The sequence below is a fragment of the Stegodyphus dumicola genome, chromosome 9 (genome assembly GCF_044657685.1).
Source record: "Stegodyphus dumicola isolate Sdum_Otavi_A_Nest chromosome 9, ASM4465768v1".
Lineage (NCBI taxonomy): Eukaryota > Metazoa > Arthropoda > Arachnida > Araneae > Eresidae > Stegodyphus > Stegodyphus dumicola.
Genome location: NC_140776.1, coordinates 156,547,268 through 156,691,446, shown reverse-complemented (window position 1 = coordinate 156,691,446; position 144,179 = coordinate 156,547,268). Strand labels below are relative to the sequence as shown.

The window sequence follows — 144,179 nt, the reverse complement described above, 5'->3', positions numbered from 1 at the left end:
ACCTAATTTGCTTGCTGCACAGTTAGTAGGTTTTCGTGGTTCTCCCCGTATCAATTTTCTTCAGAAACTCCTCCACGAAAGTATACTTGATCTTAAGAGGATAGCCCTAGTGGTTTTTTCATAATCAAAAACCTAGCCTTACATTATCGGAGCAGGAAACACGAAAAGCCTTTTTCCGGAACTCAAACCTCGAGTCTTCCGATCTCTAACTGGACGTGCTACAAGAGCACGCACAGAAAAATATACAGGGTGTACCGTAAATGTTGCGACAAACTTCTAGGGAAGGTAGAGTACATCATACGGATTAAGAATTGCATAAAAACCCATGCCCGAAAATGTCAGGGATAAGTGGTAACAGAGGTAGAGGATGGAAAAAGAAACAAGAGGGATTAATTTGAAACATTTATTGGACATCAATACAAATCGTGTACGATAGCTTGAATGTTACAACAGATGCTCGAAGCTTGCGCCATCAGACACCAAACATGCCTGACACCGACGGACCATTTCTTGCCGGACATGTTCAAGCACACTGGGAGTTTCTTTGATTGTAGAAGCTGCACAATCGAATCTTGCCGCGGGATCCATTTCAGATACAACAGGATCGTGATACACGACACTTTTGATGGCTTCTCACAAAACGAAATCAAGGCTCGATAAATCCGGTGAGCGTGTAGGCCAGGGAACTGTTTCACCACGCCCGATCCATCGATGCGGGAATGATCTGTTCAAATGGCTACGAACATCCAGTCCAAAATGAGTCCACTTCTTAATGACCCGTAGTCGCATGAATTTTGATGCAGACATGCAAATAAACTGTGGTATGGTTGATGTCTGTCTTAGAAGCGTTTTCGATAAATGCGTGCAGCAGTTCGTCCATCACCCTCAGCTATTCCATAAACTAAGTGCATGTCTGCAAGCTCCCGATTCGTATAGCGTTCCATGTTCTTCGTATGGTGCCTATCCCTCGAGTGAGGCAATCCTCACTTTCCACTAGCACTCTCCTGTAGAGCATCCCCTAGCGGCGTACAGTGACGTTTCTGGGCATGGATTCATTGCAAGTCTTAGTCCTTATGATGTGCTCTACCTCCCCTAGAAGTTTGTCCCAACATTTGAGGTAAACCCCGTATATAAAAATTGCTTATATTATATCCCATTTAAAGATCGACTGGGCAAACCAGCAAATCTGGTAAATCTAATCCAGGCAATAACGACTTACCATCTCCTACGTTTTAAATTCAAGCGCCCCTGAAGGTACTGTTAAATTCTTTTATGCTAATTAACATGAAAAGTCAACTGTGTATTTCCTGGGTTTCTAACCACGGTGCTCCCAACTGCAATAGTATCCATTACTTTCAAATAGGAACTTGAAGGTTATCTTTTGCCTCCCGATTTGACTCATAACTATAAAAACAATGAGCTGCGGAAAAAAGGTCCAAGTACTTAATTTTTTCCTCGCTTCATTTCAGTTTCGCTTCATAAGTTTCACTTCATGAGAAACAGGCGCAAATGACTGCTGTCTTGAACTATAGTCTCAAACGACGTGGAGAAAAAAGTGCTGTGTGGTGATGACGACATGAGTTACAACCGTAAAAGGGAGGATTTCAGTGGTTTGGTAGCGCCTATTTTGAAGTAACAAATTACAACTAAACCTGCTACCGCTCACATCACGAAAACACGCATGGTGTAACACAATAATTCCTTAAAATATGAATAGAAAAATAGTGTAATAACTTTTCTTCATTTATTCTGAGTCATTTTTCCGTCAGCAAATTTATTATCTTATAATTTTGTTAATAATAATAACGCATTAGCTTAATTCTAGTCAAATAGAAGGAGTTTATGAGTTTTGTTTTAAGCGAATAAAAAAAATCCTTTGTTTATTTTACTACAGTAAAAATAAAATTAGTGTTTTAAGGTTTAAGTAAATAAACATATTTTTTCTTTTATTTGTTTAAAACAGAAAATTTTTCTCTGCTTATGCAAATACTAAATGATTGTCAGTGCTTGGTTTTATCGGAAAAGACGTGTTTTGTATTTTGCTTTCCAGAGTGGCGGGGCGAGAAATATATTTTATTTTTAACTATATAATTTCTGTTTAACTAAAATGTGATAACTGCAAAAGGGTCCCTCTCCCGCATTTTTATATACACGTAATTTGGCTGATAAAAAAAAGCAACATAATTATTCTCTGAATATTCTAATCAATTGTAGTTAAAATTAACTCCAGTATTTGGAGCTCCTCTCTAATTACATTTATTAAATATCTGATGCGGACAACACATGTCTTCCTTATACCGCCTTTTAAATCATACACATTTATTTGCTACAAATCATGTAAACTTATTTATTCGAATTTCATTAGAGATACATTTCTCATTTAATTAATTCAGTTCTCACTTCGCGTCCAAGTAAAAATACATAAAAGCTCAGACTACAAAACCTAGAACACCCAAAAAATTTTAAAAAACAGTTTTAAAAAAATTGCAGTTAAAATTAGAGTTTTCTACGCAAAAACAAACCATTTGGCTAGCGGGCAAGAAGACAAAATTGTCGGTGCACAAAATTGAAAGTTAACCTTTTGTCTCACTAGCCAAAAAGACACTATACACGAACTGACTTAATTCACTACTCTACTACGAGTTTCAATTGCAAACAAATGGCAGAATTCGATACTTTTCCATTTCGCCGGCCCAAATCTCGCCAAGCAGACTTTATTGGCGACCACATACAGTAAACACATAAAAAATTTTAACAAATGCTAGTTCTAGGAATTTTTTATTTTGAACGCATAAACATTTTAATATCATTTAAAATTTTGTAAGAAGCTAATAAATAAAGACTATAAATTTATAAAAGGATATTAATTTAAGAACTTACTACGCTTTCATGGTTCAACATCTTGATTCGCCGGTTCATATCACACGACCCCAAGTGATCTCATCTCACGTCAACTGCGTTACAAAAATATAATTCTCTCAGTAATTATCTACATTAATTTCAAGTTAAATCTTAATTTGGAATACAAGTTTAAGTGCAAGAATTATTTCAATTCGTACGAATAGTTTACTCGGAAATTATGTAAAACCGCAGTGCTTTACTTCGCTAGTGCATTCTCATTAGAATGGATGAATTTAATCCTTAACTTCGCCTTTTCTATATTTTCGCCTTCGGGTGAGCAGTGTGATTGCATCATAATTGACTTAATTACCGCGAATGGCCTTAGGGCATAAAATTGAACTATCTGTTAAAACTTCTATGTAATTGTATGCCAGTATTGAAAGAAACAATCAATCTGATAAGAAATGGCTGCTACTTGTTTTGAAAATGAGGCGTAAAAGGTTACCAGCGACGATATTCCGTTTGGCCCCAGTTGTACCATTACTGGCGACTTTATCGCCTGCGCCGGCAAAACGGAAAAGTACCCAGAATCCTTAAGATTAACACTACTTAAACAACTTTTAAATTGGTGGTAATTCTACAACTATTCTATGCAGATTAATAAAGGCATAAAAACCTTAATCAGAACATAAGAACAACGAACATAATTCAATTACTTTTAAAGGGAAAAAATGCGCAATTCACCAATATGTAAGAATAAAAAAAAACTAACCTCAGCGAGCAAGCTAAGAGAGTGAGAATGTATATATATTTCCACTCTCCAAATATGCTATATATATAACGGGTGGCCATAATTAAACTGACAGTGCTCACAGTGTTCTGTAGCGAGATCTATTTGCAAGAATGACGCTACATTTTGTAGGAAGATTAAACAAGACGGGGACGAAGGATTACGCGAAAAAAAAATTACTTCCAAAAGTGACCGCTAGGGGAATATTTGGCGCTGTGTAATAGAAAAAACAGAATGTTAACAAATGCAAATCAATACGGAAATTACCTTTTACTTTGCATTTAAATGAGGTTCAATGTGGCTGCCGTTGTTGTGGACCACATATTGCATTCTGTGCACAGTATGCACAACAGCAGAAAGTAACATGTCTGCAGGAATCTCCCGTACAGTCCGTGATATGTTATACTTCAACGTAGCCAGGTCCTGGACCACTCCCTGATATACCTTGGATTTAAGGTAACCCCATAGCCAGAAGTCGCATGGGTAAGATCAGGCGACCGAGGTGGCCATGCAGTTGGAAAGTAGCAGCTAATGACTCTTTCTGTTGTGAATTTCTGTCGTAGCATCTGTTGCACCCGTACAGCAACCTGTGGAGGGGCTCCATCTTGCATGAAAATGATTTTCCCCAGGCATTGTCTTTGCTGAAGTGCCGGAAGGACAAAGCTGTTCAAAATGTGGCGATATTTCTCTCCTGTAACAGAACAGGTTTCCGGTCCTATCAAGGTAATGTTCTTATAGAAGAATGGACCTACGATAAATTTTATTCCGTATTAATTTACATTTGTTAACACTCTATTTTCTATTACACAGAGCCAAATATTCCCCTAGCGGTAACTTTTGGAACTAATTTTTTTCGCGGAATCCTTCGTCCCCCGTCTTGTTTAATCTTCCTACAAAATGCGGCGTCATTCTCGCAAATAGATTGCGCTACAGAACACTGTGAGCACTGTCAGTTTAATTATGGCCACCCGGTATGTTATATATTTCCACTCTCACTCTCCAAATATACGATATATATATATATATATATATATGTCTGATGCGGCCGATTGCAGCGAAAAAGGGAGTTGCACAACTAGATGCTATAGCAATCCCGTATGTTACAAAATTTCAACGCTCTACGACTACTCCTTTTTGAATTATGGGAGATACATACATACTTACACATGTACAGACGTCACGAAAAAAGTGTCTTCTGAATCCATCTTAAAGTAATTTTGCAATCCGTTTTCAAAAGGTGTTCGTACGAATAGATGTCATGCAAAACCGTCGTTCAGATGATTTCGAGAGAGGCCAAAATGGATATTTTCGTTGAAATATGATACTCGGAATTTTTCGCGAATACAAGTCTACGGACAAGGGAGTAAAAAATGAATGCTATTCAAAATATTTAGTAACAACAGTAAGTGAATATTATCGGTTTAAAATACCGTATGTACCCGCGTATAAGTCGATACCGCGTATAAGTCGACCCCCCCCCCCACTTCGACATAAAAAATTCGTAGAAAATAAGAAACCCGCGTATAAGTCGAATCCCCCCCCTTCCGAAATCGATCGAGAAACTTCGAACAAATTTTTTTAAGTACTACATTTATTCAAAATCATCTGAGAAAAAATGTAAATATACGATAAAAAATACATTGGTAAATAAAGAAAATCAAAATCCTTCAACGTCCGATTCATGGTCAGATTCGCCAAACATTTCATAGAACTGTTCTGTTGTCATTGGCTCGTCATCATACATATTTTCAGTCTCGAACTCTGTATTGTTACAATCACTACTAGAGCCTTCGTCGTCATTTTCACTTTCAAAAACGGCATCATCTTCCGTGCCGTCTAGTTCGTTGCTAATACAACATTTTTTCAATGATTTTATAATCATTTCTGCCCCGAACAACTAATCAGCATCCAGCAGGAAAAAATGTCGCCAACATATCCAAAACGCAGGATAATTGGGGAAAAATAATCGTATATAGTAATCTTCTAGAATTTGTTCCGGAAAAGATTTGCGTACGTAAAATCTATCTGCATTTTCCCTTTTTAAAAGTTAAAAGAAATATTCAAAACTGTTCAGTTATTGCGTGGGCTATTTTTTTTAAATTTTGACGTGTACGCCTGTTAACAAAAGTATTTCATGACTGAACAATAACTATTATAAAGACTTATACGTACGTAAAAACTATCTGCATTTCTTTTTTCTTGGCGTGTCGGCGAAACTTTTTTATTGCTCGATATTGATCGGTTGTTCGGGGGCCGAAAATTCTTTGGTTTAATCGAAACTTACTCTAGTTAAAGTATGAAACTCTGTGATTAGTTCGTCACATAATTTAAGTCATGAAATTACTTCAAGTAAGTGACTTATTTGATAAGTCGTCCAATTTGAGTGCGGGAAGAAAACAACTGCATTATATAAAGAAATTTTTGAACTTCCGATTCTTTTAATTTTTTATGGCCCCGCGTATAAGTCGACCCCCCCCACACACACACACACACTTTGAAGTCATTTTTTGTCCAAAGTATCTCGACTTATACGCGGGTATATAAGGTAAGCTAAATGGGAAATAAATAAGAAATGAAAAGACAAGTTTCAAAACAATAAATGTTTTTACCTAAATGGTAGGCCATATAGTGGCTTGCATTGTCGATTTAACTTCTGACTCATGAAGGGTTTCCATCATTTTTTTTCCGCATTTAAATGCAAGCGTTTCTAAATGTGTACGCAACATTAACAGAGAAGTTCGATTTACTTATGAAACGAAGAGCTTCATTCTTACTATATAAAGGAAGTAGGAAAATGAACTTAAATTCGCTCCATGATGCCCAAAATATCATCATTATGAGATAAAATATTTCTCAAATGTTTTGGCTTTGTCAAGAATTCAGATGACATCCATTTTAACGTCACTTGAGTGTTCTCACAGGAAGGCACAGAGAAAACGGAAAGAACTTTTATGCAATAAAACCCATTTAAAATCAAACTCTCGCTTAACTTAAAGATATAAAACTAGCAATAAATCGGTTCTGAGGTTAAGCGTAATTGCCACTTAACTTACTATTCGTTTAACCTTATTACGCTACAAATGATTTATCTTATTCGCGTTTTAAACTTAAGTTTAGAACTGTGCATTAGAATTCAGACCAGAGTTAGAAACTAAACTAAAAAGTTCATTCAAGTACAGCTTTCAGGTACAATTACAAATGGATCAAACTTTTACAGCGAGATCTTGGAATAAAATAAAATAAAAACTTTAATATGTAAATAGTAAATTATATGTAAAAAAATTAATTATATTGCATAAATATGTAAAAAGTAGATTTAACTGCTATCAGTCCAGTTTCTATTTACGAAAACCTCATATACAAAAGTGAAATGCCATAAAACACTCTCCAAACCAGCTCGGATTATAAGTGGCAAATCACAGAGGTAAAAGACAAAGGCAGCAACGAAACTCTATTACTAAATTTAACTGATGGAAGAAATAGAAGTAGTAGTAAAGGAAAATTATAGTAAATGTGGTAAGTCCTTTCTTATCATTTAAATAAGTTCATTTTAAATCATTTCATAACCCTAATGTATGACTAAATATAGGAGCAAACGCACAATAGATGACGTCGATACATAAGCGAATAGTCTGCCATATTTAACTGTTTCCTTTGTCTTAAACAGACGTTGCAATCAAAAGTTTGTAATATATTTAGATGCATTCTTCTGTAAATGCCTTAACAGATTCCATGCATATGTTTATTCATTCTATATTATTAGAACTTTCATTTGTCGATCACAGATAACTGTATAACATCACTAAGTAAATCATTGCTATTTGGAAAATGGCTGCGACTTCTGTTTCCAAGTTAGTACCATTTCTCATCGTAAACATTCTATAATATTGCTTACATTTTCTTATATTGCCATTTTTTATTCATAATTAGTAATTTTAGACATTTTATTTTAAATGTCAGTTTGAGAAAATCGTGGAGTGGGTAGATAAAGATCTACCGAAAAGAGTGAATTGAAACCCAAATATACTGCTTATCAAGCCAAAACACCACTGGAAAGGTTTATGTTTGGCAAGGAATTTCTAGAACATTTCACATTTGAATCCAATAGGTACAGGATACAAAATCGTAACAAAATGAATTCAATCACAATCGACGAAATGAAGGTATTTTGGAGGATCTGTATGTACATGTCAGTTGTAGATTTACCATTTAGAAGATGGTAATGATCACTGCAAACAAGGCAGGAAATGATTTCAAATGCAATGACCGTAAATCGTTGGGAAGAGATTTGTATGCATGTACGTATATGCATGCTGTCCACTGTAGTGAACAAACTGTAGCAATTATTTAAAACGAACTTTGAATAAAATTTCTTTTATTATTATTACTAAGGTTATTTTAAGTAGAAAAAATACAAATATTTTCGTTTTAACTTCTCTAGATTATTTATATGCGACAAAGGGTTAAATTTCACAGTTTTTTCATTTCGATTTCACACATTTAGATTACATTTATCTTGTACTTTAGTATCTCAAAAATAATTTAGTAGCTCAGAAGCATTGAGTATATTAACATACCTCTATTGTTTGGTTTCTTTTATTTGATTATGACAAAGCGTTTAAGGGAAGGGATAGGCTTCATTGTTTAGTTGAGTTTGGTTTATTTGATTATGGCAAAGTAGTCGAGGGCTATCTGCCTAAGAGGAGGAAGGCTTTCGTGGAGGACTGTCTAATGGAAACTGGCTCGTATGCGTGTTACAAATGAGGAAAACCGCGAAAAAGGCCACGGCAGCCAGTTCTTTGGCGTGATTCGAATCTCAGACCGAGCTACCAAGTGCGACTTTACGTCTCTGTCACTAATGGGCGGATATGATTCATGGACAACCTTCTAAGAGAAACTGCTTGACACCCGTACTACCTTGGCCAAAACCCAAAAACGCTCGTGCATCACGCTGTCATTGGGATTCAAACCCGAGTCGAACTACCGGTGTTCAGCGGTCGTATCCACTGAGCCCTGCGAAGATATATATAGGAAATCATAATGCTTTTCCAGTTGGAATAAGTTAAATACCGAATGGATTTTTCTTTCGAACAACTGCAGGGTGTTGCTGACGGGCAGCTTCGCTTTAAATTAAGGTGTTTTAACATTTTACTGATATAATTTATGAAGAATCTATTGTTTTGTGACTATTTTATATATATATATATATATACAGTAAGACCCCGCTTAACGCTGTTTCGGTTTAGCGCTCTTTTATCTCAACTCGGGGATTCCACGAAATCGCTCGCAGCATACGGGAATTCCCCGAAATATTATGCAGCGATAGGTTTCAAATACATATCCGAAAGAGTGTACTTGTATTTCTTGTTTGGTGCGGTATTGTACAGACATATTTTGAAGGGGTAAATGTGGAAGATGTCGAAGAAATAATTCAAGAACCAGCGGCTAGTCTTTCTAATGATGAGCTCAAGGAATTAACTGAACAAGAAGAAAACAAAAATGTTGACAGCAGTGATTCAGAAGAAGAGCAAAAAGAACTTTCGATGCCGTTTGTAAAAAGGAGTTTGTCTACCATAACTGAAATAATGGATCAATTCATTGAAAATGATCCGAATTTTGACAGGAGCTCAAAAGTAAGGCGTGGTGTTAGAGATGCTCTACCCGTTTATGAAGAACTTTTAAGAGAACAACGCAAAAGAAAAAGGCAAACAACATTAGATGCTTTTGTCACAAAAAGGCAGAACACTGAAAACGCGGAAGGCTAACTAAATATGACTGAGAATTTTATTTTATTTTTTTTTTTCTAAGAATATTCGTTTTGTTATTTATATTTTGTTTTTATTTTTGCAAGAAATAATAATGTGGTATTAATTTGGGCTTTAAGAAATAAATGTTTGGTTTTATTTTTATTAAAAAAACATACATTTTAAATTTAATACCTAACCAATTTCCTAGCCATCTTCCCCTAACCCCAATATTTACATGTAAAGATAGCCTCATTTAGCGCTGTTTCGCATTACGCTCTACTTTGATGGAACGTATCCCCCGCGTTAAGCGGGGTCTTAGTGTATATATATATATATATATGCTAATTTAAAGTCCTTACTGTTATATTTGATGGTCTAATTCCCTGCGAAACTGTGCGACGAAAAGGAAATTATGTCTCTGTCTTTGCCAACAGTTCCTTTGTGGGGAGTTTATTGTCGTCCACTTATCCACGCATTCAACTCGTGCCTGACAGTTCCCACCGAGACCATAAAGGGGAGGAGAAAATGCCGTTATTACAACAAAAGCACTTGATCGGTATCTGGACATCTCGCGAAATAGCTAATTACACGTTAGCGTGGTAGAAAAGCGTATTCCAATACGGCAAGGCAATCAACTCGATCCCAAGTCGCCGTCTGGCCCAGTGCGCCTTTCAATACGCCGTGAGAAGGTTGTTATGGAGACTCAGCTGTTGCCAACGCAGTCCTTAAATAATGAATGATTGCCACACGAAAAGTACTTATTGATTGAGTATAGATTCAGAAGTAGATATGGAAATCATCATGCGAGCGATTGAATATCCCAGAGTGGGCAACTGCAAACAAAAGCCTCTCGATCGTGTTTTCTTTCCATTGTGAATTGGAAAAATATGAAGATGGTGGTTAGTTGTAGCAGTTATATTCATCATTCATGTTAATTCCTTTCGCAGAAATAAACGAAGGAAAGTAAATTTTCAATGCATTTTCTGTATAGCAGGTTGGACAGAACAGGAGAAATAATGATGGATTTCATTTCGTTCCGAGAGTGTTTATAACACTGAATTAAGTAGAAGAAAGCCGTTTGTACTAGTCGCCTATTTTCTTATTTTATTTTTAACAACATTCTTGGAGATTTTATTCTTTTTTCCAAAACAATATATTATGAACTCAGCTTGTTTCTCATCGCGTGAACAGTACGCATGACTTAAAATATCGTGACAAACAGATCTTGCTAAAATAGAACAGTGATCAATATACGAAATTCAACAGTTTTGGTACGGCGTCAGGCTTCAGCTATATCATGATTACTGAAGCAATTTGCAATCTTATTTTACGATGATGCTACAATATTCCCATTTGTATTACATTACGTAAATTAACAACTCGCAGAGGGCATAATTATGAAATTTTCCAATAAAATATCCTTCCTTGTACGAAGCAAAGGACACATTGTAATCGCGAAAATTTTTGAGTATCCCATTTCAAGGAAAAGATCCATTTTGACCTTTAATGAATCAATTTAGACAATTTTTTTGCTTGACCTATGTACGTAGACACAGAATAATGGACTCTTTTCTTCAAAACGGGATTGTAAAACGGATTTAAAATAGATTCGGAAGAGACTTATTTGTGGTATATGTAAGTACGTATGTATCTCTCATAACTCAAAAACCATTATCAGTATAACGTTGAAATTTTGTATTCGGGACTGCTAAAACATCTAGTTGTGCACCTCCCTTTTTTACTGTTATTGGCAGTACTAAAAGTATATATATATATAGTATCACTGATTTTTTTTTTTTTTATTTAAAAACATAATTATTCCAAGTATTTCCGAGCAATATGCTGCTGAAAATTGATGAGTACAGACAAAAAAGTAAAAAATTTAGAACCAATTTTACACAAAGGCCCAAAAGAAGAAAAATTTAATACAATTAAATTTCAAAACACCCTATAAATATGCAAAATAAGAATTAAAGAAATGTGAAATTAAAAACCTAAAAATTATAATAACCAGGGGAAAAAATACCCAAACAAGAAAAAATACAAAAGAAGATGAATTCAATCAAATTTAATATACGTTATCGAGAGGAGAGTACATTAAACTCTCAACATTTTCTGATGAAATGTTATAATTAAATATTTTAGAATAGTTTATCAGCTAATTTTGGATACAGTAACGCAGTAGTTTTCAAATGGGATTGTAACTGAGCCTGATACTTCCTTCACATTTCTTTAATTCTTATTTTGCATATTTATAGGGTATTGTGAAATTTATTGGTCATCCTTGCTCAGGGGCCATACTAATCTTCTCTGTATCGTTCCAATTTTAGCATATGTACTGACAAAGCAAGTACTAAATTTATTGGTATTGAATTTTAATTCTTTTGGGTCTTTGTGTAAAACTGCTTCTAAATTTCTTACCCACCCTCCTTACCCAGCTTAAAAGTCCAACTCGGCCTTTAATTTCGCAATCATTGCTTTTTACAATGTAAAATATGAAAAAAAAAAAAAAAAAAGATTTATTTTGGACCCCCCCCCCCAAAAAAAGAAAAAAAAAAAAAAAACGAAATCTAACTTTTGATGCGGTCACCCGGTTAATATACTCGTATGTAAAAACGTTTCCCACTCATTTTGAAAAAGAAATGAAAATAAAAGAAGTTTCACTGCTATTGAACAAAAATTGGCCTTGATATTTAATTTCAAAATTTGCAGTTTTTGCTGCCATTTTGAACTTGCCTTGAGAGATCGGTTAATTAAATTAGATTAATTAATTCGAGGAAATACGTTTAAATGAAGTGCATCGAAAACTGTTTACAATTTAACGGGTCGTACAAGGAAGTCATGGCCTCCACATCAGACTTTTTAAAAGGTGAATACATCAGTTTTTTATTGAAATTCAGAAAGACGACAAAGTAGCAAAAATTGGTAAAAGCTCATTAGCACTGCATCGCACTTTAATCTATAATTAATCTAGTCATAAACCATTCGTTTATTGCACTTCAGAAAGACGGCAAAGTAGCAAAAATTGGTAAAATCTCATTAGCACTGCATCGCACTTTGATCTAGGCATAAACTATTCGTTTATTGCACTTCAGAAAGACGGCAATGTAGCAAAAATTGGTAAAAGCTCATTAGCACTGCATCGCACTTTGATCTAGTCATAAACTATTAGTTTATTGCATTTCAGAAAGACGGAAAAGTAGCAAAAATTGGTAAAAGCTCATTAGCACTGCATCGCACTTTGATCTAAGCATAAACTATTCGTTTATGCCTAGAACACAGTGCGAGGCAGGTCCCTCGAAGCCCTAATATACGCAAACTTCTTCTGTGGAATGAAGAAGCGCTTGCTATTATGCGACAAATATTTGAATTTCCAAAAAATTCTACGTTATACTTGCAAGACTATTAGAGTGTTTAAAGTTAGGAAACATGAAAAGTCGACTAGCGAATCATGTATTTTCCAGATGTCGGCTAGATGTGCTAGTTCTTACACCACGTACGCCTGTGTCGAAAGGGTTTACTATTTTTGATATAATCTTGGAAATTTGCTATAGCATTCAGTTATTAATTTTAAATGATATGCCATTTCTAAATGTTTTCATAATCAATCATTAAATTAATTTTTACATAAATTATGTCAGTAGCCCCTCAAACAGTACTATGACCAAAGTGAGGAATTTTTAGTTCCCTTTACGAAGTAAATGAAGTATTGTAGTCGCCAAAAATTTCGGGCATCATATTTCAACCAAAATATCCATTTCAATCCATCTCGAAACAATTTGAATATTTTTTTTTTTTTTTTTTTTTTTTTTTTTTTTTTGTGAGACATCTGTGCGTACGGACAGAATATAGGACTATTTTCGTCAAAAAAGCTTTGTAAAATGAATTTAAAATGGATTCGGAAGAGATTTTTCCCTTGACGTCTGTACGTACGTGCGTATGTGTGTATCTCGCACAACTCAAGCATAAGTAGCTGTAGAACGTTGAAATTTTGTGTATGGGATTGCTATAACATATAGTGTGCATCTCCCTTTTTCGTTGCAATCCGCTGCACCAATCGTGTATAAATTCGTGTAAAGGTAAAGGTAAAGGTAAAAGTATGGGGGACACCAGCGATGTACCATAGGTCAACTGGTAATGCCTTCCCATACTAACTCTTTGAGAGGAAAAAAAAAGGGGGAGGGGTAATTGCAAGTTTTATAAGAATTTGCATAGACTGAAGCTTTTCAAAAGGTCTAAGGTTTGCCTATTATGGTACATCGTGCAATTCCACAGTACTCCCCGCATCCAGTATTTATTAAAAGTAATGGTGTAGGGCATAAGTAGATTACAAAATACGAGTAGTAAGAACACAATTTGAGATTCACAAGATAAATTGAACATCTGATTTGGTGCAACAAAAATAGGAGATAAACATAATTAATAAACAAATAAACATAATGAGATCATTATAATTAGTACTGGCAACACAATGTTAAATGAATTGTTATAATAATGCTAAAGAGGTAGGTGTCCATGGGTTATTTCAGATATATTGTTTTATTGCAGTTTATAAAGTTCACGAGCGGATCCATTTTGTCCATAATCACAGCATGTAAAAGTTCACTAAGTTTAAACTGTATGTGGACTTACACTTGACAGAGATCTAGGCCGTAAGAAGAGAGTCGTTGCATAATTTTCTGAAACTTTGGATATTGATGTTTATCTTTAATTAAAAATCTTTGGAATGCCAGGAGGTCAGTTCTTGGAGATTTTATGTGAATAACCTCAGTTAAGGGGCATGAGAAAACGTAGTGATCAGGAGTTCCCTGTTCCCCATATAAATATAAATTCGTGTATAAATATATGTATATCAAGGACTGAAGTAGACTACTTATCAAAGACTACTTTATTTTTAAGCAAGTCAAAGGTATCCCAATGGACGCACACTCAAGTACTTCCGTCTGTAATATCTTTTCATTCATCAAAGAATTTACCTTCCAAAAAATTTACAATAACAAGATTTAATTTACTACACCCATACTTAAAGATATATAGATGATCTTATTACATTTATTAATCTTAACAAGATTGAAAATTCAGAGATTTATCCAGTTTGCCTTACTCTTAATAAAACAAATAATTCGCAAACTATAATCGACTATCTAGATCTTCAAATAATTAACCTCAAAAAGATTCTACTGTTTGACAAAACACGCGACTTCAAATTCAATACTAACAAATTAAAAATTAATAAATTGGATTTCCAATATTTCTAAGAAAGTTATTAGTGATAGTGTATTAAATGAAATACAAAGCCTTAAAAGTATTTGTACAGATATAATGAATCTACAACTCGAAATTCTACTACTTATTAAAATTCTCAAAAAAAATCAAGTACCTAATAACTTTACTAATCATTTTCTTAAAAGAGTAGGCGTTAAGTACTCTATCTAAATCATTTGGCTGATAGGTACAAGAAAATTTATTCCTAAACCTGAAAAGGCAGTATATGTTGGATGACTATCAGTTGAGGGATTTGTAAATAGAGTAATTGCTGAAGTTATTGTATATAATGTAAAAAATCATTGTTTCTAGAGTTTTTTATTGCTGTTACTAAAAAAAGGGGGCCTATTTCCAAATTTTATAAGTCTGCTTAGTAGCTCGTGAGCAGTGAAGATTACTAGGACTTTTTACTTTCTTATACGATCTAAAAAGGAAGTATTGTAATCGCGAAAAATTTCAGGTAGCATATTTCAAAGAAAATATCCCATTTTGACCTCTTTCAAATGCAATTTAACGATGTATTTCCGTGATATCTGTATGTAAGGACAGAATAAAACACTCTTTTCCTCCAAAAAAATTATAAAACTGTTTTAAAATGAATTCTGAAAAGAATTTTTCCTGGCGTCTGTACGAACGTACGTACATATCTCGCATAACTCAAAAACGAGTAGCCTCAGAACGTTGAAATTTTGTATATAGGACTGCTATAACGTGTAGATGTGCACCTCGTATTTTGGTTGCAATCGGCAGCACCAAACGTATCTAAATATATTTATATATATATCCACTTTGTTACCCGGCTCGGCGCACCAGCGGCAGAGCGGTAAAGTCGCTGAACACTGGTAGTTCGGTCCGAGGTTCGAATCCCGCGAACGGGCTGGCTGCATGGGCGTTTTCGTGGTTTTCCCGATGTGTAACGTGTATACGAGCCAGTTTCCCTTAGAAAGTCCTCCACGAAGGCATCCCTCCCCTTAGTCAGATAGCCCTCGAGGCTTTGCCATAATCACACACACACACTGTTACCCGGCTCAGTGATCTCAGTTTCTTTACTCTTATATGTTTGTAAATTGTACATTTTTTTGCTTTAAAAATGATTGAATTATGTTGTTCTTATCTTCCGGTCAAGGTTTTTATGCCTTTAGTAAATCTGTATTCAATATTTTTAGAATTATCAACAATTTTAAAATTGTTTAAGTGCCGCTAAGCCTAATAATGTTTTTGATGGCGGCCATTGCTCTTGTTTACATATGAAACAGCAGGATAGCGGATTTGTTGCCAATCTAGAGAAACTTAGCTTCGCAACAACAAAAATAACGCCTTCATTTATTATTTAAATCATGTTTAATCCTTTCTGGAATTTTTTCGAGGAAATAAGCGTTTAAGATTTTCGTAATTTTTAATACAGATATTTTGAGTTTTTATGTATTTTTGCCTTGTCGCGAAGTGAAAACTGAATTAATGAGAAATACTCAATCGTCTGTGAAAAACTGTTTCTTTTTTGTTTTGTTTGCTTAATTTCTTTTATACATCGTTCTAGATCTATTACAGTATTTGAATAGAACATGTGGCAACGATTAGATAATTTTTCAAATAATATAAATTTTGTGCATTTTGAGTTCTATAATATGAATGAAATATAGTACTGTTAAGTAAACCTAGCGCCAGAGTGTCGCTATGGTAAAGAAAGTGAATTTTAAAGAATGCATTTATTCTGTTGTGGTTTATGCGCTGTCGGCGAAGTAGGTTTAATTCAATCTAATAAGTTTAAATGAAATGCAAGAAAAAATGCGTATAATTTAATATTCCGTACAAGGAAGTTATGTGGTGTACACATCAGATTTTTTCTCTTTCGGCTATGACAATTAGCCAGAAATTAATTAATTTCCTTTGTCTGGTCAGTTTAAAGATAAAATTTCAGCAGATGCCTTACTCGAAAGACAGTTCCACAACCACTTCCTTCCCGCATTCTAAAAATAGATTTTCAAAGTCCCCGACTGTAACTCATTTTCGTTCTGCCTCTGTCCATCCTGGTTCGAATTCCAAATTCCATTCTGGGTACGAAGACAGTAACGAACATGTCTCAATTTTAACACTCACAAGAACCTAAGTTAATTAATTCATCTTCTGGCCATTTATGTATATTATGTACCTTTCCTTTTATATATTTTTGTATCTTCTTATCTTCTGTAAATATTTTTTTAACTTTTATATTTAATAATTTGTTGCAAAGATTGTATTCTGTTTATTATGTTTATAAAGATTACTTTGAATTAACATGATTAAAAGCGACAGTGTCGGGGACACTGTACTCAAGTAGGAAAATATCACTCTACTAAGGCGAAAAGAGTAGTTGTTTAACGACGTTGTTTAGTACACTCAAAACAGCAAAATACACGATGCCATTAAATGACTTCAAATTTTTCCTTAGGAGTAACTCAAAAAAGAATTTTCTTTCATAAAGTGATTTCATTAGTATCTGGAAAAAATTCATATCAGAAATCATTCAAATCCTTTTGCTTGCTACTTGATGATAACTAGTAATAATGGCATGATTTGTTATTCTGGATGCTAATAGAATTACTCTAACTGATATCTTTGACTACTTAAAACCACTAAAATCCACTTTATGTGATATTTTGCTTTTGTTTACAATCAAGTACATCTCCTTCCATTGCGCAAGTGCTCTTCTTTCAAATATTGCGCAGTCTTACCAATTGAAGTTTTACGGAAATCGAGCCAACCAATCGTTGCCATTTTTTTTTTTTTTTTTTTTTTTTTTTTTTTCAAATTGTGGCATTTGCTTCGTGACTTGATGCCAAATTGAAGCAATTCTCCCAATACTGATCATACCTTCACTGTTATTTTATAAAAAATTGGCCAAATAAAAATCATAGGATGCCATATGGTAATACTGTAGTTATTACAATCCATAAAAACTTTTCTTTATCTTAATCTCTTATTAAAATTACCTACCTCGTAAACTCTTCTTTTTTCCGGACTATTGGATACATGTTATGACACACCAGCGGCCTGTGATAAAAATCGCTGAACACTAGTAGTTCTGACCTGGGTTCGTGATTTTCTCCATGAGTAACGTAAAATATTGTAGTGGCCGAAACCGCTACGCAAACCCTGGGTTGTGACACGGGGTTGAAACGAACTTCTAACTCACGTTTTAACGATAACATGAATTTTAATAAGATGAAAACCTTAACAGTTGCATATCTTAACAGTATGGGACTTGGATATATTTAGTCCCGTAATTTCAGAATTTGTTTACAGGAAAAATGCTCTAATGCATTTATACACGAGGAATGATCCTTCTTAGAAGGCCAACATGCCCATAGCTCTAAACAGGAAAGTTGCCCTCTCTTCTCAGGAAACCACCCTACTTTGAATTATTATATATGATAGGAATAAAAAAAGGGCACCATGTAAATGCAAAAGAATTGTTGACTTGAGAAGTCATAGCACTCGAATTGAAATGATAAGCTACAAGAGATTTTTATTTCTGACAAGTTGTCTTCGATTTGATGATAAATCAACAAGACAGGAGAGATGAATATTAAAACTAGCTTGAATTTTAAAATATAGTTATTAAATAATAATTTTTTAATTTTCTATAATGAAATCCCTGATTGCTTTCCACCTGACAAATATGAGCGTTTAAAAATAACTTAGTATCATTTGAATGTGACATCATTTGTATTTTGCAATAATAAGGTTAATATTTTATGTTTTAACAAATGTATTATCAATATTCACTCATTTGTGTCTTTTTCCGTGCCAAAAACGGTAAAATAACAGATTTCGTAAAAAATACGACGCGCGCGGGCTCATGTAAAATTTCCAAGCGCGCGTGCTGGAAGGTTATTGCGGTGAGTTGAACCAAACTCGCAAAATCTCTTCGCAGATTATTTCTAAAATTTATTAAAATTTCTTAAATGTCAAAAGAGGCCAAATTTATTCGACAATTATTTTTTATTTTGCTTGGGTAATCTTATTTACTACCGTCATTCTCGGCGAAACTCATTTATCATATCCTATTTCTATTGAAGCACGTTGATGGAAAGAACGAATGTTAAAAAGCTTGTTCTCCAGAAAGTTTCAAGAGACTATAAATCTCAGCACGATTCAATCTCGAAATTTTTAAAGCCGGGGAAAAAAAGAAAAAAACGTGGTTGCTTTTTTCGCTACCATGTTAGGAGATGCTGGAAACTGTCCACATCGGCAAGAATTTGTGACTCCCAACGGCCAGTTACAGCCACTTCCTCCAACAGATAGCGGAGTTCAAACCAAGCTTCTAGAAGCGAAACGCTTATTCAATGCATGGGGGCGATCAATAGAAAAACCTTCACCCTTATCTAACTTTTCCAAATACACCTCGAGACAATCAATACGAATCTCCTGTGGTTTGGAAACGCGTATGTTGTAGTATTTGTTTATTTTTATTTTTTTGTTTTTAGGTGAGCCCTTCCTCTTTCTTACGACGTTGTTTAGTAACATCATAGAATGAAGTTCCAGAAAAGAGAAAAAAGTCTGCAGTTTTGGTCACTAGGATGTAATAAATCCTTACTTTACGGGTATACTTCGCTGGGAACTTTAAGAGCCATTTTCAGTTTGTTTTTTCCTCCATAAAAATGAGCAGAATGTATTAAAAGTATATTTTTAGAGCAAACAGTACCTGCCTAATTGACGAAGTTTCTCCGAAACACTAAATTGATAATACTACATAAGAGATGATTATTCAGATGAACTACACATGAGGTCTTCCCTCTTCGAGATGCATAAAATGAATTGTCTCGAAATAAAGCCAAGACAGCGTTTTAAAATTACACTGCATTATTATTATATAACATGCACCCGTTTTAAGCCATGTTAAGCTGACAAAAATGCAGATTTTTCCCTTTTAAATACATATTATAAGCATTTAATCAAAAAGTCAGTGTTAAAAAATAACTCGATTTTTCAGAAGATTTTAGCAATTTACATTTAATTAAAACAATACTTAACGGGTAAAATCTGCTTTTCTAAGACTACTATAAGAAAAATAGTATATTTCGTTATCATGATTTAGATGTGCCTTTACGAAAGAAAAAACTCCAAATCATTTGCATCTTAAGAAGCATTTTTTCTTTTTTCTGAAAATTATTTGTTTCATACATAGCTTGGTTTAGGAAAATATGTCTCATGTCCACAGCTTGTAATTTAATAAAGGACGTAAACTGAAGCCTAATTTTTGTTACATAGTTCCCAGTTAATTACATCTTAACAATACTTAAGCAGTTTTTGAAAGTTTAGTTTTTTGAAAGCATATTGAAAGAATATGATTGAGCTATTCATTATTTAATTCAGAAAAACGGGTTAAATGTTTATAGTTTAATAAATTGGCGTATTTACGCGAGTATTTTTCTCCTTCTTTTTACTAATTTTGTTGTACGAAAATTGGGAGGAGAAATTCATGCGAATAATTTAATTTCCCAAGGACACGGGTACAGAATTCGACTCGTAATAAACCGACCCAGATTCGGGTCCCGCTCATGCAATGCTGCACTTCTCACTGGTGTTAATAGATGGCGACACGAACTACCAACGGATAGCGATTTGTCTTTTGCTATCGTTGGCAACTACCGAAGCTCTATCGAACATGTGATCGCTACAAGTTGTCCGCTATCGAACATGTGATCGCTACAAGTTGCCGTTCAAAGAAACGAGTACCATTTTTTTTTTTTTTTGGCAGCAATAATCGAACTTTTGTTCGTGATAATCGTTTTCGCTGCAATAACCGAACCTCGTGTTCATCACTTTTAGACTGCATAGAAAACCACGACATCGCCCATATTAACAAAAACACTGGATTTTGCTTGATCTCCATATGCTTTACACAACACATCAAATGTCTCCGTTGCTGTTTTTTCCCTTTTACAGCAAAACTTTATTGTTGTTCTTTGTTTCGAATTTTGAAAGGCGACTGCAATACTTGATTATTTGAATACGACAAGCGACTTGACACCGGTGGTTTATTGATAAATCTTTTTTTGGTGCGAATAAATTTTACCGACTGCATTGCCGTTTTACATTTTATGCAAAACATCAAGAAGTTATGTCACATTAATACACCAACAACACAACTGTTGCGTAATGTAAACACATAGAATATTCTCTTTAGCCGCAACAGCCTCCTCTTACGATGAAAATTTGCAACATTCTTTACCTTGTTTTCGAATCCATGTTCGCTGGACGAAAGTAAACTATTAACTGCATAAATTTTTCTCTCCGTAAGCAGATGATTTTTGACAAAAGCAAGCTGAGATGCCATCGAAATAAATGTCGTCTATTATTCTTTAATAAATTTGCCAGAATTAGTTTTAAAAAGATGTTCTAAAACTTTGTAGATGAGCTGTGCAAAAAGAGAACATTTTATTATACACTTTTCAATGAGATTTTCGTTCTTTCTCTTGGTAAATAGTGCCTGCACATATTAGAATTACAAATATACATTCTAATTATAAAGGTGTTTACTTCTCTAGAAAAGTTCAAGTGGAAATTTTTTCTTTCGTGGAGGATTTTATACGGAAAATTGACTCGTATCCACGTTACATGTGAGAAAACTACAAAAACGCCCATGCAACCCAACCCTGTTAGTCTGGAATAGAGCATGATTATATATGTGAGACAGCCCTGAAAAGTAATTTGTATTCTCATGGATATCTGAATCATTTGGCGACTTTTATAAATAACGGCAGTCTTGGGAATATTTTAAAATGAGCTTGGAAAAAAAGTGCAATTTTTTTTTTAATGCAATCTCAGAGCTTAAATTGCGCCGAAGCCCCCCGGCTTCGGTAATTCTTAGTTTTTGGGATAAATCATAATTCTAGGCGGAGCCCTAAATAAGATAGCTCAGACACTTCTTTTATGCAACTGAACAATAATTTCAATAGAAATTTGATCTTGAAAAATGTTATTTTTTTCAATAAAATTATATTAAAAAACTCATTAAATTTTAGTTTATCCCTTTACATTTTATTATCTTAACCTTTAATTATTAAAATAAATACCAATAAATTATTTTTTATTGAATTAAACAATTATTAGTAATTAAATAATAATTGATAAATATTAATTATATAATAATTAATTTTATTATTTAATTTTTAAATTATTAATGATTTTAACAGTCATTTTATTTATTTATGTACTATTGTTCCTCTTTGCTGACGGTCTTCCATAGGGCTCCCGCACTTCTAATTTTAGAAATTAAGCCCTGTGCAATCAGTAATTTTATTTACAGCAAAGCGAAACTCTCTGTGTGAGTTGTTTAACATTTTATTTTTTTATAACATGTTTTTAAACATTCAATAAATTTTATGCAGATTATATGTATATATATATATTGATTTTATCAACATGTTTTACTTTATAATGCTTTCGAGTAGTTTTCCTCTTCTTTAAGAAATATTACTATATTATCATTTTCAAATGAGTTCATGTAGCCCAGTCAGAATTATAAAAATGTCTGCTACGTAATTTTTTTCCACTGCTTCTTCACAGAGAAATTATAAAATTACAAGGTTAAAAAACTGAACTCCTATATATTTTTAGCTTTTTTAAATTCACTCTCACCGGATTGCTTTAAGACTTGTGGCGCCATCTACCAACAACTTCAGAAAATATAAGATATTTCAGGTTATTTACACGCTGAGGTTCTTCTTTTGTGAAATTTTTTCGTCTAGTATTTACGCCAATAATCATGTTGTTTATTCCATCGATACATGATCATGTTGTTTATTCCATCATTTTTTTAAAGAGTCATGGCATAGAATTTATACCGACGTTTCCAAAAAAAAAAAAAAAAATAGTTATCTCATATGTCGTACATTAAACGCAGTTAAGGCGTTGAGTATATCCTCTATTTCTCACAGTTTCATTAAAGAATATATTAGAATAACTATGGAATCTTTATTTAACAAGTTAGAGAGTTTCTTTAACTCAAATAGAATACAAATAAAAGTTAACAGTCTTTACAAACATTTAAATCGAAGTGTTGAAATAAAGAACTTACAAGAAATTCATTTATACGTTTTAAATAGCTTCAGGCTTACGCATTAGGCAATATTATCAGGGGTATATTCCATAAAAGAATTCTCATGTGTTTCATGCAGAATGAAGCACATGTACAATGGTTAGCACAAAAGTTTTTAAGCATCTGAACTGCATCTGAACAACATGAGCAGAATCCATTCTCGCCAATATATATCGTTTGGCGCTCGTTTGTTTTTTGATGTTGCCGAGTTATGCAAAAGTGATATTAATTTATTCTAACATTATGAGATGTTTAGTAATGATATAAATGGTAACTAATGCGCAAGTAGATTATGCATTATATATTTAAGATGGTATATAATTAATCATCTACGAACTAGTCAAATTCTAGTCATAGTATCAATATCTGTTCAGGAACGTGCACGGACTCAGTTAATAAACAATAATTAATTATGTTCATTATAATGTAGATTTTTTGTGGCAACAGTGATGTTGTTTACATATTACTTTGAGCGTGGTAACGCATGGGATGTTATTCTTTTTGATATGTTTAGAATGCTAAATAAAATAGTTCGTTGTTAATTAAAAAGGTTTTCTCTGCTGAATATATTACCATTCGTCCGAAGTTATTAAATAAGTAAAGAAATTGATCTAATTTCAAACAATATCATTAACTGAGATTATCATGCCTTCCATTCAAAATGAACCGTAATACCTTTTAATTTCTAAACTTAGAATTGCCGGAGCTGTATGGAAAAACGATGGACGGTTTGGGATCAAAATTATTTTGTAGCAAGTTTTGTATGTTAACTCTAATGATTCAATTATTTAAATATGGAAAATAGTTTTAAAATTACAATCAAAAGGTTAAGATAATAGAAAAATAACTTAAATTAGTGAATTTAAAAATTGAAAGCTTAGCTAAACGTTTTGATATTCACAAAGTTTTAAAACATTTCCCCAAATCTGAGAGCACAATTGCGAAAATTCTCGCCATCATTAAATTAATGATCAAACAGTATAAACGAGATTAATTGATTTTCTATATTTTCGAAATGCCCTATATTCGAAAATTTAAGGAACTAGTAATTTTCACACTTCAGTCTCAGATATACTTGCAAAATTCAGCGCAGATATACTGCTACAATTTATTATACATTGCAGTACCCGTACAATCTCTACATATAATAAAAGATATTATACATTATATATACATATATTATACATTGCAGTCTGTCTGTGTGGTGTGTGTGAACCTTTCGTTCGTGCTGCGCGTGAGCTAATAGACCTAGAGCTACGAAACTTTGGTACATAGGTAGACAGCAAAAGCCAGTGCACATCGATGGGATTTTTTCAAAATTCGAATGAGATTTCTTTTATTTATTTTTTTTTATTATTATTATTTTTTATGATTTTTAATGAAATCGCATCAAATTGATAATTTTCTCTCATTAATCAGCACTGTTGCCACTCGGGGAAATGAAGGCGATAATTCAGCGTAGTTTGTAAATTTAATGGAAACTGGACGTTTGTCGAGAGAAGGCAACGGGAAGTTGGTTAATTTATTTGTTAGGCTAATTAATATTTGTATTAAGGGATGCTGCTTACATCATTGTAACTTTTTTCATATGTGATAAATTTTCATTGATTTGTTTTCGTTTTGCCATTTTACGTCGATTCACTACAAACGGCGATCCACTTCTCAAACTGTTGCCACAAAGTATTATCGTCCTGTGTTATATTTAAAGAAATTAAAAATTGAAAAATCTCCATAAATGTATGTACATTTCTCGCATTGTGATAAAAGAATGGTACATAGAGCCATCGAATTTTGAATGACGTAATCCTCCTACGAATATAGGCATGTGGAAGAGCAAATTTGAAATTTGGAATTGGTTTTATTATCGATTTCATATTTTGTAAAACTTTAACGAATTTTTGATTAACAAACTCAAGGATTTCAAAGATAGCAATGGCAATACTCTACGGGGAAGGGGGTGAACTCTGCAGGGAGCGGAACTGTGTTTCGGAAATTCTAAAGATAGGCTCATTTTAAAATTATTTTGCTACATTGCTATTGAACTGAATTTTGTGCTTTAAGTGCAAAGAACATGATATTTAATAAATAAAGATAAGACACAAACCCAGAGCACACATGTGAAACTTGTCTGAAATGGTCCAAAATAGTCAGCTGTGTACAATAGTGCGAGTCACGAGAGAAAAATGGCATTTTCGGGCTTATTGATGCATTCAAAATGTCAGTAAATACACAAAATATGATCTTACAAATAAAAAGATCGTGAGGTAATCCTGATAGTTGATAGATATTGTTTCTTTGCCGAAATATTTTCAGTGCAACCAGTTTTTGATGTTTAGTGTCTTACTGCTCGCGCTAGCGATACCCAGAACAATGTCTGTTGAACTGCATGTCGCTGAAAATATGTTCTTTTTACTTCCTTGTACGAAGTAAAAAGGAAGTATTTTATAAATGAGAAAAGGTTTTCAGACTGATACTATTACGTAAGGCGTTACGTTCGAACAATGGCTAGCTCAGAAGGGATTCGTAAGTCATCTACCCGATGAATTAACAGCTATCTTGTCATAAATGGAGTACTTCATTTAAACTTAAGCAAAAAGCTTTATTTACACATAAAGACAAGTTAAAAGAATATAAAATATTTATCTAGCTGCAATATCTATCTAGCCACATCATGCAAACATCGTTCTTAGCTAACTAAACCGGAACTGTTCGTTTTCCTCTGGCGTCCCATGACGTCAGTCTCTATCTGGCTTTTGATTCGTTGGCTTAGTGATGCCATTCCCAACATCCTCCCCCCTTTGAGTTGCTGGATAGCTACTCAAAACATTCAAGTCTATCAAGTTCAGTCTTAGTGGCATCTTGACAGTTCTACCCGCTCGGGTCTTTATAGTCTTAGAACTGTCACATACATCGGAAACATCAGTGGGGTCCGGAGATCGGGGTGACCCAGAAATTTTTGAATGATGAGATTTAGTTCTGTATCGTCGACATTTAATACAGTCTTTCAGAACACTACGTATCGCTCTTCTTCCTCTTGTAATAAAGTACTTTTCACGCAATATACTTAGCAATATCTGGGTTCCAGCATGACAGTTTTCTCGGTGAAAATATTCAATCAGTCTTTGAGTAAAGATACATTTATCAGGAAGAAGAATAGGTGAAATGAAGAAAGGCTTATCTATGCGTTCAGTAATTCGAGTTTTAACTCTGATAATTCCGTTCGCATCTTTGAAAACACACAAGTTTCGAAAAGAGGTTTCACTTGGAAAAAATTGAGCTTGCACATTACGAATAAGCAGAATTTCAGCATTTTCAATCTCCTGCGTTAGAAGTTCTCCCCCCCCCCCGTCTAGTATCATGATGCGATCTTACATTACTGATAAATCTCAATATCCATGCAACCATTCTAACTATTGAATGGAAATTTGAGAATTTAATGGCATACCACGGGACTCTCTCTTCCAACAAATTAATATTACATAACCTAACCTTTCTCCTTTCAAGTGTTATTTCGGGTGTTTCCGTTATCAATATTTCGGTGTCAGGCCAGTTGTCTCTTGCTTGCAACAACCATGCCGGGCCTTTCCACCAGCAGGATTCTAACAATTTCTTGGGGGAACACCCTCGCGAAATCAGATCAGCGGGATTCATTTTCCCTGGCACATGTCGCCATTCATTATTAGGAAACAGATTATTTATTTCTTTTACTCTGTTCGAGACAAAAACTGTCCAATCACCACGTTCTTTTAACCAGTATAAAGCTACCCTAGAGTCGCTCCAAAATATTGTTTTAATCTCATGGGTATTTAAAGCCTGCTTCACTGAATATGCCAACCTGGCACCAATGCAGCAAGCCATTAACTCTAACCTAGGGATCGTTACTTTCTTCAAAGGTGCAACTCTGGTTTTTGCTCTAACAAAGTAAATTTTTACCCCTTGAGAGGTTCTCGTTCTAAAAAAATACAGGTGGCATATGCCTCTTTGCACGCATCTACGAAAACATGCATCTCAGTGGAATCATTTATTTCAACATAACGTGAGATTTCGATATCTTTTAATGCATCTATTTCTCTAAACCATCTTTTAAAAGACATTTGAATACTATCTGGTAAAGGAGTATCCCATTTTAGATTTAAATTCCACGTTTCCTGCAGTAAAAGCTTAGGTGGTAAGATTGCAGGACTCAACAGACCTATTGGATCAAATATTTTGTGAACTGTAGCTAAAATGCTTCTCTTAGTAAAATTCTGATCTTCACTTACAAGATTAAAGTTTAAATTACACTTAAGAGTGTCCTTATCAAGATCCCACAAAATTCCCAATACTTTCGTGACACCAGTACTATTAAAAACATACTTACATTTTACATTACTCTCCCAGTTTCTTAAATTAAAGCAACCCCGTGACAAAATATCTTTTGCATTTACAATAAAATCTTCCTGCTCCTCAATATTTGCAACACCAGAAACACAATTATCTACGTAAAAAGAATGTTTCAGTTTTTGTGCTATAGCATCAAATTCAGATGGTACATTATCTAATAAATGTGTAATTGAGGCTGCCAATAAAAATGGACTCGACTTTAACCCAAATACTACTCTGCGATGTCGGTAAACAATCTGTTCACTCTCGGACGGATAAAAAAACCGCAAGAAATCTCTATGTTGAGGGGCTATACTTAGCATCAGAAATGCTTTCTCAATATCTGAAGATAATCCTATTGGATGAATTCGAAACCTATCAAGTATCTCTGGAATTATTTCTAGTAAGTTCGGACCCTTATACAAAAGCTCATTCAAAGAGCATTTACCACTTTCTCGGGCTGACGCGTCAAAGACAGGTCTGATTTTTGTAGTGGTACTGTCCTTAATTAATGGCCGATGAGGTAAAAAATGTCCCGTCTCAGCATTATCAGTTACCTTTTCAATTATATTCAATTTCTCCCATTCCCGGAAAATCGTAGTATATTCTTCTAAAAATGTTTTATCTTGTGCTCGCTGGCACATCCTTTTATGCCGCTTCCAAGTTAAATCTTTATTTGTCGGCAAATCGGCCACATCAGATTCAAAAGGTAAACAAAGTTCATATCTACCGTCTGAAAGAATTTTCACATTATTTTTAAACTCTTCCAAAACTCTAGAATGTTCTAAATTCTTTCTATTATTTTCAATGGGATCTGAAATACCTATGGATTCTAAAGACCATAAATCTTTTATCGAATAATTACTAACATACAACGAAATTGCATTCAAAACAGTATCATCATTGCTATCTCCAAATGACTCATGCTTCCCAGTTAACACATGTCCCAAACAAGTGTCAATCAAAAATAACCCTGACTCCAACCGAACAGATTTATTAGTAAATAAACCGCCCACAATATCTGCTCCCAAAAGCAGACCGATCTCACGATCAGAAGAACCCAAATCAGACAAACTGACGCCTCTATCTTTCAGTTCATTAAGAATTTTACTATCGTTCACTTTTGGCACTGTGCCACAAATTTTGCTCTCGGAAAGTGCTTCGATTTGAAAGGAGAAAGTTTCATCTAATGCCGAAATCAACAAATTATGAACATCGTGAATCTGCGTTCGCGTTTCTCTTCCACCGAATAACGAATGCTTCAATTTAATTTGCCTTAATGGTTTTAAATTTAAATTCTCTACTAATTTTTTACTGACATACGAATGCTGAGAACCTGTATCCAGTAATGTGCGTACTTTAAGCTCAACATTCTTAAATTTAATTTTAACTATTAGAGTCATTAAATAAACATTTTCTATTTTACAGTTATTAGTTAATGTACTGGTTTCAGTTACGTCCCTTTTAGACTTTTCATTCGCGCTTTTTTCTTGGCGATCGGGACACATTAAAGAATGGTGATGTTTATTACAGTACATGCAAGAATTTTTTACTCGACATGTTTTAAAAGTGTGTCCAAATCTGAAACATCCAAAACAGGCCCCTCTTTTAATTAATATATTTTTCTTAGCTTCTAATGTCATATTTCTAGCAGAAAAACATTCTTTAGTTGGGTGCCGTTTTTCACAAAAGAGACAGTTAAAATTGCGCTTACCTGGGCTCTCAGAATTTGATGTACTTACTAACGCAGCTGCGGTGGCAGAATCTGAATTTTTATTTAGTGTATCCTTTTTCTTAGAAATATGATTAGAACCAAACCCAGTGCGGGCTAACACGACCATCTCTTCTCCTTTCACTTCTCGTTTCAGAAAATTCATCAAATTTTCAAGGCATCGGTCATCAGGCTGAAGTGCTTCTTTTAAATTTCTGTTTCTCTCCCAAGCAATTAATATTTCTTCGGGCAGGCAGGATTCAACTAAAGGCGTTAAGAAATCACCATACTTCTCTTTCGTTCTTCCAAGACTTTCTAAAGCTCTAATCTTGGTTTCTAAATCATCGTAGAGAGTGGGAAGATCCGTCTTCACACGTCCACTGCTTGCATTACGCATAACCATGCTTAGAAGATCTCTGACGTATATCTGTACAAGTAAGTCTTCTCTTCCAAACCTCTCTCGAAGCTGGGCGATTGCTTTCGGGTAATTCGACGCCGTTGCCGGAAAGCTCTCCACTACCCGTGCGGCTTTGGACTGTGGAACAACTGCTTGCAGGAGGTACTGGAATTTATCTTCATCTGGAATCGTCGGATCTTCATGGATCTTCGAAAACTGGCTCCAAAACGTCAAAAATTCTTTTGCTTCGCCGTTGAATTTCCTTAGTTCGATCTTCGGCAGTTTAAATTTGCGCTTCTCTGGTAATTCAGTAGGTAAAGGATTCTTCGACAGCTTTTCGATTTGAGAACACAGTTCAAAATATTTATCTCTATAAGTCTCAGACGAAATAAAATTTTCTTCATATAGCTTTTCAGCTTCTTTAGATTGTAGAATTAGTGACGTTACTTCCTTTTGGCAAATTTCAAGTCGATTAAACTTGTCTCTAAGCTGTTGTTCCAGAATCGAAAGTAGCTTCAAATCAGGAATATCTGATTTCAGTTCTGCATCAATTTTGTTTGCACATGTGGTAAAGGAAGTTCTTAGACATTTTCTTTCGGTTTTCAGCTGTGTAAGCTCCATTTTCAATTTATTTTAGCTGTTATCGCGCCCCACGTCTTGGCGCCACAATGTTATGTTACGTAAGGCGTTACGTTCGAACAATGGCTAGCTCAGAAGGGATTCGTAAGTCATCTACCCGATGAATTAACAGCTATCTTGTCATAAATGGAGTACTTCATTTAAACTTAAGCAAAAAGCTTTATTTACACATAAAGACAAGTTAAAAGAATATAAAATATTTATCTAGCTGCAATATCTATCTAGCCACATCATGCAAACATCGTTCTTAGCTAACTAAACCGGAACTGTTCGTTTTCCTCTGGCGTCCCATGACGTCAGTCTCTATCTGGCTTTTGATTCGTTGGCTTAGTGATGCCATTCCCAACAGATACGTAAAACTGAGCATGGAAATGGCACGCGATGTAAATTTGAGAATTTCAAGGAACCGTGCAGACAAGTATTTGTAAAAGTCGGAAGAACCTACTTCACTGAATTTTGGTTTTTTTAATCTTACTGAATTTCTGTTAATTACATCTGTAAATAACCTGGTTCTTTCTCCTCATTGGTTGAAAAAATAATCATCAGGAGCAGAAACTTATTAAATAAAACTGTACATGAAGATACTTAAATTCTTGTTTAGATATTCCGGATTATAACTAATGAATATTTTTTTGGCTACCCAAAATAATCATAATAATGGCCTAATTTTTCGCTTTGCTTGAAATTTCAGCTGCAGCACTGAGTTTTTTTAAGTAAGTAAAAGGGTATAATGGTGACAATACATTGCTTTGACTCGCAACTCTTACTAACTTGGAGCCTTGAATGATTAAGCCTAGAACAAACCGGAGTCCTAGATAACTGACTCTTAACACTTCTTAAATATTTTTTCCTGAAATTTCAGAGAGGAAATTGGGACTTCGAAGCAAAGTTAGGAGTATGAGGAGCCAGTGGAATAGCGTTTGGATGGCTTATCGGGAGAGGAGCAAAAGCTTCGGTCAAATTTTACTGGCAATTGAAATTCAGTTGACAAAAATTAAATCCATATGAAAAGTTTAGTTGCATAAACTGTTCATTTCATTCGTCGGCTTACGTAATTCCCAACCTGACAGAGAAAATGAAACAGAATAAATATATGGTTTGATAATTTATGCAAACTGCAAGGAATGCGCAGTGCAGCTGAGTGACTTATGTAAAATGAGATATAAATGTGTCACATGATAATTTAGAAAGTTAAAAGGCAAGGAATCATCAGATGTTTCAACAAATGATACTTTCGATGTGTGAAACCATTTTTCGAGATTTTTTTTGTCTTAAAAGACAGGTATAATTGAAGTTATGCTTGGCACGTGACACCAAAGACGGTTTCGGTAATCATAAGTTCTCGAAAGATTTCATGTTTGATCCAAGAATGGTTAGTAATGCGGCATCATGGTTTCGGCCGTCATTACTATAGATAGTTGGTAACGTCTGGTTCGTATAACAACTTAAAGAATATATGCTTCGAATGTAAAAAAAAATGAGAGTGCAAAATATTTAAATTGTCACTCTCATTATTTACAATATATTAAAAATATACGTCTGCGTTTAAAGGAAGACAATATTCACGGTAAAGTCTTGCTGATAACAACTCAACTCTTTTGTTGTTTGATTAATATTGTTTAATAAACTACATGTCGCGGCGTTCCGCAATTTCTAGTTTTTGATTAATATTGAGATGTCACAGATTCAGACAATGAAGAAAACTGTTCTTCAACTTCGCCAAGAAGCAAATATTCAGCGAATTCCAGTATCTCAAGCATGCGATGAGTAAGTAAATATTTTCCTGAATAAAACTTTAATATCGATTCTTTTTTCGTATAAACTAAATAATGCTTTTTTTTTTTCTGAATAGAAGTATGAGGTTTGAATGCCGCAGGCTTCTTATATGTCATTCATTTTTCTCTTGTGATTTTTTTAAGCTGGTGGTACCGGAGTCTGCAATAAAATTAAAAATTAGAGAATGTTGGATATAACTAAAAAGAGGCTAAAATAGAAAAGAATATTAAAGAAATCGCTTAACGTTGCTACGTGAAACTTCGCCAAAACTAATGAAAAACTTAAAAAATCTATTTTTGAATTGTTTAATTAAAGCAAAATGCACGACTGCTGTATCCGCCCTTTCACTTTTGACCGAAAAAAATTCTCAGAAATTCGTTTAGTAACTTAAAAAACTGCTATATGACCACAGATGTTAGATTGAAAGTAATGTTTTTAGAATAAAGCATAGTTATGCAGCTCAGGATAAAGGGTAGTATGCTGCATCTTGTAGGTTTTTTTTTTTTTTTTTTTTTAAACTTACACATATGATGAAATTTATTAAAAAAATATATATATGAGTAGGTTTAATAACTTAAATAACTATATTATATCTGTTTTACATGAATTAAATAACAAATAGCATTAAGAAATGTTCTTTTCTTTAAACAGCACTTTTTTCAAATTTGTATGCTTTAATGAGCAGGTACCTATAAATTATTCTCCTTCTTTATTTTTGCATGCTGGCAAATGTAGCAGAAGGGAAGGGACTTTAAACAGATTGCAGCTTTATTAAGGGGGAAGTCAAACTGTAAATCAGCCTTATATTATTTTTAAAAGTCTTAAATGTAAGTTCAGTGATTACTATGTAATTAGGATAATTATTAAGTATTATTTTGCTCTCAGTGTTTTGTTGAATATAATGTGAATTCATATGGTGTTTATTCCTGTGGTGCTGAAAATTTTAATGCATGTTTAAGATTATTAGTAAGAATTTTACTGTTTAAAAATTAAAATAATAAGTGTTATTTTGGTTGATCTTTACATTACGGTAACTTGGCGATTTTTTGGCAAAAATTTGGCGACCAACTCCCCTACAGCAACCCTCCATTTTTTTTCCCCCGCCGCCATTTTGTCTTCACGAAGTAAAGACATGTTTCTTTTCTTCTTATCTACTGAACACTTCTTCCAACAATCTACTAGCCGAATTACACTTATGCTAGAAATTTTATCAAACAAAACTGCTTAATCATGACAAATATTCACTGCAAAATTCGGAAAAAGTGCACAATACCATACACCTTACGCGTTTTTCAAAATAACACATACACATAAACCATGTACACGCCGACTTATTTTTACTTAAAAAAAACATCCCAGAATTGCACAAAAATGGCATTGCGCACACTCTTCACTATATCCATGTACACTGCTTTTTTCTCATAAATTCGAAAAATTTCACGAAAATACATGACAGTTTTCTCAATCTTTAAACCCGGTAAAAAGAACATATATGAAATTACCTGATCGCGAAAAAGTATTTACCCTTTACAAATATGAACATTTCCACATATAAAATAAATAAAATATCCAAAAACTTTTACCTCTAAATCATCTATTACATTATACACGTCACCAACGAATTCATACATGAAGCATTACAAATATTTAGTATCAAATATTTAAATTATTTCCATGCACGTTTATTTCAACTTAAACGTAAACCAAATTCCTACAAGCATAAAATTCACAAAATAACTATCATTTCATTAAAATATCACTGAACCATGTACACGTCGACTTATTTTTACTTAAAAAAACATCCCAGAATTGCACAAAAATGGCATTGCGCACACTCTTCACTATATCCATGTACACTGCTTTTATCTCATAAATTAAAAAAATTTCACGAAAATACATGACAGTTTTCTGAATCTTTAAACCCGGTAAAAAGAACATATATGAAATTACATGATCGCGAAAAAGTATTTACCCTTTACAAATATGAACATTTCCACATATAAAATAAATAAAATATCCAAAAACTTTTACCTCTAAATCATCTATTACATTATACACGTCACCAACGAAATTCATACATGAAGCATTACAAATATTTATTATCAAATATTTAAATTATTTCAATGCACATTTATTTCAACTTAAACATACACCAAATTCCTACAAGTATAAAATTCACAAAATAACTATCATTTCATTAAAATATAATTAAATTCAAAAACACCACTTAAAATATACATGAGCACATACATTCAATTAATAAAAATTACCTTACAATCCTAATTACTTTAAACTAAATCATTGCTAATAACAATTTTCCCAATAATACCAAATTCCTTTCCACCTTACATTTCCAACAATGCATAAAAATAATTAAAAATACTAACTTACCTAATCTCCTTCAGAATCTTCATTACGTGGCGGATACACTTTTCTTCATTCTCTTTCAGAATCTTTAAAATCATACTTATCTTTCAAAGCAAGATACCACGTAAAATAAATAACATAATAAAACATGTTTATTTCTTTCTCACACAACCTTAAAAAACATTTCTTACTATCCTTTTCAATACCACTAAATACCCATTTCGAATTCACTTTACTGAATTTTTATTTAGTGTATCCTTTTTCTTAGAAATATGATTAGAACCAAACCCAGTGCGGGCTAACACGACCATCTCTTCTCCTTTCACTTCTCGTTTCAGAAAATTCATCAAATTTTCAAGGCATCGGTCATCAGGCTGAAGTGCTTCTTTTAAATTTCTGTTTCTCTCCCAAGCAATTAATATTTCTTCGGGCAGGCAGGATTCAACTAAAGGCGTTAAGAAATCACCATACTTCTCTTTCGTTCTTCCAAGACTTTCTAAAGCTCTAATCTTGGTTTCTAAATCATCGTAGAGAGTGGGAAGATCCGTCTTCACACGTCCACTGCTTGCATTACGCATAACCATGCTTAGAAGATCTCTGACGTATATCTGTACAAGTAAGTCTTCTCTTCCAAACCTCTCTCGAAGCTGGGCGATTGCTTTCGGGTAATTCGACGCCGTTGCCGGAAAGCTCTCCACTACCCGTGCGGCTTTGGACTGTGGAACAACTGCTTGCAGGAGGTACTGGAATTTATCTTCATCTGGAATCGTCGGATCTTCATGGATCTTCGAAAACTGGCTCCAAAACGTCAAAAATTCTTTTGCTTCGCCGTTGAATTTCCTTAGTTCGATCTTCGGCAGTTTAAATTTGCGCTTCTCTGGTAATTCAGTAGGTAAAGGATTCTTCGACAGCTTTTCGATTTGAGAACACAGTTCAAAATATTTATCTCTATAAGTCTCAGACGAAATAAAATTTTCTTCATATAGCTTTTCAGCTTCTTTAGATTGTAGAATTAGTGACGTTACTTCCTTTTGGCAAATTTCAAGTCGATTAAACTTGTCTCTAAGCTGTTGTTCCAGAATCGAAAGTAGCTTCAAATCAGGAATATCTGATTTCAGTTCTGCATCAATTTTGTTTGCACATGTGGTAAAGGAAGTTCTTAGACATTTTCTTTCGGTTTTCAGCTGTGTAAGCTCCATTTTCAATTTATTTTAGCTGTTATCGCGCCCCACGTCTTGGCGCCACAATGTTATGTTACGTAAGGCGTTACGTTCGAACAATGGCTAGCTCAGAAGGGATTCGTAAGTCATCTACCCGATGAATTAACAGCTATCTTGTCATAAATGGAGTACTTCATTTAAACTTAAGCAAAAAGCTTTATTTACACATAAAGACAAGTTAAAAGAATATAAAATATTTATCTAGCTGCAATATCTATCTAGCCACATCATGCAAACATCGTTCTTAGCTAACTAAACCGGAACTGTTCGTTTTCCTCTGGCGTCCCATGACGTCAGTCTCTATCTGGCTTTTGATTCGTTGGCTTAGTGATGCCATTCCCAACAGATACGTAAAACTGAGCATGGAAATGGCACGCGATGTAAATTTGAGAATTTCAAGGAACCGTGCAGACAAGTATTTGTAAAAGTCGGAAGAACCTACTTCACTGAATTTTGGTTTTTTTAATCTTACTGAATTTCTGTTAATTACATCTGTAAATAACCTGGTTCTTTCTCCTCATTGGTTGAAAAAATAATCATCAGGAGCAGAAACTTATTAAATAAAACTGTACATGAAGATACTTAAATTCTTGTTTAGATATTCCGGATTATAACTAATGAATATTTTTTTGGCTACCCAAAATAATCATAATAATGGCCTAATTTTTCGCTTTGCTTGAAATTTCAGCTGCAGCACTGAGTTTTTTTAAGTAAGTAAAAGGGTATAATGGTGACAATACATTGCTTTGACTCGCAACTCTTACTAACTTGGAGCCTTGAATGATTAAGCCTAGAACAAACCGGAGTCCTAGATAACTGACTCTTAACACTTCTTAAATATTTTTTCCTGAAATTTCAGAGAGGAAATTGGGACTTCGAAGCAAAGTTAGGAGTATGAGGAGCCAGTGGAATAGCGTTTGGATGGCTTATCGGGAGAGGAGCAAAAGCTTCGGTCAAATTTTACTGGCAATTGAAATTCAGTTGACAAAAATTAAATCCATATGAAAAGTTTAGTTGCATAAACTGTTCATTTCATTCGTCGGCTTACGTAATTCCCAACCTGACAGAGAAAATGAAACAGAATAAATATATGGTTTGATAATTTATGCAAACTGCAAGGAATGCGCAGTGCAGCTGAGTGACTTATGTAAAATGAGATATAAATGTGTCACATGATAATTTAGAAAGTTAAAAGGCAAGGAATCATCAGATGTTTCAACAAATGATACTTTCGATGTGTGAAACCATTTTTCGAGATTTTTTTTGTCTTAAAAGACAGGTATAATTGAAGTTATGCTTGGCACGTGACACCAAAGACGGTTTCGGTAATCATAAGTTCTCGAAAGATTTCATGTTTGATCCAAGAATGGTTAGTAATGCGGCATCATGGTTTCGGCCGTCATTACTATAGATAGTTGGTAACGTCTGGTTCGTATAACAACTTAAAGAATATATGCTTCGAATGTAAAAAAAAATGAGAGTGCAAAATATTTAAATTGTCACTCTCATTATTTACAATATATTAAAAATATACGTCTGCGTTTAAAGGAAGACAATATTCACGGTAAAGTCTTGCTGATAACAACTCAACTCTTTTGTTGTTTGATTAATATTGTTTAATAAACTACATGTCGCGGCGTTCCGCAATTTCTAGTTTTTGATTAATATTGAGATGTCACAGATTCAGACAATGAAGAAAACTGTTCTTCAACTTCGCCAAGAAGCAAATATTCAGCGAATTCCAGTATCTCAAGCATGCGATGAGTAAGTAAATATTTTCCTGAATAAAACTTTAATATCGATTCTTTTTTCGTATAAACTAAATAATGCTTTTTTTTTTTCTGAATAGAAGTATGAGGTTTGAATGCCGCAGGCTTCTTATATGTCATTCATTTTTCTCTTGTGATTTTTTTAAGCTGGTGGTACCGGAGTCTGCAATAAAATTAAAAATTAGAGAATGTTGGATATAACTAAAAAGAGGCTAAAATAGAAAAGAATATTAAAGAAATCGCTTAACGTTGCTACGTGAAACTTCGCCAAAACTAATGAAAAACTTAAAAAATCTATTTTTGAATTGTTTAATTAAAGCAAAATGCACGACTGCTGTATCCGCCCTTTCACTTTTGACCGAAAAAAATTCTCAGAAATTCGTTTAGTAACTTAAAAAACTGCTATATGACCACAGATGTTAGATTGAAAGTAATGTTTTTAGAATAAAGCATAGTTATGCAGCTCAGGATAAAGGGTAGTATGCTGCATCTTGTAGGTTTTTTTTTTTTTTTTTTTTTAAACTTACACATATGATGAAATTTATTAAAAAAATATATATATGAGTAGGTTTAATAACTTAAATAACTATATTATATCTGTTTTACATGAATTAAATAACAAATAGCATTAAGAAATGTTCTTTTCTTTAAACAGCACTTTTTTCAAATTTGTATGCTTTAATGAGCAGGTACCTATAAATTATTCTCCTTCTTTATTTTTGCATGCTGGCAAATGTAGCAGAAGGGAAGGGACTTTAAACAGATTGCAGCTTTATTAAGGGGGAAGTCAAACTGTAAATCAGCCTTATATTATTTTTAAAAGTCTTAAATGTAAGTTCAGTGATTACTATGTAATTAGGATAATTATTAAGTATTATTTTGCTCTCAGTGTTTTGTTGAATATAATGTGAATTCATATGGTGTTTATTCCTGTGGTGCTGAAAATTTTAATGCATGTTTAAGATTATTAGTAAGAATTTTACTGTTTAAAAATTAAAATAATAAGTGTTATTTTGGTTGATCTTTACATTACGGTAACTTGGCGATTTTTTGGCAAAAATTTGGCGACCAACTCCCCTACAGCAACCCTCCATTTTTTTTCCCCCGCCGCCATTTTGTCTTCACGAAGTAAAGACATGTTTCTTTTCTTCTTATCTACTGAACACTTCTTCCAACAATCTACTAGCCGAATTACACTTATGCTAGAAATTTTATCAAACAAAACTGCTTAATCATGACAAATATTCACTGCAAAATTCGGAAAAAGTGCACAATACCATACACCTTACGCGTTTTTCAAAATAACACATACACATAAACCATGTACACGCCGACTTATTTTTACTTAAAAAAAACATCCCAGAATTGCACAAAAATGGCATTGCGCACACTCTTCACTATATCCATGTACACTGCTTTTTTCTCATAAATTCGAAAAATTTCACGAAAATACATGACAGTTTTCTCAATCTTTAAACCCGGTAAAAAGAACATATATGAAATTACCTGATCGCGAAAAAGTATTTACCCTTTACAAATATGAACATTTCCACATATAAAATAAATAAAATATCCAAAAACTTTTACCTCTAAATCATCTATTACATTATACACGTCACCAACGAATTCATACATGAAGCATTACAAATATTTAGTATCAAATATTTAAATTATTTCCATGCACGTTTATTTCAACTTAAACGTAAACCAAATTCCTACAAGCATAAAATTCACAAAATAACTATCATTTCATTAAAATATCACTGAACCATGTACACGTCGACTTATTTTTACTTAAAAAAACATCCCAGAATTGCACAAAAATGGCATTGCGCACACTCTTCACTATATCCATGTACACTGCTTTTATCTCATAAATTAAAAAAATTTCACGAAAATACATGACAGTTTTCTGAATCTTTAAACCCGGTAAAAAGAACATATATGAAATTACATGATCGCGAAAAAGTATTTACCCTTTACAAATATGAACATTTCCACATATAAAATAAATAAAATATCCAAAAACTTTTACCTCTAAATCATCTATTACATTATACACGTCACCAACGAAATTCATACATGAAGCATTACAAATATTTATTATCAAATATTTAAATTATTTCAATGCACATTTATTTCAACTTAAACATACACCAAATTCCTACAAGTATAAAATTCACAAAATAACTATCATTTCATTAAAATATAATTAAATTCAAAAACACCACTTAAAATATACATGAGCACATACATTCAATTAATAAAAATTACCTTACAATCCTAATTACTTTAAACTAAATCATTGCTAATAACAATTTTCCCAATAATACCAAATTCCTTTCCACCTTACATTTCCAACAATGCATAAAAATAATTAAAAATACTAACTTACCTAATCTCCTTCAGAATCTTCATTACGTGGCGGATACACTTTTCTTCATTCTCTTTCAGAATCTTTAAAATCATACTTATCTTTCAAAGCAAGATACCACGTAAAATAAATAACATAATAAAACATGTTTATTTCTTTCTCACACAACCTTAAAAAACATTTCTTACTATCCTTTTCAATACCACTAAATACCCATTTCGAATTCACTTTACTGAATTTTTATTTAGTGTATCCTTTTTCTTAGAAATATGATTAGAACCAAACCCAGTGCGGGCTAACACGACCATCTCTTCTCCTTTCACTTCTCGTTTCAGAAAATTCATCAAATTTTCAAGGCATCGGTCATCAGGCTGAAGTGCTTCTTTTAAATTTCTGTTTCTCTCCCAAGCAATTAATATTTCTTCGGGCAGGCAGGATTCAACTAAAGGCGTTAAGAAATCACCATACTTCTCTTTCGTTCTTCCAAGACTTTCTAAAGCTCTAATCTTGGTTTCTAAATCATCGTAGAGAGTGGGAAGATCCGTCTTCACACGTCCACTGCTTGCATTACGCATAACCATGCTTAGAAGATCTCTGACGTATATCTGTACAAGTAAGTCTTCTCTTCCAAACCTCTCTCGAAGCTGGGCGATTGCTTTCGGGTAATTCGACGCCGTTGCCGGAAAGCTCTCCACTACCCGTGCGGCTTTGGACTGTGGAACAACTGCTTGCAGGAGGTACTGGAATTTATCTTCATCTGGAATCGTCGGATCTTCATGGATCTTCGAAAACTGGCTCCAAAACGTCAAAAATTCTTTTGCTTCGCCGTTGAATTTCCTTAGTTCGATCTTCGGCAGTTTAAATTTGCGCTTCTCTGGTAATTCAGTAGGTAAAGGATTCTTCGACAGCTTTTCGATTTGAGAACACAGTTCAAAATATTTATCTCTATAAGTCTCAGACGAAATAAAATTTTCTTCATATAGCTTTTCAGCTTCTTTAGATTGTAGAATTAGTGACGTTACTTCCTTTTGGCAAATTTCAAGTCGATTAAACTTGTCTCTAAGCTGTTGTTCCAGAATCGAAAGTAGCTTCAAATCAGGAATATCTGATTTCAGTTCTGCATCAATTTTGTTTGCACATGTGGTAAAGGAAGTTCTTAGACATTTTCTTTCGGTTTTCAGCTGTGTAAGCTCCATTTTCAATTTATTTTAGCTGTTATCGCGCCCCACGTCTTGGCGCCACAATGTTATGTTACGTAAGGCGTTACGTTCGAACAATGGCTAGCTCAGAAGGGATTCGTAAGTCATCTACCCGATGAATTAACAGCTATCTTGTCATAAATGGAGTACTTCATTTAAACTTAAGCAAAAAGCTTTATTTACACATAAAGACAAGTTAAAAGAATATAAAATATTTATCTAGCTGCAATATCTATCTAGCCACATCATGCAAACATCGTTCTTAGCTAACTAAACCGGAACTGTTCGTTTTCCTCTGGCGTCCCATGACGTCAGTCTCTATCTGGCTTTTGATTCGTTGGCTTAGTGATGCCATTCCCAACAGATACGTAAAACTGAGCATGGAAATGGCACGCGATGTAAATTTGAGAATTTCAAGGAACCGTGCAGACAAGTATTTGTAAAAGTCGGAAGAACCTACTTCACTGAATTTTGGTTTTTTTAATCTTACTGAATTTCTGTTAATTACATCTGTAAATAACCTGGTTCTTTCTCCTCATTGGTTGAAAAAATAATCATCAGGAGCAGAAACTTATTAAATAAAACTGTACATGAAGATACTTAAATTCTTGTTTAGATATTCCGGATTATAACTAATGAATATTTTTTTGGCTACCCAAAATAATCATAATAATGGCCTAATTTTTCGCTTTGCTTGAAATTTCAGCTGCAGCACTGAGTTTTTTTAAGTAAGTAAAAGGGTATAATGGTGACAATACATTGCTTTGACTCGCAACTCTTACTAACTTGGAGCCTTGAATGATTAAGCCTAGAACAAACCGGAGTCCTAGATAACTGACTCTTAACACTTCTTAAATATTTTTTCCTGAAATTTCAGAGAGGAAATTGGGACTTCGAAGCAAAGTTAGGAGTATGAGGAGCCAGTGGAATAGCGTTTGGATGGCTTATCGGGAGAGGAGCAAAAGCTTCGGTCAAATTTTACTGGCAATTGAAATTCAGTTGACAAAAATTAAATCCATATGAAAAGTTTAGTTGCATAAACTGTTCATTTCATTCGTCGGCTTACGTAATTCCCAACCTGACAGAGAAAATGAAACAGAATAAATATATGGTTTGATAATTTATGCAAACTGCAAGGAATGCGCAGTGCAGCTGAGTGACTTATGTAAAATGAGATATAAATGTGTCACATGATAATTTAGAAAGTTAAAAGGCAAGGAATCATCAGATGTTTCAACAAATGATACTTTCGATGTGTGAAACCATTTTTCGAGATTTTTTTTGTCTTAAAAGACAGGTATAATTGAAGTTATGCTTGGCACGTGACACCAAAGACGGTTTCGGTAATCATAAGTTCTCGAAAGATTTCATGTTTGATCCAAGAATGGTTAGTAATGCGGCATCATGGTTTCGGCCGTCATTACTATAGATAGTTGGTAACGTCTGGTTCGTATAACAACTTAAAGAATATATGCTTCGAATGTAAAAAAAAATGAGAGTGCAAAATATTTAAATTGTCACTCTCATTATTTACAATATATTAAAAATATACGTCTGCGTTTAAAGGAAGACAATATTCACGGTAAAGTCTTGCTGATAACAACTCAACTCTTTTGTTGTTTGATTAATATTGTTTAATAAACTACATGTCGCGGCGTTCCGCAATTTCTAGTTTTTGATTAATATTGAGATGTCACAGATTCAGACAATGAAGAAAACTGTTCTTCAACTTCGCCAAGAAGCAAATATTCAGCGAATTCCAGTATCTCAAGCATGCGATGAGTAAGTAAATATTTTCCTGAATAAAACTTTAATATCGATTCTTTTTTCGTATAAACTAAATAATGCTTTTTTTTTTTCTGAATAGAAGTATGAGGTTTGAATGCCGCAGGCTTCTTATATGTCATTCATTTTTCTCTTGTGATTTTTTTAAGCTGGTGGTACCGGAGTCTGCAATAAAATTAAAAATTAGAGAATGTTGGATATAACTAAAAAGAGGCTAAAATAGAAAAGAATATTAAAGAAATCGCTTAACGTTGCTACGTGAAACTTCGCCAAAACTAATGAAAAACTTAAAAAATCTATTTTTGAATTGTTTAATTAAAGCAAAATGCACGACTGCTGTATCCGCCCTTTCACTTTTGACCGAAAAAAATTCTCAGAAATTCGTTTAGTAACTTAAAAAACTGCTATATGACCACAGATGTTAGATTGAAAGTAATGTTTTTAGAATAAAGCATAGTTATGCAGCTCAGGATAAAGGGTAGTATGCTGCATCTTGTAGGTTTTTTTTTTTTTTTTTTTTTAAACTTACACATATGATGAAATTTATTAAAAAAATATATATATGAGTAGGTTTAATAACTTAAATAACTATATTATATCTGTTTTACATGAATTAAATAACAAATAGCATTAAGAAATGTTCTTTTCTTTAAACAGCACTTTTTTCAAATTTGTATGCTTTAATGAGCAGGTACCTATAAATTATTCTCCTTCTTTATTTTTGCATGCTGGCAAATGTAGCAGAAGGGAAGGGACTTTAAACAGATTGCAGCTTTATTAAGGGGGAAGTCAAACTGTAAATCAGCCTTATATTATTTTTAAAAGTCTTAAATGTAAGTTCAGTGATTACTATGTAATTAGGATAATTATTAAGTATTATTTTGCTCTCAGTGTTTTGTTGAATATAATGTGAATTCATATGGTGTTTATTCCTGTGGTGCTGAAAATTTTAATGCATGTTTAAGATTATTAGTAAGAATTTTACTGTTTAAAAATTAAAATAATAAGTGTTATTTTGGTTGATCTTTACATTACGGTAACTTGGCGATTTTTTGGCAAAAATTTGGCGACCAACTCCCCTACAGCAACCCTCCATTTTTTTTCCCCCGCCGCCATTTTGTCTTCACGAAGTAAAGACATGTTTCTTTTCTTCTTATCTACTGAACACTTCTTCCAACAATCTACTAGCCGAATTACACTTATGCTAGAAATTTTATCAAACAAAACTGCTTAATCATGACAAATATTCACTGCAAAATTCGGAAAAAGTGCACAATACCATACACCTTACGCGTTTTTCAAAATAACACATACACATAAACCATGTACACGCCGACTTATTTTTACTTAAAAAAAACATCCCAGAATTGCACAAAAATGGCATTGCGCACACTCTTCACTATATCCATGTACACTGCTTTTTTCTCATAAATTCGAAAAATTTCACGAAAATACATGACAGTTTTCTCAATCTTTAAACCCGGTAAAAAGAACATATATGAAATTACCTGATCGCGAAAAAGTATTTACCCTTTACAAATATGAACATTTCCACATATAAAATAAATAAAATATCCAAAAACTTTTACCTCTAAATCATCTATTACATTATACACGTCACCAACGAATTCATACATGAAGCATTACAAATATTTAGTATCAAATATTTAAATTATTTCCATGCACGTTTATTTCAACTTAAACGTAAACCAAATTCCTACAAGCATAAAATTCACAAAATAACTATCATTTCATTAAAATATCACTGAACCATGTACACGTCGACTTATTTTTACTTAAAAAAACATCCCAGAATTGCACAAAAATGGCATTGCGCACACTCTTCACTATATCCATGTACACTGCTTTTATCTCATAAATTAAAAAAATTTCACGAAAATACATGACAGTTTTCTGAATCTTTAAACCCGGTAAAAAGAACATATATGAAATTACATGATCGCGAAAAAGTATTTACCCTTTACAAATATGAACATTTCCACATATAAAATAAATAAAATATCCAAAAACTTTTACCTCTAAATCATCTATTACATTATACACGTCACCAACGAAATTCATACATGAAGCATTACAAATATTTATTATCAAATATTTAAATTATTTCAATGCACATTTATTTCAACTTAAACATACACCAAATTCCTACAAGTATAAAATTCACAAAATAACTATCATTTCATTAAAATATAATTAAATTCAAAAACACCACTTAAAATATACATGAGCACATACATTCAATTAATAAAAATTACCTTACAATCCTAATTACTTTAAACTAAATCATTGCTAATAACAATTTTCCCAATAATACCAAATTCCTTTCCACCTTACATTTCCAACAATGCATAAAAATAATTAAAAATACTAACTTACCTAATCTCCTTCAGAATCTTCATTACGTGGCGGATACACTTTTCTTCATTCTCTTTCAGAATCTTTAAAATCATACTTATCTTTCAAAGCAAGATACCACGTAAAATAAATAACATAATAAAACATGTTTATTTCTTTCTCACACAACCTTAAAAAACATTTCTTACTATCCTTTTCAATACCACTAAATACCCATTTCGAATTCACTTTACTTACGGCCATGGGATCCAAAAATTCACAAACACTACTTCACACAACACAGAATAAAGCCAAATACAAAATTCCCAGATTTTTACGCATTAAAGAACAGTAATTCGTCCATTAAAATCACATGACATATCCCATGATCTCTTCCGATTAAAGAACCGTAATTCGTCCATTAATATCACATGACATATCCCATGATCTCTCATTTCCCCCACACAAAATAATGCGTAATCGGAACTCAGTACTGCTCACATTATTACCAAAGTCCCAGGTCTTTGGTAACCTTTATCGCCTCCAAAATGTCGCCAAACTACCAGTTACCGTAATGTAAAGATCAACCGTTATTTTTTGTAATATTAATTATAAAATACTAAACTGATTCATTTATATGAAATTTATTATTATATATTACTTTCATGGAATAAATATGGAACTAGCCCATCATTGTTTTGCTGTAAAATATAAATTAACTAACCTATATCAAATAAGGGTACTTTTTGAATATTTGCTGTATTGTCTGTTATAGTCAGATATTCATGGTTGTCTCGCACGAAACACCCCGTCAGTAGAGTTGGTGAATTCAGCGATCCTTTAAACTGCTCAAGGTTTCCAGTGGGCGCTTGGAGCCTCAAAACTGCATATTCATATCCTTCCATGGTTTCTGCTTGGAGGCACCTAAAACCAACATCTGTATACCATGGCATAGCAGGCTGGATTGGTGGCCCGATCTGTCTGACAGTGTTCAAGTGACTTCTCTCTCTGCTGTCCGACGTTGGGGTCCCTGTTGATGGCAAATGTTTTTACCATCCCTACAGAACGGAGACGTCTAATGTGACTTGCTGAGTATTCCTGCCGACTCAGCTTAGTCTTAGCTTGTCGGCTCAACCGATAGGTTAGAGGCCGCAATCCCTAGAGGCGATCTGGAAGGGGGATGGGGCATTTAACTGTGTTAAGACACCTTCGAGCTTGTCAGGTCTGAGTACCCCTTCCTCCTAGCACATTGTCTTATTTGACCGAAAGTTATAACCAGGGCAGGAGTTCGTCTCTGGTGTTCTCTTCTGTCTTATTTGAACGTGAAAATACATGATGCTAATGAGTATGTAATATGCATTCGACAAATTGATTAATCCTTATTTTGTGTCTACTGTTGCAATAGTAGTAATTTGTGCAACATTTATCTTTTTTTGTGATTGCTTATTGCTATTGTTTTTCTACATAAAAAAGGTAAGTGCAGTTATATATTATATTAAACTTAGGTTAATTTTTTTAATTCGGAAAAGCAACAATTTGGGCATAATTACTCGTAAACAGTTTACCTCTCATGTCTGAACCATTGTGGTATTCTTGGCTGCGTAAATTACTAATATCTAAACAATTTTCCTCTAAAGTCTTTAATAAGAATATTGTTCATTATTCACGGGTTGTATCTGTTGAAAACCTTTCTGCAGTACTCATATCTGTACTTTCTAATTTAAGATACCTCATACAAGTTGATAACTGTTCTTGATGGCTGGCATCATGGGGTACAGTCAAGTAAAATAGAAAAATACATTGCCCATTTGACCTTACTTAAAATAATTTGCTTTATATTATTCCCTAATAATCTAATTGTTTTATATTGAATTTTATCTTCGAGGTAATGAAGCATATTTTTTTTTAATTTGAAATATATACAGACATGATAGGGTCAAATTTTGTGATCATTTCTATACACTTTAAAAAATTATTATTTCTTTCCAATAACTTGTTACTGTAACCATGGAAAGGAGCAGAAGATACGCTTGTCATTGGCAACAGCCTTTAGCACCTTGCAGGTGACAGTGCGTTTTAGCTCTGTTTCGCCCCCAATTGTGATGAAGAGCATCCTCGAGGGACAGGTCCGAGCGTCTCCCTTCCCTCTTCCCTACCACCAACCTTTCGAGAGGACTTTCGCTTCGCATATTTAGAGTGCACCCATGTCGCATGGACATTATACATTCACAAACATACATACTGAAATTTCAAGTTCTCTGACATTTGAATCTGGGCTCTTCGCCACCTCAGTCAGCAACGCTAACCACTATACAGGTTGGGTGGCTTTTTATAACATAAATGTATGTATAATTCTTCAATAAATATGTTAGAGTGTGGGTTTTAACAAAGCACAAAATGTATGCATATTTAGACAAATTAAAAGATAATTTTTTTTATATATATTATTATGTTCATACTGTTTCATTTTAAATGTTAACCATAAGCAAGTCACTGTATAAAGGCACTCGCTAGACATTTGTGTGATGGCGACGATTAGGCTTGATGCGGGCCTGTCTGCAGCCAGTATTAACCGTCCCTGTAGTGACTGACTAAGTGTGACAGACATGGAACTAAATCCCACCAACTGACATCTGGCATCTGTATGACACAATGCATACATGTTTGCATGCTTGCATTCAAAATGCTGGCAAGTTACATCGGTTATTAATGTACTAGCATTTCACATTTGAAATGGTTCTTCTCTTGCTTACATTAACCTGTGATCTTGAAAATTTATTGAGTTAAATATTTTACCAAGACAAATGCATTGCCAAAATTTCATTGCTTTACAATATTTTTTTTCATGGTGTGGGTTTCTCCCTCCCTACCATCAGTGTATAAACTATTCTTATAACTAAAAATTATAGTGCGTTTAAAAACCTGCAAAAATGTTTAGCAATACGTACTAACATTCACATGCAAAATGGATAGCAGGTGTATAACGAAAAAGTATAAAAAATATCCTAATTTAATATATTTTGGATATTACCAGTTGAAATTATTCCAAAAGTAACCGAAGATAATTGATGTAATGTGCTATATTTTGTCCAAGTCATTTTGTTCATACCTTCCATAATACATGAAGAATTTTCTTATAAAGTTGTCATATGGCATTAGTCTAAAGTGAAATTTGCCATGAATTTTTAAATCTCAGGTTTATCTACTCCTTTTCCACAATAAATCATACAGTTAACCATCTAAAAGTGTAACTGTTACTTTGCTTTGTAACTATTTATTTGTCATTGATCAAATTTGCTTTTGTATAATGATTCTAAAGTTATGTTATTTATTATAATGTGATGATTTATAGATCATTTTAACGTTCTGTTTATTTTTATAGCCTTATGAAATATTGTAATGAACATCAAAAAACAGATGTCCTGGTCACTGGGATGAGCCCATCTGACAACCCTTATAGAGATATCAAAGGATGTGTTATTATATGGTATGTTAATATGCTTGGTTTATTTATTAAACAAAAAAATTTAAAAAAAAAATATAATTATTACTCTGTTTTTCATCTCAACTTTTAGATAGTATTTAATTCTAGAACTACTGATGATTAATGGACTCCATTTCTACTGAGGGTGAAAATCCATCATTTTGATGGCTTGGTAGTTCTAATATTAAAAATCCTGCTTTTATCTTGCTGATGTAGGAATGGATAAAACCAATTAATAATTACAGCAATGAATAATATCAGCAAAATATTTGATAATACCAAATACTATACATATATATTATTAGAAAAGGTTTTTCATATATCATCTCAAAGGAACAGAAATTTAATTATATATATATATATATATATATAATTAAATTTCTGTTATATAATTAATTCTGCATATATATATATATATATATATGCATACATACATTGTGTACATAAAAGTCTTACCCTGTCTTTATTTTCATGACTGGTGATCATAGCTATATACTTTCATTTACAAAAGTGTTTTAAATAACACAAGATTCAAGTTTTCATATGTTCAGATTAAAAAAGCATTTTGAATAAAATACGAAATCTAGCTTTTCATATGTTCATCCAGTATTTGCAGTTATATTCAGGAAAATTTTATACTTTTTATTTTAAAAAAAAGTTCGAATCCTGAATGACAAAAATTAACCAAATTATTTCATATTAAAGTCAGGTATCACATGTAGGGGGCCATATGTAAATTGAAGAGTGACACATTTGCATGTCTAAATAACAATAAATAAAATGTCAGTTTAGAAAAAGGTGTTTAATGGTAAGAAAAAGTGTTGAGCATTTCTAAGCACATTATTGTGAAAAATATTGATCATTATATTTTGTTAATGGAGATCTTATTAACCGAATCTTATAATAATTGTATTGTGAAAAACTATGGCAGGCTTCATTATTGACATGTAACCAACTCATAATAGTATTTGTATTAATAGAAAATTTCAAATATTTGTAGCTTGATGCATTTTTTTACAACTACCAGATTATAATTCTAAAGTTATAAAATTTCATGAGAATATTAATAGCATATAGACTTTAAAACTTACAAATTATTTGTGTGAAAATTCTTTTGACATACCAAATGCAATGAAATTATGAATTAAAGACACCAGTAAATCACAAAACAGTATCATTGAATGACATTTAATAGGAAAAAATGAAACTGGAATTAATATAATTTATTTATTAAGTGACTCATCGAGGCAAATTGAATATAGTGTCAAAAATCGCAAATTTTAAAATTAAATATCTCGACCGATTTTTTGTTTGTTTTGTTTTGTTCAGGAGTTAAACATTTTGTGTTTTATTTTTTATAATGAATACGAAACTTTCTTAAATATAAGTATAGGGACTGGAGGTTTAGTCAAAAAGTTACTTTTAATGATTTTTACAAAATTGATTTCTTTAAATTTAAAAATGCCCAAACATGAATATTTGCCTCATTTAAAACATTTTTATTACTAGAAGTATATGTCTACAACCAATGACCATAAAATTAAAGCCTGGGTAAGAACTTTTGTGAATGCTGTATATATATTTATATAACATACATAATAATTTATTTACTAAAGAATATTGATTATATTATCTCCCAAGATTAATTTTAGTAGAATTATTTTAAATATAGTAAATAATAAATAATAGATTAATTACTAACAAAGTATAGAAATAAAAGATTCAGACATTTTAGCTTAATTCTCAAGGCACATTAAACAATGACAATACTATAAATCTACTGCAAAGTATCATATACAGACGAATAGAGGTCGGATTATCTATCAAAGCATTGTATGAGCATTGAAGTCTTAGTCCTGATCTTGCATGCTTAATTGAGTTTGTAAGCATACTGGACACTTTTCAGATTCTGTATTTCCATCATGCTGCAATTTGTCTCTATTTAGCATACTACATGTAACTTCTAAAATGTCTATTTCCCTGATTTTACAAAACTTATCTAAATTCGCAGATCCAAATGTGACTGTAAGAGGTGCTCAAATAAGTTAAATTAAATCAACTTAGAAAATTTATTAATTTTAATTAGAATACATTTATAGAAATGGGACCTATAATATAAAGCAGCAGTACTGAAGTGTTATTTTTAATAATAGGTGTATACATGTATACTAAATGGATTTTTAAGAACATAGCAATATATTACTTTTTGAATTTCAGTTTAGTATGACATTTTTTATTGTGATATTCGTCATAACATTCACTTTATTTGGTTATTAGTCAAATAAAATGCAATATATATTTAAGAGTTAATAAACTAACATATATTTAACAGTTAAGTGTTTGTCATTATTTCAATGTAGCATCCTTATCTTGAAAATGCTGTTACTTATTTGACTTCTTAGTATTTGAAATATACGCAGCATAATACTTAATGCATTACTTTTTTTTTTAACAGAAGAATTTGGATCACAAACCTCAAACTTAAATTATGAGACACCACTAAAGTATTCCAAGATGTGTTGATGGATGTTCTAAATGCAGCTATTTTAGGATTTTTTTCCTTGCTTATCTTTTCTTTTACATGCCTTGGTAATAGGGTAGATTTCTTGTGCAAGATGTCGATTTGAATACCCAATCTCGCTTTCAAACCAAGCAAGAATATCTGTCCCAGTTGTGCTTGCATTAATATGTTTTCTTTTATCATAATCAGAAAAGAAAGCATTATTTTAAAATGCAGTTATGTCTTTTTTCATTGTTTTCAAAAGATTCAATGTATAATTTTAATTAATATTTATACTTGATCTGAATTTATTATTTTTATATATTGTGAGGAAATTTTTATCAGTTTGTGTAAAATGTAAAGGGAATCTTGTAAAATGATATTTCTCACTTTATATTAGGTTTAATTTATTAAACATAAGACTATCATTTTTTATCAAAGGTTTAATATATAAAGCTCATCATGTCATGCTGTAATATCAATGTATTATAATAGCATTTTATTAAATTTGAATTAGTCCACATTTATTTATTAATTTTTATGCATGGAAATACATTTTGTAATTCTAATTGAAATTAATGTCTTGAAGAGCAGAACTTTTTCTCATGTCTTATTGAATTTTGCAATCACTCACTTTCAATGATGTCTCTCACATATTCTTGCAAAAGGTCTGTTTGTAGTACATTCCATTTTCAGTGTATTTTAAGCACTTGCTTATGTAAGTAACGTTTATGTGTTTAAAGTTTTAAGAACTTTTATTTAAAGCTGAAATGCAGGATATACTACTTAGTTGTCATTTTCATTATGTATAACATCAAATGTTGAAAAATAAATGTTTAACATAATTTGTGTGTTCCTGCTTTAGTATAATATTTAACACTCACCATCTCCTTAATATATATATGTATATATATATATTGTTTCAAAAGAATAAATAGTAAAGTTAAATTAAAATAATTCTCTTGCGCCATTGCTGCAAGAAATGAAATTTGAATTTAACAAACATTCTCCATTCGTAATTTAATTGGAAACAAATAAACGATTTATTATTGCTGCGAACTAATCTACAATATCATTTAAATTCTGAGAGCATATGTAAATCAAGTGGAAGTATTAAAATCCATGAATAAATATCCCCAAATCCATGAATCCATGAATAAAATTCCCCAAAATTTTTTAATTCTAAAAAATTATAAAAATGCATAAGTGAATAATTGTTGAACAGGCTGGAGACAGACTTATCAAGGGAAAGTTGCCTCCAAACCTATCTCTTCAATCATTCAATTTGTGTTTCGTCATCCATTTAGGCAACAGTAAAAGTAAAATTCAAAACCAAAAGTAAAACCAAATGCCGTGAAATACTAAAAAGAAATTTAAACAAATGGAATTTTGAGAAATTAGGAAGTAAATGATTAGAATTAAAATAAAAAAAGGTCAGTTTAGAGTAGAAAACCAAAGTAATTTAGAAACTCTTGCCTATAGAAAACTTCCTTGGCACAAATTAGGCATATAAATCAAAAAGAAACTAGATACTATAAAAATACATAAATAATACTAAAACAATAAAACTAAAAACTAAGTTGTAATTTAACTTACCAACTAAATTTGTATTTGGAGAGTGGAGCAGCATTTGCTAAACTAAGTGATGTTAAGTAGTATGTTTCTGCTAAGTTATAGAGGGCACTAATATAAGGTTGAGTGTTAAGCTGCTATGTGTTAGATCTATTTTATAAACCTATTCTGTAAACTTTTAAGTAATGTAAAATGTGTGTACTGTTGCAAAAATGTTGCTAACTGTTAAGTATTGTAAAAAATTATAATATATGTACAGGATAGAACTAAAATTCCCTATGAATTTGGATATCTGTATGAACAAAATATTTTAAATCAAAATTTTACTGATTGACAGTGATGTACTGTCAGCTTACCATTTAAATGCATATACCCCCCCCAAAATGCATTCAATGCTATACAGTTATTTCACACATATTCAGTGTGTTTATCTTTATAGAAACTCACACTCTGCAAATATGTGATGCATTGAGCATATCTAGGTGTATAGAATTATCTTCATGACAGACAGAGGCTAGGGATGATGGGTCACTGGTGTATATCCAAACATCATTTAAAATCTGGCAATGAACAGAGTCAGGTAGTAGAGCATGAGTAACTAACTAATCAGCTTTTGAAGACCAAGTAGCTCTGCAAGGCTGCTATACAAAAGGCAACAGCATTTGAAAAAATGGAACAGTCTGTGTAAGATATCATTCTCTAAAACATGACATTTCATTATCATATGGAGCATATTTTCCAGCTCTTATTGCACATGCTTGTAAGAAAGGGGAAAGCATATATGATGACAGTTGTTGTAAAGGCACCTTCAATAGTTACACTCTTTTGCAAAAAAAATCGAAGCACCATGAAGGAAGTGGTTGTTTTTGATGAAATTGAATATGTGTATAACTCATACACAGATAATAAAATGATTAAAAAATCAAGGTCATAGTACCTGTTCACAGCTCACAATCACCCATTGAGTGTTGAAATTAGTAGTTGGTTGAACCGCCCCTGTCGGCAATGCATGCTTGAATTTGTCAAGGCAAGAAGTAGTAGAGGTTCCTAACGTCATCCTGTGACGCAATCTGACAGGCATTCATCAGTTGTCGCTCCAGACCTGCGATATTTTGTTGTGCTCGAATCTGCCGGCTTACGATGTCCCAGACATGTTCGATTGTAGAAAGGTCCGGTCAGCTTGCTGACCAAGGAAGAGTATCAACTGCACGGAGACAGTCCAGAGATATGCAAGCGGTATGTGGCCAGGCATTATCTTGTTAGAAAATGGCCCCAGGGTGAAGGGTAATGCAACCGGCTGCAACCCTATGAAGGGTAATGCAACCGGCTGCAGGATGGTATTAAAATATCATTGAGTGGTTAAAGATGTACGAAGGATGACTAAAGATGACCTGCTGTCATAAGAAATAGAGCCCCACAGCAGGGGTTATGGCTGTATGCCTTTGTAAAACAAAGGCTGATTGAGACCACTGGCCCCGTTCTTTGCAGACACGAACATGGTGGTCATCTGCTTCAATAGTGAGCAGGATTCATCGCTGAACACTATACGATGCCAATCTGATGGCAGCCGTGATGATCAGCTCCAGACGACTCCGCCAATGTTGTGGGGTCAAAAGCAAATGTTTTAAAGGCCTCTGTGAGCATAACCCCGCCTCAGAACTAGTGCCATGAGATGGTGAACGGTACCGTGGGAGCTATAGACGTGGCTGTAGTGCGTTGAATAGTCGACAGTGATACCTTTGGGGCAGTTTGGGCCTGGCGAACAGTCATCCTATTTTGCTTCGAATTTATGCTAGTGCTCATTTTATTTTGTTTCCAGTATACTTTTTTACGTAAATATGTAAATAAAGACTCAAAATTCAACTTTACTGAGATACTTTATTATCACTGATACCAGAAATTTTTAGAAATACAAAAATTTATAGAGATATAAGATGAACTGGTAACTTTTGCTACTTTTAGAATTGCAGTTTAGAGGAATATAATTGGTATACACCATATAAGATCTATAATGCTGTTAACTTGATAAAGAGTTTTACTTGTTTGTGGTTCTTATAGTTTCCCAAACATTGTTTGCTAACTGTACTGTCTCATAGTTTGCAATGGATTGTGCCAATGATTGTCTGCTTCTGTGACCTTCATCAACAAAGATCATTAGGATTGAACATGTTTTCATCTATTTCTGCATACAAAACTGTCATAAAGCTGAAACATATGATTCCATGCTCAAGTATGACAATTTTATTAATATTGCAAATCAACTAAAGCCAAAGTAACTTCTGTTAAAGACTCTGAATGCAAACCAGAACAAACAAAACAAAAAATACCTGGATAGTTTCTTTTAAAGATAATCTCTTTTGCAGCATGCCTATGCTTTCTTTTTTGCACTGTTCTCTATTGAAGAAATTTAATTTTTTGTCGTTATTGTTAAAAATGCAAATTCATGGCATGAATTTTCAAGCAAACAATCTTTCTGTTAATTTTTCATGAGTTTTAAAAATGTATTAATTTTGGATGCTTCCTTTTTCCATTTTAATTTTGAACATTTGCATTTTGCAATAAAATATTAACAGTACAACAAAAGTGGTAAAGCATTCAAAAATAAAAGTTCAGTATTGATTTTGTTCATTTTAAAATATATTTTATATTTGAATTATGCAAGTAGTGAATTAGTTTTGTGTATTTTATATTAGTCAAAAAACTTGATAATAAACTAGAAATTTAATAATACTTCATTGGCAGTTTGGATGATCTACATATATTCATATACAGTCAAAAGTCGTTAATCCGAACTCGTCGGGACGTCGGTGATTCCGGATTATCGATCATCAGTTTAAATCTGGTAAGATGGCATGCAGAAATTATAAAATTAAAAATATGAAACCATAATTTATGAAATAAACAATTATGATCTAAAGGGTATCAAAATTTACACACAAAAAAAGCTTAATATTTATTTGTTTACTTTATTAAACATTTCTTTCAATGTAAGTTGTTTAAGTTGCATCGTTTCATGTGATAATACTTTCTCTTTAATTCTATTAAACAGACATAATTTCTTGTTTAGTTACAAAGTTCTGCTGTTCAAGTCCTATAATTGCTGTGTCGAGAATACAGACTAATTTGTCAATCGAAATTTTTTCGTTTTCGATAACCTCTGTGTCACTTTCTTCACTATCGGAAGCGAATTATAATGACGAGGAACTTGATTTAAATCATATCAAAGACGGAGTACATCGAGATGAAATACTCCATTTAGTAAGGAATTATAAGCCAAATAAAATAAAAGCATCTGCCCTGAAGATAAGGATAGTGCTGACAGATCAACTTCCAATTCATTGCGCGCTGTGTCTTTTCCCTCCCCCCGCAGAGCAGCGTGAAATTGATAGACATATTTCGGAATGATTACATAATCAAAGGATATGCCTTTATCCATTTTTTTCAGCAATTCCACTTTCTGTTTAATGGACTTCGAAACATACTTTCGCTTTGTAGATCCTTTACATATTAGTAAATATATATCAGAAATTTTATTTGACATAATCGAAAGTTCAAGCTTACTTTTATAAAATTCCTCTAACAGTCTGCAAAAAATAAGCCAGATCCAATTTGAAGATTAAGGAACAACGCAACCTGCAACATTAACTGAAATACATAATTTTAGCTTAGCTTATACCATTCGTTATATATTAAACGCGCATGCGTAAACATATTATGCGCATGCGCACACGCATATTTGCAGCCGTAAAGGTCTTACATGCACACGTAAATGCCTATGCGCATGCGTAGAAAGTTTGTAGCTTTGAGGTCCGGATTATGGGTGTCCGAATTAAGGACTTTTGACTGTAATGGGTATGATTTTTTTATTCCAATGAAAACTACACATATTCATGGGAGTTTGATAGGATTCGGAGTACATTGTGGATACATACAGTTGCTTCGAGTGCAATTACATGCTCTAAGAATAACATTAGCACAGTAGTAGGTTAACCCAAAATCACTTGCTTTTAAGTTAGCACAGATTAGCACACAAGATATAGTTTGACATTGTTTCAAGTTATTTTACACATATTATTTATTAAATTATTCATTGTTAAAAGGATGCGTTGTGACACAATTTCTGTTTTGAATTACATTTCAAAATTAAAACTATTCTTTATTGCATTGTGAGCCACATTTGAAGGATCAAAGAGCTGTGTGCAGTGTGCAAGCCTCAGTTAGTTCATGCCTTGTGTTTGCATTAGATCTGTGATGTGCAATTATAAAAATATCAGCTCCTTAGAAGCAGAACATTCATACTGTTTACTACAATTCTTAATTTATTATGACAAAACATTCTGAAAATCTAAAAGAATTTTCATGTTTAATTTTTAATAACTCTGACTTTTATGAAATATATGAATTGCTGTTTCAGAGACGTGTCTCAGTGGGATATAAAACATTCAGCACAGAAATATATACACTTCTGCCCATAAAAAGAAACTTTTTTCTTTTCATCATCAACTTATAACAAATTTCATGGCACATTTGAATAATGTACTTAAATATACCATTTTGTTTTTTAACATTTGAATTTACATTTAAATAATGTACTATCCATTTTATTTTACCACTAAATAACACTTTAATGAACTATACGGCCTCGTCTATATGTTGTCATCTTACTGAGTTTATTAACTTTCTTTGTGACATGGTCATTTTTATATAGTTATGTGTGTGATGTTCCTCTTATTTTATGTTATTATCTCTATCTTTAAAATACTTTGCAATATGTATTCTGAATTATAAAAACAAATAATAAGGAAAAATGTACAAAAGTTAATAAACACTATGTAATTATAATATTTCAGAAACAGTTCTGAAACTGCTATGATGTGGAAGGTCAATCAAATACTGCATTTTTAAATAGATGGGTGGAGGCATATTTTCATTGCAACTGCATGAAAATTAAGAATCATCAAGTACAGTTTTATAGTTTCTTTTATTATGGTACAATAATGAGAGGCTAATCTTTGGAATATGGTAACAGGTAGTTTGGCGACATTTTGGTAAGACGATAAAGATTACTAGCTAAGACTTTAGCAGTGTACATGGATAAAGTCAAGAGTGTGCGCAATGCCATTTTTGTGCAATTCTGGGATGTTTTTTAAGTGAAAATAGGTTGACGTGTACATGGATGATACCATGTATGTGCAATTCTTAAAAACGCGGCAAGCAGTTTGCAATTCTGCACTTTCTCCCAATTTCTCACATAATCTAAGTCATGATTAAGCACTTTTGTTCCATAAAAGTTCTAGCATAAGCGTAATTCGGCTAGCAGATTGTTGGAAAAAAAATGTTGAGTAAAAAAAAAAAAACATGCTTTTACTTCGTGAAAACATAATGGCGTCCAAACATAAACTAGCAGGTTGCTGTAGCAGGGTTGATCGCCAAATTTTCGCCAAAATATTGCCAAGTTACCATAATCCAAAGATTAACCTAATGAGATTTTCAAGAATTGAACATGTATAGGAAGTAATATTGATTAAGGTATAAAAAGGATAAAGTTTTCAAGGCTTCAAATGAACATTAATAGATTGTACTGAAAAAGCTTAACTGAATTATAACAATGATTAAAATTCTATGCCACAAATTTTATTACAATTAAAACTGCTTTAATTAAATTTTAGCATTAGAATCATGCATTAAACTAAGTATTTGAAAAGAGTAACTACACATATAAAAATAATAATTTTGAATTTGAAATTTAAAATAAGGCTAGTGAGAAAAATAAAACTTGTTCTATGTCATATGAGATATTATTCTGTATAACCATGAAGTCTGATTCAAGCAGAATGTAAGCCATGTCTATTTTCTTTTCTTAAATTCATATACAGTAGGAAAATATGTATCTATATAAATGTAATTACCAAATTATTTTGGTTTTAATAAAATTTCTAAAATAAATTAAAAAACTGCAGTTCAAAGAACTAAATTTCACAAACCAAAAAATTCATTTTACTAAGTTGTTAAGTTAAAAATTTATAAAAATGTTCCAGTTATTTTTTAAATACGTATACAGGGCAATTATTTGATAGATGTCTGCTGGCTTAGTTTCTAAAAATAATATTATTTTTTAGTGATGATAGAGACTTAATATTTGGGATAATTGCTTATTGATTAATAGATACAGTATTCAATAATCTTTATCTCAAATGATGTTTTCAAAGCAAAATATTTAAACATCTAGAAATAAGTTTCAACTTTAGCTTGCTATTTAATATGTATATGTAGAAATAATATTCTGTATATATGCCATATTTACATTTTTTAGCAGAAATAAGAATTTGACTGATTAATACATATAGATATTGAAATCCAAATGTAACTGTCATTTATTGTGTCATAAATGTATATTAGTTAAATTTTTAAACTAATTTAGCTAGATAAAACAGTAAAGTTAGTAAAAACAACTGTCAAATACCAGAAAACATGACTTTTAAATCCTTTTAATCTTAAACATGACCCCACTAGTGGCCAAATGTTTAAGACTGCTGAATCCCTTGTAGTTTAATGGGGGTTCGAATGCTGACTGCGTGGTTGGTTTTCTCCATGTGTAATATGGATATGAAGAAGTTTCCTTAAAATGTCCTCCACAAAGCCTTCCTGTCCCTAGAGCAAACAGCCCTCTTTGTCATATTGAAATAATTTAGCCTTTTCTCAACATAATTTCCTTTCTGCCATCAATTATTGATTAATAGATAAAGTATTCAAGAATCTTTATACCAAATGATTTTTTTTCAGATATACAAATTTCATATATTTATGCTTTCAAAGCAAAATATTTAAACATGCAGAAATAAGTTTTAAGTTTAGCTGCTTGTTATTTAACATATGTAGAAATAATAAACTGTTATATGTTCCATATTTACATTTTGTAGCAGAAATAAGAATTTGATTGATTAATACATATAGATACTGAAATCCAAAAGTAACTGCTATTTTTTCTCATAAATATATATTAGTTGAATTTTAAAACTTATTTAGCTAGATAAAACAGTAAAGTGAGTAAAAAACTGTCAAATACCAGAAAACATGACTTTTAAATCCTTTTAATCTTAAACAAGGCCCCACTAGCGGCCAAATGTTTAAGACTGCTGAATCCCTTGTAGTTTAATGGGGGTTCGAATGCTGGCTGCATGGTTTTCTCCATGCGTAATGTGGATAAGAATCAGTTTTTTGCTTTGGGGAGGGGGAGAGGGAGACTTTAAAATCTTTTAACTGTGTCATCAGAAAGAGCAATTTTATTAACAGTTTGACTAACATTTTTCCCCTTTTTAAAATATGAGCATAATATGATGGAAATGACTTTTGGGTTCTTCATAATACAGTACTTGCTAGAATTATTCAGTGTGAGCAGACCATATTTAAACATATGCTTCATTTAAGGTCACTCCTAATCAGAAGTAAAAAATAATTAGAAGAAAATGGTCTTTGATTTCTAATTTTCATTTGAATCAATCAGCTATTCATCCCACATTATTATGAAACGGTATACCTAATCATACCTGTTCTTACCATTTGGGGACTCTGGTTGGAGGAATGTGTGTATTCAAAATTTGGTGGCTTTGGGTACTGCTGATTTTTCAAAGTGTGAAGAGCATACCTACATATAGATTCTTCATTATTTAATAACAGTTATACACATAAAAATACAAAGTCTAATTTAATGTTACTCATTATTTTCCATGTTACAACAAGCTTTGACAGACGAAGCTAACAAATGTATATACAAAATTTTATTCCACATTTATAATTACATGCTAAAGTTGCTCTGAAAGAGATAACAGTAATTTTATGTACATATAAATATTTAGAATTTTGAAATGATTTTATAACTACTACATCTATTTTTTTAACACATATATCATTTGGGACTAACAATTTAACAGATTACATATCAGATTTGAACTATTCATCTGATAATTTTTAAGACAAATATCTCTTCTTAGATGCATTTAGATATTTTCTTTCTTATACTTGATTTTCCATTTCGTAAAACAAACTGTCTCCTTTTTCTAGATATATAAATCAAATTTTCTATTTATAACTGATCTTCTGAAAGAACAGTTGATTGTTATGACAGATTCATTATGTTAAACTGAATCAATAATTAAAAAATTTCATATTTATCAGTTTAATATAACAAATAGGGAAAAAAATTTCCATACATTTCTCTTTAAAAAATTGTGTACTTTTTGCAACTAAGATTAACGATTATCATAAATCATATTAGAAATACTGAATAATTTAACTGCAAAGTTTTTAAACCTGTAGACTAGAAAAGATAATAATCATAAAATATCACTTGATACATTAAGTGACAGCTTCATCACTGGAATTTGAAGAATCATAATCAAATGCCACCAATGAAGTCTTCTGAATTTTTACTTCATTATTTACAACTGAATCATCAGGACTTGTCTTTTCTTCCAATTTATTTACTTTTGGAGTGATTCCCAGTTCTGATTTGTTAAGTGGTTTTAGCAAAGTTTTCATTTTAGATTCCTTTATCAGATTTGCTAAGCTATGTTTTTCATTAGATGTTGATGATGGAAACCAAGGCTTTACAAGTGCTTCTTCTCTCTTTTGTTTTTGCCTCTCATCAAAACCTATAAAAATGAAATTATAATAAAAAAAAATTATTCAACATTTTATAATGCTACTTTTAATTGTAGGATAAAATGCACACATGAAATTTAGTTATTATTTTAAATTTGTGAAATTATTTTTAAATTCTGAAAGAAAAATTGAATATAAACACAAAATTATAAAACAAATAAAAAATATGAAAATTTTTCTTGTAATTTTGAATAAACACAACATTTCTTACCAAATATCCAAACAGACTATAAACTTATGCAAGTCACATAAATTCAGCTTCTTCTTAAAATTATACATACAAATGTTAAAACCAAAACATTATCTGCATATATATTAGTAAATATATGGCATTAAAATAATGCTATGCTAATAAATTTGAAACAAGATAGATCTTTAAAACTGTCATATATTATAAAATAAATTATATATTATAAAATCATATATTATAAAATAAGTTACAAAATGATCAGTATGATATATTCCTGTTACAAGTTAATAAATGAGGTACTATCAAGTTTTAATCTGCCAATAATTACATTTTAATAATCATTGAACATACTTTTTAAAGGCGTCAATTTCAACAATCCAGCTAATCTACGATCTTCATCAGTTTCAGGCAGGAGTGAAAGATTAAGTGAGGACTTTTTTAGGAGAGCAGAATCTCTTTCTTGAATACGGGCGAGATCTTTTTTACTTTCCTAGAAAAAGGGAAAAAATTAACATATATATATATATATATATATATATATATATATATGATTCCTAAACATTGCACAAAATTAATTTATGCCAAAATATAATGGATCTGATTCCCTTCATATGCCTATTTTATTATATTAAATTAACAGCATTTTAAAATTCTAGTGAATATGTTACTGCTACACAAATAATTCCAGATAAAATAAAATTAATAAAAAATGTAGGAAACATATATAAATGTTTTCTAAAATATATTCTAATATTTTTCCCACCTTAAATTCATATATGGGGCAACTTCCCCTTGAAAAGATCTGTCTTCTGCCTATTCAACAATTATTCACTTCATGCAAATTAATTTAGAAATTCTTTAAAATTTTTTGGGTTATTAAAATTTTGTGATTTTAGATACTTGCACTTAATTTATGCTCTCTGAATTTGAATGATATTGCAAATTAAGTTTGCAGCAATAATTAATCTTTTATTTGTATACAATTACATTTTCATAATTTTTAATTTAAGCTTTAAATTAGCTTCATACGAATGACAGAATATTTGTTAAATTCATATATATATATATCTATGTATAATGCAATGTTCAAGAAATAAAACCAAAACACAGAAGAATTTCAATAATTCACAACCATTTAATTCATCAATGCTTGCAATTCAAGCCTATTTTTGGATCTAAAGAAACAAGATTTCAATTTTTAGAAAATTAATCATGGTAAATTTAATGGTAGTTTTTTCTTACATATTTAAATAAACTTTTTACAAAAATAAACTGTATTTATAACATATTTTGATTGAAGAAGTGAACCTATTTTATTTATGTACTTATAGTGTTCTCCATGCATTTATTACCACCCAGTTTTTATATTAAACATGAATTAGGAATTTGCAAACTTTCCATTTTAGGATGGATGTATATGCCTTTAATTTTTAGAATTCTTTTTATTTAGTTAAGATGTGTAAAGAATTGGCCTATCTTCGGTTTTTCTGACACTAAGTTCCAACTTAAATATACCTCACAGCAGTTTTGCTTACATGCTGCTTAATGAGCACTAGTTTATATTAGCAGCAAACAGGGATAGATTCTTAATAAGAACTCTTACAGAGATTATTCTAGCATTAATAATGGAAAAATGGCAACAATGGGATATAAAACAGATCCCAAATTGACATAAAATTTTAGAGGCAACAGTACTGCTAGAGTTTTTATCAACAATGTATTTATTTACCTGTTTTTTCTTGTTTTAAGTGCATAAAAATAACTCTGAAAATTATAAGTAGAGTTTTTGATATAAAATATTTCAATGTGATTCACAAAAGAGTTTTTTACTTTTCAAATATTTTCTTCTAATATATCTCTTTTCCTCTGTAATATGTTTTCCCTTTGTACAGGCATTATTATTCTGTTAGTGTGTAAAAAATTACAAATTATTAAAAATACATTAGTTTGGCATTATATAAGTAATTCTTAAGTTATGATTTGGTAAGTTTTACATGCAAACCAAATTAAAAAAGGAAAGATGTACATGTAACAGAATGATATGACTAAGAATCTGTTAGATTCTCTAATTCATACAATTCTTAGTCCAAAGTATGTAGTTTACTGGAATTCTACTATATTAAATATATACATATATGTGACAGCTTATGATAGACATTACATTACCCTAAACTTCTGTCGAAGAGCCTTATTGAGCATGTAATCATCCTTCCATTTTTCTTTGTATTCTTCTAATTGCACAATAGACGGTGCAAGTGTTTTCTGTTTTGCTTTATCTGTTACACCATGCTCCAAACGAAACATAGAGTCCATCACTAACTTTTTTTGCACATCTTTGTCTAAGAAAGAGAAATAAACAGAAATATATATTTTGCAATAATAAAAATAGTAATAATTTGAAATAATAAAAATAGTTGCCTAAATAAGGAAGCATAGCAAGGAAAGAAGCTGTTAAAAGTTTGTTTACAGTAAAATATTGTAAATAGTTAAGCTATAAATTACACCTTAATCTATATTCATAACTGAATATAAAAAGAATGAAATAAAAAGAAATTCTAAGAAAAATAAACTGATAATTAATAAAGTTCCAGCCAATTAAGAGGCAGATTATAATTTTAACGAAATACAACTAAAACTATTTATGAAAGATGCTCTGAGTTTGTAAAGTGATTTTAGTGATATCAGAATAGTTCTTGACTTAAGGTGGGAGATTTTTATTTGCTACATTATTCTCTTAGAACAGTGGTGCCCAGCTTATGGCTCGAGGGTACCTGGTTACACACAATACTATCTAATGTAGCTGATTCGAGAAAATGTTTTAATGGGATTTGTTGGAATGCCATCAGAGTTTAAAAATTGTCCCATTTTCAAAGACAATTACAACTAAGAATTTTATGATAAGGAGTGGCTTGCTGACTTGGCATTTTTAACCAATATCACTGCAAAACTCAACGACCTAAATACCACATTGCAGAAAAAAGAAAAACAAACATCAGGAATGATGAACTTAATATCTGCTTTTCTGGCTAAAATCGATTTGTGGAAGAAAAAATTTACTGGAAAACAACTATCAACATTTTCCGTCATTTACTCACACTCGAAATTTATCCTGGAGTGTGATCTATCTAAGCATGTTGAAAATCATCTGTTACTCAACTTAGAATTTAAAAGAACACTGCAAGACATTTTTCCATAGAGCTTCTTTTATTGTTTATAAAAAAATCCTTTCTTGGAATTAAATATAATATTGAGCATGACTTCGTCAATGGACAGCTTTTGTTTTATAAACAAACCAGAGGCTGAATTAAGAGATTACTACTTACTGATGTAACATTCAAAAGCACAGAAAATTAAACTAATGGACACTATTAAAAAGAAAAACATACTTAGGTGTGCACTAGCAGGGAAAATACTTTTTGGGTCAATATACCTCTGTGAGCAGGCTTTTTCACTACATTAAATAATAATAAAAAAAAAAAGCATGTACAAAAGTATGTTTACTCCACAGCATGTGAGAAAAAAAACATGGTGATGGTATGCTGTGTATCAGAATATATGCCAAATTTTAATAAGTTGTCAGAGAAAAGTAATAACCAAATATCTCATAGCAAGTTAATGACTTAATGCTGTATTGACTTCATTAAATATTTGAGAATTAAACAATTGCATTTCTTGTATTAGTAATTAGTTTATTAGTATATGCTTTTTTTATTTTATTATTTGAAATAAAATTATTTTGAACCTTGTAGTGTTCCTCAATTTTCTTCTACTAAACTAAGTGTTCAGGAACCTGGTGAACAGCTAAGCGAATAATGCTTTATTACAAGAATAGAAATGTAAACTCAAGAAAGATTAATTGCTCTTTATTTGCTCAAAAGAAAGATTTACAGTAGGCTCCTTTCTCAGGGCATACAACAAAGCCTCCCTTTGGGCTTAAATTCAAAATGTAAAGGAATACAAACTAACTAAGGAGATTTGGCCCAAGCTAACAATTCTAAACTAGTTGGCCTGTAATATTAAGTTAGCTAGCAAAGCTATCAAAAAGCATGTAATGCAGCCGAGCATAGTGACAGTTAGAGAGACATAGCCAAAAGGCAAATGTGTGCTATTCAGGAATCTTAGCTTTCTCTCTCGAAGTCAGTGGAACTTTGACTTAAATACTTTCTACTTCTCATTTGCATTTAATGCGATTCTAAAACCTCATTCTGGTAAGGAATTTTAAGCTGAAGCTAGAAGAGATAGGAAAGTGTCATAAATTAAAAATAAAATAACTGTTATAAAAATTAGAATATACCTTACAACCTATACATTTCCTTTTATTAGTGGATTTTCTTGTTTTTTGCTGGTTTGTATTAATTTTCTTTATTAATTGGAAACACAAAATCATTCAGTAAAATTATATATTTAAATTAAATTATCATTTTTCAAACATAAAACATCAAGTGCCCATGAGACATGGCAGAAATTTAAAAATAGCCCTTAAGGCAAAACTGGTTGGAATATCTGAAGCTTAAAATAAAGCTGTGTTTGATATGCAGAAGGTTTTAGATATTTTAAATTACTCTATCTTCCAAACACATTATTACTCTTATAACAAATATATAGATGTAAAATTAAAAAATATAAAATAATTAAGGGATTAAAAATTAATTATTTGTTAGAATAACAGGTAAGCAGCAATTAATTACCAAGTTGGATGGTATTTATAGCCAAACTATATAGCAAATCTAAAATCATAACCCAAATCAAGTAACAAGAAATGTGAAATCTTTCCTTTCCTCTTTTTAGGGGGGGGAGTCTTTTATTTATTTATTTATTTAATGGGCTCAAAATGATGACAATTTTCAGTTAACATCAAATAAAAAAGAAGTTACTGCACTCTTCTAAGGGATACTTGTGAAAATGCAGATAGAGTGGCACTTCAGAAGCCATACAGAGATATAATGTGAAAATTTGCCATCAAATGCTGAAAGGCACTTGCATTAATAACTTTTTTGCAGCTTCAAAAATCACTGCGGACAGCAGTTAAGTAGCTACTGCTGATCTGTGGCCCATCTAAAAATAAATTACAATTTTTTTCAAACTTCTAAGCTAGTGTTCTCAAACTCAAATTACATTCAAGCTGAAAGCATGATCTGAAACAAGCTAACAGGTTTTTTTTTTTTTTTTTTTTCTTTTTTTTTAAACCAATGTAAGAAAAGTCTTTTTTAACATAACTAAATTCTAAATTTTATTTACTGAATATTAATCATACATAAACAATAATAATAATGACACAACAGGAAAAATTAAAACTTATATTTATTTTCTGTCTGAAAACTAAATGTTAATTAATATCTGCAAGAAATTTCTGATTTCATTTTGTAATTCAAATGTATTGACAGCTGAAGATTAAATTTTCAGACTGACATTTATATCAGATAAACCTAATGTTCCGAATAAACCATTAAATAGCTTGATTTTAACCTAAAATAGGCAATCCAAATGGGACAAAACTTAAGAACAATTGATGACACAATATACTCTTTTATACATACAGAAAATAAAAAATTTTTTATTAATTTTTTATACATACAGACAAAAGACAAGTACTTGAATATAAATAAACTTCTTTATTCCGTACTGCAACTTTCAACTATAACACCTCAGTGCATTTCGCTTTTGATAAAGTTTGTAATTTTGGAAAAAAATTACTGAACATTATTTTCATCACGAATGGTAGATGCTCGTTGATTATTCTGGTTCTTTTTTTAGATTTATTAATTTGAAGCTTTGGAAAAAACTGGTCATATAAATAGCAAAACAAAGCAATTATTCTTATTGTAAAAATTCATAACTCAGATTATTTATTTTTTGACAAATATGGAGGAAAAATAATCAAATATGTATCTTCAAATAAGATGTATACCACAATGCAAATTAATCAGTTACATTTCTAGGAACATTAATTACGTTCTTTTTTAATGATAATGCAAATAATGTTAAATTCGACTGCAAATCATTAAAATCATAAAGCATTCTTCAAATTTTTGTAAACATAATGTTAATTAATTTATGGGAAATGTAATAATGGGCCACAAAAAGTTGCTTTGGAGGCAGCCAGTTTGAGACCTTTTCTCTAAGCAGCTAAACTGTAGATCTCTACATATAATAAAAGAAAGAGTCTGTCTGTGTGTGTGTGTATCTTTCGTTCGTGCTGCGTGTAAGCTAATAGACCCACGGCTACGAAATTTGGTACATAGGTGCATCTAGACAAGAGCCATTGCACCTCAAAATTATTTTTTCGAAATTCGAATTAAATTGTTTTTTATTTTATGCGAAGCTACTAGTATACATTAAAAAATATTTGTCTTGATATTAAGTACACAGACATGCATTTTTTAAAATGTGTCCAGATAATTAAAGTAGCATATATATTGGAAGAAAATAAGTCAAAGTCCGAACTGGGAGGGTCATTTTGGAATTCTAATCAAGAAAATCACTCTTATGCACAGTCGTTTTGAGAAATTTAGGAATTTTGGGCTAAACTCTTAGCCACTTGGAGGATTAAGTAAGAATTTATATTTTTAGGACTTCTTTAATATTTCTATTGAAATGTCATTGATTGAAAGCGCTTCTTTTTTTAGTGACATTTTTTTCCCTTGCTGCTTTTGCAGTCATTAAAAGCAACAAGTACCCGAATAAAGTCAAACAAAATTTTTCATCAAAAATCCATGAAAAGTTTGGCAGTTTTACTGAACGTTGAAATCGGTGGTGCAGATAATCAGAAAGTACCAAAATATTTTTTAAAAATAAAAGAAATAATTTTTTCATTGACTTTTTAAATAAAAGACACAATTACATTTTTTTCTTCTGACAAAATAAAAAAATAGGAAATGTAATGCTAAAGGGGGGGGGGAAAAGGTATAAATACCTTCAGGAACAACTTGCTCATTTTGTGTTGGATCCCATCTTCTTTCTTGACGCCTAGCTCCTTCAAGTACAACATAATCTAAATTCTGCAATAAAATATTTAAAAAAAATTACTCAACAGATAAAATTTAGTAATCATAATTTGTTTAAATGATTATTTAACAATTTTATGTTAAATATATATTCAAATCACAAACAAATAAAAATTTATTGCTAACTGCAGTTTCATGAAATACATATTGATGACATAGTAGTATTTGTTTTTTTAGATGTGCCAGCTGATGTCTTCAAGTTTCATTCAATACTAGATGGGAATGTACAATTTATCTTGAAGGCTGAAAATTTTTTTCTTGGATATACTAGTTTTAAAACCTGCCAATAAATTTCACATGAGTATTTTTCATGCGTCTTTTATTGTTTTCTTGCTATCAAGTGCATATTTTGTTCATTCATACAAATAGAAAATAGCTGTCTTTCAAGTCTCTGGCCATGCAGCAACCCTTTACTTCTGTCACTTAAACAAACAAACAAACAAAAAAACTTGATATTCTTAAACATATAGCCTCTCTTTAAGATCATTTTTCTAACATAATTAATATTCTAAAAGAGCCACAAGGAGTGGCAGGTCTGTGGAATTGATCAAATCTTTATCCTTTGTGGACTTTACAGATGGTCTGGAACTCTGTGGGGTGATGGTGTTTCTAGTTAATTAACATATAGGAACAATACTTCACTGCTTGGTCAATAACTGGTGTCTTCTATCCTTCTACCTATTTTATACTATGCCACCCAGCTGGTATAGTCATTAGTACTGATGACTGCCACAGTGGTGGGCTTGAGTTCAAGACCTGCATGGATGTAGTATACCGTATTTGACGGCATATAAGATGCACCCTTATTTAGAAGGCCACACACATGTAGATGTAGAAAAAGTTGTGTGTGTCTAGATCTTTATCCGGGCTAAAAATAGCGTTCAGTATTGAAAGCTAACCTGTGTCCTTCACGTATAAGACGCAGGTAACTTTTTTGAGACCAAATTTAGGAAAAAAAAGCGTCTTATATGCTGTCAAATACGGTATATGCAGCAAAGGAGCACTCAAAATACACAGCTGAAAGACCTTCTGAGAAGTTGGTCATGGGAGAAGAGGGGTGGGATACCCTCAGACCATTCCCAGGAATGTTCTACCTTAAAACTGGGTGGAAAGGCATAGTTAGTGCAGCAGGACTATAACAGTATGACCAGTGGTAAAATGCTGATATTCCATCCACTTTTACTCGTACCTATACCATAATCAATATAACATATAATAAATTTTCTAGACCTTCATTCCCTTCAACATTCAGCTACCTCATGTTCTGATGCTTAAGTTCCTACCATCTCTTACTTTTCCTCCTTCAACTCAGCCAATTCTTTAACAAATGCTTCGAACAGTATGGTGTCCCTAACAAACAAACAGTCATATGCATGAAAGACTTCACAGAGCATTTATAAAATTCTCTGTGAATATAATTTTGAATGTATATAAACAAATCTGCAGATTTTTAAAACTCAGAACATATATGTTAAACAGAACTACAGAAAAAAAGTTTATGACAGCATTACATTTTTGGAATAAAAATTCACAATTTTCAGTTTTTTAAAGGCTGAAATAGTTGTTTACACTATTTCTCAATTTGGATTTCTTTAAAGCTTTGAAAATTCCCTTCCACAGCAATTTTGAGAATGATGCTATTCACAAGGTTGCTAGATCACTATTTCTTCCACAGCAATCTTGCAAATGATATTCTACTCTGTTCTAGTTGGAAGTGTAGAAAAACGTATTCCAAGCTCTATCATCTCTTTTATCAACCACACACCACAGAGTTCCACCACGAATTTCAGAAATTTAAAAAAAGCTTTGATAAAGTTGGATAGCAATCTAAAAACAATGCAATCGGTTAAATTTTATTTCTTCATTTATTTATTATTTACACCACAGTTAATTTCTATACAATAACTGTACGAAGAGTTATTATGAAATAAATTTTTATTAATAAAATTTAGATTTTTGACATATTATCATACTTAAGGATGGGTTTTGGTAGAAGGAATCTTCTCACAGGGAAATTCTAGTTGTGCACCTCTGGGATATACATAATAATCAAATTTTAAACTGAGTGAAATACATTAAGCTTTGATTTTTACACTTCTATCCATAGTTATCTCATGGGCATAAACCTACAAATATTAAAATTGTCACACAAAAGATACTTACAAATATATGACAATAAAAGCAGTCATACACAAATCCATATTATAGTAGTAGAATTAGGCAAAAGTTGGGTTTTAAAGATAAGGGGAAAAGATTGCAGAGTTCAATTTAGTACATTGGAACTTCGATTAGTCTTCAGACTGTTCTCGTGATGGATAATAGACACTCCACCTAAATCCATTATCATAGATTGGAAGTTGGTAATAAAGATCCACTTCAGTATAGTGCATTAAAAAATAAAATATTTAAAACAAACCCAAAACATTCTCTAATTACAACATGACAAATATCAAACATCTTTAACATGATTTATATGCACAGCTACTACTCTATTTTATTTCTTATTTCTATAATTATATGTTTAGAATTTTCTATCGAAATTCCATGTATTAGTTGATGAAATTTTACTATCTGCTCAGTAAATTATTCTTTAAAAGAATGGGGTAACATGTCATATGCAGCCCGGATACACGTGGTCGCCAAATGTGGCGATATTTTGTGTTGGATTATTTAGTTCAGATTTTGGCGAGACTTTGTTTGTATGGCAATCCTTTTTTTATGGAAAATTTTGCGAGGAATGTGGTTGTATTTCATTGTGGTGGTTGTTTGATTACGTGTTGAATAATGGCATATAATTCCATGAAGGAAGTTGTGGAGATATATCAGCCATGTATTTTAGAGTGTATTCAAGCTAGATTTAGTTCGAGAAGATATGCTGTTGAAGTTATTAATGAAGCATTTGTTCATGGTTGTCTTCATGCTGACAGAAGTATATTTTTGCAGTTTTTATGGGATACAGGATTTTTGAAGGCGAACTTGATAGTGCAGGTTTGATACGAAGATTTGGAAAAAATTTGTGTTTCTGATGGATTTTCTAAAGTTGATATATGAGAAGTGCAGGTTTGATACGAAGATTTGGAAAAAAAATTGTGTTTCTGATGGATTTGTAGAAAAATTGTTGAGGATAAAGAATGTGGTTTTCAATGCAGTTTGAGATTTGGATCCTGGTTTTCCTGCAGTAAGTTGACTTCAGAGGAAATTTGTATTGTAATGTTTGAAATTTTGAAACGTAGAAAGACGTATGACATAGCTAATTCATGGCATTTTAGTTCACATGCTTTGTGTGATTGCCATAGTTTTATTAATGAAAGTATATTGAATTATATATTTCATATGTCTGTTCTTACAAGATTTTGTCTGAAATTAATATTTTGCTTTTTGGGGAACTATTTTGAATGGCAACTGAATTTACTTTTTTATTGTTTTAATTTTGCAGAGAGTTATTTTAATTGTTGCATTGCTTTAATTTTGTGTTGTTATTTTTGTAAATTTATTTGTGTTGAAATTGTTTGGAATTTATTGTTGTTATTTTAGTTTAAATTGGTCATCAAACATTTTTGATGAAAAACTTCTCACTTACCTAATTTTTTTTTTTTTTTATTTTGCACTTTTAGCATAAATGTGCAAAAATGCTCACAATGTTTTTTCAGACATTTTTGGCTTTAAGTTTTCAATGTAAACAAAAAATTTAAATAAGTAAAATCATGGAGTTTCTCGCCAAAAATGGTTGGCGAGATAATTTTTGTTACCCCGGTCTGCATATGACAGCTGTTCCAAAGAATGTTATCCTGTGATTAATGAGCTTTCAAAACAATTTTTATTAACATAAAATTTTGCTGCATAGTTTTACTTCATAGTACAATTTTGACTCTTAAAAATAGCATTTAACTCTTTATTTTAAACATAGTTACAAAACAATCATATTTTATTATACTTAACTTTTGAATATTTAATTATTCCAGTGAATATCGGATAATAAAAACTGATGGTTCAAAGGATGACAGGAATTAACTTTCCACTGTATTTTAATGGCACCTTCTATATAACTTAGCATAGTATTAAAATAATTTAAAAGCTATAAATTGGTTCAAACATAATAAATAATTTAAAACTAAAAAAAAAAAAAATAAATAAAAATAAAAAAAATAAACACTTACTTGAGGATCTGTCTGTATTTCAAAATGATTGGTACATAAATGACATTTCATGCGAAACTTATACACAGGAGTTGTATAATACATTCCAACTTTTGTTTTCTCAGCATTATATCGTACACCCATTCCAATATGATTTTCACAACCATTGCACCAAATATTGAAAGGCATCTCAAATCTGCAAAAATAAAATAATTATATATTTATCAGTGAATGCAAAATTACTTCTTACATAACAAATATAACTTAAAAGTCTTAATGCAATGTGAAACATGCACACAGTTGTTATACTCATTCATTAACCTGACTTATGATGTCAAACTATGAGATAATAATTGGATTAAATTATACAAAATAAGAACAAATATCATTTTTTGACTAAAAGCACATTAAGCAAAGGGTAAAATAACTAGATATCTACAGGGGGAAAAAGGCTGTGGTACTTACGTATTATCGCAACCAGGTTGGCGCTATCTGTAAGTTTGAGTAAAAAAGTATGAATAGAAAGAAAATGTACATTTATTAATTACAGATAATTTTTAATACAGTTTTTTATATTATTTTGTTTTAAAATATAAAATAGCAATTAAACCCTTCCGGTTTCGAATCTGAATAAATTGCAGAATTATTTTTTCGGCGGAAATCATTTGGCTATTGCTTTTAGCACTGATTGAAAGAACCGTTGGCGAACCGTATTCGCCATAACCATGTACACGTCGACTTATTTTTACTTAAAAAAACATCCCAGAATTGCACAAAAATGGCATTGCGCACACTCTTGACTTTATCCATGTACACTGCTATTTTCTCATAAATTACAAAAATTTGCACGAAAATGCAGGAAAATTTTGTGAATCTCCACATGCTCTTTTTACAAAAACTACGTATAACACGTAGGGTTGTCGTAAGTAGGGTCGCCAAATTTGGCAATTTATGCGAATTTTGGCCTGGTTGCGTTAATACGTGAGTACCAGGCTGTTATTTACTAACAAATAATTATGTGTATACAAATCCCAAATACAGGCAAAAAGCAACCTTCTGTTCGGCATAAAATTTAATCAAACTCTTTTGATTTCAAACAAGCACAGGTCCTTCTTTATCAGAAGCTCCCCCCCAAAAAAAAACAACTTTTGGCAGATTTTTTTTGCTCCTGATAAAGACAGACCCGTGCCTGTTCATCCTTGAAATCGGCAGAGTTCTGATTAAAAGCTATGCCAAACATAAGGCTACTTTTTGCCGAATTTTAAGCATTACTTTGCCTTGTTCATCTCTTTTAACAGTATCTTTCCTTTAAAAATCATTTTATGCACTTTTCCTCTTTTAAAGGAGAAAAAATTATAGGTAATTAAAATTATAGCTATGTAACTTTAATTCTGATCTTCCTTTAATTTAAATTTAACAAATCGCTTACTTGTTATTACATCGACTGTGTTTCATTAAAAAATAATTAAATCTTATTATGTTTCTAATATATATATATAATAGAAAGGAAAGATAAAAAATACCTAAAACAGTATGTTTTACAGATTCGTGTGCCATCAATACAACTGAACTATCTGGCTAATCTTTGGAATATGGTAACAGGTAGTTTAGAGACATTTTGGTAAGGCGATAAAGGTTACTAGCTAGGACTTTAGCAGTGTACATGGATAAAGTCAAGAGTGTGCACAATGCCATTTTTGTGCAATTCTAGGATGTTTGTTTAAGTGAAAATAGGTCGACGTGTACATGGATATCGTGTATGTGCAATTCTTAAAAACGCGGCAAGCAGTTTGCGATTCTGCACTTTCTCCCAATTTCGCACCTAATATTTGTCATGATTAAGCACTTTTGTTCAATAAATTCTAACATAAGCGTAATTCGGCTAGCAGATTGTTGAAAAAAATGTTGAGTTAAAAAAACAAAAACAAAAAACATGCCTTTACTTCGTGAACAAAATGGCATCCAAACAAAAACTAGCAGGTTGCTGTAGCAGGGTTGGTCATCAAATTTTCGCCAAAAAATCGCCAAATTACCATTATCCAAAGATTAACCAACTATCTTTGTGATATAATGCATATTAAGATAGATATGATTTATTAACATGGATAAAGCCATATTTAAAGCTGGTTCCCTTTCTTAGGTGATCATTATGAAATCATTTTGTCTAGAGGATTTGCTTTAAAATTAAATTTGTATACACTTATTCAGTAAATAGATATACTTGCCAATTAATTTTATGGTGCCAATCAAATATATTTATTTAGGATAGCAATTAATTTTGTTTAGCAAAATGGGTTACCAACAGGGTTAAATACATTAATAAGCAATGGATTGACTGAAAATGCAACAGATAAAACTAATTCGAGACAGTTATGCCCTTATTTATAATACTTAATCTCAATTTTTATGCAATTTTGGTGCACTTGGCAGGAATTTGCACACCTTATTTCTCAAAAACTCTAGTAAAACAAAATGATGCATACCTTTTCTGACCTAAAAAATTATACTAGATTTATTTGTTTCATTACAGTTATGGATACTTATAAACATTCAAACATTGAACTGGCCCAAAGCTGCCAAATCACCGCTGATACTTACATTTTGGTAGCAAGTGGATGTTGTTCCGAGAAATGTTGATTAAATACGAAGTATGCAAATACACGCGTATTCAAAACTTTATGTGGTGCACATACGCATGGGTTTGTTATTGCTACATGCATATTTGCAACTACACATATTTCTACCAAATGTCATGACTATGGATGCAGACGATCAGAATGCACCCAATTATGATATTATGGTATTTGTTAATACAAAATGCCAGAGAAAAGAAGCATTGGGCCTAAGAATGACCAATTTTCATATGTCTATAAATTATGAGGTTAGAGTAGACTGAAGGGTACCCCTTGTATTATCGCAAAGTTGTTGTTTCATTTATCGCCAAGTTGTTGTTTGATTTATTGCCAAGTTATTGTTTCATTTATGGTAACCTGAGTAGTTGAATGTTCCGTAAATATACTTTTACCTAGAATTGGGTGTTCCTTTGAATTTTTACGTGAAAATATATCAATGTGTACATGGACAAAGGGAGTGCACAATGTTGTGTTTGTGCGATTCTCTGATGTTTTCTTCAGTGAAAATAGGTCAACATGTACATGGATAAAGTCAAGGGAGTTGCGCAATGCCTAGTTTGTGCAATTCTGTGATTTTTTTAAAAGTGAAAATAGGTCAATGTGTACATGGATACCGAGTTTGTGCAATTCTTTGACTTGTTATTTTGTCTTTGGGTAGTGGTGATTTTTGCTAAAAATCGGAGCTACACAAAGACAAAATAACAATTCAAAGAATTGCACAAATTCGGTATCCATGTACCACCAAAAATCGCCAAGAAGTACCCGTAAATATACTTTTTCCACTTATGACAATAACATAACTGTTTTATTATGTGCTTGGTATCGAGAATAGATAATAAATTCCTAAAATATAGAAGTAAATCAGGAAGAATTAAAAAAAAAAATACATAATATCAAATTGGGAAAAAAAAAATGTTGTTTTATCTTCTTTTTTTGCAGCATTTGGCATATTTATTTTTACAAGTTTAATATCTGCATGTTTTGCAAACATTTCTTTATAAGCTGTTTAGTATGCTTATAAAGATTTTTATTATTATATTTTAAATAGTTAATTATTGTTTATACTATTGGATCATATGAAAAGTTCTGTGGTTTTTAAGATCATAGGGACTTCTCTTCTACTTGTTATTGCTGATAAAAAAGCAACTTCGAAGCATATGTTTAAATACAGTCTTTTCTGATCATGTTGTATAATTCTAAGATGCAGTGTGGCATAACTTTTTTCCCCCAATGCAGTGCTAAGAATAGAAAATTAAATTTTTTCTTTTATTTAAAAAAAAAGAAAAAATGCTAGTCGCACTGCTTTAGTTGCGCCAATTATTCCTGCATAATTCTGAAATAACTGATGGCATTTTATTTAGTATATAATCAGTATTCCAGTTACTTTTTTTGCATTTAAAAAAAGTGTTTCATTAATTTCTATTGTTTTGTTAGAACTTCTGATTTTACATGTAACACTGTTCAAAACTCTACGAGTGCAAATATCCTGCAGGTAACTGTTTCAATCTATTACCTTTTTGTCCCCCATATTCAGCTGACAGTACTGTGTCAATTAGTATATACTTTTTACTGATGGTAGGATTCCATAATTTTGAAAATATTACTTCATCACTTGCAGTTTTGTAGAAAGTAGGTCCCAAATTCTAATATTTTTTTTTTTTTTTTTTCCTAAAATGAAGGGAAAAATACAGAACAGTTAATTTATATCCCTGTTTATAGAAACAAAATGTGGCTTACTGAGAACCAATCGAGGTTAAATCAAAGGAAAGTATAGATGTTATGTCTGTATTGTTGATTGATGCTTATCTATTTGTTGGCAAATCGTGTGCTGCTTGGCAATAGTTTCATGGTCGAAGGGATAATACATAAGAAATTGTCTATATTTTTTAAAATAGCTTATTAATGGAGATGAAAAGCGGGATAATATACAATAATGCTGCAAGAAAAAGATTAAAGGGTAAAATAATACTGAAAAGGGTTAATAATACTGAACCTCCTTTAGTAATACTGAAAGGGGGTTGCATTGCCCCAAAATAATGCTTTATGTACGGACGAACTACAAAGAAATCACATATTATGAATTGTTGCCAACAAATCAGACTAAAAATTCAGAAAAGTATTGTACCCAAAAACCACTTTAAAAGCAAGAAACTAAAGCAAAGTTCCCATAAATGACAAATCAATGAGGTATTGTTTTCCATCATGACAATGCTCGGCTATACATTTTGATGAACGTCAAAAACTTATTGAGAATGGGTGGCATATTTTGTGTCCTCCCTCACATTCACCAAATTTGCCCCTCGAATTTTCATCAGTTCAGGTCACTTCAAAATTCTGAGAATGGTTTGGAATTCATTTCTTTGGGGACTATCAAACAGTACCCCAATAACTTCTTTATGAATAAGCTCAATGACTTTTTTAAAAAAAGGAATTTCCAGCTACTGGAAAGATAGCAAGTCATGAAACAAAATGGTACTTACATGATTCAATGAAATTCTTGGTTCAATTCCATTATAGAGACTGTACAAAATTCCAGGAAACATATATGAGCAAAGGCACCAAATATACCAAACGTGCCCATTTAACTGCATGCCAAAGGTAGCGAACGAGCCGATTTTACACTGTGTAAATTTAGATAGTTCTACATTTGTAAGTCTGGTTCTAAATTGAAATACAGTCAAAAGTCGTTAATTCAGACACCCATAATTCGGAATGATCTATAATCCGGACCTCAAAGCTACAAACTTTCTGCGCATGCATCGCTTTTACGGCTGCGAGTATGCGTGTGCACATAATATGTTTACGCATGCACGTTTAATGTATAACGGACGGTATAAGCTAAGTTAAAATTATCATATTCAGTTAATGTTGCAGATTGCGTTGTTCCTTAATCTTCGAATTGGATCCGGTTTATTATTTTTTGCAGACTGTTAGAGCAATTTTATAAAAGTAAGCTTGAACATTCGATTATGTCAAATAGAATTTTCTATATATATTTACTAATATGTAAAGGATCTACAAAGCGAAAGTATGTTTCGAAGTCCATTAAACAAAAAGTGGAATTGTTGCAAAAAATGGATAAAGCCACAATCCTTTGTTTACCTAACCATTCCGAAATCTGTTTATCAATTTCACGCTGCTCTGCGTGGGAGGGGGAAGTCAATGCTGCGGCGCGCAATGAATTGGAAGTTGATCTTGATCTGTCAGCACTATCCTTATCTTCAGGGCAGATGTTTTTATTTTATTTGGCTTATAATTCCTTACTAAATGTAGTATTTCATCTCGATGTACTCCGTCTTTGATATGATTTAAATCAAATTCCTCGTCATTATAATTTGCTTCCGATAGTGAAGAAAGTGACACAGAGGCTATTGAAAATGAAAACATTTCGATTGACAAATTAGTCGGTATTCTCGACACAGCAATTATAGGACTTGAAGAGCGGAACTTTGTAACTGAAGAAGAAGTTATGTCTGTTTATAGAATTAAAGAGAAGGTATTATCACATGAAATGAAGCAACTTAAACAACTTACATTAAAAGAAATCTTTAATAAAGTAAACAAATAAATATTAAGCTTTTTTTTTTTTTTTTTGTAAATTTTGATACCCTTTAGATCATAATTGTTCTTTATTTCATAAATTACGGTTTCATATTTTTAATTTTATAATTTTTGCATGCCATCTTACCAGATTTAAACTGATGATCTATAATCCGGAATCGCTGAAGTCCCGACGAGTTCGGATTAACGACTTTTGACTGTACTGGTTTAATTTTTTAATTATTTTTTTTGATAATGCTATGGATCAAACAAATTAGGAATTGCCCAATGAAAAAAGTCTACAACAGAATTTTTTTCAAAGGCACTATTCACAATAGAAAATTATATTCAAACAACCATGAGATGAAAACTCAGTTAGCGGTAACTCAGCAGCAAAATGGTGGTGTAAGAAAGTCAAAGTCAAAATTGAAAAAATTTCAGTCAAAATTTTTCAAAGGATCAAAAATCCTCTTCCTTACAGCTGTTAGGTTCATCTATTTTTGGTGTCAAGAGATGACATCTACTGAATTTTGTGAATTTTGATTGAAGATGAGCAACAATACAGGAACAGTTATGCAGCTTTAATTCTTTGGCTTTAAGTTGAAAATTGGCAAATGAAGCAAAATTATTGAAGTAGACAAAAGCCTTTTCAGTAGCTTTTCAAAGCTGGACATGTTGTTCCACTACAGTGGGTTTTTGGCGGATTGTGCAGAGAACCAAATGAATGTTTGTTAATCACTGCTCCAAATCCATCAGTGAAGAGAACGTCATAAAGGAAAATATCGCAGAAGGAAGTATTATTTACATTGACTGCTAGAAATCATAAAGGTCAGATGAACAATGAGATGCCGGCTTTGAACATTTTACTGTCACCCACAAGTACAATTTTGTGAACCCCGAAGATCTTCATATTGTTGCGTTTTTCTTCTGACACCAGTTGTTACGTTATTTTCTTCCTTCACTCTCGTACGGGGTTCGGGTGGATTTGGAGTGAATAACGATGACAGCATTTGATGGAGTATCGAAACACACTTTATTAGCCAGTATTCATCAGGACAGCTCCAAAACAATTTTACAGTCATCGAATTGTTATAAACATGCCGACACGTTCAGCGACACCACCTTCACACTTTCAGGCAATAACGACAGAGATGGCTTCACTGCAAAGCCCCAGAGTACAGCTCCCAACTCTCTTCGTTCTCAGAACTCCACGTACTCTTGAGACTCTCCATGCTACAACTCGCAATGCATTCGACGACACACACAGCACAGCTCCCGACTCTTCGGTTCAGTTGTTCCCAGAGCTCAACACGCTCTCTTGACGATACACTAACCGTGATATACAGAGAGACTCTTTTGATGCACTCGGCACTCGCTGGCTGGTTGTCAACTCAATCATCTCCGCATGGACTAACTAGATGAGAGATATTCTATCTCGAACTCGGCGAGGCACACTAACTGATTGCGGACCAGCAGGGTTTATATAGCTTTCGGCTTGTGTTCGAGAACATTCTGAGGTAAGCCAGTAAGAATTTGTACCAGAAGGTTCTCCATCTGTCCACTGCATATCGCCAATTTTGTCACCAAATGTGCGATTTCTTGCTAAATGCGGCAACACTGCCTTCCCTTGCCATTTTATGGCAACCCTAAAACTTGCTTTGTGGGGAAGCAACCTTACCGCGCCTTGACACTTTGTAACAATATATAAAAGCGGCTTAAGTGTTTGTCGTTGATAGTTTATTGTTGCCACTCGCAAAAATGAGCGCGGAAATTGACATTTCCGCAGTTTTTACTTAATATTTCGGCCGATTAAAGTCATACAAAGATGAAAACGGTATCGATGGATTTGGAGAATTTTTTTGGAATCCGACGATATGCGTCTCGATTTGCAACTCGGTGACATTCTGTAGATATTCAAGAAAAAAGAATTTGGCACATAGCCAAATCCCTCTAATAGGGAAAGCCCAAGAAAGAAAGTGGAAAATGCAGGGGAAAATTAGTTTTTAATTAACATGTCAGCTAATTATGTCCCACAAAGACGCAAATGACCAAAATAGCATGCCATGGACCTGCGAAATCCAACGGTGTGCTTCGCTTAGCCCGGGAGCCAGCCGTTTCAAAGAAGATAATGTTAGTTACCTCCCATATATATACATATATATGCAGCTTAAGTGTCTGTTTGTCGCCGATAGTTTATTGGTTGTTTGCATAACTGTACTAGCCAATGGGATGAAGTTGCTACGGCACAATGTTGCAGTTTCGATTGAGAAGTAGGCAATTTCCTGTAAAACTTGCCTTTGCTATGACCATCAATAAGTCTCAGGGCCAAATGCCTGAGTGCCAAATGCGTGTGGCACTTTTTTACCTGAGCCTACATTTGGACACGGTCAACTTTATGTTGTCTGTTCAAGAGTTCATGAAAGAATGGACGTAAAATTAAAAATAATGCAAGGCGAGCTTAGAAATGATGGAAAGATCTACGCAAGAAAGGTTGTATACAAAGAGATCTTTGACATGTGAATTAACATTTTATTATTTAAATCACCTTTATTTATTGAGCTAGCACTGGCTCCTAAGAAATGTACCGCCAGTGGTTTCCTTCATTGCACTCTACTTTAATCCATTAAGCAAGTAGAAGGGGGAAACCCCATGGGGCAGTAAGCAAAGGGGCATCCTCGGCGCCTGCCCTGGGTTATTCAGTTTGAATTAGCAGACACCTTTGCACAAATCATTTTAATTACAATTTATAATATCTAGAACAGTGGTCATTTCGTATGACCGCCGGGCTTTCTGGTGGATGTTATACACAAACAACAGAGTGGCTCTGTTGTTAAATGGCCTAAAATATGCTTTCAGAGCAGTGCTTGACAGCATTTCGATTCTTATTTGTTGAAATTTATGTACAGACATTTGAACCAAAAGAATGAAATTTTCTTTGCAATGTTGGAAGATATCAAACATTTTATGCCTCCCATTTAATTTCACTTATGTTTAGCCCCTTTTTTAATAAATTAAAATAATAAAATGCATTTTATGAAATTAATATTTCATCAAATTAAATTAATAATCTTAGATAGTTAATTACTATTATGCTTTCTCTCAGTTCTGTTTAGCCGTTTGCTTATAAATTATAATAATAAAATAATCTGAGATAATTATTTACTATTATGCTTCCATTCGGTTATGTTTAGCATTTTTCATAAATTATAATGATAAAAAATTTATTATATGAAATTAACCTTTCATCTAAATTGAAATGATAATCTTAGATAGCTAGTTACTACAATGCTTCCTTTCTTGTGATAGGGTTACCATAATTATTTTTGGCATCATCAATAATTTGGCAATTTTTGGTACTTTTCCGTTTTGCCGGCGCAAACGATAAAGTCGCCAATAATGGTACAACTGGATGCCAAAAGGAATATATTCGCTGGTAACCTTTTACGCCTCATTTTCAAAACAAATCGCAGCCATTTCTTGTTTCTTTGAATGCTGGCATACAATTACATAGAATTTTTACAAGATAGTTAAATTGTATGCCCTAAGACCATTCGCGGTAATTAAGTCAATTAGAATGCAATCACACCGTTCACATGAAGGCAAAAATATAGAAAAGGCAAAATCAAGTGTTAGATCCATCAATTATAATGAGAATGCACTAGCGAAGTAAAGCACTGCGGTTTTACATAATTTCTCAGTAAGCTATTCGTAAGAACTGAAATAACTCTTGCATTTAAAATTGTATTCCAAATTAAGATTTAACTTGAAATTACTATACATAATTACCGAGAGAATTAGATTTTTATAGCATAGTTTACGTGAGATGAGATCACTTGGGGTCATGTGATACGAACCTACGAATCAGGAATTTGAACCATGAAAGCATAGTAAATTCTTAAATTATGTCTTTTTACAAATTTATTGTCTTTATTTATTAGCTTTTTACAAAATTTTAAACCATATTAAAATGTTTATGCCTTCAAAATAGAAAATGTTTAGAATTAACATTTGTTAACATTTTTTATGTGTATACTGTATGTTATCGCCAACAAAGTCGTCTTGGCGAGATTTGCGCCGGCGAAACGGAAAAGTACCCAATTTTTTTACTGAATCCTATAATATAATTGTACCAATTTTTTTTTTATGTTTCTGTACTGCTTCATTTGCATTTATCAGCAATAACACACAGAAATTTTTAGATGATCCAACATTTAAAACTAATAATTATTCCAAAATTTAAAGGAGGTTTACATTTTTACACAGCTCCTTAAAAAAATATTAAACTTGTGGATTTGCCTTATCATTGTATAAAGTTATTTTAATTATACAATCAGCTGGCTTTGCTTTTTTAAAATTACAATAGCATTTATTATACTTACTTTCCTCTTTATCTAATTGACAGTATATAAATAATAACTCAAATAATTATAATAAATTTTTACACACCTTATGATCAAGATGCCCATATGTAATTTACGTGCCCTTTCCCTGAGGGCATGCGTCCCACGAAATTTGTTGATGGAACCTTTTGCAGGTGTCCATTCAGGAGGGTAATATTTATTGACAGCTTTTCTTTCAGCCTATAAAAGAAAAGCATTTGGAAATTTATAAAGTACAAATAAGTAAAGACATAAAATATCAAAAGTACATGACAATGATAAAATTACATTTCTTGGAGAATTATGAACGTCTAGTTTGCCACTTCCAAATATATATCCTATTTAATCTTTAAAATACAGTTGCTTTTCCATTATTCACCTGGCACACATTTTGGCACACCTGTGTGTGCATACAGAAATGTACTGCGTGTTTGTACGCACACACATACATATATATATACACTCACATACCAAAATGCATGACGCTGTGGTGATAGCAATAAAGACTCCACCTTGCACCTGCTAAGATTTCGATACGAGAAATTACAGATTACATTGATTTTCATATTCCAGATCACAGATAAATAGTAATTATAGATCACTTTATAATTTTGTTTTCTACTTATCACTCATATTATATTTTCTTTAGTTGAATTTTTACTTTTATTTTGGGTTAAACCTTGCAAAATGCCCAATGTACATGCCGTATAAATTCCGGATTAGAACTGTTCAGACCCAGCCTTATGGTTAATTTTCTGTGAAAGTAGGTTTGCTTTTGCTGCCTCCAAACTTATCACAGAATCAATACTAAAGATAATTATGTATACTGATGATAATTTCTCATTTTCCTCTAGGTATTGCATTATTAGATTCAGATTTAATTATGAAACCAGACTCTACTGATCCGTACACAAAGCTCAAAACTGAGTTAATAAACATATCAGACGAATCTTCTCAGTAAGAAATTCACCAGTTATTATCTGGAGAGGAATTAGGCTCTTGAAAAACTTCCAATCTGCTTAGAAATATGAAACATTGAGTGGAATCCTTAAATGCTTCCGATAACTTAATTTTAGAATTTTTGCCTTTGATATTTCAGTCTATTTTGGCGCCAGTTTCCAGTTTAACTTCAGACAAAGCTGCAGAAATTACCGACAGAATCTTAGAAGTAAATCCAACCCCAAGGCTAGGTTTTGGTTTCTCTGATTAGGGCAAAGTACACTTAGGCTATTTGCCTAAGGGAAGGGAGTGGAGAACTTTCTAAAGGAAACTAGCTCATATACACATTACACATGGGGAAATCCAGGAAAACATCTATGCAGCTGGCCTGTTCACCTGGAATCGAACCCAGGTCGGAACTATCAGTGTTCAGCGACTTAACCGCTTGGAAGCTGCTGGGCCCCAACCTCTGGGCTTAGTGCCATTTCTTGCAGAGTCGAACAGTCTTTTCAGGCAAAATCATTTAAAGAAACAGAAAAATTAAACAAAGGTACTGACTGTATTTCTCTTGCTCACAGCTGCTTGCTAAATCATGGAGATCATGATACAGAATTCGTGTGATGCATCAATGAAAAAGTTCATTTCAATTGCCAATTTATAATTTCTGATTTGTCAATGCATTTTCGAAACATTTCAACATCTCTCTTACATGAAATTGTGATTGAACATTTGCACTACAAAAAACTGTGTTCACAATGAAACACTAACAGATATTAAAAAATGGAAATGCATGAGAGCAGCCTTGGAGTTTTTACAGCATTATGCGGCAAAAGGAAATGATTTTTTGTAAAAGTATTGTCACAGTAATAAAACATGGATTTATTACGAGATAGCTGAAACAAAACGACAGTCAGTGGAATGATGGCATGGTTCCCTGAAATGCAAGAAAGCAAAGCCACCTTTTTCTTCATGAAAAATAATGTGCATTGTGTTTTGGAATGGTCAAGGAATTTTGTTAGTGTACTGGATGGAATGAGGCACAACAATCAATGCTACAGCTTATTATGCTGAAGAAGTTACAGTACAAGATACAGAACAAAAGCCTAGATTACCGACTTCCGGTATTGCGTTTGTACATGACAATGTATGACCACATGCAGCAAGCATAAAAACGATGCTGCTGGATTCATTTTGCTGGGAAAAATTCTGTCACACTCGTTATAGTCCGGACCTAGCTTCACCTGACTTCCATTTGTTTTTTACATCTCAAGAAATTTTTTGCTCAGCACAACAAAAAATGTGCTGACCAGTGCCAACTTTTGAAAATGATCAAGGTAAACGTCTAGAACTAGCACAGGTTGAAGATGGCTGAATTCTATGAAGTGGGTATGTTGAAACTAGTGACAAGATATGACACATGCCTTGTTCGCTTGGTGAATATGTAAAAAAGTAGTTTTAGGTGTGCAGATTTTGCTGTAATAAAACACAAATGGAAATAAATAGCTAATCTTTTTTTAATACCCAAATGGTACCTAATATCTGAATGAGTTTTGTATTACACACAAATCTCAAAATGTCATGCAATTCAATTTTATTCAAATTAAAATATTTGAGAAGCAAAAATAAACAGTTCAATTATTAAGTTACAGCTAAGCAACACATTTTTTTTATTCATGAAAATTATTGTTCAGTATGAACTTTGTTATTTGAATATTTCTATATGGAAAAAATTGCTTTGTGTCACTGGTCTAGGAATGAGCAGCAATAAAACTTCAAGATATAAACAGATACTATGAAAACTAGTATAATATTTGAAACAGCAGAACACAGATCAATTTCTTTGGAATAGCTATTTTAAGGAGACCTAGGTGAAAATCAGCCCTACTCCTACCATAGCAAACTCAAGATAAAATTCTTAACCTGCGAGCACACACAACGGGTATGTCATACCCATGTGCATTTTTCTTTTTGTATATTTCTCACCTATTCCTTCATAAAAAGACGAAACTTGGTGTAGCTGAGTTCATGGTCACATACTTAAATGGGGGAAATTCCTGAGGTGACAGGTGCAATGGTTTTTTAGGAACAGCATTGTTCGGGCATGTCATACCCGCGCGTGTACTCGCGTTTCTCAGTGAGTCACTTCGCACTTCTCGTTTTCAAGCTTTTAGTATAGGTTTTTCTTGAGTTGTAAGCATGGCGCCGTATATTCCTTACGATGAAGAGATGAAAAGATTGAGAAATTTTCATGAAACAGTTTCTTCTGATGAGGATTCATTTAGTGAAGACGATGAAGATGTTGATGACGAAGAATAAAATAGTAATCATGATTCATCCATACAGGATAATGATTCAGATACAGAAACAGAAAATAAAACTTTGGAATGTAATGAGCGTAAATGAGTTTTATGTTGAAAACAATGGAGTAAAATGGAACAAAAATAAATTACGGACTAATGTTAGAATTGGCGCCAAAAATATTATAACTAAACTCCCTGGAAATACGAAGTATTCTAAAGACGTAAGTTGATGAACACCTTTAGATTCCTGTCACTGCTTATCGATGAAGATATGTTAAGACGTAGTCGACAATACAAATATTTATATTGATTCAGTACGTGGAAATTTCACTCGTGAACGGGACGCGAAAGCAACAAATGATTTGGAAATCAAAGCTTTAATTGGATTGCTGTATTTATGTGGAGTTTATAAATCATCCCATGTGAACGAAGAGATTTGTGGGCAACAGTGGACATATTTCGGGAAACAATGTCAGTGAACCGATTCCTCTTTCTTTTACGATGCCTCCGTTTTGATGACATTAGAGATCGTTCCAGTAGAAGAAATATTGATAAATTAGCTCCGATCAAAGAATTTTTTGGAAATTTTGTCACAAATTGCCAAAAGGCTTACACTGTAGGAGAGTATGTGACCATTGATGAGAAGTTGAAATCATTCAGAGGTCTTTGTTCCTTCAAACAATATATGCCCAACAAGCCAGCAAAGTATGGCATAAAAATATTTGCTCTTGTAGACGTAAGGGTATTTTATACCTATAGTATGGAAATTTATGCTGGTAAACAACCAGATGGGCCATTTCAAGTTGAAATCGGTGCAAGCGAAGTTGTCAAATGTTTAATAAGGCCCTTATACAACTCTGGTCGAAATTTAACAGTTGCTAATTGGTATATGGGATATGAATTATCTCAAGATCCCCAAAAGAAGAAAATTACGATAGTAGGTACAATGCATAAAAATAAGAGAGAAATCCCACCTGAGTTTCTGGCAAAGGAAAAAGAAGCATATTCTTCAATTTTCGGTTTTCAGAAAGAAGCAACACTTGTATCTTATGTGCCGAAAAGAAATAAGAGTGTGATACTGTTGTTTACAATGCATTCCGACGATCAAATCGATGAATCTACTGGGGAATTTAAAAAGCATGAAATCATTATATTCTATAACATGACAAAAGGAGCAGTCGATGTTGTAGATGAGATGGCTACAGCAAGAGTAGCACGTCGATGGCCTATGGTGATTTTCTTTTCAGTGTTAAACAAGGCTGCCATTAATGCAAGAATAATTCTACTATCAAAGAAGGAACCACCAACGGAATACCGTACCAGGCATACTTTTCTCAAAGATGGGATGCAGCTAATAGAAATTGTTCAAAGTGAATGACGACGAGCATCTGTAGTTCCTGATTCTAGAATAACTCTGACCACCGATGAACATGTTAACAATGAACCATCCTCCAAAAAACCTAAAATTACTTACAAGAGGTCTACAGAGTGCTCCAAGAAAAAAGATAGAAAGACTAGATTCATTTGTGAAAATTGCAGCAAAAGTATATGTATGGAACAAATGACCTAATTTTGTAAACAATGTTCAAAGAATTGTAAATAAATAATTTTATCTCTCCTTATTCTTTCATATTTTGTCTAAAATGAAGTATTAACTTGGTTTTACATTTTAATTTCTTTTAAAAACCGATTAATTTTGTTTGGCAAATTTTAATTACAAACTTTTCATTCGGGTATCACATACCCGGTGCGTGTTCTCGTGTTCGTCGGAACGGTGCGTGTGCTCGCGGGTTAATACTGTCATTATTATCATCCCTTTAGTTATGTTACCTCTACAGAACTAATAACATCCATTTGCATAAATGAAGAAAGTTGAGAATATATTTAAATAGTTTTTTAGAAACAATATTCAATATGAATACTTCCTTGCTCAACAAAATAAAAGCAGCTCAAGAGATTTAACACTTAACCATGATTACAAGTCTATTCATAATAATCAGAAGTTGTAGTTTAGAAAAGAGTGTCCCCTGACCTAGCGCCAAATATCGATGTGGGTACTGGTTTTTTGGTAACTGAGAATTAGCTCTTTCCCCAATATTGGCAAAAAGTTTTTGCTGATTGCCAATGTATTTAAGTTTCATTTAATTGGATCTTCTTAGTTTAGGGATTGAGGCCTACATGATTCATGGTACATTTACTATTAATTATTTGAATTTCAATGGCTGTTAACTGACCATTAGTTTTCCTTAGCTGGTTAATTCTAACTAATCATTGTCCCGTCATTTCTACAAGAAGTATGCCTGGTAAGAGAAATACTCATTTTTTCATAATTTAGACTGAAAGTATATGAAAGCTATTATTGATTGGTGTACAAATGAAGGTTTAATTAGTTTTCAGAATGACTTATAAGGTATTTCTCCCGCTTTCTTGGTGTGATGGTCTGCACGCTGGGTGCATAACCAGAGGTCCACAGTTCGATTCCTGGCGAAGGTGTTGCTCATTTCTCACATCTTCTGCTTCAAAAAAACCCTAAGGGTTGTGAATGATGATTCTCCTCACTCAGGATTTGGCAATTGTGTCCCCTAAAAACCCCAGTGGCCCTTTAAAAGGGGTAGCATATAAGGTATTTTTCCCGCCTTCTTGGTGTGGTGGTGAGCATATTTCAGAGGTCCATGGTTCGATTCCTGGACCATGGAAAAACTTATGTCTCTACAGACTGTCTAAGTTTGTACAAAAGATATGCATCCAGTTGAGGGTAAGGTTTCATCAGACGGCTATTTGAGGATCAGTTGCATGAAAGGCATCCATTGTAAGCTAGGCTGTGGAGTCGCAAATGGAGTTAGGCAGATTTTGGGGTAAAAGAAGTTGGAGCTGCAGTCGCTAAAAACACATTGACTTCAACTCCAGTTTTTGTTCAGCAGTTTGAATTTGAAATGAAATTAAAGTGAAGTGAAAAAAAAATAATGACAAACAGAGTTATTTTTATTAACGGACTATATACATCCAAAACACTAAATTTTTAATAAATAGTTATTTTATATTTTACTGACATATTAATAAATAAGTACAATAGAGGAGGATGGATGAAATATTTGCCATTATTGATTAAACTGATTCATTTAGTTACAAATCTCACTGGTAAATTTAGGTATTCAGCAACAGCAGCAAGAACTCCCAAAATTGATGCCATTCTTAGAAAGCGAGCAGGAAAAGGAGCAATTATTGATGAAGCAACATGGTGGGGAAGTACATATTTGATGATATAGAGGTTAATTTAGAAGTCAAACAACAAAAATCAGCGTTATATTTTCAAATTTTCACAGGACTAGTTTTGATAGTTTTACCGAACCATCATCCTCAGCTGTAAAAGCGTAAATGGAAGCCCATTTGTGCTTTTGCAGGTTCGGTAAAACCAATGAAACTAGTCCTGTGAAAATATAACTCTGATTTTTGCTGTTTGACTTCTAAACTAATATTTGTTCAGCGTGTTATTGTATCATAATGATATAGAGGTTGTTAGAAGTAAGAACGTTTTTAGAAGATGTAGTTGTTTCATTAACAGAAAGACTGTGGAATGATCTTGCAGGATTGGAAACTCTTCTTTCTACACCATATATAGCCACAAAAAAACTTCAATCTGAAGAATTAACAGGAGGCGAGAATGGAAGAATGTGATGTTTGTTCTTTCTGAAATGGAGGGTTTGCTGAAGGATTCATTTCTTCAATGAAGAAAAGATAAACTTGTTTCCTAGACAATGAGACCTTGCTGGGTTCAATTTATGAAGATCCAAAACACTAAAGTTTTTTGGATGACGAAAAAATTAAAAATGCAAAGAAAGCCATCTATGAACTTTCATAAGAATCAAATTATTCTCAGAACAATTGGAGTCTTCAAATCAGGACAGTCAAATTAAGAGTTCCTCTTCATCTAGCATGAGGAGGACCTCTTAATCTAGCATGTGCAGCTAGATTAAGAGGAAGTTTCACAAGTCTTCAGGTAACATTTCCGATTCTCACTTTGCAAAGTTTATGTGGCATTGCAGTTTGCAGTATCATGTATTCAACCTGAGACCACATGAATTACATTAAAGAATTTATCAACCACAGTCACCTGATGGCAATGAGACATAACCAAGAATAAACAAGGTGACTACTTCTGTTGTTTTTGTAACATATGTTTTGGCATTGTTTTAGATGAGATGCATCTTAGAAATACAGATTCTTGGCATCGAAAAATTGCCAAAAGTATCATGGTGAGCCTGACCGTAAATTTTACCCCCTCAGACGATTCTGGTGACTTCAATTTACGTTTGTAGCCTTTAACACAAAATACTTTCATTTCTTGAAGAAAAGGTTCCATATTAATGTTTACTGAAATGAATAGTTTTTCTCTAAAGCTAACAGTAATATTAACTCTATTTAATTTTGGGCTAAAGTGCAGAATCGCTCATTTATTTGATTGGCGCTTTTTACAAGAGTAAGAAGAACTGGATTTTTGTCAATTTTCTTTGACCTATTTAAGTGAAAATAGGTTATTCGAGGGAGTGCGCAATGCCCTTTTTGTGCAATTCTGGGAATTTTTTTTAAGTGAAAATAGGTTGATGTGTACATGGATACCGAGTATGTGCAATTCTTAAAAATGCGCCAAGCAGTGGGCGATTCTGCACTTTCCCCTAATTTTGTATTAAAAATTTCTGTGCTTGAATTCCTTATATCATTGAAAATGTATCAATAAGATTACAAATTTCCAAACTTTTACAGGAAAATATAACTACGTATTCTAATATGAAAAGCTGAGATGACCACTTCTATGTTGATAGAAAATGTTCATTTAAAAAAAAAATCCCTGAAAGTGGTATTACAAATATGTTTTGTTTAAAATCCTTACTTTCTGATATATTAGTTCAAACTAAAGTAATGTTCTTTAAGAGTGGCATGACTTTAGGATATATACTTACCATAATTAATTTAAAAAATCACTTGTTTACTTCCGAGAAATTTGACATTCAACACACTTCGTCGTCGCCAAGGAGGCTCGTCGCATAGGAACAACATTCCTCACAACTGCCATTAATGAAATACTAAAGTTTTTTTTAAGGTTTTGTCTGTCAATGTCCCTGAGAGAGATTAATTAATCTCATTGTGTACATAATAATAACTTAAATTTTATCTCAATTTGTAGCTAAAATTTTTTTATTAATTTTTACGTTTGCTTGAACATGCAATGATGATTTTTTATTGCCTTGAAGAATAGAGTTAGGCGACGTAAACTGCAAATCAGCGTCAGGTATAGATCAACTCAACTTACCTCTTCTTTCCAATCATATTTATTGCAATAGCAGACATCCAGCAATTTACACACGAAAAATGCCTAAAAAGAAATCTCGCAATCCTAAGAAGGAAACTGAAAACGAATGTTCAAATAATAACGTAGAAAATGATGTTGATGATGAATTTACTGATCAGTTGAAAGAAAATTTGGTCCTGGATGGTGATCATAATGAAAAGGGTAAGTAGTATCGTCATTTCCACATGTAGACGTCAAATATGCTTTTAGAGAACGCATGATTTGATACTTATTTATAAAGTAATGTTGATGAAAGTTAATATTTTCCATGAAAGTGTAGTAAAATTCATGTTGTTTTTCACAAATATGATTTTATTTGTGTGGAACAACTTGATTATATTGTGGTATAAAATTGTGAAATTAATGAAAGTGTGCCATGTTCCTGAATTGCACGCCTAGCAATCGAATGAACAATGTTATTAGTTTTAGAAATCAATATAAGAGGTGAAATAACCGAAATGCCATTAATTTCTTATGAAGTAGGTCATAAATCATTTTTGGGTGCATTTGAAACTTAGAGATTAGAATGGAAATATTGCGTAATTGGCAGCATATTTCTATTTTTTTTTATTTAGTTAAAATTGTTTGCATAAATCAGTGACAAAAATTATAAATTAATTTTAAGAAGCTGCATTTTATAGCTTTAGGTTCATGATGAATATTATGATGTGGAATGTTTGCCAAAATGCTTTGATGCATTTCTATCAGAAGTTACATGTTAACAGTCTCAGTCTGAGCTAGAACCATGTTTTTGTTAAATCGATGACAGTCTATAAATTGTATTGCTGTTTTTAAAATACAGTTCAGTGCAAAAAATAATTTTTTTCCCCCTTTTTTTTTGTGTGGTATGGGAAAATGTGGCAAATGGCACAAAGCTTAAGGTAAACATCTATTTAATAAAATGTATTAATTGATAATGGGAGTCTTAAGAAATCAGATTGAAATAAAACAGTGCTTATCTATTTCTGGCAAATGTGACTTCCTGTTCAACAAAGTAACTCACTTTCATCAATTAAATAGGTATGCTATATATTAAAAAATAATAAAGATTCTTTTATGAAGCTGAATTAATAAATGGATAAATTACCAAAAATATGTTTATTTCAGTTTTAATCTAATTAATCAATAATTTCACTTTTAATTCAAAATAGCTTGATAATCAGTTTTCAAAGGGCATATTATATCTTTTAATTATATTTTTATTTCTCATTTTACTTGAGGAAGGAATAGTAATAATTTATTATTATTGCAGGTAGTGGTGAGGCAGAAAAACCTCACTCAAAGAAAAAAACAAAGAAAAAAGAGAAACTTACCAAGAAGAAAGCTCCTGAAATTGAAAACAAAAAAGATGATTCTGACTCAGAAATCAGTGAAGTTAATGATATGAACAATGATGATGATGATATGAATGATGCAGATGAATCTGCATCTCTTTCTAATCAAGAAAATGAAACATCTAAAGGTAATATATTAATTTAATGCTGTTCTAAATTTTCGTTATAATTTAAGGTATTTTCGGTTTTTTTCTTTCCTGTGTTTTATTTAATTGCTTGAATATTATATTGTGAAGGAAATATATGCTTTATAATATTGTACTTACCATACAATCCTGGGATTTCAAAAAGGATTACAGGATTTTGTAAAAACGAGTGCATTTATGTAAAATAAATATAAGAGGAAAACACATTGTTGATTAAGAGTTTACACATTATTGATTGATATAGATTTTAGTTTAGCAATGTTTTCAGTAGTTCATTATCTTCTTCAGCTGCAACTAAATGAAAGATAAGTATCACAAATGACTATCTCCCTATATGATGTAATAGTTCTACATGAGTATTTCTACAGAACTCAAATTAGTACAGTATTTCCTGGAATATAATTTCTAACACTTGAGATTTTTTTATTTGTGTAGCAAGTATGATTTCAGTGTTCAGGTGCATGATTAATCCTACTAGTATACGTCTTAGTGAAACGACAGGCTGAATGGGCCAATTGATGAAGTTAAATTGCATTTTTCATGTCTCGAAAGCGCGACTTAGGATATATATTAGATTTATATATAGCATTTTTCTAATATAGGTTTTTGACTCAAAATCAGACTTTGGTTGATCTCTGGATTATGGTAACTTGGCGAAAATTTGGCGACCAACTCTGCTACAGCAACCCTCTATTTTTTTTTTTCTGCCGCCATTTTGTCTTCACGAAGTAAAGACATGTTTCTTTTCTTTTTATTTACTGTACACTTTTTCCAACAATCTACTAGCCAAATTACACTTATACTAGAAATTTTATCTAACAAAACTGCTTAATCATAACAAATATTCACTGCAAAATTGGGAAAAAGTGCACAATCGCAAACTCCTTACGCGTTTTACACAATAACACATACACATAAACCATGTACACGTCGACTTATTTTTACTTAAAAAAAATCCCAGAATTTCACAAAAATGGCATTGCGCACACACTTCACTATATCCATGTACACTGCTTTTTTCTCATAAATTAGAAAAATTTCTCAAAAATGCATGACAATTTTCTGAATCTTTAAACCCCGTAAAAAGAACATATATCAAATTACCTGATCGCGAAAAAGTATATAGCCTTTCCAAATATGAACATTTCCACATATAAAATAAATAAAATATCCAAAAACTTTTACCTCTAAATTATCTATTATATTATAAATGTCACCAACGAATTCATACCGCAAACATTACAAATACTTAGTGTCAAATATTTAAATTATTTCCATGCACGTTTACTTCAACTTAAACGTATACCAAATTCCTACAAACATAAAATTCACAAAATAACTATCATTTAATTAAAATATCACTAAACCATGTACACGTCGACTTATTTTTACTTAAAAAAACATCCCAGAATTGCACAAAAATGGCATTGCGCACACTCTTCACTATATCCATGTACACTGCTTTTTTCTCATAAATTAGAAAAATTTCATGAAAATGCATGACAATTTTAAACGCAGAATCTTTAAACCCAGTAAAAAGAACACTCTTCACTATATCCATGTACACCGCTTTTTTCTCATAAATTAGAAAAATTTCTCGAAAATGCATGACAATTTTCTGAATCTTTAAACCCGGTAAAAAGAACATATATGAAATTACCTGATCGCGAAAAAGTATATACCCTTTCCAAATATGAACATTTCCACGTATAAAATAAATAAAATATCCAAAAACTTTTACCTCTACATTATCTATTATATTACAAACGTCACTAACTAATTCATACCGCAAACATTACAAATGGTTACAAATACTTAGTGTCAAATATTTAAATTATTTCCATGCACGTTTACTTCCACTCTAACGTATACCAAATTAGTAGTAGGTAGTAACCTTTATCGCCTCCAAAATGTCGCCAAACTACCAGTTACCATATTCCAAAGATCAGCCCAGACTTTTTCTGAAATGACATGCCAATTTTTTTTCCATGTTTTAATTTAATCAAATTATGCCTTAATTTAAAATTTTGTGCAAAATGTATGGAGAAATTCAAAAATTTATCTTGAAAAATTTTTTTTCAGCAAACTTCTTAATTTATAGCAACCTATTTTCCTTTTCTTTTTTTTCATTATAGAAGAACGAAAAAAGTCATCGTTCATACTCTCAAATAATCTTAACAAAGTGCGTAAATCGCATTTGGTGTTGTTATTGCTTTAAAAAAAAAAAAAAAAAAAAAAAAAAAAAAAAAAAAAAAGGCAAACTTGAAAATGCTCCAACTTGTAAATTCATGTATATCTTAGAAAATTTTGAATAAAAAACTCTAATTTTTTGCAGGTGTGCCTAGAAATACATCTACTTTAAGACGATGGTAAAAATTTTATAGATTATAATTCGAAATTTGTTTCGAAAAATTTATAATAATTATTTAAAAGTACAAACTTTAAATCATAAAAAATGTGCAAATTATATTTGGATTAAGTCTAAATTTTGAATTCTGGAAAAAGGGATCAAGTAAGTTTCATAAAAAAAGAGATATTAATAAATATATATCAAATTCAATTAACATTGAGGTGCTAAAATTTTGAGAGTTAATTTTTTAAAAACTACTTGTGAGACTTTTACAAAACTTGTCATTTAGGCATGATTTGAGTCGTAGAATCGAAATATGGAAAAAAAAAATGGCATGTCATTTCAGAAAAAGTCCGATTTTGTGTCAAAATACCTATATTAGAACAAAGTTATATATAAATCTAATGCATATTTTAAGTCGCACTTTTGAGACAAAAAAAAAAAAAAAAAAAAATGCAAGTTGAATTTTGTCAATCATCCCAGTAAAATGGGAGATGCAGAACTATCCCCCTCCCGCAGTGGAAAAGACATATCACAAAATAATTATTCAAGTACCAAACATGTTTTTAAAAAATGGTGGTAAAAAAATATTTCAGGGTACTCCTGGGCAAAATTTGACGATTTTTTTTACTCCATTTCTGTCTATGTCTATTGCCTTTCCCAATAAAATGGCATCCAAAAACATAATGCAATAAAACATGATTAAAATAAAAAATATATGATCTCAATAAACTGCATTTTATATCAAACAAGGAAATAACGTAAGAATGGAAATACATGTTATTTAATCTACACAGTACAAAAAGTAAATATCAACTTATTTTAAAATTTCCATTTCTTCGGTACACACAGAATTCCTTAACACAATCCAAAAACTGTTTAAAATCATCTAAACTAGGATTTGTATACATCTGTCACCATATAAATTCACAAAAGTAAAAATCAAAATATCCCCAGTACTGCCATCAGTGACATTTCTTTTGAAAAGTTCTTTTTATTACACCCCACGTACCTTCCATAGTGTTGATATGAGCTCTGGTTTCCAAATCCTTAAATCTCACTGTGTAATTTACCGAGAAGTGAACAAAGCCGTTTAAATCTGCATTTACACATCAGTCAATCAATGCTTTCTTTCCCATTCATTCCAAACCATACAGAAACCTCAGGTTAATTGTACCACCAGCAGGCATTTTACGATGTAAAGGACAAAATGAGCAACATTCTTCCTAACTAACAATGCATAAATAAGCCCTTACAAACATTTTCCCAACAGTCAAAATCTCCACAATCATACATTACAACCAATCACATCGTAATAGGGTTTCCATAACATTCAGCGTAAAATACTCACGTTACCATAAATGAAACAACTTGGCGATAATCTAAGGGGTACCCTAAAATATAGACTAACTGTGTCGTCAAATGTAATATTGAAATGCTAGTGCTGCAATTTCAGGATAAAATTCATTTTTATAAAAATTTTTGAGATGTTTCACTAAGAAATGTCTTAATGTCAGGTATTTTCCCCTCCTATTTTAAATGATACAGCCATTAAATTTATTAATTATTAAATAATAAATATTTCTCCCCCCAGCCTTGAATAAATGTAATGTAAAATTAAAATTAGTCAGAAAGCAATCTTAGACTAATATTGATTTTATAGGAAATCTCAAGCAATTTCAAGCAAGATAAGGATCCCTTTTATATGTATAGTATAAAGTCTGTACTCAGATCGTGCATTGTACGGAATAATCTGATAACCAGACCAATTTTTTATTTATTTATTTTTTAGGAATGTTTTTTGGAAAGGGAGGGAAGGCCTGATTCCAAGAGTAGCATATAACTTAAGTTTTGAAAGTGTTGCAATAGTCAGAAATATAGCATTTTGCCTAGTAGAAGATAGTGTAGGATTGTGCATTCCATAAAGTTGATTTGTGCCAATTTCCAATTTTTTTTTTTAATTCTGCGATTTAAAGGTGAAACAGTTTGACGGAGAGCACTACTGAGAATTCTACAATTCTCTGATTTGTGCTTATAGACAAAAGACAGAGTAAAAATAATTAAGTGTTTTATTATGTATGTTTGCTGCATTTTACATTTAATTAATTTGTTTGTGTAATTTTGAGTGTTTTGTTATAGTGGATATATCTTTTATGTAATTTTTAGTGTTTCAATAAGGATGTTTCTTGCTTTTTAATTACATTAATTCATTGCTGTTTTACATAATTTTCAGTGTGCTGCTATTATTTAAAATAGCTACTGTTTTGTTGTTCTAAGTGTTCAGGTGGCAGAAATGAGTGTTGGCTGCATAATGAAGAGTATTCAAATTTTTTCTTTTAAATATTAGTAACTGAGTTTTAATAGCATGGTAAACTTTTATATTGATATTATACTTCGCGATGATTGCAGACATCAGACAGTTACCCTATGAAGTGTTGTGTGTTGATGATGAGGAATATAACAGTACTTTCTTTCAGGAAAATAGATTTTGTAAATGATATTCCTAGATCAAAAGCTTAAATTTAGCACTGTTTGAATGAAGAATAACTGATTTGTTGTTCAGATAAGCCTTAAGTATATGTGGGAATTCACTTATTCAGGACTTGGATAAGCAGTGGAATGTCATCATAGTAGTGGTTTTCCATTGGAGAGTGATATTTCCCCAGTCATCAGTTAACTAAGAGATGGCATAATCTATAATATGGCTCTAAATCCAGAAAATTTCGCTACCAATACTGAAGAAAGTGACAGAGAGGTTGCTGAAAATGAAAAAAAAAAATATTGAAAATTTAGTGGGAATTTTTGATACAGCAATTATGGAACTTCATCACTGGAACTTTGTAGCTAAACAAAAAATTATGTTTATATAAATATTACGTTATATAAAATTGAAGAAAAAGTATTAGTACAAAAAAAAAAAAAAAAAAAAGATACTTACAGTTTGCATGGGAAAAAAAAGGTTTTGTAGAGCTATTAGGTTGTTTTGAAGTAAGAAATGGAAAAAATGTGCAATGCCCTCATCGGGACTTGAACCCTGTACTTCTCGAATACGTGCCAAGCTTGCTGACCATTACACCACAAAGGCATGCTAAGAAGGCAGGGGAAATACTTTATATACTTGTAAATACATTCTTTGTCGCGTTCGCTAAATTCTTGTAAAACTCTATATTCAAATCAAATAATAAAGAAATTTCGCTTACCTGTCAGACGCAGCATTGATTCTCGCCTTTTGTCATTTTATCCAATTTTTATTGATGACACAATAAAATACATTTACAATAAAGAAGCACGTATAAACTTAGTTTGCAATTTGCACTTAATGCAATTTCTTGTTACGTCACTCACAGTCATCAAAGTTCTGAAGTCCTCAAAGGAATTCAGGCACACAGCGCCATCTGGTGCAATACAGTTTCTACAATACTCTCCCTTTTAAAGGGCAAATGGGGATTAGGGAACTCAATCGGCATATCCTAGTGGGGGAGAATCATCATTACCTTTTTTAGATCGGGTGCCACTGTAGAGACACTAGGTTGTTTGGAAGTAGGAAACGTGAAAAATGTGCAGTGTCCACGACAGGACTCGAAACCCGAACCTCTCAAATATGTGCCAAACATGCTGGCCATTCCATCACAAGACCATGTTAAGAAGGTAGGAGGAATACCTTATAGTTTAATAAAGCAACACACACACACACACAAAAAAAGAAAAGCTCTCTCTTTTTCTTTTTCTTTTTTTTTCTTTTTTGTGAGCATTTTGATTCTCATAAGATCACAAATACTTCATTATTTTGTAATTATCTATTCAGATTTTTAATTTTATATTTTCTGTAGGCCATCTTACTAAATTTGAACTGGTGATCTAAACTTCAGAATCTTCTAAGTCTTGACATGTCTGAATTTTGGACTTTGTCCTATATATTTTACAACTTGAAGGAGAGGGATCCTTGTTTATCTTGTTTTTTATTGACTGATTTCTGATAAAATCAAACTTCAATCTAAAGTTTATGTTTGTCATGTTTTCCTATCATATGAAATACAATGTTATTTTAATTTAAGATTTTAGATATACGTAACACCATTAACTGGTTTATTATTTTTATTTACATGTTCCGCTCTAATGCATTACGTGAAAGGGAGGGGTGCTTTTGTGGAGTACTTTCTAAGGGGAACTGGTCAGACTAACACTTTACACATGGGGAAAACTACGAAAATGCCCATGCAGCCAACCCGTTCTTGGGATTCAAACCTCAACAAATTCAAACAAACTACTAGTGTTCGGGACTTTACCGCTCTGCTCCTGGTGGGCCCTTTCAACTGGTTTCAGCCTAGTATTTTTGCTTGGATATCATGTGGTCAATATCATCAGCAAACCTTCATTCATTTCATTATCATTCTTTTAAGAATGTTATAATAGCCCTGTTCAGGAAATGATGATGTGGTGTAGCATAGCAAGCATTTGCACAGCCATTATTACAAGATGCCTCAGGAGCTGCTTTTCAATATGACAACATGAAGTCAGATGTTATGCTACTATGAATACTTTTATAGACTTGACATGCTACTATGGCCTATAATATCTTGATTTGTGTCCCATTCAATGCATACAGGAAATCATTGAAAGAAACCTAGCCAACTTTAAAAACAAAGAACCAATTGTTAATTTTATAATTTTAATACTTTTATATATCTAAATGCTTGTGGGCTGGCAACAGTTTTTTTAGACAAGGTTTATTAGCCTAATTTATAGTAAGTCAAGGTGTGTAAGCCCATTTTTTTCCCTGTATGTTGTCATATTCCATACTGAATAAATCGAAATGAATATTTTACTTTTGAAGTAAATAAAAGTTTCAGAGTGTTACATTCAAATATGTGTATGTATGTGATTATCTATTTATCTATATATTCACATAAAATAATTTCTTAAATGTTTCCGCAGAAACTGAAAAACCTAAAGTTAAACTATCACATAAAGAAAAGAAAAAAATGAAAAAACAAGTAAGTTTATTATTGATTATCCTTTTTTTAAATTTGCATGATGTACGTTTCATGATATGATAATAGTGCAGGATTGGTGTTTCAGCTTTAATTTAATTTTTTTAAACAATTTTTTATTCTAATTGCAAGTATAAGTTGAACTGAAAAGGAATGTCATATTTTTTGTCAAATTAAATCAAGTAATTCTAAAATATATTTTTATTTTGAGTGAATGATATAAGCACTGTCATTATTAGTGATATCGAAATATTCTGTTATTAATTTTACTTCTTACTGAATTTGTGAATTTCAAAAATGATGCCATAAGCATATTTAGTTAAAATGAAACAATTGGTTCTGTATGCATGCTTAAATCAACTATTAAACAAGGGGAGTGTAGATTTAGTATCAGAATACTCATTATGAATTTGTATTTGATATTTTCAGTACAAAACTGTTATATTGTTACACGTTTAGCATGGATTTCCTGAATAATTGAAATCAAATATAGAAATTTATTTTTATGCAAGTCACTATTACTCCATTACTACCATTCAAGATACCAATGCATTGAAACAGATAAGCAGTATCATTGTTGCCTAGCTTCCTGAAAGTGTTAACAAAACTTAAAAAAAGTTTACAAACTATAACACCTGTCTCAACCATTTTGTGATATGAAGAATAGAACCTCACGATGTAAAGATGTTTAGCTGAAAGAATGGTTCTTTCTTTTTTTGCTCAGAAGTTGATTTGTAGTCAGTAAATGTAGTGTAGAGAAACCGTGTTGATGAATTAAGATGATCAGAAGTTTGAAACTGACCACACACAGTATTACATTTTTTAGAATGTAGATGCAATATTCTTTAAATTTTGGCAAAGAGTCCAAACTACTAAAAATGTTTAATAATGGTATGGCCAAATTTAAAATTAGGGGAAAAAAAAAGAAAATCTGAAAGGTTTCCGATTTTAAATTATGTTGAAAGGGGCAGTTTTTTTAAAATTTTGTGTGTTACCTTTATTTATTAAATATAATGTTCTTTGCACTTAAACCATAAAATTCAGTTCAAGAGCAATATCGCAAAATAATTTTAAATTGAGCATTTCATTAGAATTTCCGATACACAGTCTCACGCTCTGGAAATAAAAATGTTTTTTCTTTACAATGTTGCCATTGCTCACTTTGAAATCCTTGAGTTTGTTAATCAAAAATTCGTTAAAGTTTTACAAAATATGAAATTGATAATTCAACAAATTTCAAATTTGGGCTTCCAGATGTCTATATTCGCAATAGGATTACATCATTCAAAATTTGATGGCTCTAGGTACCGTTGCTTTATCACAATGCGGGAAACATACATACATTTATGCAGATTCTTCATTATTTAATTTCTTCAAATATAATATTTGATGGCTATAGTTTGAAAAGTGAAACGGACATTTAGAGTGAACTAATGCAAAATCGCAAAATGAAGACAATAGTCTCTCAGGGACAAAGTCCCTTTGGACTAACAAACAACCTATGTTTGACATATATTTTAAATAAAACTGTCTCGATTTCAAGAGCAATAAGACACAAATCATTTCTTCTTCAGGAACAAACAAACAAACAAAAAAAAAAGTTTTTAATAGGCAGGAGCAATAACACAGAAAAGAATTTTTTGCCTCAAAAGCACCAGCTACCATGAAAAGTTGCAACAAACCATAAATGAAATAACAACTTATCAATAATCTAAAGAGTTCTGTAAAATATAAAATACCCAAAAAGTTTTCATCTAGTCCTCAAAGACATTTCACTATTAGAATAATAACCTCTTCTGATTAAAATAGCACAATAAATGAAGATTATTGGAAATACTAAGGCCAAAACCACTTTGTATACTTTTGAAGGTTTCAATACAGAATCTTCTTTAGCAGCAAGAAGGAAAACGATGAAAGACAAGCAATTATAACAGTTCCTTTAAAGAAGGAAAGGAATTTCTTTCCTTACTGGAAGTTTCTTGAATTTTCTGGTCTGTTGTTTTCTGAGCACGGGCTTCTTCTTCATTATTTTTAATTCTCCAGCTGAAGAAACAGATTCTATATTTAAACTTTAAAAACTAGTCCTGCAAATTTATGAAAATTAGGTTAAATCTTGTTACCTTAATATCTTCAATAAGCATTGTAACTTCATTGTTATTTCTTTTATCCTCCTACAAGTTACAAAATCATTGAATTCTTCAGAAATTAACCATTTTAAGTTATTTTCTTGCTCACTTGTAAAATTCATTATTCAGTTCTTAAATTTAATTAAATCCAATTCTAATTTTGGCTGATGGAATTTGAATTTATGACTGATGTGAATTTATGGTATAATTTGTCAATGTTGTTTGTCATACTTTTGCCAAACTAAAAGAGTATTAAAATTTTATGCCATAGATAATATTGAGAATGAGATATAAACAAATATGATTCTTGATGCCGTTTTCTCTTGTTCTCTTGTGAGACTTAATAAATTTAACCTGCATGGCGTTGCTGAACAAGGTCATTAGGAAGGAGCCTGGCCATTTTATCATACTTCTTACATATGTTTTTAAAAAATAATGTAACATTTAAACAAGGACAGCTAAATATTTGAACAGCTAAGCAAGAACCACTTTATATATGGGTTTATGCCACAAGTAATATTATGCTAGAAAACGTTATTTTTTAAATACCTGGAAGTATATGTTATTGTTTTCAGTATATACAAAATTTTTTTTTCTTTTTGAAGATTATGTACTAGATATATATAGTAAATGTATTTCAGTTTTAAAAAATACAGTTTACAGATGTTATGTTGTGATCTTAAAATTTAAATTTCAAACATTTTCCTTCCCCCCCTCTTTTGTGCTTAAACTGGCCATATCAGAAAGCAATTTCCTGTACTTATATCTGTGAATGATTATACAGTCAGAAGTCGTTAATCCAGACTCGTCGGGACTTCGGCAATTCCGGATTATAGATCATCAGTTTAAATCTGGTAAGATGGCATGCAGAAATTCTAAAATTAAAAATATGAAACTGTAATTTATGAATTTATGAAGTTGCTTCGTTTTATGTGATAATACTTTCTCTTTAATTCTATAAACAGACATAATTTTTTGTTCAGTTACAAAGTTCCGCTGTTCAAGTCCCGTTAATTGCTGTGCCGAGAATACCAACTAACTTGTCAATCAAAATTTTTTCGTTTTCACTAACCTCTCTGTCACATTCGTCATGTCTTTATCCATTTTTTGCAGCAATTCCACTTTTTGTTTGATGGACATCGAAACATACTTTCGTTTTGTAGATCCTTTGGGAGCTCCAGCATCGGAAATTCCTTTTGACATAATCGAAAGTTCAAGTTTAATTTTATAAAATTGCTCTTACAGTCTGCAAAAAATAATAAGCCGCATCCAATTCGAAGATTAAGGAACAACGCAATCATCAACATTAACTGAAATAGATAATTAGATAATTTTAGCTTAAACCGTCCATTATACGTTTAAACGTGCACGCAAAAATGTATTCTGCACTTGCGCACACGCATATGTGTAGTCGTAAAGGTCTTACGCGCACGCGTAAACTCCTATGCACGTGTGTCAATGCGGCGCATGCGCAGAAAGTTTTTAGCTTTGAGGTCCGGATTATGGGTGTCCGAATTAACGACTTTTGACTGTAGTATGTATTATAATTGTAATAAATTATAAATATTTGTATTAATGCTGAGCTTCCATGTATGATATAAAGTATGCAAGTGCTATTTCTGTCTTTACCTGCCATCTTTCATGCATAGCAAGACCAGAATGTGTATGGTCATTAATTTTTTTCCACAATAAATTTATTGCCCAGTACAGTTTTAATGAAATTATATTCTGTAATTAGGAAGGATAAAGTTGCTGATGCAATTTAAATAATTAAATTATTTGAGAAATATGATCTACAGCTTTTTTTCAAGTAGATAGAAAAAATAATGCTTATTTATTGACCAAGATAGAGTTATACATAACTTTTGCTTTTATGAAGGAGCAAGCTGGTGCAATTTTCATAGCTAAATTATTTCAAATATATAATTTACAGCTTTTTTCGAGTAGATGAAAATAGAGATGCATGTTTATAATCTAAGACAGAGTAATACTTAACTTTTGCTTCTCAGAACAACACTGATAAGCACATATGGTATATTCTGGCGTATAATGTGCACTTTTAATATAAATAAAAGATCAAAATTAATGGGTTCATGTTATACAATGGATATAAAAATGATGTATTTTAAAATATATAAGAGATGCTCTTACAAAAATTAGATTTCTGCGTGTGCATGAATGCTGCTTATTTAAAAGAAATGACATACCTTATGAGCTTAAAAAATTTCATTATCAAATAACATGAAAAATTTTGTCATATTCATCATCCCTTTTATCTTCAGACATAATTTAAATTTTGTTTCTTCTTCACCATCTCATTCTTATCCATAAATGAATCATTATCTTTCGTTCCATCTAGATTGTTAGATATACTGCTTTTTTTAAACAACTTCTGATTTATTTTGGGTCTAATTTTGTTCCATGCATTTGTTATCCAATTACATGCTATTTCTAGATTGATTTCTATTTTTCATGATCCATTTGGCATCTTTTTGTAAATAATTTTTCACCTTCTACCATCTATATATATTACTGTTTTAAACTTTTTTATATGCTGTACTGATACACTCATCTAAATGCTGAACTAATGGCATTAATCTATCTGGAATAACAGTCATATCTGTATTATACTCTTTCAACAATTTCTTCATATTATCTATTAGATGGAATCTGAACATGTCCCAAACTAAAAGACTTTTTGGATTCTTTAAGGCAACAGAGCACTTTTGCTAAACATTTCTTATCCACAGTTTCACACTCTTTTCATCCATCCATCTTTTCTCGAGAATATGAATGAAAATACCATTTGGGAAATTACATTTTGGTGTCATCCTCCTTTTAAAAATAACCATGGGTTTTAATTTTACACTATCTGATAAGCAGGAATGCATTATGGTCAAGTTAGATTTTTCGTGGCCTGTTTTTACTTGAATGGTTTTAGTTCCTTTCACAGCAATTGTTTTATTTCCTATCATATCAAATGTTACTGGAGTTTCTTCCATACTTCTAACATGTGACATTAAATAATTTGTTAACATTATAGGTCAATAACATACTTACCAATTTATTATCCAAATTAAAAGCCTCTATGAAACTTGTGTTTTTTCTCTTAGAGCTAAATTATTCCATGCCATAAATCAAGTACACCAACTCAAAGTTTCTTTAAAAATTTCACTTTCATTTGCATTCTTTTTCACTCACTTTAAGACAAATAAACGTATGTTGTTTCTTGTTGCAGTTAATCCATTCTAGCGATTTTTTAAGAACAGTTCGCAGCACTTTCTTGTAGAGTAGGTCATTCCATTACTCCTTTAAGGAAAGCACAACTATTAATATGCCATAGATGACATATTAATTTTCATGGTTTAATTGTTCTTTCACTCACATATGGAGTTTTCACCAATGCCAACCATCTTGCTGCAGCATGATTTTCTTTTCTTTTTCTTTATTTTATTTATTTATTTATTTTTTTTTTTTCAAAATCGAATGACTTTTCATTTGAAACTAAAGCCTTCAATGTTCACTTCAAAATCATGGCTTCAAATGACTACAGAATGAAAAAACATCTGACTTCTAATTCCATGAAATCATTCGGTTTGGAAGTGCATTTTTACCACAAATTATGTCCCTCTTTTCTTGAAATCATAGAATAACATTCTTGTAATTCTATGGTTCACACCTGCAATAAATATCACTTACCCTCTTTGCAGAATTTTTTACTCTCTCAAGCATTTCCCATACATGCATATTTTCCCCCTAAACACTTGTCAGTTCAGTATACCATTGTTCGAAAGCCTGAAAAATATCTTCAAATGAATCTTCTTCATAAAGGAAGGAGAACATGTTTTGCAATAAATATACATAACAAGTAAAAAATGAAGTTTTAAATAAGTGCATGTTATATACTGGAATATACAGTAGTTAAGATATTGAGATCAACTGTGTTTATTTATTCTGAATTTTGATGCTCGAAGATATTTTAATTGAATGATAGTGTTATAAAGTCATTAGGTTTACTGAGCTGAAAACATGAAAAATTGTATAGCAAGGCTCTTACTAGGATTCAAACTTTTGACCTCCTATTTAATAACCAGACATGTTTCCTTATACACTACAAAGAGTGTGCAATAAGAAAGAAAAAAATTCCTTACATTCTCTTTCATTCATGGGGCAATTGAAGAAGAAGGGACCCAAGCACTTATTCCAAGTAGTGATAAATTATTCTCTACCACGTTCTGTAAAATCATTAGGTTTATTTCTGAGCAAGAAATATGCCCTCATCGAAATTCAAACTCTAGATCTCCTAATTGCTAACGAGACAGGGTTCTCTCTTACACCACTAAGGATGTGCTGCTAGCCAGATGTGATTTTCAATTACAGCATAGCATGAAGGACATGCTGCTAGCCAAATGTGGCTTTCAAAGTGTACATAACAAGAAGGAGAAAATTCCTTACAGCATATTATTATATGCCAAACATATATTTCACCAACAAACTACCGCCATTGTAATTAGAATGATAACAAGAAATTTTTGCACACTTTTAATGAAATGACATGTTAATACTTGATAAATATATTCACTTTTTAAATACCAAACTTCAAAATTCTTATGCAGACCTAATTGTTGATAAGTAACATTATTACGAAATGCAGTATGTTTTATTTTGACCAATTTATATGACATACTCTTTATTTTTCATTCGTGTTTTCATGTTGCATTTAAAGCTGAAGTACACTGAGTAACAGGTTTTACAGCTATCATCATTTGTTAGAGTAAAGATGTTTCATATTTCCCTCTATGTGTAGAAATTTAAAATATTAAGCTTCATTAAATATATTATTGTGGTTGATCTAAAAAATGAGAATGTGTAATAGTGATGTATTTTGTATCATTAAAAATAAAAGAAAAATCTAGAATTAGAAATCAAGAGTCCCATTTCATTCACTAAAGCAAAATCAAGTTGTGAATAATACATAATTTTAAGTGAACAGTTGATAAGTGCTTAAGAAAAAATTCTTTCTGTGCTTGGAATTTGTCAAATGTTTTGTTTAATTTAGACCAAATGTGATTGTTAAAAAAAAAAAAAAAAAAATTATTTTTTATGACCACAAATTTTTGCAGCTGTTTCCTCCCTTACTACACTGTAAATATTAAAATTTGAATTGCTTATAAATGAGCATGTAAATGTTAAATGTTAGTATATGTATGAAATTCACATGAATCTTGAATATGTATTACTTTTAAATTGTATATTTTGTGCAAGTTTATCACATGAAAGATTGAAATGTGGTAATATTAATTAAAAACAGTGTCAAGATAATGATTTATATTGGGAATTAAAGATTCATCATGTATCATTAATTTTCATTGGTAGATGGATTATCAAAAACAGATTGAAACTCTGGCTGGAAAAACACATGATGACCAGTTTACAGTATCTCAGGCAGAAAAGTCAGCTGCACAACAGATACAATTAGAAAATGCAGTAGACATTAAGGTAAGAAAAGCATTTAACATAAATTTAAAGCATGTGCTTACTATTGTTTTTTATTTTCTTGTACAAAGTAAAGGAAGTATTGCAATCACAAAAAATTCCAGGTATCATATTTCAATGAAAATATCCATTTTGAAAGCTATCAAATTTTGCATGACATCGGCACGTAAGAACAGAATAAAGGACTTTTTTTACCAAATGGATTATAAAATTGATTTAAAATGGATTCAAAAGAGAGTTTTTTACATATGTACGTATCTTCCATAACTCAAAAACGAGTAACCTCAGAATGTTGAAATTTTGTGTATAGAACTGCTATAACATATATACATATGAAATAATAAAAGCACAAGGAAATGCCAGAACTGAAACACTTCCATAACTCAAAAACGAGTAACCTCAGAATGTTGAAATTTTGTGTATAGAACTGCTATAACATATATACATATGAAATAATAAAAGCACAAGGAAATGCCGGAACTGAAACACTGTTGATGCATGCTAAGATCCATATTGAAGAAGAATTTTGATTGCTTAGTATGCTAATAATGTTAACTTGGTAATATCTAAAGAACTTGGCAGTTGAGGCAATTTTAATTCCATTTTTATTTGCAAATGATAATTTGTGGCCACTATCACTTGGCACTCTAGTCGTGCCTTTCCACAGAAGATTTACATTTTTGATATTGTTGAGATAGCAAGCCAGCGAAATTACATCTTAGTAGAGTAAAGAGCAAAAGCTGAAGTGCGTAATTATGAAAGATGGAAGCACGCAAAGAGAAAAGTTTTGGTTTGCAATTTGGTGATTGGTCAAGAGGCATCTGCATTAAGGGCTATGTAAGATCGTATGGTTAATTTGAATGACACAGTTTCGATTTAAGCGCTATATTTAGGACAGATAGATGAAGTTCCCAAATGAAATAGAAAATAAAAGAGGTTATAGTGAATTAAATTTAGAAGTTTGCTTTTATATTTTTTATCTTACATATATATATGTGTGTGTGTGTGATAAAACTGCATTACTATTGAAATAAAATAAATTGGTGAGAGTTGCAACAGATTGGCATTGGAGAGGACTGCATCATAACTTGAAGACCTTGCTGCGTAGTTAGAACGATGGAGGCATAAAATAGTAGGAAAAAAAACAAAAAAACTTACAGACATGGTCTAAATTCCACAAATAGTTTTATTCCTGCATGATAATGCACACTATCACTGTAGGTGTGCTATGATCTCTTTATTTTGTTCAGCTTACATCTTAAAAATGGACAAATTTAGGAAAGTAAACTTTGCGTAGCTAGCGACACAGCAGAAAGCAGCTGAAGAGACGAACAAAGAGAAGAAGAGAGAGCTGTGATACCCTTTTTATACCGAAATATATTATTTCAGATCATGTGACACTTTAATGTACAGCATTTTGGGTTCAGATTTCATCGGCAAGTGTGCATCAGAACTGCAGGGAGTAAAATTTATTGCTGTTATTTTTAGAATGAAACAAAAGTTAAAGGGCTAATTATTTATTATATGAAAGCTAGATTTTATATTTTACATATTAGATATTTTATATTTTACGCACACACACACACACACACACACACATATATATATATATATACGCACCCATTCTTGCACTCGGCTTGGTGAACTCAGTTTTTTTTATATGTTGGTAAATTGTGCATTTTTTGCTTTGAAAAAATCATTGAATTATGTTATTCTTATCTTTCAGTTAAGGTTTTTATGCCTTTAGTTAATCTGCATGCTATATTTGTAGAATTATTAACAATTTAAAAGTTTTTTAAGTTCGGCTAAGCCTAATTTTTGTTTACTGTAGCAACCATATTTGTTTATGTTTGGAACTTAGCAGACTAGTGAATTAACCCTCTGAGCAGCCTGCGGTTTTTGGATCTGTCATGAAGACCTGCATTTAAAGAACTTTTATTGACTAAATATGTATATTTATCTATTTTAGTTAATATTGTCATGAATTTGCATTCATCAAGGTGGCATTATATATATTATTAATGAAAGTAAGAAAGCAAAGTATATTAAATTATAAGCTAATATATAACAAGTGACAAAATATCTCATGACCGGATAAAGCCATCATGGCGTTCAGAGGGTTAAGTCAGCTTCTGCATCCTCAATGTTTTTTTTTTCCAAGTGGGACCAAAAATAAACTTTCAGTTTTGTGTGCCGAAAAAGCTGCTTTGTTGCCTGCTGGCCAAATTGTTTGTTCATCCCTAGAAACTCTAATTTTTAATTGTAAAGATTTTTTTAAAAACTGTTTTAACTGTATTTGCTGTTTTCTTCTTCTTTTTTTTTTGAATTATTAATGAAGCTATTTTGAGGTTTTACGCATTATTTCCTTACTGCGAAGTGAGAACTGAGTTAATTGAATGAGAAATCTGCAATGAATCTGCAATGAAATTTGTGGAAATAAGTTTAAATGAAATGCAGCAAAATATGCATATAATTTAATATTCCGTACAAAGTTCACATCAAAAAAATTTTTTTAATGTTATTCATCTTAATTAACAAGGTTCATATGGAGGCAAAGACAAAATGCACTCCCCTAAAAAAAATCTGATGTGATTTTGAATATGTTTGCGAAACAATACCAGTCAAAAATGAAAAAAGTTGAAGATATAAGATATATTTCACTGTCAAATGACGGCAGCAGGTTACTGGTATTATCATCATTTACCGATTAATACACTAATGTTGAAATTTCTCATTATAAGGAAAACAAAATTGATTAGAAAAAAAAATGTTAATGCACTATGATTTTATTTTTATAAGAAAATAAGAAAAATCAGAATTTTGGCATGAAAAATTTCAAATTTGTCTATTAAACTATATATATTCTGATAATTTCGAGCTATAAAAGGGATGTAGGTATTTTTCTTTTTCACCTAAGAATCCAGGGTAGAAAGGTTATCAACCCTTCTGATTTTCTCAATACAAAAAAAAGTAAATTCCAAAATTCTGGATTTCCTCTACATGATCAGGTAATAAGACTTCAGGAAAACTAGTTTACAGTAATTTCATGCTTGGACATTATTTTCAGTTTTTCTCAAATAGTCTTTTATAATAATCTGCATAATTGCACTTTTTGATCCTACAGTAATAAGAAATATTGATATTATTGTATTTCATTCAGTGATTGACAGTTTGTTATGTACTGTAATTCTTAAGGGGAGAATTATGTAACAGAATTTTGGATGTGCATATGATAAGAGTACAGTATAAAGATCTATCAATTAAGCTAAAAATACTGCTTTCTGAAGCTGCTGTCGTTTAACTATATCCCCCTCATAAGCTATATTTTTATGATTTAAATTTCCCCATTTTTATTCTTGAGCCATTTTTATTACAAGAAATGAATTCTGAATTCCTTCTTTCTTATATCAAGATTTGACTATATATTTTTACTAAAAAACCTATTTCTCATGTAAAATCTGTATAAAAAAATCATTATAAAAGTGTATTTACAGTAAACCTGCTTAAATGTTAACTCACTCAGATATAGTAAAATTACCAATGAATAAATTGAATCTCTGTGTATCGAATTTTATGGACATTTAGTGATTTATCTGCTTGATGTATAGTAAGAAATAAATTTCATTGGTTGTAAAAGAATTATTCTCTTTCTTTTGCTATTATCAGAATTCCAGTTTGATTTTAACCCTTTGCGGCACAGTGTGTGCGGTCTGGACACAACTAAAAATTTCCTTCTGTACGCACAGTTTAATGAAAAAGGATTTATAGGTTACTCTGAACCTTCTTTATTTATAGTAGCTCAACACAAACCAGTCCAGCCATGTTTAGTTTTTTAAGACACTCATTTTTCAAAGAAATCCTCCAGATTTTTTTTAGGGTATAAAAGGAATTGTTTGAAAAGAAATTTCTATGCTATTTTTTGACTGTATGCTAATCTCCTTACTCTATATTAGTTTTAAATTCTTACCTTGAAATCTTGCGTAAAATCAAACGGCGAACTCTAAGGGTGCCCAGACCGGGCTCACCGATAATCTAGGACAACTGAGAGTCTGTATTCTTTGTTTCTCCGCATCTCATTGGTCAGTTCATTGACAACAATGCTCGTTTCAGCACTCTTTCCGAAGCTCTATTCAATCAGTGTGCCACTTTAGGCACACACACAGAATTAAAACGATAAATGCTATCTTCACAATTTTACTTGTGTACTCCTCTAGGCCTAATTAGACTGCCTACTTTTTTTTTTTTTTTTTTCAAAACTCCGACTTTAAAATGTAGTGTGCCGGAAAGGGTTAAATAATAACAGCTAGACCATTCATTTTGATTAGAAATATTTAATTTTTTTCCAGTCTGTAGCAGTTACACAGTAGATCAGGTTTAAATATTGCTTTGTGTTACAAAAACCACCTGAATTAAGTCCAGTACCAAATTCTGTCATTCTTGTAAGCAAGTGTTTTTTTACCCGCAGCTCATTTACTAGAATTGTTCTGATTGACAGAAATTTCTCATCTAGTTTCATTCATAAAACATGTATAGGTTTTTAATTTGACAAGAAAGAAAGCATTCCTAGCAATCTAGCAATCAGAATAATTTTATTATTATTCTAGCATTTCCTTTGGTAAGTTAAAAGATTATATGTATTTAACATGAGTTTAATTTTTATGTCATATTTTCACCTATAATGAAATCTCAGTTTGATCCTTAAAGACCCTATTTAAAGTGTAATCTTTTGGAAATTTTTTTGTCGGTGTAATTTAGTGTGCATTGGTCAAATTACAGCATCTTCAAATTTTGCATTAGAAAGGATGTAATCTAAATTTGGAAAAGGTGAAATTTGTAATCATTCATTGCACAGCATTGCTAGTTTTAAAAAAAGTTTTCTAATTTTTTTTCTGTGTTAAAAATGTTTAAAAAAATTTAAATTGCCAAACTGGATTTTCTGGAGGCATTCCAGCTGTAAAAATATTTCTATTTTGGTTAATGATTAGAGTAGTGATCTTTAACTCTTAACTTTTAGGCAATTGGTTTCTTGAATTAATTCATTTTAATTTTCTCTTCACTTAAATTTTCGCATAACAGTAACAACATAAAATAAATTTTAAAAAACCAATAGTTTTTTTTTTTTTTTTTTTTTTAAAATCATAGGGCTGCCTGCTTTGCAGAAAAACCTTCTCAAATATGATATGATTTTGCTTTATACATGGTCTTATTATAAATCCTCCCCCCCTTTTTTTTTTGCAACCAAAGAAGGAAGTAAGGTTAAAATCTTCCAAACACATAGTGCAAAGCTCCCATATATCATGCCGATTCTTGTTGCAGCTGTTTTCATTTCTTTCTTTATTTGAATATTAAATTGGTCTTTGAATTAAGACACAATAACACACCAAATAAATACTAATTCAGAAGTCAAACAACAAAAATCAGCGTTATATTTACAAAATTTTCACAGGACTAGTTTCGATGGTTTTACCGAACCACCATCTTTAGCTGCAATTGGTCTTTGAACTTAATAAAATGAAAGTTAAGATTAGAGAGACAAATCGGTACTCCCCATTATTAGTAAAATGAGAAATGTAGTTTGTATTTGCATGTTGTAAATGTTGTTAGCATTGAATATTATTGCTTTAAGTTATTTCTTTTGTATTTAAATTGATCTGTATATTGATGGAGAATTTTAATTACTGCCATATATAGATGATTTCTGATTTTTCTGTCTTCCTTTTTACTTCCTTGTATGAAGTAAAGAATGTGAAAAATTTCGGTTATTGTATTTCAACCATTCTCAAAACCATCTGAATGATGTTTTTTTTTACGACATCTGTATAAATAAAGGACTATTTTTGACAAAAAGGATTTTAAAATTGATTCAGAAGAGTTTTCACCCCCCATGTATCTTGTATATCTCAAGGAGGAGTAGTAGTAGAATGTTGAAATTTTGTATACGGGATTGCTATAACATGTAGTTGTGTACCTCCTTTTTTTGTTGCAATCAGTCAGCCAAATGCATATATATATTCCCACTCTGTTACCTGGCTCGGTGCACCCGGTTTTTTTATTCTGATATGTTGATAAATTTTGCATTTTTACTTTAAAAATGATTGAATTATGTGGTTTTTATGTTCTGGGTAAGGTTTTTGTTCCTTAAGGTAATCTGTATGCAATAGTTGTAGAATTATTAGCAATTTAAAAATTTAAGTGGTGAGCTAAGCCTAATGAACTGCCATTTTATAGAAAAACTATATAATTCAAAGTAGACAGGCATGTTTTCCCTTTTCTTTGGAGAAAAGAAAGCCGGTGCTATGAAATTTAAAGGGAATTTTATCTTAATTAAAATTTTTAAAGGCCAAGTTTACCAGAATTTAAATTTCATACTAGCATGCTGTTTTGCAAATCAGAATCTTGTCATAATTAAGCTGTTATGTGCATTAACTTGCAATGTAAATGTTATTCTTTAATTAAAAAAAATAAAAAATAAAAAAAAACAGATTTAATGTACAGAACATTAAATTTATGTAATTAAAAGTAATTTTACAGCAGTATTATAAAGTAATTTTTATAGGATGCAGTAATTTTTCTTGCTTTTGACATTTTCTGTTACTGTTGGATCTAATAATAAAATATTTCATGGTTTACAGTGTTACAAAATGTATTTGGAATAATGTTTTCTATTATGCATGTTTTGTTACAAATTTTTATGTAGATTTTCATGCAGGTTTTATATTATAAATTAATTTTTAAAATTTTATAGGTTGATAATTTTTCAATATCAGCTCGAGGGAAAGACTTATTTATAAACGCTAGTTTACATATCACTGCTGGAAGAAGATATGGACTTGTTGGGCCGAATGGGCAAGTATTTTTGCATATTTTTAATTACCCATGCCATTTAGCTAATACATACTCAGTTTTGGGTTTTATAACTTAAATGAGTTTTTCTGTAATGAGCAGCTTTTTTTATTTTTAGAAAGAACATGTTAAATTTACAGTTATATATGAATAAATGAATTTTGTTCAGAAGTTAAGAAAGCTAACATCATTACAATAAAACTTTTAATTTTGAAATAAACTATTAATAATAACTATTAATAATAATAATTAATATAATTAATACTATTAATAATAAATAAATAAAACTATTAATTTTGAAGATTAATTCAAAATAGATATTTATAAATAGTTTATGAATAATTTGAAAGAAATATCTTGTAATTTTAAATTTAATGTTTGTATAAATAAAGAAATTGATTTTTTCAACATTTGAAATACTTTTTAGGCATGGCAAAACAACATTGTTAAAACATATAGCAAACAGATCATTAAACATACCCCCAACTATAGATGTGCTGTTGTGTGAACAAGGTAAGTCAAACATATATTGCTGTATATGTTATTTCATAATTTTAACATTGCCTTTTTATATGAGTTTTTTGCATTGCCAAATACAATTTATATGATTTTTTGTTGATGGAACCATATATAATTTCTTATATTTTATTTTAATTTTTTGATTTGTTTTATTTTTCAATATACAGTCAAAAGTCGTTAATTCGGACACCCATAATCCGGAATGATCTATAATCCAGATCTCAAAGCTACAAACTTTCTGCGCATGCGCCGCGTTGACCTTTACGGCTGCGAATCTGCTTGTGCGCATGCGCAAAATACGTTTACGAGTGCACTTTTAATGTATAACGGATGGTATAAGCTTAGTTAAAATTATCTAATTATCTATTTCATTTAATGTTGTAGATTGCGTTGTTCCTTAATCTCCGAATTGGATCCGGCTTATTATTTTTTGCAAACTGTTAGAGCAATTTTATAAAAGTAAGCTTGAACTTTCGATTATGTCAAATAGAATTTCTGATATATATTTAATGTAAAGTATTTACAAAGCGAAAGTTTATTTCGAAGTTTATTAAACAAAAAGTGGAATTGCTGTAAAAAATGGATAAAGGCATATCCTTTGTTTATCTAAACTTTGTTTATCTTTAATGCTGCGGCGGGCGGGCGCGCAATGAATTGGAAGTTGATCTGTCAGCACTATCCTTATCTTCAGGGCAGATGTTTTTATTTTATTTGGCTTATAATTCCTTACTAAATGTAGTATTTCATCTTGATGTGTTCCGTCTTTGATATGATTTAAATCAAATTCCTCATCATTATAATTCACTTCCGAAAGCGAAGAAAGTGACAGAGGTTATTGAAAACGAAAAAATTTTGATTGACAAATTAGTCGATAGACAGAGCAATTATAGGACTTGAACAGCGGAACTTTGTAACTGAACAAGAAATTATGTCTGTTTATAGAATTAAAGAGAATGTATTATCACGTAAAAAACGAAGCAATTTAAACAATTTACATTGAAAGAAATGTTTAATAAAGTAAACAAATAAATATTAAGCTTTTTTTTGTAAATTTTGATACCCTTTAGATCATAATTGTTCTTTATTTCATAAATTACGGTTTCATATTTTTAATCATTATTATTTATATCATAAAGCTTCCTACTTCACTACTGTTACTTTTTATTTATTTTTTAATTATTGCTTTCTTAATAAAAATGTGCGTGTTGTTTTTAATTTGATGTAAACTAAAGCTAAAATACAGGATGATCTAAATGTCATAAACATCAAACTTTAAAAAACTATGAGAATTCAAAAATTGATATTAGTGTCAATTGACACTTGATAGTAGTATCAAATTTGATATTAGTATGAAATTTATATTAGTATCAAATTGTTTCAATGAATGATGCTTTTCTACTGTTGCATATGATAAATTATTTCAGTTTTCAGTAGCAGTTTATGCTGGTAGTTTTACATTTTATGTGGTGCAAGATGGAGATGAGTTTTTTCTCAAACAGAACAAATTTTTATGATCGAGCTTTGCTAAACTAGTTGAATATTGAAGATTTCTATGATTGAACATTGTTAGAGATACTGATAAATTACTTACATAAAAAATTATAACTTTATTCAAATTAATTTATTTTTGTGTTAACTTAGCTTGCTATTACAAATATGAAGGTATGAAATAAAAGAATAGTGCAAAAATTTTGTAAGTTTGCACAACTGATATATATATATAATTGAACATCTTAATTTACTAGAAATACAAAGTAACTTAGATCAGGTAATGTTTTCATGTTGATGCATTCTTTCAAATTAAGAGTATAAAATAGTTTAGTTGGGTAATAAATTTAAATTTAACTCTTATTGTCTTTCCTGATTTTTGCAAGAATTCTATTAAATTTAGCTTGTGACTAATACTGAAATAATAGTTTAATCATGGCATTCAGACTTGAGAGCAAATTTACATTATTTCAGAGAGAGACATATCTTAATTTATTTTTTCAGTCTATGTAATCACTGTTAATCATTTGAATTTTTTTAAACATTTTGTAGAGGTTGTGGCAGATGACACTCCAGCTGTTGAAGTTGTTCTAAAATCTGATACTAAACGTTCTGAGTTATTAGATGAAATGAAGAACCTGGAAACAGAGATGGATAAAGGCTCTTTAAAGAAACAAGAGAGACTTAATGAAGTAAGGAAACTAAGAATGTTTAATTTTCTATTTTTTTCTATGTGTGTATTTAGAGCGCAGTTTTAATGCTGGTTTTAATAGGTCTATGATGAATTAAGAATTATTGGAGCAGATTCTGCTGAAGCTCGTGCACGTCGTATACTTGCTGGTTTGGGATTCACACGTGAGATGCAAGACCGCCCTACAAAAAATTTCTCTGGTGGATGGAGAATGAGAGTTTCTCTGGCCAGGTACTTTTATATACTTGAAGTAAAACTGTAGTGTATTGTTTTATAAAATTAGACAAGTATTGGACCAAGTAGTGTTGGGTTATTGTTTGTGTGGTTGTGTTGAGTGTTTGGGTGTAAATTGTAATTATTTGGCTATATCATGCTGTATGTTTTTTTAAATTTTTTTCATTTCCATTACTGAGAAGTTTATTAAATAAGGTTACCAGAACAAAGTGTTTGTTCTAAACTCTGAAAGATCATTAATATGTGTTTTTTAATTTTATTAAGATATATAGGATATTAGTCAAATTGTATATATGTATTGTGAAAGGTATCATAAATTTTCTTAAATTGATAAATTAAATTTAAAGAAACAATTTGGCAAAAAACAACCTTGGCTTGGCCTAGATCTTCAATTCAACTCTAACAATTTTAAGAATGATCAGACACTCTTCACTTTTTCAAGAGCAAAAACAATTTCTTTTAAAATGGAGGAAGTGACAAACATTTTTTTTTTTTTTTTTTATCAAGTTGTGGGTAGAACAAAGCAAAAATGAAAATAGTTTTATCTCTGAAGAAAAGTGTTAATGAAATGTGAAAACGAAGATATGAGAATTCTGAAAGCATTAGAAAGACTTGAATTAGAATTCATAACATTATCTAAAGATAAATTTTTGTGAATGTGAAAAACTTCAAAGAAATCTATTTTGCCACTTAAAACCTGATTGTTCTCAAAATCTGTGTAGTTCAAAATTGTGCAAATTAATTCAAAATTTCGGTTTAATTCAAAATTTATGAATTTATGATGAACTGAGATTGCTCTTGTTTTTGGCTGAATTTTAAATTGATAAATCAATAAAATGCTGTGTTGAATTTTATTAAAGACAATATATTAACAATGCTTAATTTTTTAAAGTACTTTTATTACTCTGCTTTTTTTAAAGTTTTTTTTGGGGGGCAATCTAAAATAGTTAATTTTGAGGTCACCAATTATTTTTTAAAGCAGCTGTCGTATTTTCTTATATCTTACATACACACATATATATATACAGAGGTTGGACAAAAATATGGAAACACCTTTAAAAAGCATGTTTCTTTGCTTAAATATGGTGTAGGAAACCCGTTGCCATCCAAAACAGCTTGCAGTCTTCTCGGAATGGATAAATACAGTTCCTGTATGTTTGCCAAGGGAATATTATATCATTCTTCCTGCAAAACGGTGGCAAGTTCAGATAACGATGTTGGCGGTGGATAATGAGAACGCACTTTCCGTTCCAATGTAGACCCCGAAGGTTCGATAATATTCAGGTCTGGTGACTGTGGTGGCCAGGGGAGATGGGATAACTCATCCTCGTGCTCAGAAAACCAGTCCTGGACAATGTGAGCTGTGTGAACAGGGGCTTTGTCATCTTGGAAGACACCATCATCATCGGGGAACAAAGTTTGTACCATGGGATGAACTTGATCGGCCAAAATGTTCACATAAGTCTTGGCAGTCATGTGCCCTGACACAGTTATCATGGGGCAAGCAGAGAACCACGATATGGCTGCCCAAACCATAACAGAACCCCCACCATGTTTCACTCTTGGCAACAAGCAGTCTGTATTATAGGCTTGAGATGGCATTCTTCAGACGTAAACTTGGCCAGAAGTGGGAAACAATGTGAAAGAAGACTTGTCAGACCATATTACTCGCTTCCACTGCTTTATAGTCCAGGCTTTATGACTTAAACACCACCTTTTCCTGTTACAGGCATTAGCATCACTGATGAGTGGCTTCTCAATTGCAGCACGGTCAGCAATTCCCTGTTTATGAAGCTTTCTTCTAATTGTTTTGGTACTCACAGGGTTCGGTAACACAGCATTCATTTCAGCAGTAACTTTTGCAGCTGTGGTCTTCTTATTTTTCGTCACAATTGTCCTTAATGATCGTCTGTCACGATCACTCAGGACACACTTTCGTCCGCGCTGTGATTTAGCAGATGATGTTTTTCCGCTTTTCAAATATGCGGAATAAATCTTCGATACAGTACCTCTTGAAACACTAAACACCTCGGCTACCTTGCTTATGGAAGCACCTACTATACGTGCTCCAACAATTTGCCCACGTTCGAAGTCTGTTAACTCTGACATAATGCAATGACAACCTCACATAACAGTACTCCGACAACAACTGAACTGTTTAGCACATTTACGAAGTTGTATAGGTGGCGTCAGAAGTCAAAAACGACAGCACCACCTACATATTTCATTAAAATCAGTCTTTCTTTTCAAACATGCATTTCACAAGGTGTTTCCATATTTTTGTCCATCCACTGTATATATATTATATAACAATATTAAAAAATTCACCAGTGTATCTCTATAAATGTTTAACTCTGCTTTGATTTAGGGCTCTGTTTATGGAACCTACATTGCTTTTGTTGGATGAACCTACAAATCATTTGGACTTAAATGCTGTTATTTGGCTTGATAAGTAAGTTTTTTAAACATGAGATAGGAATATTTTACATATTTATTTAAAAAATTCTCTAATATTTATTTTTGCATATTTTTTTCAGTTACCTTCAAGCTTGGAAAAAAACATTGCTAGTAGTATCTCATGACCAGAGCTTCTTAGATAATGTTTGCACAGACATAATTCATTTGGATTCCTTGAAGTTATTTTACTATAGAGGAAATTATAGTAAGTTACAGATTTGTGTATAGTTTGCTAATGTTTATATTTTAAATTTGCAGATGTTTTCTATGGATGTTAGTTTCATTTCTTATGGAATATTCCAATAAAATAGACTGTTATATGTGATAAAATATTTGTTATATGAAATTGTTACATATTTGTACATAAATAGATATGTATTGTAACTCTAACAATCTTTAATTGCTGCTTTGACTATGCTTATTTTTTAAATCAGAACTGTGCTGAATAAAGCCATTTGCTCCTAGCACAGATTAATTACTCTTTTTGTACAACAATATGCTTAATATAATTTCTATGTAGTTTATATATATATGCGTGATAATTTAGAGGTTGTTGTTGATATGTTGATAGAACTTAGCAGTTGTATGTTGATAGAACTTAGCAGAGAGTGGACTAGAGAAGATGAAACCACTCCTATTGTTAGCTGTGATCAAAATGATTATACGAGAGATAATTTTCGCTTGAAGTTTCTGCATAGTAGATGAAATGAGCGAAATTGCAGACAGATGTGCAAAATCCAGCAGATAATTTATTTTTGGATACTCTTCAAACATCTTTCAAATACATTTTATTTGGTACAGCATATCCTTGATTGATACAAAATAGCTGGGGAAACTGCACCTCCCCCCCACTTTCATAACACATATTACATCTTAAAGGATAGAGAAGGTAAGTTTTTGGCTTCCCCACTTGCGTGAACTGAATGCCATTTACGGGTCTACCCACCCCTCAGAACCAGGCACGGAGGTTCAACCATCACTGTGGCCCCTCAGAGAGGGCAGTGCTCCACCTGGGGCTACCAGGCAGCACTGGTTGTTAATTTGCTACCTACTAGTTGCTCGGGCTGTCCATCGCAGTGGGACATTACCCAGCAAACCAGGGTGTGCTACCCCCCCTGGTTACTAGAGCTATACCACTCAGGACTTGCTAGACCCCTGAGGTCGGCCTATAAAGGGACCTTTCCAGGGCCTTCAGAACCACAAAGTTCATAAATTTTATCCCCTGTGGCGGAGGCTGCCTAGGTATAGATCCTAGCCAGTAGCTTCGCAGAGTTCTCTATGTTGACCTGGGGGGGGGAATAGAGAAGGTGGTAAAACAGCAAACAGAGGTTATACTGATGGCAGTAAGCAAGAAAGTGTCATGTAGTATGTAGATGGTAGTATTTAAAAGCTTGGCTAGGCAAAAGAACAACCTTACTTACATATGTTACTCCAAAAAAAATCACAACAAATTTATATGTCCAGACATTTTATGCATTGAGAATGGAACTACCATTATTTCACAGATTTAGATATTCAATTACAGCTCAGTCTCAAGAAGGGAGACCTGAGTCCCATCTGCATACATCATTTCTTCAATCTGTGGTTTAATTGATAAAATTTTTTGGATAAACTTTTAATATGCAGTTTACAAAATAAAAATAAAAGTCTGAAATAGTTCAGATATTATTGTTGCTCAGAAGAGCTCGCTTTTCCCATGATGTCAAATCTTCTTCATCTTGTGATAATGGATGTTGAATTGATTATTTTTTAGTCGTTTGGTTTTTAGACAGATATTTTTTATTGTCCTGATTTCATTTGTTGTTGTTGCATATTCTGAGTTGTTTTTCATGTGATGAAAGCATTCCTTCTTCAGATAATTGACATCATTGTATTACTTTATTTGACAAGTAATATGGACATAAAAATTCATATAGTGCAAAAGTGATTCAATTAAAAGAGAAAATTGAGACTAATAGCTCTTTTGAATTGGAAAAAAAAAAAAAAAAAAAAGGTTAATTTTTAATGTTAAAAGAGAAGACAGATCATTGTTGCATTCTACTGAAATGAGCAGAAAATTTCTTTAAATGAATATGAGTCTGAGACAAAATTTTGATAAAGATGATGTGTTTCACTAAATTTGTTGTTTGGTAATGCAATTTAGAAGTTACTCATTGATTTGTGAGTAATTACTTTGGTAAAATATCATAATGCTCCTATTTAGTACGAATTCAGATAAAAATTTTATGTGATTTTTTTCCCTGGGTTTTCATCTACATTGAAAATGCCTCTCTAATAACACATTAAATTCAATTTATGCACATGAATTATAATTATATCTGAAATTATTAATACAATCACAACTCTCCTAGATTTCAAGCCCATTTCTGAACCAAAATATAAGTCTTTTGTTAAGACAAGAAACTGCACACAATAGAAATAGTTATTCATAACTAATTATGCACAAAATCATCACAATACATTGGAATCGAATATTTTTTCTTGCTTTTAGTACATTTAAACTGTGAACTGAAATCTGCAAACTCCAAATAAATTGTCAGTAAAATGCTAAAATGAAAAACACAGGAAGCTAACAAAGTTAGTGGATACTAATTCAGAAGTCAAACAACAAAAATCAACTGTATATTTTCAAATTTTCACAGGACTAGTTTTGATGGTTTTACCAAACCACCATCGTCAGCTGCAAAAGAACAAATGAACGAGATGGGATATAATGATCAGATAAGATAGCAAAGCCTGGACAGAAAATAAGCTAGTGGCGCCATCTGTTGATGAAACCAGAACTAAAATATAATTTCTTTAAAGGCCGAAGGTTAAGATGGATTGGAATTAGGATCGTTAACTAGAACAGAAAAATTTTTTTGAATGTGAAATACCTCTAGAAAATCCAGTTCTCTCCAATGGAAGATGTTTTTTGAATAATTTTGGCAACAGAGGAATTGAAAATGGGATTTTCGGACCAACAATGTTGGGCAACAGAAGTCTTCTGTGTTTCCTTTTTTCTAACATATGCCTCATGTTCCTTGATGCGAAATTTTAAGGCTCTCTTAGTTTGGCCAATGTAAAATAAGCCACACTGGCAAGGAATCCTATAAATACCCCAGGATTTCATATCTGGAATGGGGTCCTTGAGTATGGAACTCGGAATTTTATTGATGGGAGAATAAACGACCCGAAAGTTATATTTCTGCAAAATATGTGCAAATTTATAGCTAATTGATGGAAAGAAGGGAATGACAACAGAATTTTTATAATCTCCTAAAACAATAGTGTGCCTTTTAGTGTGTTGAGATGAGAATTTTTTAACTGCTTGATTAATAATGTTGGATGAAAAGCCCCTGTCAACAGCTATTGCTTTTAAATAACACAGAAGTCTTCTGTTGCCCAACATTGTTGGTACGAAAATCACACTTTCAATTTTTCTGCTGCCAAAATTATTGGAGAACTGGATTTTCTAGAGGCATTTCACATTCAAAAAATCTTTCTGTTCTAGTTAACGATCCTAATTCCAATCCATCTTTGCGTCTGGCCTTTAAAGAAATTATGTTTTAGTTCTGGTTTCATCAACAGATGGCGCCGCTAGCTTATCTTCTGTCCAGGCTTTCTTATCTTATCTGATCATTATATTCTATCTCATTCATTTGCGGGTTTGCAGCTGAAGATGGTGGTTCGGTAAAACCATCAAAACTAGTCCTGTGAAAATTTGAAAATATAAAACTGATTTTTGTTGTTTGACTTCTGAATTAGTATTTGTTCGACGTGTTATTGTGTCTTAACTCTTTGAAGACCATAATGCCCCAGACGGCCTTTCATTCAAACGGCCATAACTGCCCAAAACGGCCGAAATTCCAATGTTGTTTTCTTCCCTCTCCTAAGGTATGCAGTAGCAGGTGCAGTTTCCTCAAATGATTTGTATCAGTTTATTGCAGACAGCTTGTCCTAAATTTATTTATTTGTGGTTTCTTATCTTTATTTGTTAGGAAAAAGACAGGATGACATTTGAAATCTTCACTTTTCTTTGTGCGTTAATGGATGGGAAGGGGAGGAAATTACTGTGACTCTCGAAATCCTTTTTGGGCGATTCGGTATTTTATGCTTACAGGTTAGCGAAAACTTCGGTTTTCAGAGAGTTAAAGTTAGTGGATGTTTGAGCAAATTTTTAGTTTCATGAAAATATACTTATATAAGATGTTTCATCAGAAAAAGATAAAGTAGAGAAAGATAAATATTTTAAAAGTTTGATTATAAAATAGAAATCTGTTTGTTAAAAAATGAAATTTACTTTATTTGCTTGATCTAAAAGGAATATTTTATATGTCTGTTATACTTGCTAGTATAATAGAAACCGAAGGAAGATTTAATGCAACAAAAAGCAGTTAACCAGAATTTTTGCCGAATGTTATTCTGCTTTCACTTCTAAAAGATTCTTTCAACTAGTAAGTGATCAAACTAAATTTTCAAGATATCAAGGACGTCATTAGTGGCTGAGTGGTTAAGACCACTGAATACTGGTAGCTTGACTTGGGTTCAAATCCAACAAATTCCCCTTGAAAAGTCATTACGAAGGCATCCCTTTCAGTAGGCAGATGGTCTTCAGGGGCTTTCCCATATTCGATGAGGAGAGTTTTTGGAACCTTTAAGAATTTTGGAGATGATTGCATTTTCTAAAAAGAAAAAAGTGACTTTCGTTTTCTTTTTATCTCTCCTTTCTGGATTCTCTGGCTTCGTAGGATTTATGTTTTGTTTGCTCTTAATTCTCATTTGGATTTTATAACTAAGAACAAAGCTATAAAACTTTATGAATCCTTGCTAATCATTTTCAACTGTACCAGAATTTAAATATTTTCTCTGATTTATGCCAAAGTTTAAAACTGTTTCTGATTTTAAAAAAAGTTTTTATGTATCAGGATTTTTTAAAATTCCTATATCTTTTACTTTTTTTGTGATATTGGGGGTGATGGCCTGGTTGGAAGATGCTGATTTAAATCCTAAATGTGTGATAAGCATAAATGAAATGTTATGCCCATTGAACTGTGCTTTTAATTAATGACATCCCACTACTTTAAAATGCATATTGAATTTTAAATATTTTCTAGGTCAGTTCAAAAAAATGTATGTGCAAAAGCGAAAAGAATTAGTGAAAGAGTATGAGAAACAAGAAAAGCGACTTAAAGAAATGAAAGCATCTGGGAAATCTACCAAAGTTGCTGTAAGAGCTATTTTTTTAAGCCTGTTTTTATAAAGATGGTGAAAATATATTTGTAAAATATCAAGTCATTCCTTAATTTGATTATGAATATATTTTACTGCTGTGTAATGCAAACTGACAAACCTGTATATTTAGTTAAATGCAAGAATATAATTTTTATATATTTATTGTTCTTGGTAAAAAAAGTCCGTATATTAGGGCTTTTTTTTAAATATCAGTCTATTAATCAAGAATTTTATTTTAGATCAAATTTATAAAAAGTTTTTATGGACATGTGAAGTGATTTGTTTTTCGTTTGCAGATGTATGTATTTATGTTGTAGCTTTATGTCTTATGTCAGTCTTCTTTTAGCTGGTGAAATATACTTTTATAAAAATGTAGGTAATTTCAGCATTTTATGGATAGCTGATGTGGTATATTGAATTTGCAAAATCAAACAGCGTCACCAAATTAATTATGTAATGTTAACTTTTCTTATTAAATTTGGTAATTGCAAGTTTTTTATACATTGTTTTTATTGTCAAGTAGTAAATTTTTTTTATCATATAGATTGTTTTTATATCAAAATTAATACCTTAAATCATGTTTGGCTGTCATCAAATTGCTTGGAATTTTAACTATGGTATATGTTGTAGTTTGCAGTTGTTTCTTGGTATTTAGCTTATTACAACACATATTAAATAAATAAATCATTTTTTAAAAATTTATTATTAATATTCATTTCAATTTTATAATTAGATAATATTTTATGGAAAATGTTATGAATCAGCTAAGAACTTCTTTCAAACCTCCTCATTTACTTAAAGTTATTCTTAATTTGTTATGTGATTACTATTAAAATTCACATCCGATCCTCATTTTGTAAAGATGAATAACAAAAGGGTTTAAATCTTATAAATAAAGGAATTTGTGATGTTCTTAATTAGGCTAATATATGCTGAAATATCTTTCCAAATACTTTTCAAGGAAAAAGCAACAAAAGAGGCATTAACTCGAAAGCAGCAGAAAAATCAGCAGAAGCGCCAGAATGATTCTGATGCAGGTCCAACAGAACTAATTAAAAGACCTAAAGAATATTTGGTTAAATTCCATTTTCCAAATCCTCCACCTTTGAATCCACCCATATTGGGTTTGCATAGTATGTTCTTCTTTCAATTTTTATCATCTGTTTTACTAAAGGTACTTTTTTTTAATACAATTGTAAATATAAATATTTTTTTCTTTTAATATCCATTTATAATATATATTTTTTTCCTTTTTTCTTCATAATTTTAGAATGGTTCCTTTGTATTTCTCAACCTGTATTTTCTCTAATTAATCAATTACTATTGTAATAACTTACTAATAAACAGAATCCTTACAGTTAATGCATTAAGAGTATTATTTTGTTTTTAATGTACATATATATATTTTATGTTTAAATATGTTTAATATCTATAACATTTCATTCAATGCCATTATTAATAAACTTATAGCTTTTTTAACTAAATTCTAGGTTTTAATGTAATGTAGCTTTCAGAATCATATATATATATATATATATCAATTTAATTAGAGAAAAGTGTTTGTAAAATTTCTTTTGTGCAATATTTATTGTGCCTTTTGCAGATGTGGACTTTGGATATCCTAGTCAGCCTCTGCTTTTTAAGAATGTTGATTTTGGTATAGATATGTCCTCAAGAGGTATTTTTTTCATTTTATTATATCGTGATATTTTACTTTAGTGGTAATATTTTGAACATTTCATCTAAATTTCGCATGCTCACCAATAGCATGTTTTCTACTTTTTGATTTAATCTAAAATTATAGTAATTTGTCTCATTTTTTTGAAGTAAAATAGAAGTTACTATTGTTATTAAAAAGTGTGGGAGCTGATTTGATAAAACACAAGATTTCAATTTACTGATCAAAATTTTTTGCATCCCCTTCAAAGCAATCGCTTTTAATTGAAGTGCACTTTGCCAATATCTATTCAAATTTCTGAATCTTGTTAATGTCATTTTCATGAAATTTCTTTAAGACTCAATGTAGAAGCATTAAAACCAGAATACCTTGCATGTTTTCATCATCACATATGTTTAAAATCTCTAAATGTTCATCACATTGCATTGCTTGTTTTGCTTGTGACATACGCACATATTTTTTGTAGTGCAAAAGAAAAAATATGTAAGCTGTCTCAGCACTTAAGATTTATGAATTTATTTAAAAAAATCATTAGTGAGAGGACTTGTTTCCCTTGGAGGAAAAAATAATTGAAATATGAAATAGTGAGTAATGCTTAGTGTAGTAAATGCATGATTGATATGAATAATTTAATTTTATCACTTGAATAGAAAGTACTATAATTCAGTGCTAATCTTTGAATTTTTCTAAAATTTCTCAAGTTAATGTTTCTTAAGTTAATAATTTATTTAGATAAAAATTTACAGTTTAGGATAATTTAACCCTCTGGCCGCTTATCCCGCGATTTCCACGGGCAACTCAAATGTAGCAAAATCTGCTCATACCGCGATTTCCGCTGAGATGTGTTCTTCTTCCTTTATTGATGAGCGCATCCCGTTTTTTTCCCATTTGACCACTGAAATAAATTATATACAGTATTAGATGTTTAGTTTACGTTTTCGACAACAAATATCGTTAGTTGTCCGCTAAATTGGGGCATTTGAAGGCACGTGGTATTACCGCTCAAACACGACATTTTGCCGCTTTTTTCATACAGATATGGCCGCTCGAAAACATTCAGCAATTATCTTAATTATTTAATTAAATTATTGAATTATTAATTAGATTTTTGATTAGATTAATAATTAAATTGATTATTAATTAGATTTATTGAATCTCGTGCAAAAACTGTGAAGTTGGACTTTGCCTTGAACCCCGTTTTGAACTCTATCATACTAAACTGCATTTTTAATGTATTTTTCCTCAGTGCTTTATAATTTCTTAAATTTTATAATTCTACCTTTTATATTATGCAATAAATAGAAATTAACTGTAATTCAACTGAAATTTATTTAAAAAAATTTTTTTTGGTGATAACATTTAAAAATTGGTATTTCTGGCAACTTAGTTTCTTATGATAAAAATCTATATAAAAATATTTTCTAGAAAGAAAAAATGCATTTTTCAATTCTCCAATATATATAGATTTAAAATTTGAAAAAAAAAAAAAAAAAAAAAAAAAAAAATTACACAATTTTTGAAGCGATTTCGGTCCACAAATTGAGCAGTCAGAGGGTTAACTAGACGTTATTATAGTCTCCAACATGGGGGTGGGGTGGGGAGGAGGTATTTTAAATATTTTGAGAATTTAAAATGTATGCTTTTACAAGTCCAGTATTCTTTTTATAGTAATGTGTATCGTTATTTAAGATTTTGTTGAATGGATGGTAATTTTACGGCATATTCAATATATAGTCATTACCATTTTTGCATGGAATATTTTAATCATAGCTTTCTGTGTTCGTTTTTTCATGGTGTAGTAAATAAATGCATTTGTTTTGTATATTTTTAATTTACTATGTACTTTCGTTAAAAACTTTCAATTATCCTGTAGAGTAAATGAAATGTATCATAATTCAAAATCTTTAATGCTAAAATCTTCATTAGACTAGCTTATGTTAATTTATTGTAAATGTTGTGAAAAAATTTTCAAATAAAAATAAAGAAAGAAAAAGAGGGTAGAATCAGTAATTCGTAAAGTTTTGGAATTTAATATTTCAGTACAGTAAAACAGTAGTGTTTCTTAATAGTCTAACTCAAGAAAATTTGAGGTAATGATAATTAAGTATTTTTTTAATATAGCTAATTAGTGTGATGTCTGAAAAACAAAAAACTCCCAAAAAATTCTTTGAAAAATTTTGTATAATGTTTTTAGAATTATGATTACATCATTAATTGAAAGCAGCCATTAATTAACTCTCTCTCTCTCACTTTTTTAAAAGTAGATTAGTCTTCCTTTTGATCAGTGTGTTCAGATGCCTTGGAAAACTGGAGGAGGGGTGATTGTAATTTTAAACAATATTAGCATTAAATGAATTCTTTATAATATTACTTTTAAATAAATGTTTTTAAACCTTTTTAAAATACAATCACTGTTTTGCACTTTTACAATTTTAGTGTTTTCTTACCTTTCAGTGGCAATTGTTGGACCGAATGGTGTAGGTAAAACTACATTTTTAAGGCTGTTAACTGCAGAATTATCTCCTGTATGTATATTTCATTTACTTTTTTTTATGTAAATTCTTATATTGCATTTTTAAAAATTTTAAATTAAGGTTTTGATTATTAACTGCATTTAATGAAGCTAAATTTCTTATTTGTTTCACTGAAATGAAAATATTCTGATGTATGTTGATTCTTAACAATTATGACACAAATGTAAATAATTCAAACAATTACAAAAAAATATTAAATGTTTTTACAGTATATTTTATGCTTACTGTAAATATTAGAATTTTAAATTTTATCCATATTATGCTCAGAATGCTTAGATAATTGTTCTTTCCTTAAATTAAGAAATTTTAATTAAACTGAAGAAAGATTGCATTGGATAGTATTACTTATTTATCACATGTTTTATCTTAGGAATTAATTGCATTAGTGCATTGCAAAATGAATGCCACTTCTGCCTTCAATTTTATCTTCATATTCAGTTGTATTTTACACAATTTTAGGCAAAACAACCTTTTTTAACTCTTTTTATGCGTACATTCCCGTCATAACAAAAAAGGACTAATTTCTTTTCATAGTTAAAAAAGACCACTGGAACTGCAGGAGCAGAATTCATTGTTCTTATTGTAAATAGGAATTGTAAAAGGAATATATTGTTTATGTAAAATTATTAATATATACTAAAGCAAGTCTTATGTCCAGGATCACGCACATATCCAGATTTTACTGTGTACTAAGCAGATAATGTTTGAGAAAGAAGTTTAGTGAGTTGCTTCAAGTAATAGTAATTTATAATCAGTGATTACTTCTGGATGCTGTGATCTTAGCACTCTACTTATCTTCTGGGATATTCAAAATCATTAAACTGCTAAATCTTTGATTCACAGCATCATTTTTATTCATCTATTTAAAATGTTAAAAATTGTCTATATTTGTGACTGTACACTCAGATATTAGTGCAGATATGCAGTGTTTATATGTTAAAACATCTCCTTAGAGTATAAGTGTGTTTTGGTAGCGAATAAAGCCAGCAAAAAATTAAAAGTTTCTTGAAATGAAATTTAGATGTAAAATCATTGTCAGATACACAAGTGTCATTGTGAAAATCATTGCCACACTATAATTAATGCTCTATTTGGCTCATTTCAAATAAGAGCACCTTTTCATTTTAATAATGAAATACGCTAAATATTGCTGCTAATTTCTGATTTCTATGTACTTAACCTTCTATGAGTGTTTCTAAAACGGATAAGAAAGGGATTTGTTAATACTGTTTAATACATGTAACTGAATTATTATAAAATGTAAGGAAATAATTCTTTTAATACTTGATTTCTATGTACTTAACCTTCTATGAGTGTTTCTAAAACGGATAAGAAAGGGATTTGTTAATACTGTTTAATACATGTAACTGAATTATTATAAAATGTAAGGAAATAATTCTTTTAATACTTGATCAGAATTTTTTGACCCTTGATTTTAGCAATACACATTCTAAAAATTCTGCTTTACTACTAGTTTAAGTATGTATCTTATAGACTGTGCTTTACAATATATTCTAACAGATTGTTTTTCAGTATTAGCACTTCTTGCTTAAGTAGTTTTATGAATATATTTGTCTACTGAAATTCAATTTTTGTTTACAATTAAATATTAAGGTCATTATATAATTAGATAATATTTATAATCATTGTAAATTTTTATATATATTTAGTAACTAATTTGGTATTGGAACATAAAATAAAAGAAGCAGATATACTATGAGGAACTTCGAAAGAAATATACAAATTTTCATTGGTATACCATTTAGTTATAAGAAAACTGAGCTCTAAAGTATATTACATTTTTGCACTATTTTGACATTTTAAAGGTGCCTTAAAGTATTAATCATTCTTTACACATGACATAAGCACTTTGCTAAAATCTGTTTTTGTAGTCCAGTAGCTTAGAATTTTATAAAACAAATTCATAAGAAAATTGCTGTTGCAAGTTATTGAAAGATGTGATGTGTGTGGAAATGCCACTAAACTGTACAAATTTCTTCCATCCCGCAATGAATGTTTCTTTTTTGTAAAAGTGTGCCCACTTTTCGATTTGTGTAGAAGTACTACCAAACCATTGTCAACATGCTCTGTATGTCAATGAAACAAACCCCCTTTTCAAAGCTCAGCAGTACTGTGTCAATCATAGGGAGGAAGGTGTCTCTTTTTACTCTTACCTCCATGTCTGTGCTTTTATTTGAGCTGATTTTTTTCATAAAAAATTATTAATGTGCACAGTGGTAGGACTTAATATTTTATTATGAACCATTCTATAACCCGTCAATTTATGCTGTAGTAGTTACTTTTTTTTTTTTTTTTTTGCTGAATATATTTATAAGCAAAAGTTTTTGTTTTTTCATTGAAGACCTTTGATTATAATTATTTTGAATCAGAAATTTGACTTTCACTTTATGATACTACATTGCAGGTTATGCTTATTTGAATCTTGCATTAATTCAGCTTTTTGATTAAAAAGCACTATATATAAATGACTTGCTAGCTTGCCCCTATTAGTACAATGGCCAGTATCTTGCCCAACAGGAAATAAACTGTAAAGAATGAAGCCACTTTGTTATGTTAAACTTATGTGTCATTCCACTTTTCAGGCAAGATGTGTCCAGAAGTTTAAAAGTTTTTTTTTTTTTTTTACTTTTAACTGCAAAAATATGTGTAAATTTTTAATTTCATAGTTAAACCTGTCCCATAAACATTAGCTGCAGTTATTGCTGATACTGTAATGTTCTTTTTCATGCTTTCAGACTCGTGGTGAACAGCGGCAGAACCATCGACTTGTAAGTGATGTTTATGAATTTGTTCATCATGATTGTTAAGTCATACATTTAATTTGAACTATTTCTAGGCTAAAAAAATATATATTTTTAGTTTATATTTTTATATTTTTGTAAAATGGCATTTTTGCTAGGAAATAACATATGCGAAAAAGAAAACTTTACGCATTGAGTTTATGTAAAGTGTGTTTAATTGCAAGTTAACAAAGCAGTTGTTTTCTTTATTTATATTTTTATTCCCCTGTAGAGAATTGGAAAATTTGATCAGCATTCCGGTGAACAGTTGAATCTCGATGAATCACCTGTGGAATATCTTCAAGTATGATAAGAATTTATGATATTTTTTTAATAATTAGCTAAAAAATAATGAGTGATATTTATGGATAGTTTGATTACTTTATTCCAAAATAATTATGAAAATATATAAAATATCTTTTTTAAGTGTGTTAATTCTTGGATGATTAATTCAGTAAGGCTGTATGTGTGTATTTATTATTCCTCCTTTTGTGAAGGAATAATAGAGTAGTAGCAAAAAACACATTGTCCTAAGCAATTGCTTTTTATTGGCTAAATTAAAAGAGGGAAAAATTAGGTGTATTTTTCCTAAAGCAAAAGATTTAATTGCATGAAGTTACAAATCTCAAAATTAAATCGATAATTCAGGCTGTTTGTTTGTCTCTAGTAGTGACATATAGTTTTTATCAACCAAAATGCATTCGTAGTGTAAAAAGTGATTAATTCCTACTTCAGTATCATCCAGTTTTCATGTTATCAATTCCTTAATCTGTTAAATAAACAAGAAAATTCTGTAAAATGTCATTTTATTTATAGTTTATATTTCATTTAGTTTATTACTGCTGCTAAATTTTTAAGGTAATGTGAAATTTATGTTCTTTCCCCCCTTTCTTTCAGAGGTTGTTTAACCTAAATTACCAAGATGCTCGAAAGCAGTTAGGAAGCTATGGTCTTGTGAGCCATGCTCATACAATCAAGAACAGAGATCTTTCGGGCGGGCAGAAAGCTAGAGTCGCTCTTGCAGAGTTAGCACTTCGAGCACCAGATGTCTTAATATTGGTATATTTTTGTCTTTGTGTTTAAATTTTTCTTTTTTAATAGTAGATAGGAACTTAATATTTTATAGATAAAAAATTTTCATCTTTTTGTTTTAACAATACTTTTTTTCCATAGGATGAACCGACAAATAATTTAGACATTGAGTCAATTGATGCTTTAGCTGAAGCCTTAAATGAATATGAAGGAGGTATTACTTGAATTTTATTCACTTATTCAGTGACATTTTTGCATATTAATAAGTTATCTGTTTTTATGCAATCAATGTAAAAAAAAATTGTGTTATCTTAATTACTTAGGGGAATGAACAAAATGTGCTATTGTTTCATTATATTCTGAGTTATTCATGTAGAGAATCAAATTTAAATTCAGTGTCATTTTAATAATATGCAATCCAAAACATGAATTTGATTTCTAATACATTCAACTTTGTGTGCTGTGCAGAATTGTTCTAATGTTACTCTTGTAACTTCTCAGATATATTGAAGAGTTTTAGTAATAATCTGACATAAAATTTTAATTATTTTAATAAAGATATTCCTGTGTACTTGTAATACTGTGCTTCAAATTATCATTCATCTCCCCCCTTTTTATTTTTTTATCAATTTATATACTATTTTAAGCAACAGTAACTTAATTAAGAAGGGAAAAGAAAATCTATTTTCAACTTTAAAATTGTTTTTCTTTTGTAAGGCTTCTTCATGTTTGTATTTGATACAGTATCTCAGAATTGTTCATAGCTATCACTTTTATGAAAATTTTATAATTTTAACTTCACAAGAGTCAGGGGGAATTTTGGGAATTGGATATACTTTTTTGATATGGACAATTTATCAGATTTTAAAATTTCTTGTAGCTCATAATTATCCTGCTGAAATTCAAAACTGGTTCCTCCTTTAAAACAAGCAGTATTTCTTAAAATGCCCTTTGAATAGTTGAATCACTTTTACCTGGTCATGAGATTTATTATAAGATTACTTTGCTTTCTTATTTTCTTGAATGAAACATTTTAATAGTGTGAAGTTTATGAAAATAAATAATGAGTAATTATAGAAATATAGGTAGTAATGCTTTGTAGGTACAGCACCTCAAGAAGAGAAGTCAGAAGGTTGATAATGAATTCTGTGCATGCAACCCAGTTAGTTTTTAAAAATGTAATTTATAATAGGCCCATTTGTGTTTTATAGGTAGATTCTCTAAAATGCTCCTTAAGAAATTAACATAAAAATAATTGCTTGTAAAGAAATGAGATTTCCTATTCTTCAGTAGAACTTCTAAGTGTGAAAACACAGTGTAAATAATATTTTTTTCAAATAATATAAAAAAAATCAGTAAATTAAAATTTTGTTTTTAGTAAATTATCCATCATTAAGAACCACTAACTGAAGAAAAAAAGTTGGACTAAAAATTATGATTTACAATACCATAGACTTCAACTACTATGGATTCTCTGTAGTTTGTATGAAAGTTTTCGTAAAACTACAAGTTGTGGAAAACATGGAAAAAATTACAGATTTTACAGAAAAGAGAGCAAAAGAAATAGTACAAAAAATGGAATAAATTAATTCATCCGAAGATTGACTGAATGCTCATGACATCATGTATCACATGTTGAGTGTATTGCTGGTTTTGAAGAACAGCCAGTCATAGATAAGTAAACTCTGGCTGTTAATCTCTGTAACTTAATTCTCTACAGTGAAAGACTTCATGTATATCTTCTGAATTGTGATTTAGCTGGAAGTTTTTTTGTTTTGTTTTGTTTGTGAATTATGCAGCTTTAAACTAAGAAGCTAAAATCATCAAGCCAGAAATTTAATGATTCATATTCTACAGAATTTGAATCGTGCACACTGCATTGTGTGTATCAAAGACTTTTCAACTGCACATGATGGAAAGGATGACTGTAACCAGCATGTGCTTTCTCAAAAACATAAAGAAATTGATGTAAAATCTAAAATAACAAATTTCATTATAAAAGGTGATGAAATGGATGCCATATGAACGAATGCTATTTTGTTCATTTTTTAATTGAACATAATCTAGCGATTTCAGTCTTGGACCATTTGAAACAGCTTTTCAATGCAATGTTTCTGGGTTCTGCCATAATAAAAAAATTTAGCTGCAGCCCTTCCAAGAGTGCTGCAATTGTGAAAATGCTTGCAGAAAGTATTTTTGCTAGTATTGTAAACTCAGTTGACAGTACACTATTTGTTCTAAGTATTGATAGAAGTAGTGATAACAATGATAGTAAACTATACCCTTTGATTATGACATATTACAGGAAAGAAAAGTGGTAATTACTTCATTGTTTTTTTATTTTAGAATGCATGAATAATACAGTCAAAAGTCGTTAATTCGGACACCCATAATCCGGAATGATCTATAATCAGGACCTCAAAGCTACAAACTTTCTGCGCATGCGTTGCGTTCACGCATGCGCACAGGCATTTACGAGTGCGCGTAAGACCTTTACGGCTGCGAATATGTTTGTGCGCATGCGCATGTAATGTGTAACGGAGGTAAGCTAAAATTATCTAATTCAGTTAATGTTGCAGATTGCGTTGTTCCTTAATCTACGAATTGGATCCGGCTTATTATTTTTTGCAGACTGTTAGAGCAATTTCATAAAAGTAAGCTTGAACTTTCGATTATGTCAAATAGAATTTCCGATATATATTTACTAATATGTAATTTGTATCTACAAAGCGAAAGTATGTTTTGAAATCCGAAATCTGTTTATCAATTTCACGCTGCGGATTGGAAGTTGATCTGTCAGCACTATCCTTATCTTCAGGGCAGATGTTTTTATTTTATTTGGCTTATAATTCCTTACTGAGTGTAGTATTTCATCTCGATGTACTCTGTCTTTGATATGATTTAAATCAAGTTCCCCATCATTACTATTCGCTTCCGATAGTGAAGAAAGTGACCCAGAGGTTATTGAAAACGAAAACATTTCGATTGACAAATTAGTCGGTATTCTCAACACAGCAATTATAGGACTTGAACAGCGGAACTTTGTAACTAAACAAGAAATTATGTCTGTTTAATAGAATTAAAGAGAAAGTATTATCACATGAAACGAAGCAACTTACATTGAAAGAAATGTTTAATAAAGTAAACAAATAAATATTAAGCTTTTTCTTTTTGTAAATTTTGATACCATTTAGACCATAATTGTTCTTTATTTCATAAATTACGGTTTCATATTTTTAATTTTGTAATTTCTGCATGCCATCTCACCAGATTTAAACTGATGATCTATAATTCGGAAAAATCGATAATCCAGATACGCCGAAGTCCCGACGAGTCCAGATTAACGACTTTTGACTGTACTGGGGAGGGTGGTCGTAATTGTATAAATGAATACTTTATGAGCAAAGGTTTAGAATGGAAAAATTGGTTATAATTTTCTTCAGACAATGCTAGTAATATGTTGGGAAAATTTCAAGGTGTAGCATCATTTATCGAAATCCATCAACCAGATAGTCATTCAAGGTCGACTATGTCACCTCTTGCATATAACTGGGGGGGGGAAGTACTGAAAAATAAGTTGGCTGAGGAATAGGAATGTTGTTAATAGATATATATTTTTATTTAGAGAAAAGTTCGAAATAGAAGCACAGTTGGAAACTTGCATTACAGATTTTGGACAGAATGCAAAATCTCATAAAATTCTGAAATATTGCAGTAAAATATGGCTGCCAAGAGGCACTGTAGAGTCTTTGGAACATTGGAATGTTCTGATTAAGTTTTCTGGTTGCCAACAAATAACAGTGAGAATGAAGGAAAGATATTGTCAAAGCATTAAAAAAAAGTTAGTCACCTAGCACCAAATTGTATTTTTTTTTTTTTTTTTGAAGAATACTTTGTTTATAACAGTAATATTGGGTTTTAATGAATGTTTCCCACCACCGCAAATATTGTCTGGGCAAACAGTTGTGATGTTTAATCACGTTGCCGTCATATTACCGTATATACCCGCGTATAAGTCGAGATATTTTGGACAAAAAAAAGACTTCAAAGTGGGGGCGGGGTCGACTTATACACGGGACCATAAAAAATTAAAAGAATCGGAAGTTCAAAAATTTCTTTATATAATGCAGTTGTTTTCTTCCCGCACTCGAATTGGACGACTTATCAAATAAGTCACTTACTTGAAGTAATTTCATGACTTAAATTATGTGACGAACTAATCGCAGAGTTTCATACTTTAACAAGAGTAAGTTTCGATTAAACCAAAGAAATTTCGGCCCCCAAACAACCGATCAGTATCGAGCAATAAAAAATTTTTGCCAACACACCAAGAAAAGAGAAATGCAGATAGTTTTTATGTACGTATAAGTCTTTATAATAGTTATTGTTCATTCATGAAATACTTTTGTTAACAGGTGTACATGTCAAAATTTAAAAAAATAGCCCACGCAAAAACTGAACAATTTTGAATATTTCTTTTAACTTTTAAAAAGGGAAAATGCAGATAGATTTTATGTACACGAATCTTTTCCGGAACAAATTCTAGAAGGTTACTATATACGATTATTCAGCTTTCAAAAAACCTCTTTTAGTATTCGATTCTTTTCGTGGACACTTTTCTGAAGAAGTGACAAAACACCTAAAAACGACTGTGGCTGTAATTCCGGGAGGATTGACATCCGTCATTCAACCCCTAGATGTCTGCCTCAATAAGCCCTTCAAAGTAAATGTTAGAAAATATTGGGCAAAGTGGATTAGTTCCGGTCGACCAACATTTACAAAGGGAGGCAACATTAAAAAGCCGATATTACATTAATTGCCCAGTGGGTTAAAGATGCTTGGAACAAAATACCCTCTGAAATGATTATAAAATCATTTAAAAAATGTTGTATTAGCAACGAACTAGATGGCATGGAAGATGATGCTGTTTTTGAAAGTGAAAATGACAACGAAGGCTCTAGTAGTGATTGTAACAATACAGAGTTCGAGACTGAAAATATGTATGATGATGAGCCAATGATGACAGAAGAGTTCTATGAAATGTTTGGCGAATCTGACCATGAATCGGACATTAAAGGATTTTGATTTTGTTTATTTACCAAGGTATTTTTTATCGTATATATATATTTTTTTTCTCAGATGATTTTGAATAAATGTAGTTCTTAAAAAAATGTTTTCGAAGTTTCTCGATCGATTTCGGAAGTGGGGGGTCGATTTATACGTGGGTATATACGGTATTCGTTAAGTGTATGCGGAAAAGGTACAAACCTTGACAGTAAAGTGTGCAGCGAGATGCTAGTCCATTTTGATGCTGCTGTCAAGAAAAAATGTTGAATTGAGTTCCAGCGCAAAAAGGTAACTTTCCATTAAGGTAATGCAAGACCATATGTGCCTGGAGTCAAACGAGATCTTTTGCCCCACCCACCATAAAGCCCCGACATCGCTCCTTCGGACTTCTACCTTTTTCACACCTGCAGCTACATCTTGCTGGTCCTATCTTCTGTTCTGCACAGGATGCCCGAAATGAGGTTGATCTGTTTTTGGACTCGTAGCCACCTAGTTTCTGGTCCAAAGGCTCTAATAAAACCGCCAAAACGTTGGCAGAAAATCATAATTTGGGTTGTGATTACTACCCGCACTAAAGATTACTGCTTTCATGTTCCCCTCCCCCCCATAACTTTATTGAGAACTTTATTTTTGCGGAAAACTTCTGTTACAAACATGTATTTACTTGGAACAGTAAGCTCCTTATATACATAAATTGAAAGGAGAACTTGTTGAACTTTTAATGAATATATTTGTTAGATTCTTAAAACCATCAGTAATTTCTGAAAGAAATGCAGATGTTACGGTGATATCTATTCCATTTCAAAAGTGTAATAAACAAAAAGGGATTGAAAATATAGTGACTGATACAGAAACAAGATTGTATTTAAAAAGTGCTGAGTTGAAGTGATGTGAAGTTATTTTTCAGTTCAGTGCAAGTAACTGTATGTTCATTTGTAATAGATAAATTTCATCTAAATGGTCCATTTTTAAAACATGCTGAAGTTGTTGACATTAATTTGCGAACTAAAATTTTGTTTCCATCTGTTCATTTTTATACGTTCCCATCTATTATTGATGAATAAATTGATAAAAATTAATAGTTAATTAAAAAATATGCCTCACATTCATAAAGCTGAAGAATGCCATTCACGTGCTGACTACTGACAAGTTTTGCTGTAGGTTGGAGTCTATCTCATTAACTGAATTTTATTGGCTGCCATTTTTGCCCTTTCATCCGGAATGAAGGATTGTTTTCTAGGATTTTTTTACACACACACTACACATTCTAGTATTAATTACTATATTGTTTTACTGCAGTTCCCCATTTATCATTAATTTAATTTTTATTTATTTATTTACATAGTGTTATTAAGCTTTAAATAATGTTTTGATGTACAGGAAACCAAGATTTTTTTTATTTTGTTGAATAGAAGAAATATGTTTTGCAGTTATTGTGGTTTCGTGGCCTTTAAGTCAAAACTACTACGCTTATTATTAGCTATTCTAAATCAAAGGTTTTGAATGTTGTTAGCATAAATGTAAATACTTAGAAATTTGTAGTAATATATTTTAGAAAGTATATATAGTAGAGATTTTGGTAATGATGCCATTTGAACTGTGTTAGTTTAAAATAAATCATGTAAAAATGATTGAGTTTTTTTTTTTCTAAATTACATATTTTGTATATTAGAAATGTAAAATAGAATTAAATTATCTAAGATTTATCAGGAATTTAATAAATGACTACATCAAGTCAAATATATATCTCTTTATATATAATTATTAAGCATTTCTTTCTAACTTAACTGATCTGTTTATTTTACATATAAAAACAGAATTAAATATCTCCATAATTTATCAGGAATTTAAATGACTGTATCACATTAAATTCATATCTTCTACATATAAATTAAGCATTTCATTCTCACTTATCTGATATGTTTATTTTACAGGTGTTGTGATAGTTACTCACGATGAACGTTTGATTAGAGAAACCAACTGTCAGTTGTGGGTAATAGAAAACCAGAACATAGATGAGATAGATGGGGACTTTGATGATTATCGAAAAGAACTATTGGAATCTTTAGGTGAAACCGTCAATAATCCTAGCATAGCAGCTCAACAAGCCATGAAACAAATTGAATGACATCTGTAAAAATTTATGGATAGCAAATTTAATAAAATATATTTCTTAATATTTTATGCCTTTTTTAATAAAAAAGAATCTCTTTGTAATAAATATATATTTGTAGTTGAACCACAAATAACTTCCATTTTTTTATCAGGCATTTACTTTGCTTTCATTAAATTACAAAATTATATTAATTTACTATGTATTCTCCAATATTAAATGCAACCTTTTCCCATCTTCTCAGCTTATTAATTCCTTTATTGTATAATTTGGCTGGTTTGGACTGGAAGAAATTTTCGATGGCCTGCCTGACTAGCGGTTTAGAATTGAAGGTCTTTCCATTCAAAAAGTTTTATAAGGAATAAAAAAAGGTGGCAGTTTGTCGAGGCAAGGTTCAGGAAGTAAGGTGGGAGTAGCAAAGCAGACCATCCAGGCTGAATAATTTTTTCTTGATTTATCCTTGATGTATGTGGTTCCACATTGTCATATAAAAGAAAAATGTTTTTACAATTTATGAGTGCATGATGCTTTTTGTGAAATTTCTCTCGCACTGTTTGCAGCTACTGAATGCATATGCAGTAATAATTAAGTTTGCCTTCAACAACTCATGATGAATTAATACCTTGTCAATCCCACCATGTACACAAGAAAATCCTTTTGCCACAGATAGTTGCTTTCTGATCTGCTATGGATAGTTGATTGTCATCAAGCCATTGTCTGTTGTGGATGATGATATCATAGGTAACCCATTTTTCATCATCTACTATAAGCCTATCTAAAAAAGGTAAAATTTACCTTTGAGAGCAGACTTCTGGCAACTGGCAATTGATCTGTGATCTTTTTTATTATATTCACCAAGATTGTGAGATACCCATATTCCTAACTTGCTGAATTTCTCCTGGTGGCAGCATACAGCTGATTGCGATGTAGTAATCCTTTCTAGTATATCTGTCATTGATTGACTTGAATTTTACTCCATTATTGCCGTTAAGAATGAAGATAAATTTGACCAAAAAGGATTTTGTTGCAAAATTCTAAAGCAAAATCACAAGTTAGTGTATTATCTTTTTGTACTTCAGAAATCAAACAGTTGCTAGATAAAAAAATTATATACCACATATTTTCTAAAAAATTTTACTTTTTTATTTAGCTAAATCAGTTTTTTACCAAAAAAACATTATACCAAAATACATAAAAAATTACTTTTACCAAAATACTAATCTGTGCTTTTAAATGCCCAAAACCACAGAACAGCAGAGTTGCCTCTCTGCTAACCATAACAATGATCTCATTATGCAGTGGAAATGAAATTAGCAGGTTAGTGATATTATTAGCCTTAAATCCTGCAGTATATTTCATTTGTTACCTTACATTGGATGGAACTGAATCATTGTTCATATGCTAATTTCTAATACATTCCATAAATGTACCAGGGAAACTAGAGGTTAAATCATGGTACCGAGTATCTTGTGGCAACGACAGATCGATTGCATATTGCATTATATTATTGAACTACTCCTTTCCAATCATGCTAATCTTGAGTATTTCCACATATCTCGGACTAGTTAGTGTGGACTCAAAGTGAAATAAAGCTGAATTTTTCAACCCTTTTTGGCCTGTGGACTGGTAGTTTGTGCTCTGGCCTTAAAATGCATGTGCACAGACTTGGGGAAGCAAAGCCTCTTTACAAGGAAGATGCTTCTGAACATTCCCCAGAATGTGTCGCATTTGCCACCTACTTCATTTACACAGCTGGGCACAATTTACTTTTCTTCATGGTAGAATTATTGCAACCCTTTCTCTACTCGGAGCACTCTGTAGAGTATAAAAACATCAACCTCCCCCCCAAAAAAAATTTGCCCAAAGGGGCTTTTTTTAATGTTTCGTGTGTTACCTTTATTTATTAAATATCACGTTTTCCCACACTTAAACTCTAAAATTCAATTCAACAGCAATATCACAAAATATTTAGAATTTCTGATGCACAGTCTTCCGCACTGGAGATAAAAATGTTTTTTTTTTTTAATCCTTTACAGTGTTGCCGTTGCTTTGAAATGGTTGAGTTTGTTAATAAAAAATTCATTAAAGTTTTACAAAATATGAAATAGATAAGAAAAATTGCAAATTTGGGCTTTCAGATGCTCATATTTGCATGAAAGACTATTATTCAAAATTTGATGGAAAAAATTCTGAAGCTTTCATATTTTATATTACACCCAAGGGGGAATTTTTTAATTGTTTAATGTATTACCTATATTTATTAAATATCATGTTCATCAATATCTTAAACTATAAAATTAAATTCAACAGCAATATTACAAAATATTAAAAAAGAGCATATCTTTAGAATTTTTTATACACAGCTTCGTGCACTAATCACAGTGTTGCCATTGCTCATTTTGAAATTGTCGAGTTTGTTAATCAAAAATGCGTTGAAATTTTGTGAATGTGAAAAACTTCAAGGCAATCGAGTTCACTAATTAAGAAGCTTAATGGATAATTTTTGCAAACTCAAAGTCAAAATTGTGATTAAATTTCCAGCTATTATTAGCTATTGGAGATTTTCATTCTTTTCTGATAAAGATTCATGATGTTTCTTGATGTAACTGGATGATGCACTGGAATTTTCTTTAAATGTTTATACACATATGGTAATTTATTATTAAGGTTGTATGACACATTCAAAGCATATCGGGAGAACAACTGTTTAGTATAATTTTTCTGCTTTGTCAGATCATACGAAATAGCCTATTATAATGGATTACTTTGGGGTTACCATGAAGAGGGCAAATTAATTCTGTGTTATAAATGATGGGGGATTCAATGCTGACAGCTGAATGGTTGTTAAAACAAACAACTTATAATTCTTTGCAAAAGGAAGGAAAAAATTTTGTTTCACTGATAAAACAGATAGAAAAAATTGTTTGAAACAGTTGTTCATTGAAAACAAATGGATGTGGGATGGCAGTCTTAGATTTCTGAGTGCATTTCTACAAGCTCAATTTCAGAATATAACTGTTAGACACGTTCTTTGGTTAAAACTCTTATTTTACTATGTACTATTTATCTGCCATTAGATCCAGTATGATTTTATTAAAGACTATAGTAAAAAACTGGGAATTTTACTGGCATGTCTTTTTGCAATTTGCAAGTGTTATATGTTCATGTCTGAAGAAAGATAAAAAAAAAAAAAAAATTCTTCCATTTCATGCACTTTGCTTGTTTATGAACTGCTGTAGTTTGACCTTTGCGAATTCAACCTTGGCTGGTATATTACCAAAACAATGGATTATTCAGGCAGTTAATTCATCACAAAGGTGAGAGGTTACACCCCCTTTCTAACATTTGTGAGAGAATGTTTCTAGGTCACTCTGCCTTTGGCTGACAATTGCAGAAAACGAAATTTTCACAACTTAGATATAATTTATATGAATAAAAGACATATTTCATTGCTTGCGTTTAAAAATAAGACCATTAAAAATCATTCTTTTCTGATGTTCTTTGGTAGATGTTCTTTTTGTAATAATAATTACCTATATTTTCATATACAAGCCAAGAATTTTTGGAAATTACAGGGGTCAACTTATATATAAATCTGCTAATCCTGCAAAAAATGTAGGTACTGTTCTGTTAGTCAGGAGCAAGCAATTATGGCCAAATCTTTTTTTTTTTTTAATTTGTTTAGTTTATATTTCATAAT

At 31.5% G+C, this 144,179-nt stretch overlaps 3 protein-coding genes and 1 non-coding gene across 5 annotated transcripts; 2 read left to right on the top strand and 2 right to left on the bottom strand.

Moving 5' to 3' along the window:
* Positions 1-11,624: 11,624 nt before the first annotated feature.
* On the bottom strand, positions 11,625-11,732 carry LOC118189620 (U6 spliceosomal RNA). The gene has a single exon (XR_004758293.1). It is a non-coding gene; the product is annotated as a U6 spliceosomal RNA (small nuclear RNA).
* A 30,418-nt stretch (positions 11,733-42,150) lies between these two features.
* Positions 42,151-51,509, top strand: LOC146995519 (guanine nucleotide-binding protein G(I)/G(S)/G(O) subunit gamma-12-like). Its single transcript, XM_085824265.1, has 3 exons — positions 42,151-42,322; positions 48,063-48,167; positions 50,620-51,509. Coding segments are annotated over exons 1-3 (198 nt in total). The 5' UTR covers positions 42,151-42,230; the 3' UTR covers positions 50,621-51,509.
* An 8,490-nt stretch (positions 51,510-59,999) lies between these two features.
* LOC118189616 (coiled-coil domain-containing protein 130 homolog) lies at positions 60,000-91,094 on the bottom strand. Of its 2 annotated transcripts, none has more exons than XM_035360265.2 (7): positions 90,977-91,094; positions 82,847-82,980; positions 72,249-72,423; positions 68,001-68,085; positions 63,254-63,426; positions 61,439-61,577; positions 60,000-60,887 (listed from the first exon to the last, which is right to left on the bottom strand). In XM_035360265.2, exons 1-7 carry the CDS (start codon positions 90,977-90,979, stop codon positions 60,592-60,594), a joined length of 1,005 nt encoding a protein of 334 aa, XP_035216156.1. In that variant the 5' UTR covers positions 90,980-91,094; the 3' UTR covers positions 60,000-60,591. The 2 variants fall into 2 exon arrangements, with proteins under 2 accessions (XP_035216156.1, XP_035216157.1); XM_035360266.2 differs by lacking the exon at positions 90,977-91,094 and adding an exon at positions 72,693-72,719 and having other exon boundaries at positions 82,847-82,981.
* A 234-nt stretch (positions 91,095-91,328) lies between these two features.
* Positions 91,329-140,545, top strand: LOC118189615 (ATP-binding cassette sub-family F member 1). Its single transcript, XM_035360264.2, has 19 exons — positions 91,329-91,527; positions 92,618-92,827; positions 100,131-100,189; positions 107,689-107,811; positions 114,554-114,654; positions 115,079-115,164; positions 117,211-117,350; positions 117,432-117,580; positions 119,952-120,035; positions 120,121-120,245; positions 125,137-125,249; positions 126,216-126,387; positions 126,858-126,932; positions 129,387-129,457; positions 132,223-132,255; positions 132,500-132,571; positions 133,165-133,326; positions 133,441-133,513; positions 140,301-140,545. Exons 1-19 carry the CDS (start codon positions 91,386-91,388, stop codon positions 140,492-140,494), a joined length of 2,184 nt encoding a protein of 727 aa, XP_035216155.1. The 5' UTR covers positions 91,329-91,385; the 3' UTR covers positions 140,495-140,545.
* The last annotated feature ends 3,634 nt before the right edge of the window (positions 140,546-144,179 follow it).

Bases quoted from the DNA above. Each gene is read 5' to 3' on its own strand.
- LOC118189615 (XM_035360264.2), top strand. From the start codon at position 91,386: ATGCCTAAAAAGAAATCTCGCAATCCTAAGAAGGAAACTGAAAACGAA. The intron at 120,246-125,136 runs GTAAGTTACAGA...AATATTTTCTAG, and splicing joins TTACTATAGAGGAAATTATA to GTCAGTTCAAAAAAATGTAT. The intron at 125,250-126,215 runs GTAAGAGCTATT...ATACTTTTCAAG, and splicing joins GGAAATCTACCAAAGTTGCT to GAAAAAGCAACAAAAGAGGC.
- LOC118189616 (XM_035360265.2), bottom strand. The intron at 72,424-82,846 runs GTGTGTAAAAAT...TTATTTTTGCAG, and splicing joins ATGGGCATCTTGATCATAAG to ATTTGAGATGCCTTTCAATA. The intron at 60,888-61,438 runs GTATGTTCAATG...TCATTTTTATAG, and splicing joins GAAATTGACGCCTTTAAAAA to GTTTTGATGAGAGGCAAAAA.
- LOC146995519 (XM_085824265.1), top strand. From the start codon at position 42,231: ATGTCACAGATTCAGACAATGAAGAAAACTGTTCTTCAACTTCGCCAA. The intron at 42,323-48,062 runs GTAAGTAAATAT...TTATTTTTATAG, and splicing joins GTATCTCAAGCATGCGATGA to CCTTATGAAATATTGTAATG.